Source organism: Oryctolagus cuniculus, chromosome 21, assembly GCF_051225735.1.
Source record: "Oryctolagus cuniculus isolate XC-2025 breed Fujian yellow rabbit chromosome 21, ASM5122573v1, whole genome shotgun sequence".
Classification (NCBI taxonomy): Eukaryota; Metazoa; Chordata; class Mammalia; order Lagomorpha; family Leporidae; genus Oryctolagus; species Oryctolagus cuniculus.
The window spans coordinates 46,854,154-46,998,332 of NC_142887.1; the positions used below are offsets into that span (position 1 = coordinate 46,854,154).

General features: G+C 39.9%; 1 long non-coding RNA gene and 2 pseudogenes across 5 annotated transcripts; 1 reads left to right on the plus strand and 2 right to left on the minus strand.

Annotated features, from left to right (window-relative positions):
• Positions 1–1,512: 1,512 nt before the first annotated feature.
• On the minus strand, positions 1,513–1,580 carry LOC149119974 (U6 spliceosomal RNA; annotated as a pseudogene).
• Positions 1,581–7,905: 6,325 nt separating this feature from the next.
• Positions 7,906–94,991, plus strand: LOC149119975 (uncharacterized). Of its 5 annotated transcripts, none has more exons than XR_016227019.1 (3): positions 7,906–8,283; positions 91,530–91,665; positions 94,711–94,991. It is a non-coding gene; the product is annotated as an uncharacterized LOC149119975 (long non-coding RNA). The 5 variants fall into 5 exon arrangements; XR_016227017.1 differs by lacking the exon at positions 7,906–8,283 and adding an exon at positions 21,336–21,908; XR_016227018.1 differs by lacking the exon at positions 7,906–8,283 and adding an exon at positions 83,065–83,230.
• On the minus strand, positions 94,412–94,479 carry LOC149119976 (U6 spliceosomal RNA; annotated as a pseudogene).
• Positions 94,992–144,179: the final 49,188 nt, after the last annotated feature.

The following is a 144,179-nucleotide window of genomic DNA, read 5'->3' on the forward strand; positions in this document are numbered from 1 at the left end:
TCTAAACAATATTTGAATATCACATCTAAACAATATTTGAATAAATTGATAAATATTTTAATTTCTCCTACTAAAATGCTCAAAGTCTTTAATTATTTATCAAATATTAGTGCAAAATTATGGATTTAAATGATCCCAAAAAGTGATGAATTTTTGTGTAATAAAGTCCAATTTTTGTCAAGGCTTTTTGACAGTCTCACAGAAAACTTATGTTTGTGAATGGGAAGAATAATACCAAAATATCCATACTACCAAAAGCAATTTGCAAATTCAATGTAATCCCAATCAACATACCAACGATGTTCTCAGAGCTAGAAAAAATGATGCTAAAATTCACATAGAAACATGAGAGATGCTTAACATCTAAAGCAATATTATAAAGCAAAAAAAAGCTGGAGACATCACACCATATTTTAAGACATTACAGGGGTCAGCACTATGACAAAGCAGGTAAAGTCACCGTCTGCAGTGCTGGCATCTCATATGGGTGCCAGTATGTTTCCCAGCTGCTCCACTTCTTATACCCCTCTCTGGTATAGCCTGAGAAAAAAGTAGAAAATGGCCAAAGTCTTTGGGCCCCTGCACCTGCATAGAGACCTGGAAGAAGCTCCTGACACTTGGATTCAGATCAACAGAGCTCCGGCCATTGTGGCCATTTGGGGAGTAAACCAGTGGATGGAAGACCTCTCTCTCTCTCTGCCTCTACCTCTCTGTAACTCTGCCTTTCAAATAAATATACTGCAAAAAAAAAAAAAAAAAAAAGAAGAAGAAGTGTTAGCACTGATATAATAACAGACACATAGTTCAATGGAAAAGACTTGGTAGCATAGAAATAAACCCAAATTTCTACCAGCAACTCATATTTAACAAAGGAACTAAAATGAACTGGAGAAAGAAGAATCTCTTTCACAAGTGGTGCAGAGGAACTTGATTATCCATATGTAGAAGCCTGAAAAGAGACTCCAACATCTCTTACACTATGTGAAAGTGAACTCACAGTGAATTAAAATGTAATCATAAGACCCAAACCCAAGTAAACATAGGGAAACTCTAAATATTGTCAACACACAATAGCTTTTGGGTAAGATTCCAATAGCAATAGTCACAAAAATAAAAACAGAGACATTTGAGTATATCCAACTAAGATACTTCTTCACAACAAAGTAAACATCAGAGTGTAGATACAATGAACAGATGGCAGGAAAAATTAAAACTCTGAATGTTTACAGATTTCCAGAACATTTACATGAATTGGAAAAACTCCAAAAAATACAGTGAAGAAACAGGCAAGGATCTGAATAGACATTTCTCAGAAGAAATGTACATGGTCAAAACATGTGAATATGCCCGATGTCACTAGCCATTATGTAAATATAAATCAGAACACCATATCAGTCTCCAACACCTGTGGGAGAATACAACACTCAGGTGTTTGTGTGTGCAGCAAGTGGGTTTAGAGGACCCTGTTCACCTCTGGAGAGCAGAGTCTACAGGGAGGTAAAGAAACCTTACTGCGCAGGGGCATGCTAATCTTCTCTGTATCGTTCCAATTTTAGTATATGTGCTGCCGAAGCGAGCACATGTGCTGCCGAAGCGAGAAAGAGATGAAAAGAATTTATCTCAACTAGCCACTAATATTCAAGAAACAAGGTCTTCAGGAAAGCCAACTCAACTGACATTTTCATGTCATTGTTAAATAAAGGAAAAATTATCTAGGTTCAGCAATACGTAGTTTATAAGAGAAAGACTACAGAGTAATTTCCTTGGCATAGAAATAACTTTGTCTTTTTTTTTTTTATCTATGAGGGCTTGCTATCACCACCACACACCCACATCCCATATACAAATGTCTGGCTTGAGTGGTAGCTTCTCTGCTTTGAGGCAAGTTTCTGCTAGTGTGCACCCTGGGAGGAGACGGAGGATGGCAGAAGTGCTTGGGTCCCTGCACCCAAATGGGACATCCAGAATGAATTCCCAGTTCCTGGTTTTGGCTTGGTCAAGCTTTGGCTATTGCAAGTGTCTGGGGAGTGAAGCAGTGGTTCCCTCTTCCTGTCACTCTGCCTTTCAAATCAATAACTGTTGTTGGTAATGACTAATAATGATATTCACTGATTGTCAAATTTTGAATCTATTAATTATAGACAATTTCTCTTTGTATTTTTAAACTTTCATAATGTTCTGTAGCCAATTTCATCACTAGAAATAAAAACTTTTCCTCAAAAAAAAAAAAAAAGAAACCTTACTGCTTTCCTAATGTGCTTATTAAGTTCTTGACCAGCGCCTGTTAGTCTTGCCACAAACTTTCTAGTCTTACTACTTTCCTTCTTCTTCTTCTTCTCTGTGACTTGTAAAATAGTATACATTCTATATACTGTGGATACTTTTGATTTATTTTATTCCTTCGGTCTCCTATGAAGTTCCTCCACAAAAGCACAGCCCTCAAAATATTCATTCATTTATGCAGTCTGCAGATTTCATGAGCTACTAAATTCCAAGTAGTATGTTAAAGGCAAGATCTGGGCCTAAGAGAAAAGTGGTCTAAATTCTGTGCCTAGAAGAGGATTTGGGACATAGTAGAACTTCAGTGAAGTGCTATGTGAATGACATGCACTCATTAAATGAGTAATCTAAAGCATACACTTCATTTAAGCAACACAGCAGCCCTACTCACCTCAGGTAGAGCAATTGAGAGGAATAATGTGAACAAAAATAAGACATCAATAAGTTGAATAATAACAGAGAAAAAACAAAATGAGATAGATGCCAACATTACTGAGCTATTTTTGAGGAATTAAATTGATAGAGGGGCTGGCATTGTGGCCAAGTGGGGAAAGCTGCAATCTGTGAGGCCAGCATAGCATCTGAGTTCCACTTTGAGTTTAGGAATCTCCACTTCCAATTTAGCTCACTGCTAAACACCTGGGAAACCAGCAGAAGATGGACAAAGGACTCAGGTCCTTGCCACTCATGTGGGAGACTTGGATGAAGCTCCTGACTCCAGCATGCCCCAGGCTCAACTGTTGAAACTCTCTGGGGTGTGAGCCAGCAGATGAAAGCTATCTATGTCTTTCCCTCTCTCTCTAAATCCACCTTTCAAATAATAAAGATTTAATAAACAAATTAACTGATTTCAAAATACACAAAAACATGAACAATACTATATCATTTTTATGCCAAACTGATAAAAAATAACAAATGCTAGAGAGCACATGGGAAAAGAAAACCACCATATATGGTAGGTGAAAACACAAGTTAGTACAGATGTTATGCAGAACAGTATGGTCATTCCTTAAAAAGGATAAAAATTGGGGCTGGCGCTGTTGTGCAGTGAGTTAAAGCCCTGGCCTGAAGGGCCAGCATCCCATTTGGGTGCCAGTTCTAGTTCCAGCTGCTCTTCTTCCAATACAGCTCTCTGCTATCTCCTGGGATAGCAGTAGAAGATGGCCCAAGTCCTTGGGCCCATGCACCCATGAGGGAGACCCAGAGGAAGCTCCTGTCTCCAGGTTTCAGAATGGCATAACTCTGGCCTTTGTAGTCATCTGTAGAGCGAACCAGCTAATGGAGGACCTCTCTGTGTCTCTACCTCTATTGTAACTCTTTCAAATAAATAACAAAAATTAAACTAAGATAAAAATTGACCTACCATGTGAGAGTTATCTTGCTCTTGGCTATATAGAATAAGGAAATTTTATTAGAAGGAAAGGAGGAGAGCATATCAAAGATACAGCAATTTTCCCATAACACAGCCACTATAACACAGTTCACTGCAGCCAGGATGTGAAACCAATCTAGCTGTCCATCAGTGAAAAACAATGGACAGGGCAACCTCTTTTAGATACAAAAAAAGAACAAAATATTATTAAATTAATTGAAATAAGCCAGAAGCAGGAACACAAATGTCACCTGGTCCTTGTCACATGTGGAAGTGAAAGAAAATAATGGATCTGAACACAGAACTGTGATTACTAGAGGCTGAGAAGGGAAGCAGCTAGGGATAGAGGGGAATTGGATAATAGGTATCAAAATACAAAGAGGCAGAAAGAACTTCTGGTGTTCCATAATATAATGAGATGACTACATTCAACCATATTAGGTTCTGTGTAAAGAACTGAAGGAGAGGAGCTGGTAGTCTCAAATCATGGAGAAGAATTAGAAACTGTAGTTGCTTGGGGGCCAGCATTGTGGCACAGTGGGCTAACACCCTGGCCTGAAGCACCAGCATCCCCTGTGGGTACCAGTTCTAGTCCTGGCTGCTCCTCTTCTGATCCAACTCTCTGCTATGGCCTGGGAAAGCAGTAGAAGATGGCCCAAGTCCTTGGGTCCCTGCACCCAAGTGGGAGATCTGGAAGAAGCTCCTGGTTCCTGGAATCAGATTGGCAGAGCTCCGGCCATTGTGGCCATCTGGGGAGTGAACCGGCAGAGGAAGACCTCTCTCTCTCTCTGCTGCTACTTCTCTCTGTAACTCTGTCTTTCAAATAAATAACTCTTTAAAAACTTAATAAAACTGTAGTTGCTTAGCTTGATCACTTTTTACTGCATAAATGTGTGCAAATATTGCACTACACCCTGTAATAATGCATGACTAGGACACATTAATCACAAATTATTTCAATGAAATTTTAAAAATTAGAAGCATTTCTTTATATTAACAATGAACTATTTGAAAATGAAATTAGAGAAACATTTCCATGCATAGCAGCATAAGAACCAGGAACCAATGTCTTCAATGTTATCAGTGATGAATCAGATTCACAGCCCCCAGCACTCAGTTTTTGCCATATACTTTACCATGGCAATTGTGGGCATATAGTAGTAAATCAATGGACAGGAATCCTTTGTCTCTAAATCTGCTAAATAAATAAACAAGGAATTCATCAAAGAAAAAGAGATATCAATTTGGATGCCAGGCACAAAAACACATGCACTTGAGCTATCCTCCAGTTTGTGATGCCAACAAATCTTTCAGACATGTTACATTTTCAGAGACTTTTCTGTAATCTTGCTAAGCTTTCTGGAAATCTGCCTTATAGCAAAGGGTTTCCCAATTCCATTACACTCATGATATTTCTTTTGTGTGATATATTAGTTTACCATCTAGAGATAATTTATGGTACAAAACTTTTCTATGCATGCATGTTTTCTCATTTGTGAGTCTATTCATGGGAATTGAAGACTGATTTATAACAGAAATACATTTTCCAAATTCATTGCATAGACTTTTGTTCCTTATGAATTCTCTGAAGTCTGTTGATGTCTAATTTCTGGCTAAAGGTTTTATTGTATTTACAGCATGCAAAGACTATCACCTTTTGTGAATTCTGTGTCTATACAAGCCTGAAATAAAGAAAATGTTTTTGCACAATCAGTATACGCCTAAGAAACCACCTGTGTCAATTCTCTGATGTACCATTGACTTCTGACTCTAATAATATTTATAAGCTTTCTCCTTTACATGAGTCTCTGTTGGATAGGATGTGATTTCCAGCAAAAGGTTTTGTCACAATACTTACATGAATTTTGGAGAAAAGCTCTTCCACATTCATTATATTGTTAAGGTCTCTCCCTTGTTCAAATTCCATGATGGATTATGAGGCATTACCTATGTGAAATGACTTTCTCACATTTATTTCATTCATTAGATATATATGTTGTGCATTCTGATATAAGGAGAGATTTGGGCAGAGCTTTCCAACACTCATTACACCCATAAGGTTTCTCTCCCACGTGAATTCCCTGTTGTCTTATGAGGTATGGCTTCTAATTAAAGGGATTTTACTTTCAAAGGAGTTTTTCCCTATATGAATTTGATGATGTACAATGAGGGCTGAATTATGGTAAAAGGCTCTGAGTCATTGCATTCATAAAATTGCTCCCCATGAGAATTCTTTTATGTTTGATGAGGTCTGATTTGCACCACAAAGGCTATTCACATGTATTATATTCATGCATTTCTCCCCTTGGTGAATTCTCTAATATTTCATGAGATATAACTTGCACAAAAAGGTCAAGTAGAAAATTCCCTGTGTGGATACTCTGATATCTTATGAGTTATGAAGTACAGCAAAGAGGCTTTCCACCATCCTTCCATCCATAAAACCTACCTAAATTGAGCAACAAAGATATAGAAAACCTAAACACACACATAACCAGATGGAAATGATACCAGTAATAAAGACCATCACTACCAAGAAAACCCCAAAACTGGAAGGCTTCACTGCTGAATTCTAACAGACATTTAAAGCACTAACTGCAATTCTTCTCAAGTTATTCAAAGCAATTGAGAGAGAGGCGATTCTCCGAAATTCTTTCTATGAAGCCAACATCACCTTCATTCCTAAACTTGAAAAAAGTGCAACAAAGAAAGTAATTATAGACCAATTTCCCTGATGAACATACATGCAAAGATCTGCAACAGAATTCTGGCCAATTGAATCCAACAATGCATCAGAAAGATCATCCACCCTGACCAAGTGGGATTTATCCTTGGTATGCAAGGATGGGACCAAAGGCTTTTCCACAGTCATTTCATTTATAAGCTTTCTCCATGGTGTGAAGGCTCTGATACTTTCTGAGGTTTGACTTCTCAGCAAAGGTTTTTCCACAGTCATTGCACTCATAAGGTTTCCCCCAGTACAAATTGTCTGATGCTTTGTGAGCTTTGATTTCTCAGCAAAGGCTTTTCCACAATGATTGCATTCATAAGGTTTCTCCCCTCTGTGAATTCTCTGATGATTTATGAGGTTTGCCTTCTGGCCAAAGGATTTTCCATAGTAATTGCATTCATAAGGTTTCTCACCTGTGTGAATTCTCTGATGATTTATGAGGTTTGCCTTCTGGCCAAAGGATTTTCCACAGTCATTACATTCAAAAGGTTTCTCACCTGTGTGAATTCTCTGATGATTTATGAGGTGTTTCTTCTGGCCAAAGAACTTCCCACAGTCATTAGATTTGTAAGATTTCAACCCTGTGTGAATTCTCTGATGTCTAATGAGATCTGACTTCTGGTGAGTGGTTTCCACACAATCATTACACACATGAGGGTTTTCCACAATATGAGTGCTGTGATGGAGGGTATTTAATACTGAATGAATTCCCACAAGGTTTACATGCATAGGATTTCTTCCCTATATTTGGTCTATGATTCAGTCTAACATGTGATTGGTAAATGACAGGTTCCACAGTCCCAATATACTTATAAATGTTCTCTCTTTTCAGGTGAATACAATCAGAATTCCACAGTCAGTCAGCTGGGAGGGGTGGATGAATCCGGAAACAGCTGGTTTCCTTGTACTAAAACAAGCGCCATATCACGAAGGACTCTTGCATTTCTTTTTCTTTTTTGCATTTTTCACATTTTCTTATTTATCATGGTTTGTAATAAATTTTCTGATGTGGGTTGTGGTTTTGAGGCTGGCTTAAGGAGTTCAGGGAACCAGAGGAATGGTCTTTTTCAATTAGGGCACAGCTGTTGTTTCTCTCCAATTCTGGCTTTCTGTAATTGCTTTGGGTGCCTCAGGCAATTTTTCATTTTGAGCGACTTTTTCCTAAATGCTTTGTTGGTCTGAGTTGGTTTTGCCTTTTTCCTTTTCAAATTGTGTATTCTGATGCAATACAAACAAGGGTTTAGAACGAGGATCCATCAGGAAATTGAAAAACAGAACATATTGGGTTTTCATGATTAGAAATCATAGGCAACATGACCAAGATGAGTTTTTGGGTTTTGGAAAATGACATAGAACCCTTCCACTGAGGGGCAGATATTAATTTCCTCCAAATCGAGAGTGAGTGCGATTTTCAGGTGAATTCAATCAGAATTCCACAGCCAGTCAGCTAGGAGGGGTGGATGAATCCGGGAACAGCTGGTTTCCTTGCAACTAAATCAAGCCCAATATCACAAAGGACTCTTGCATTTCTTTGGCTTCTTTCTCTTTTTTCTTTTTATCATGGTTTGTAATGAATTTTCTGATGTGAGCTTTGGTTTTGAGGCTGCAATATAGAGTTCAGTGCACAGGAGGAATGGTCTTTTTCAAACAGGGCATAGCTGTTGGCCTGCTTCAATTCTGGCTTGCTGTCATTGTTTTGGGTGCCTCAGCCGATTTGTGGTTTCTTGTGTGGCAATTTCCTAAATGATTTCGGGGTCTGAGTTGGCTTTGCCTTCTTCATTCCCAAATTCTATATTCTGACGCAACACAAACAAGAGTTTGGACAGAGTAGCCATTATGAAATAAAAAACATTACAAATGGGCATTTGAAGAATATAAATCTACAGGTAACACGACCAAGGTGAGTTTTTGTGTTTTGGAAAATCAAATGGAACACTTTGGCTGAGGTGACAGATATTAATTGCCTCCAAAATGAGTTTCACTGTGATTTTCAGGTTAATTCAGACAAAATTCCACAGGCATCAGCTGGAGGTGTGGATGAATCCGGGAACATTCGGTTTTCTTGAGACTAAATCAAGTCCAATATCATCATGGATTCTTGCATTTTTTTGGCTTTTTTCTCATTTTTCTTATTTATCATGGTTTGTAATGAATTTTCTAATGTGAGCTTTGGTTTTGAGGCTGGCATATTGAGTTCAGGGCACAAGAGGAAGGTTCTTTTTCAACCAGGGCACAGCTGTTGGCTTGCTCCAATTCTGGCTTGCTGTCATTGTTTTGGGTGCCTCAGCCGATTTGTGGTTTCTTGAGTGCCAATTTCCTAAATGTTTTCTGGGTCTGAGTCGGTTTTGCCTTCCTATTCCTAAATTTTGTATTCTGATGCAATACAAGCATGTTTTGGAGAGTAGCCATTATGAAAGAAAAAAAAAAAAAAACACAGCGCATTGCCCTTTCAGGATTAGAAATCTACAGGCAACACAACCAAGATGAGTTTCTGTGTTTTGGAAAATGACATAGAACGCTTCTGCTGAGGGGACAGATTCTAATTCCCTCCCAAATGAGTGTGAGTGCGATATTGAGGTGAATTCAATCAGAATTCCAGAGTCAGTCTGTGGAAGGGGGGGATGAATCTGGAAACAGCCAGTTTCTTTGTGTCTAAATCCAGCCAAATATCACAAAGGACTCTTGCATTTCTTTGGCTTTTTCACATTTCCCTTATTTATCATGGTTTGTAATGAATTTTCTGATGTGAGCTTTGGTTTTGAGGCTGCAATATAGAGTTCAGGGCACCTGAGGAATGGTCTTTTTCAAACAGGACACAGCTGTTGGTGTGCTCCAATTCTGGCTATTGTCTTTGTTTTGGGTGCCTCAGCTGAAATTTGGTTTCTTGAGTTTCACTGGGATTGTCAGGTTAATTCAGTCAGAATTCCACAGGCAGTCAGCTTTAGTGGTGGATGAATCTGGGAACAGCCGGTTTCCTTGCAACTAAATCAAACCCAATATCATTATGGATTCTTGCATTTCTTTGGCTTTTTCACTTTTTTCTTATTTATCATGGTTTGTAATGAATTTTCTGATGTGAGCTTTGGTTGAGGCTGCAATATGGAGTTCAGGGCACAAGAGGATGGTTCTTTTTCAATCAGGGCACAGCTGTTGGCTTGCTCCACTTCTGGCTTGCTGTCATTGTTTTGAGTGCCTCAGCCGATTTGTGGTTTCTTGTGTGGCAATTTCCCAAATGTTTTCAGGGTCTGAGTTGGCTTTGCCTTCTTCCTTCCCAAATTTTGTATTCTGATGCAATTTAAAGAAGACTTTGTACAGAATAGCCATTATGAAAGAAAAAACACAACAAATAGGCGTTTGAAGTTTAGAAATCTACAGGTAACATGACCAAGGTGAGTTTTTGTGTTTATGAAAATAAAATGGAACACTTTGGCTGAGGTGACAGATAGTAATTGCCTCCAAACTGAGTTTCACTGTGATTTTCAGGTAAATTCAGTCAGAATTCCACAGGCAGTCAGCTGGAGGGGTGGATGTATCCGGGAACAGCCGGTTTCCTAGTGACTAAATCAAGCCCTATATCATTATGGATTCTTGCATTTTTTTGGCTTTTTTCTCTTTTTTCTTATTTATCATGGTTTGTAATGAATTTTCTGATGTGAGCTTTGGTTTTGAGGCTGGCATATTGAGTTCAGGGCACAAGAGGAAGGTTCTTTTTCAATCAGGGCACAGCTGTTGGCTTGCTCCACTTCTGGCTTGCTGTCATTGTTTTGGGTGCCTCAGCTGATTTGTGGTTTCTTGTGTGGCAATTTACTAAATGTTTTCGGGGTCTGAGTTGGTTTTGTCTTCTTCCTTCCCAAATTTTGTATTCTGATGCAATACAAGCAAGATTTTGGACAGAGTAGCCATTATGAAAGAAAAAAAAAAACACAGCAAATTGACCTTTCAGGATTAGAAATCCATAGGCAACACAACCAAGATGAGATTCTGTGTTTTGGAAAATGACATGGAACGCTTCTGCTGAGGTGACAGATTCTAATTCCCTCCAAATGGAGTGTGAGAGCGATCTTGAGGTGAATTCAATCAGAATTCCAAAGTCAGTCTGTGGAAGGGGGGGATGAATCTGGAAACAGCCACTTTCTTTGTGTCTAAATCCTGCCAAATATCACAAAGGACTCTTGCATTTCTTTGGCTTTTTCACATTTCCCTTATTTATCATGGTTTGTAATGAATTTTCTGATGTGAGCTTTGGTTTTGAGGCTGGCATATTGAGTTCAGGGCACAAGAGGAAGGTTCTTTTTCAATCAGGGCACAGCTGTTGGCTTGCTCCACTTCTGGCTTGCTGTCATTGTTTTGGGTGCCTCAGCCGATTTGTGGTTTCTTGAGTGCCAATTTCCCAAATGTTTTCTGGGTCTGAGTCGGTTTTGCCTTCTTATTCCCAAATTTTGTATTCTGATGCAATACAAGCAAGATTTTGGAGAGTAGCCATTATGAAAGAAAGAAAAAAAAAAAACACAGCGCATTGCCCTTTCAGGATGAGAAATCTACAGGCAACACGACCAAGATGAGTTTCTGTGTTTTGGAAAATGACATAGAACGCTTCTGCTGAGGGGACAGATTCTAATTCCCTCCCAAATGAGTGTGAGTGCGATTTTGAGGTGAATTCAATCAGAATTCCAAAGTCAGTCTGTGGAAGGGGTGATGAATCTGGAAACAGCCAGTTTCTTTGTGTCTAAATCCAGCCAAATATCACAAAGGACTCTTCCATTTCTTTGGCTTTTTCACATTTCCCTTATTTATCATGGTTTGTAATGAATTTTCTGATGTGAGCTTTGGTTTTGAGGCTGCAATATAGAGTTCAGGGCACCGGAGGAATGGTCTTTTTCAAACAGGACACAGCTGTTGGTGTGCTCCAATTCTGGCTATTGTCTTTGTTTTGGGTGCCTCAGCTGAAATTTGGTTTCTTGAGTTTCACTGAGATTGTCAGGTTAATTCAGTCAGAATTCCACAGGCAGTCAGCTTTAGTGGTGGATGAATCTGGGAATAGCCGGTTTCCTTGCAACTAAATCAAACCCAATATCATTATGAATTCTTGCATTTTTTTGGCTTTTTCACATTTCTCTTATTTATCATGGTTTGTAATGAATTTTCTGATGTGAGCTTTGGTTTTGAGGCTGGCATATTGAGTTCAGAGCAGAAGAGGATGGTTCTTTTTCAATCAGGGCACAGCTGTTGGCTGGCTGCAGTTCTGGCTTGCTGTCCTTATTTTGAGTACTTCAGCAGATTTGTGGTTTCTTGTGTGGCAATTTCCCAAATGTTTTCTGGGTCTGAGTTGGCTTTGCCTTCTTCCTTCCCAAATTTTGTATTCTGATGCAATGCAAAGAAGAGTTTGTACAGAATAGCCATTATGAAATAAAAAACACAACAAATAGGCGTTTGAAGCTTAGAAATCTACAGGTAACATGACCAAGGTGAGTTTTTGTGTTTATGAAAATAAAATGGAACACTTTGGCTGAGGTGACAGATAGTAATTGCCTCCAAACTGAGTTTCACTGTGATTTTCAGGTAAATTCAGTCAGAATTCCACAGGCAGTCAGCTGGAGGGGTGGATGAATCCGGGAACAGCCGGTTTCCTTGTGACTAAATCAAGCCTTATATCATTATGGATTCTTGCATTTTTTTGGCTTTTTTCTCTTTTGTCGTATTTATCATGGTTTGTAATGAATTTTCTGATGTGAGCTTTGGTTAAGAGGCTGGCATATTGAGTTCAGGCACAAGAGGAAGGTTCTTTTTCAATCAGGGCACAGCTGTTGGCTTGCTCCACTTCTGGCTTGCTGTCATTGTTTTGGGTGTCTCAGCTGATTTGTTGTTTCTTGAGTGCCAATTTCCTAAATGTTTTCTGGGTCTGAGTCGGTTTTGCCTACTTATTCCCAAATTTTGTATTCTGATGCAATACAAGCAAGATTTTGGAGAGTAGCCATTATGAAAGAAAGAAAAAAAAAAAACACAGCACATTGCCCTTTCAGGATTAGAAATCTACAGGCAACACGCCCAAGATGAGTTTCTGTGTTTTGGAAAAAGTCATGGAACCCTTCTGCTGAGGGTACAGATTTTAATTCACTCCAAATTGAGTGTGAGTGCGATTTTGAGGTGAATTCAATCAGAATTCCAAAGTCAGTCTGTGGAAGGTTGGGATGAATCTGGAAACAGCCAGTTTCCTTTTATCTGAATCCAGCCAAATATCAAAAAGAACTCTTGCATTTCTTTGGCTTTTTCACATTTCCCTGATTTATCATGGTTTGTAATGAATTTTCTGATGAGAGCTTTCGTTTTGAGGCTGCAATATAGAGTTCAGGGCACCAGAGGAATGGTCTTTTTCAAACAGGGCACAGCTGTTTGCGTGCTCTAATTCTGGCTTCCTGTCAGTGTTTTGGGTGCCTCAGCTGAAATTTGGTTTCTTGAGTTTCACTGGGATTGTCAGGTTAATTCAGTCAGAATTCCACAGGCAGTCAGCTTTAGTGGTGGATGAATCTGGGAACAGCCGGTTTCCTTGCAACTAAATCAAACCCAATATCATTATGGATTCTTGCATTTCTTTGGATTTTTCTCTTTTTTCTTATTTATCATGATTTGTAATGAATTTTCTGATGTGAGCTTTGGTTCAGAGGCTGCAATATGCAGTTCAGGGAACCGGAGGAGGGTCTTTTTCAATCAGGGCACAGCTGTTGGCTTGCTCCAATTCTGGCTTGCTGTCATTGTTTTGGGTGCCTCAGCCGATTTGTGGTTTCTTGAGTGCCAATTTCCTAAATGTTTTCTGGGTCTGAGTCGGTTTTGCCTTCCCAAATTATTTCCAAATTTTGTATTTTGATGCAATACAAGCAAGATTTTGGAGAGTAGCCATTATGAAAGAAAAAAAAAAAAAAACAGCGAATTGCCCTTTCAGGATTATAAATCTACAGGCTACACGACCAAGATGAGTTTCCTTGTTTTGGAAAATGACAAGGAACCCTTCTGCTGAGGGGACAGATTCTAATTCCCTCCAAATTGAGTGTGAGTGCGATTTTGAGGTGAATTCAATCAGAATTCCAAAGTCAGTCTGTGGAAGGGGGGTATGAATCTGGAAAGAGCCAGTTTCCTTGTATCTGAATCCAGCCAAATATCCCAAAGGACTCTTGCATTTCTTTGGCTTTTTCACATTTCCCTGATTTATCATGGTTTGTAATGAATTTTCTGATGTGAGCTTGGTTTTGAGGCTGCAATATGGAGTTCAGGGGACTGGAGGACCTGTCTTTTTCAATCAGGGCACAGCTGTTGGCTTGCTCCAATTCTGGCTTGCTGTCATTGTTTTGGGTTCCTCAGCCAATTTGTGGTTTCCTGTGTGGCAATCTCCTAAATGTTTTCTGGGTCTGAGTTGGCTTTGCCTTCTTCCTTCCCAAATTTTGTATTCTGATGCAATACAAGCGAAATTTTCGACAGAGTAGCCATTATGAAATAAAAAACACAACTAATAGGCGTTTGAAGCTTAGAAATCAACAGGTAACATGACCAAGGTCAGTTTTTGTGTTTTGGAAAATCAAATGGAACACTTTGGCTGAGGTGACAGATATTAATTGCCTCCAAACTGAGTTTCACTGTGATTTTCAGGTTAATTCATTCAGAATTCCACAGGCAGTCAGCTGGAGGGGTGGATGAATCCGTGAACAGCCGGTTTCCTAGTGACTAAATCAAGCCCTATATCATTATGGATTCTTGCATTTTTTTGGCTTTTTTCTCTTTTTTCTTATTTATCATGGCTTGTAATGAATTTTCTGATGTGAGCTTTGGTTTTGAGGCTGGCATATTGAGTTCAGGGTACAAGAGGAAGGTTCTTTTTCAATCAGGGCACAGCTGTTGGCTTGCTCCACTTCTGGCTTGCTGTCATTGTTTTGGGTGCCTCAGCTGATTTATGGTTTCTTGTGTGGCAATTTCCTAAATGTTCTCTGGGTCTCAGTTGGCTTTGCCTTCTTCCTTCCCAAATTTTGTATTCTGATGCAATACAAGCAAGATTTTGGACAGAGTAGCCATTATGAAATAAAAAACACAACAAATAGGTGTTTGAAGCATACAAATCTACAGGTAACATGACCAAGTTGTTTTTGTGTTTTGGAAAATGAAATGGAACATTTTGGCTGAGGTGACAGATATTAATTGCCTCCAAACTCAGTTTCACTGCGATTTTCAGGTTAATTCAGTTAATTCAGTTAGGATTCCACAGGCTTGCATTTCTTCAGCTTTTTCACATTTCCCTTATTTATCATGGTTTGTATGAATTTTCTGATGTGAGCTTTGGTTTTGAGGCTGGCATATTGAGTTCAGGGCACAAGAGGAAGGTTCTTTTTCAATCAGCGCACAGCTGTTGGCTTGCTCCACTTCTGGCTTGCTGTCATTGTTTTGGGTGCCTCAGCTGATTTGTGGTTTCTTGTGTGGCAATTTCCTAAATGTTTTCTGGGTCTGAGTTGGTTTTTCCTTCTTCCTTCCCAAATTTTGTATTCTGATGCAATACAAGCAAGATTCTGGAGAGTAGCCATTATGAAAGAAAAAAAAAAAAAACACAGCAAATTGACCTTTCAGGATTAGAAATCCATAGGCAACACAACCAAGATGAGATTCTGTGTTTTGGAAAATGACATGGAACGCTTCTGCTGAGGTGACAGATTCTAATGCCCTCCAAATGGAGTGTGAGAGCGATCTTGAGGTGAATTCAATCAGAATTCCAAAGTCAGTCTGTGGAAGGGGGGGATGAATCTGGAAACAGCCACTTTCTTTGTGTCTAAATCCTGCCAAATATCACAAAGGACTCTTGCATTTCTTTGGCTTTTTCACATTTCCCTTATTTATCATGGTTTGTAATGAATTTTCTGATGTGAGCTTTGGTTTTGAGGCTGCAATATAGAGTTCAGGGCACCTGAGGAATGGTCTTTTTCAAACAGGACACAGCTGTTGGTGTGCTCCAATTCTGGCTATTGTCTTTGTTTTGGGTGCCTCAGCTGAAATTTGGTTTCTTGAGTTTCACTGGGATTGTCAGGTTAATTCAGTCAGAATTCCACAGGCAGTCAGCTTTAGTGGTGGATGAATCTGGGAACAGCCGGTTTCCTTGCAACTAAATCAAACCCAATATCATTATGGATTCTTGCATTTCTTTGGCTTTTTCACTTTTTTCTTATTTATCATGGTTTGTAATGAATTTTCTGATGTGAGCTTTGGTTGAGGCTGCAATATGGAGTTCAGGGCACAAGAGGATGGTTCTTTTTCAATCAGGGCACAGCTGTTGGCTTGCTCCACTTCTGGCTTGCTGTCATTGTTTTGAGTGCCTCAGCCGATTTGTGGTTTCTTGTGTGGCAATTTCCCAAATGTTTTCAGGGTCTGAGTTGGCTTTGCCTTCTTCCTTCCCAAATTTTGTATTCTGATGCAATTTAAAGAAGACTTTGTACAGAATAGCCATTATGAAAGAAAAAACACAACAAATAGGCGTTTGAAGTTTAGAAATCTACAGGTAACATGACCAAGGTGAGTTTTTGTGTTTATGAAAATAAAATGGAACACTTTGGCTGAGGTGACAGATAGTAATTGCCTCCAAACTGAGTTTCACTGTGATTTTCAGGTAAATTCAGTCAGAATTCCACAGGCAGTCAGCTGGAGGGGTGGATGTATCCGGGAACAGCCGGTTTCCTAGTGACTAAATCAAGCCCTATATCATTATGGATTCTTGCATTTTTTTGGCTTTTTTCTCTTTTTTCTTATTTATCATGGTTTGTAATGAATTTTCTGATGTGAGCTTTGGTTTTGAGGCTGGCATATTGAGTTCAGGGCACAAGAGGAAGGTTCTTTTTCAATCAGGGCACAGCTGTTGGCTTGCTCCACTTCTGGCTTGCTGTCATTGTTTTGGGTGCCTCAGCTGATTTGTGGTTTCTTGTGTGGCAATTTACTAAATGTTTTCGGGGTCTGAGTTGGTTTTGTCTTCTTCCTTCCCAAATTTTGTATTCTGATGCAATACAAGCAAGATTCTGGAGAGTAGCCATTATGAAAGAAAAAAAAAAACACAGCAAATTGACCTTTCAGGATTAGAAATCCATAGGCAACACAACCAAGATGAGATTCTGTGTTTTGGAAAATGACATGGAACGCTTCTGCTGAGGTGAGAGATTCTAATGCCCTCCAAATGGAGTGTGAGAGCGATCTTGAGGTGAATTCAATCAGAATTCCAAAGTCAGTCTGTGGAAGGGGAGGATGAATCTGGAAACAGCCACTTTCTTTGTGTCTAAATCCTGCCAAATATCACAAAGGACTCTTGCATTTCTTTGGCTTTTTCACATTTCCCTTATTTATCATGGTTTGTAATGAATTTTCTGATGTGAGCTTTGGTTTTGAGGCTGGCATATTGAGTTCAGGGCACAAGAGGAAGGTTCTTTTTCAATCAGGGCACAGCTATTGGCTTGCTCCACTTCTGGCTTGCTGTCATTGTTTTGGGTGCCTCAGCCGATTTGTGGTTTCTTGAGTGCCAATTTCCCAAATGTTTTCTGGGTCTGAGTCGGTTTTGCCTTCTTATTCCCAAATTTTGTATTCTGATGCAATACAAGCAAGATTTTGGAGAGTAGCCATTATGAAAGAAAGAAAAAAAAAAAAACACAGCGCATTGCCCTTTCAGGATTAGAAATCTACAGGCAACACGACCAAGATGAGTTTCTGTGTTTTGGAAAATGACATAGAACGCTTCTGCTGAGGGGACAGATTCTAATTCCCTCCCAAATGAGTGTGAGTGCGATTTTGAGGTGAATTCAATCAGAATTCCAAAGTCAGTCTGTGGAAGGGGGGGATGAATCTGGAAACAGCCAGTTTCTTTGTGTCTAAATCCAGCCAAATATCACAAAGGACTCTTCCATTTCTTTGGCTTTTTCACATTTCCCTTATTTATCATGGTTTGTAATGAATTTTCTGATGTGAGCTTTGGTTTTGAGGCTGCAATATAGAGTTCAGGGCACCGGAGGAATGGTCTTTTTCAAACAGGGCACAGCTGTTGGTGTGCTCCAATTCTGGCTATTGTCTTTGTTTTGGGTGCCTCAGCTGAAATTTGGTTTCTTGAGTTTCACTGAGATTGTCAGGTTAATTCAGTCAGAATTCCACAGGCAGTCAGCTTTAGTGGTGGATGAATCTGGGAATAGCCGGTTTCCTTGCAACTAAATCAAACCCAATATCATTATGAATTCTTGCATTTTTTTGGCTTTTTCACATTTCTCTTATTTATCATGGTTTGTAATGAATTTTCTGATGTGAGCTTTGGTTTTGAGGCTGGCATATTGAGTTCAGGGCAGAAGAGGATGGTTCTTTTTCAATCAGGGCACAGCTGTTGGCTGGCTGCAGTTCTGGCTTGCTGTCCTTATTTTGAGTACCTCAGCAGATTTGTGGTTTCTTGTGTGGCAATTTCCCAAATGTTTTCTGGGTCTGAGTTGGCTTTGCCTTCTTCCTTCCCAAATTTTGTATTCTGATGCAATGCAAAGAAGAGTTTGTACAGAATAGCCATTATGAAATAAAAAACACAACAAATAGGCGTTTGAAGCTTAGAAATCTACAGGTAACATGACCAAGGTGAGTTTTTGTGTTTATGAAAATAAAATGGAACACTTTGGCTGAGGTGACAGATATTAATTGCCTCCAAACTGAGTTTCACTGTGATTTTCAGGTTAATTCAGTCAGAATTCCACAGGCAGTCAGCTGGAGGGGTGGATGAATCCGGGAACAGCCGGTTTCCTTGTGACTAAATCAAGCCTTATATCATTATGGATTCTTGCATTTTTTTGGCTTTTTTCTCTTTTGTCGTATTTATCATGGTTTGTAATGAATTTTCTGATGTGAGCTTTGGTTAAGAGGCTGGCATATTGAGTTCAGGCACAAGAGGAAGGTTCTTTTTCAATCAGGGCACAGCTGTTGGCTTGCTCCACTTCTGGCTTGCTGTCATTGTTTTGGGTGTCTCAGCTGATTTGTTGTTTCTTGAGTGCCAATTTCCTAAATGTTTTCTGGGTCTGAGTCGGTTTTGCCTACTTATTCCCAAATTTTGTATTCTGATGCAATACAAGCAAGATTTTGGAGAGTAGCCATTATGAAAGAAAGAAAAAAAAAAAACAGCGCATTGCCCTTTCAGGATTAGAAATCTACAGGCAACACGCCCAAGATGAGTTTCTGTGTTTTGGAAAAAGTCATGGAACCCTTCTGCTGAGGGTACAGATTTTAATTCACTCCAAATTGAGTGTGAGTGCGATTTTGAGGTGAATTCAATCAGAATTCCAAAGTCAGTCTGTGGAAGGTTGGGATGAATCTGGAAACAGCCAGTTTCCTTTTATCTGAATCCAGCCAAATATCAAAAAGAACTCTTGCATTTCTTTGGCTTTTTCACATTTCCCTGATTTATCATGGTTTGTAATGAATTTTCTGATGAGAGCTTTCGTTTTGAGGCTGCAATATAGAGTTCAGGGCACCAGAGGAATGGTCTTTTTCAAACAGGGCACAGCTGTTTGCGTGCTCTAATTCTGGCTTCCTGTCAGTGTTTTGGGTGCCTCAGCTGAAATTTGGTTTCTTGAGTTTCACTGGGATTGTCAGGTTAATTCAGTCAGAATTCCACAGGCAGTCAGCTTTAGTGGTGGATGAATCTGGGAACAGCCGGTTTCCTTGCAACTAAATCAAACCCAATATCATTATGGATTCTTGCATTTCTTTGGATTTTTCTCTTTTTTCTTATTTATCATGATTTGTAATGAATTTTCTGATGTGAGCTTTGGTTCAGAGGCTGCAATATGCAGTTCAGGGAACCGGAGGAGGGTCTTTTTCAATCAGGGCACAGCTGTTGGCTTGCTCCAATTCTGGCTTGCTGTCATTGTTTTGGGTGCCTCAGCCGATTTGTGGTTTCTTGAGTGCCAATTTCCTAAATGTTTTCTGGGTCTGAGTCGGTTTTGCCTTCTTATTCCCAAATTTTGTATTCTGATGCAATATAAGCAAGATTTTGGACAGAGTAGCCATTATGAAAGAAATAAAAAGCATAAAGAATTGCCCTTTCAGGATTAGAAATCTACAGGCAATACCACCAAGATGAGTTTCCTTGTTTTGGAAAATGACATAGAACATTTCTGCTGAGGGGACAGATACTAATTCCCTCCAAATTGAGTGTGAGTGCGATTTTGCGGTGAATTCAATCAGAATTCCAAAGTCAGTCTGTAGAAGGGGGGGATGAATCTGGAAACAGCACCTGGGTCTGAGTTACTTTTGCCTTCTTATTCCCAAATTTTGTATTCTGATGCAATACAAGCAAAATTTTTACAGAGTAGCCATTATGAAAGAAAAAAAAAAAAAACAAAGCAAATCGGCCTTTCAGGATTAGAACTGTACAGGCAACACAATCAAGATGAGTTTCTGTGTTTTGGACAGTGACATGGACCCCTTCTGCTGAGGGGACAGATACTAATTTCCTCCAAATTGAGTGTGAGTGCAATTTTGAGGTGAATTCAATCAGAATTCCAAAGTCAGTCTGTTTAAGGGTGGGATGAATCCTGAAACAGCCAGTTTCCTTGTGTCTAAATCCAGCCAAATACCACAAAGGACTCTTGAATTTCTTTGGCTTTCTCAGATTTCCCTTATTTATCATGGTTTGTAATGAATTTTCTGATGTGAGCTTTGGTTTTGAGGCTGGCATATTGAGTTCAGTGCACAAGAGGAAGGTTCTTTTTCAATCAGGGCACAGCTGTTGGCTTGCTCCAATTCTGTCTTGCTGTCATTGTTCTGCATGCCTCAGCTTACTTTTGGTTTCTTGAGCAGTAATTTCCTAAATATTTTCTGGGTCTGAGTTGGTTTTGCCTTCTTCCTTCCCAAATTTTGTATTCTGATGCAATACAAACAAGAGTTTGGACAGAGTAGCTATTATGAAATAAAAAGTACAACAAATAGGCGTTTGAAGCTCAGAAATCTACAGGTAACACGACCAAGGTGAGTTTTTGTGTTTTGGAAAAGAAAATGGAACACTTTGGCTGAGGTGACAGATATTAATTGCCTCCAAACTGAGTTTCCCTGTGATTTTCAGGTTAATTCCATCAGAATTCCACAGGCATTCAGCTGCAGGGGTGGATGAATCCAGGAACAGCCGGTTTCCTTGTGACTAAATCAAGCCCAATATCATTATGGATTCTTGCATTTCTTTGGCTTTTTCTCATTTCTCTTATGTATCATGGTTTGTAATGAATTTTCTGATGTGAGCTCTGGTTTTAAGGCTGGCATATTGGGTTCAGGGAACAAGAGGATGGTTCTTTTCAATCAGGGCACAGATGTTGGCCTCCTCCAATTCTGGCTTGCTGTCAATGTTTTGAGTGCTTCAGCAAATTTGTGGATTCTAGTGTGTCAATTTACTAGATGTTTTTTGGGTCTGTGTTGGTTTTGCCTTCTTCCTTCCCAAATTTTGTATTCTGATGCAATGCAAACAAGAGTTTGGACAGAGTAGGTATTATGAAATAAAAAAACACAACAAATAGCCGTTTGAAGCTTAGAAATCTACAGGTAACACGACCAAGGTGAGTTTTTGTGTTTTGGAAAAGAAAATGGAACACTTTGGCTGAGGTGACAGATATTAATTGCCTCCAAACTGAGTTTCACTGTGATTTTCAGGTTAATTCAGTCAGAATACCACAGGCAGTCAGCTGCAGGGGTGGATGAATCCTGGAACAGCCTGTTTCCTTCGAGTGAATCAAGCCCAATATCATAATGGATTCTTGCATTTCTTTGGCCTTTTTCTTATTTTTCTTATTTATCATGGTTTGTAATGAATTTTCTGAGGTGAGCTTTGGTTTTGAAGCTGCAATATGGAGTTCAGGATCCGGGGGAATGGTCTTTTTCCTTTTTTTTTTTTTTTCTTGACAGGCAGAGTGGACAGTGAGAGAGAGAGACAGGGAGAAATTTTTTCCTTTGCCGTTGGTTCACCCTCCAATGGCCGCCGCGGCCAGTGTGCTGCGGCGGGCGCACTGCGCTGATCCGATTGCAGGAACCAGGAGCCAGGTGCTTTTCCTGGTCTCCCATGGGGTGCAGTGCCCCAGCACTTGGGCCATCCTCCACTGCACTCCCTGGCCACAGCAGAGGGCTGGCCTGGAAGAGGGGCAACCGGGACAGAATCCGCACCCAGACCGGGACTAGAACCTGGTGTGCTGGGGCCGCTAGGTGGAGGATTAGCTTAATGAGCCGCGGAGCCGGCTGGGAATGGTCTTTTTCAAACAGGGCACAGCTCTTGGCCTGCTCCAATTCTGGCTTGCTGTCATTGTTTTGGGAGCCTCAGACGATTTGTGGTTTCTTGAGCGGCAATATCCTAAATGTTTTCTGCGTCTGAGTTGGTTTTGCCTTCTTCCTTCCCAAATTTTGTATTCTGCCACAATACAAACAAGAGTTTGGGCAGAGTAGCCATTTTGTAATGAAAAACACAGCAAATAGGCGTTTGAAGCTTAGAAATCTACAGGTAACACGACCAAGGTGAGTTTTTGTGTTTTGGAAAATCAAATGGAACACTTTGCCTGAGGAGACAGATATTAATTGCCTCCAAACTGAGTTTCACTGCGATTTTCAGGTTAATTCAGTCAGAATTCCACAGGCAATCAGCAGGAGCGGTGGATGAATCCGGGAATAGCCGGTTTCCTGGCGACTAAATCCAGCCCAATATCATTATGGATTCTTGCATTTCTTTCGCTTTTTTCTCATTTTTCTTATTTATCATGGTTTGTAATGAATTTTTTGATGTGAGCTTTGGTTTTGAGGCTGGCATATTGAGTTCAGGTCACCAGAGGAAGGTTCTTTTTCAATCAGGGCACAGCTGTTGGCATGCTCCAATTCTGGCTTGCTGTCATTGTTTTGGGTGCCTCAGCTGACTTTTGGTTTCTTGAGTGGCAAAATGTTTTCTGGATCTTAGTTGGTTTTGCCTTCTTCCTTCCCAAATATTGTATTCTGACACGATACAACCAATAGTTTGGAAAGAGTTGCCATTATGAATTAAAAAACACTACAAATAGGCCTTTGAAGCTTAGAAATCTACAGGTAACATGACCAAGGTGAGTTTTTATGTTTTGGAAAATCAAATGGAATACTTTGGCTGAGGTCACAGATATATATTGCCTCCAAAGTGAGTTTCACTGCGATTTTCTGGTTAATTCAGTCAGAATTCCACAGGCAGTCAGCAGGAGTGGTAGATGAATCTGGGAACAGCCGGTTTCCTTGCGACTCAATCAAGCCCAATATCATTATGGATTCTTGCATTTCTTTGGCTTTTTTCTCATCTTTCTTATTTATCATGGTTTGTAATGAATTTTCTGATGTGAGCTTTGGTTTTGAGGCTGGCATATGGAGTTCAGGGTACCGGAGGAATACTCTTTTTAAAACAGGGCATAGCTGTTGGCCTGCTCCAAATCTGGCTTGCTGTCATTTCTTTGGGTGCCTCAGCTGAATTTTGGTTTCTTGAGCGGCAATTTCCTAAATGTTTGCTGGGTCTGAGTTGGTTTTGCCTTCTTCCTTCCCAAATTTTCTTTTCTGATGGCATGCAAACAAGAGTTTCGGCAGAGTAGCCATTATGAAATAAAAAACACTACAAATATGCGTTTAAAGCTTAGAAATCTACAGGTAATACGACCAAGGGGAGTTTTTGTGTTTTAGAAAATCAAATGGAACACTTTGGCTGAGGTTACAGATAGTAATTGCCTCCAAACTGAGTTTCACTGCGATTTTCAGGTGAATTCCGTCAGAGTTCCACAGGCAGTCCGCTGGAGGGGTGGATGAATCCGGGAACAGCCGGTTTCCTTGTGACGAAATCAAGCTGAATATCATTATGGATTCTTGCATTTCTTTGGCTTTTTTCACCTTTTTCTTATTTATCATGGTTCGTGATGAATTTTCTGATGTGAGCTTTGGTTTTGAGGCTGGCATATGGAGTTCAGGGCACAAGAGGAATGGTTTTTTTTTTAAACAGGGCACAGCTGTTGGCCTGCTCCAATTCTTGCTTACCGTCATTGTTTTGGGTGCCGCGGCCGACTTCAGGTGAATTCAGTCACAATTCCACAGGCAGTCAGCTGTAGGGGTGGATGAATCTGGGCACAGCCAGTATCCTTGCGAATAAATCCAGCCCAATATCATTATGGGTTTTCTGGGTCTGAGTTGGTTTTGCTGTCTGCCTTCCCAAATTATCTTTTCTGATGCCATACAAACAAGAGTTTGGGCAGAGTAGCCATTATGAAATAAAAACCACAAGAAATAGGATTTTGAAGCTTAGAAATCTACAGGTAGCACGACCATGGTGAGTTTTTGTGTTTTGGAACATAAAATGGAACGCTTTGGCTGAGGTGACAGATATTAATTGCTACGAAACTGAGTTTCACTGCGATTTTCAGGTTAATTCAGTCAGAATTCCACAGGCAGTCCGCTGAAGGGGTGGATGAATCCGGGAACAGCCGGTTTCCTTGCGACTAACTCAAGCCCAATATCATTATGGATTCTTTCATTTTTTGGCTTTGTTCTCCGTTTTCTTATTTATCATGGTTTGTAATGAATTTTCTGATGTGAGCTTTGGTTTTGAGGCTGGCATATTGAGTTCAGGGCACCGGAGGAATGGTCTTTTTCAAAAAGGGCACAGCTGTTGGCCTGCTCCAATTCTGGCTTGCTGTCATTGTTTTAAGTACCTCAGCCGATTTGTGGCTTCTTGAGCGGAAATTTTAAATGTTTTCTGGACAGAGTAGCCATTATGAAATAAAAAATACAACTAATAGGCGTTTGAATCTTAGAAATCTACAGGTAACACGAGCAAGGTGAGTTTTTGTGTTTTGGATAATAAAATGGTGTGAGGTGACAGATATTAATTGCCCCCCAACTGAGTTTCACTGCGATTTTCAGGTTAATTCAATGAGAATTCCACAGGCAGTCAGCTGGAGGGGTGGATGAATCCAGGAACAGCCGGTTTCCTTGCGACTAAATCAAGCCCAATATCATTATGGATTCTTGCATTTCTTTGGCTTTTTTCTCATTTTTCTTATTTATCATGGTTTGTAATGCATTTTCTGATGTCAGCTTTGGTTTTGAGGCTGCAATATGGAGTTCAGGGCACCGGGGCAATGGTCTTTTTCAAACACGGCACAGCTGTTGGCCTGCTCCAATTCTGGCTTGCTGTCATTGTTTTGAGTGCCTCAGCCGATTAGTGGTTTCTTGAGCGGCAATTTCCAAAATGTTTTCTGGGTCTGAGTTGGTTTTGCCTTCTTCCTTCCCAAACTTTGTATTCTGACGCACTACAAACAAGAGTTTGGGCAGAGTAGCTATTATGAAATAAAAAACACAACAAATAGGCTTTTGAAGCTTAGAAATCTACAGGTAACACGACCAAGGGGAGTTTTTGTGTTTTGGAAAATACAATGGAACACTTTGGCTAGGTGACAGATATTAATTGCCTCCAAACTGAGTTTCACTGCGATATTCAGGTTAATTCAGTCAGAATTCCACAGGCAGTCAGCTGGAGGGGTGGATGAATCCGGGAACAGCCGGTTTCCTTTGCGACTGAACCAAGCCCAATATCATTATGGATTCTTGCATTTCTTTGTCTTTTTTCTTATTTTTCTTATTTATCATGGTTTGTAATGAATTTTCTGATGTGAGCTTTATTTTGAGGCTGCAATATGGAGTTCAGGGCAAAAGAGAATGGTTCTTTTTCAATCAGGGCACACCTCTTTGCTTGCTCCAATCTGGTTTAATGTCATTGCTTTGGGTACCTCTGCTGACTTTTGGTTTCTTGAGCGGCAATTTCCTAAATGATTTCTGGGTGTGAGTTTGTTTTGCCTTCTTCCTTCCCAAATTTTGTATTCTGATGCAATACAAACAAGAGTTTGGTTAAAGTAGCCATTATGAAATAAAAAACACAACAAATAGTCGTTTAAAGCTTAGAACTCTACAGGTAACACGACCAAGGTGAGTTTTGTGTTTTGTAAAATCAAATGGAACACTTTGGCTGAGGTGACAGATATTAATTGCCTCCAATCTGAGTTTCACTGCAATTTTCAGCTGAATTCAGTCAGAATTCCACAGGCAGTCAGCTGCAGTGGTCGATGAATCCTGGAACAGCCGGTTTCCTTGAGACTAAATCAAGCCCAATATCATTATGCATTCTTGGAATTCTTTGGCTTTTTTCTCATTTTCCTTATTTTTCATGGTTTGTAATGAATTTCCTGATGTGAGCTTTGGTTTTGAGGCTGCAATATGGAGTTCAGGGCACCGGAGGAATGGTCTTTTTCAAACAGGTCACAGCTTTTGGCCTGCTCCAATTCTGGCTTGCTGTTATTGTTTTGAGTGCCTCAGCTGACTTTTGGTTTCTTGAGCTGCAATTTCCTACATGTTTTCTAAGTCTGAGTTGGTTTTGCCTTTTTCCTTCCCAAATGTTGTATTCTGACGCCATACAAACAAGAGTTTGGGGCGAGTAGCCAGTGTGAAATACAAAACACAACAAATAGTCTTTTGAACCTTAGAAATCTACAGGTAACACGACCAAGGTGAGTTTTTGTGTTTTGGAAAATCAAATGGAACACTTTGGCTGAGGTGACATATAGTAATTGCCTCCAAACTGAGTTTCACTGCGATTTTCAGGTAAATTCAGTCAGAATTCCACAGGCAGTCAGCTGGAGGGGTTGATGAATCCGGGAACAGCCGGTTTCCTTGAGACTAAATCAAGCCCAATATCATTATGGATTCTAGCATTTCTTTGGCTTTTTTCTCATCTTTCTTATTTATCATGGTTTAAATGAATTTTCTGATGTGAGCTTTGGTTTTTAGGCTGCAATATGGAGTTCAGGGCACCGGAGGAATGGTCTTTTTGAAACAGGGCACAGCTGTTGGCCTGCTCCAATTCTGCCTTGCTGTCATTGTTTTGAGTGCCTCAGCCGATTTGTGGTTTTTTGAGTGGCAATTTCTTAAATGTTTTCTGGGTCTGAGTTGGTTTTGCCTTCTTCCTTCCCAAATTTTGTATTCTGACGCAATACAAACAAGAGTTTGTTTAAAGTAGCCATTATGAAATAAAAAACACTACAAATAGGCGTTTTAAGCTTAGAAATCTGCAGGTAACACGACCAAGGGGAGTTTTTGTGTTTTGGAAAATACAATGGAACACTTTGGCTAGGTGACAGATATTAATTGCCTCCAAACTGAGTTTCACTGCGATATTCAGGTTAATTCAGTCAGAATTCCACAGGCAGTCAGCTGGAGGGGTGGATGAATCCGGGAACAGCCGGTTTCCTTGCGACTATCTCAAGCCAAATATCATTATGGATTCTTGCATTTTTTGGCTTTTTTCTCCGTTTTCTTATTTATCATGGTTTGTAATGAATTTTCTGATGTGAGCTTTGGTTTTGAGGCTGGCATATTGAGTTCAGGGCACCGGAGGAATGGTCTTTTTCAAAAAGGGCACAGCTGTTGGCCTGCTCCAATTCTGGCTTGCTGTCATTGTTTTAAGTACCTCAGCCGATTTGTGGTTTCTTGAGCGGAAATTTTAAATGTTTTCTGGACAGAGTAGCCATTATGAAATAAAAAATACAACAAATAGGCGTTTGAAGCTCAGAAATCTACAGGTAACACGAGCAAGGTGGGTGTTTGTGTTTTGGATAATAAAATGGTCTGAGGTGACAGATATTAATTGCCTCCAAACTGAGTTTCACTGCGATTTTCAGGTTAATTCAGTCAGCATTCCACAGGCAGTCCGCTGGAGGGGTGGATGAATCCAGGAACAGCCGGTTTCCTTTAGACTAAATCAAGCCCAATATCATTATGGATTCTTGCATTTCTTTGGTTTTTTTCTCATTTTTCTTATTTATCATGGTTTGTAATGCATTTTCTGATGTCAGCTTTGGTTTTGAGGCTGCAATATAGAGTTCAGGGCACCGGGGCAATGGTCTTTTTCAAACAGGACACAGCTGTTGGCTTGTTGCAATTCTGGCTTGCTGTCATTGTTTTGCATGCCTCAGCTGTTTTTGGTTTCTTGAGCGGCAATTTCCAAAATGTTTTCTGGGTCTGAGTTGGTTTTGCCTTCTTCCTTCCCAAATGTTGTATTCTGACACAATACAAACAAGAGTTTGGGCAGAGTAGCTATTATGAAATAAAAAACACAGCAAATAGGCGTTTGAAGCTCAGAAATCTACAGGTAACAGGACAAGATGAGGTTTTGTGTTTTGGCAAATAAAATGGAACACTTTGGCTGAGGTCACAGATATTAATTGACTCCAAACTGAGTTTCACTGCGATTTTCAGGTTAATTCAGTCAGAATTCCACAGGCAGTCAGCTGGAGGGGTGGATGAATCTGGGAACAGCCAATTTCCTTGCGACTAAATCAAGCCCAATATCATTATGGATTCTAGCATTTCTTTGGCTTTTTTCTCCTTTTTCTTATTTATCATGGTTTGTAATGAATTTTCTGATGTGAGCTTTGGTTTTGAGGCTGCAATATGGAGTTCAGGGCAAAAGAGGAAGGTTCTTTTTCAATCAGGGCACAGCTGTTGACTTGCTCCAATTCTGCCTTGCTGTCATTGTTTTGGGTGCCTTAGCTGATTTTGGTTTCTTGAGCGGCAATTTCCTAAATGTTTTCTGTGTCTGAGAGGTTTTTGCCTTCTTCCTTCCCAAATTTTGTATTGTGACGCAATACAAACATGTGTTCAGACAGAGTACCGATTATGAAATAAAAAACACAACAAATAGGCGTTTGAAGGTTATGATTCTACAGGTATCATGACCAAGGTGAGTTTTTGAGTTTTGAAAAATCAAATGGAACACTTTGGCTGAGGTGACAGATATTAATTGCCTTCAAACTGAGTTTCACTGCATTTTTCAGGTTAATTCAGTCAGAATTCCACAGGCAGTCAGCTGTAGGGGTGGATGAATGCGGGAACATCCGGTTTCCTTGGGACTAAATCAAGTCCAATATCATTATGGATTCTTGCATTTCTTTGGCTTTTTTCTCATTTTTCTTATTTGTAATGGTTTGTAATATATTTTCTGATGTGAGCTTTGGTTTTGAGGCTGGCATATTGAGTTCAGGGCACAAGAGGATGGTTCTGTTTCAATCAGGGCACAGTTGTTGATTTGCTCCAATTCCGGCTTGCTGTCATTGTTTTGGATGCCTCAGAAGATTCGTGGTTTCTTGAGTGGCAATTTCATAAATGTTTTCTGTGTCTGAGTTGGATTTGCCTTCTTATTCCCAAATTTTGTATTCTGATGCAATGCAAAGAAGAGTTTGGACAGAGTAGCCATTATGAAATAAACAACACAACAAATAGGCATTTGAAGCTTGGAAATCTACAGGTAACAAGACCAAGGTGAGTTTTTGTGTTTTGGAAAATAAAATGGAACTCTTTGGCTGAGGTGACAGATATTAATTGCCTCCAAACTGAGTTTCACTGCAATTTTCAGGTTAATTCAGTCAGAATTCCACACGCAGTCAGCTGGAGTGTTGGATGAATCCGGGAACAGCCAGTTTCCTTGCAACTAAATCCAGCTCAATATCATTATGGTTTCTTGCATTTCTTGGCTTTTTTCTCATTTTTCTTATGTATCGTGGTTTGTAATGAATTTCCTGATGTGAGCTTTGGTTTTGAGGCTGGAATATGGAGTTCAGGGTACCAGAAGAATGGCCTTTTTCAATCAGGACTGAGCTGATTGCCTGCTCCAGTTCTGCTTGCTGTCATTGTTTTGGATTCCTTAGCTGATTTGTGGATTCTTTTTCTGCAGTTTCCTAAATGTTTTCTGGGTCTGAGTCGGATTTGCCTTCTTATTCCCAAATTTTGTATTCTGACGCAATACAAGCAAGATTTTGGACAGAGTAGCCATTATGAAAGAAAAAAAAAAAACACAGTAAATTGCCCTTTCAGGATTAGAAGTCTACAGGCAACATGACTAAGATGAGTTTTTGTGTTTTGTAAAATGACATGGAACACTTCTGCTGAGGGGACAAATACTAATTCCCTCCAAATTGAGTGTGAGTGCGATTTTGAGGTGAATTGAGTCAGAATTCCAAAGTCAGTCTGTGGAAGGGGGGGATGAATCCGGAAACAGCCTGTTTCCTTCTGTCTAAATCCAGCCAAATACCACAAAGGACTCTTGAATTACTTTGGCTTTCTCAGATTTCCCTTATTTATCATTGTTTGTAATGATTTTTTTTTTTTTTTGTGAGCTTTGGTTTTGAGGCTGGAATATGGAGTTCAGGGCACTGGATTAATGGTCTAGTTCAATCAGGGCACAGCTGTTGGCTTGCTCCAATTCTGGCTTGCTTTCAAGGTTTTGGGTGCCTCAGCTGATTTGTGGTTTCTTGAGCGGCAATTTCCTACATGTTTTCTGGCTCTGAGTAGGTTTTGCCTTCTTCCTTCCCAAATTTTGTATTCTGGCGTAATACAAACAAGAGTTTGGACAGAGTAGCCATTATGAAATAAAAAACACAACAAATATGCGTTTGAAGCTTATATATGTACTGGTCACAAGACCAAGGTATGATTTTTTGTTTTCGAAATTAAAATTGAACACTCTGGCTGAGGTGACAGATATTAATTGCCTCCAAAACCGAGTTTCACTGCGATTTTCAGATTAATTCAGTTAATTCAGTTAGGATTCCACAGGCTTGCATTTCTTTGGCTTTTTCTCATTTCCCTTATTTATCATGGTTTGTAATGAATTTTCTGATGTGAGCTTTGGTTTTGAGGCTGGAATATGGACTTCAGGGTACTGGAGGAATGGTCTTTTTCAAACAGGGCACAGCTGTTGGCTTGCTCCAATTCTGGCTTGCTTTCATTGTTTTGGGTGCCTCAGCTCAATTTTGGTTTGTTGAGCGGCAATTTCCTAAATGTTTTCTCGGTCTGATTTGGTTTTGCCTTCCTCCTTCCCAAATTTTGTATTCTGACGCCATACAAACATGAGTTTGGGCAGAGTACCGATTATGAAATACAAAACACAACAAATGGGCATTTGAAGCTTAAAAATCTACAGGTTACATGACCAAGGTGAGTTTTTGTGTTTTGGAAAAAAAAATGTTACACTTTGGCTGAGGTCACAGATATTAATTGACTCCAAACTGAGTTTCACTGCGATTTTCAGGGTAATTCAGTCAGAATTCCACAGGCAGACAGCTGGAGGTATGGATGAATCTGGGGACAGCCGGTTTCCTTGCGACTAAATCAAGCCCAATATCATTAAGGATTCTTGCATTTCTTTGGCTTTTTTCTCTTTTTTCTTATTTATCATGGTTTGTAATGAATTTTCTGATGTGAGCTTTGGTTTGGAGGCTGGCATATTGAATTCAGGGCACAAGAGGAAGGTTCTTTTTCAATCAGGGCACAGCTGTTGGCTTGCTCCAATTCTGGCTTGCTGTCATTGTTTTGGGTGCCTCAGCTGATTTGTGGATTCTTGAGCGGCAATTTCCTTAATGTTTTCTGGGTCTGAGTCGGTTTTGCCTTCTTATTCCCATATTTTGTATTCTGATGCAATACAAGCAAGATTTGGACAGAGTAGCCATTATGAAAGAAAAAAAAAACACAGAAATTGCCCTTTCAGGATTAGAAATCTTCTGGCAACATCATCAACATTAGTTTCTGTGTTTTGGAAAATGACATGGAACCCTTCTGCTGAGGGGACAGATTCTAATTCCCTCCAAATTGAGTGTGAGTGCGATTTTGAGGTGAAATCAATCAGAATTCCAAAGTCAGTCATTGGAAGGGGGGATGAATCTTTAAACAGCCAGTTTCCTTGTGTCTAAATCCAGCCAAATATCACTAAGAACTCGTGCATTTCTTTGGCTTTTGTCTCATTTTTCTGATTTATCATGGTTTGTAATGAATTTTCTGATGTGAGCTTTGGTTTTGAGGCTGGCATATTGAGTTCAGGGCACCGGATCAATGGTCTTTTTCAAACAGGACACAGCTGTTGGCTTGTTGCAATTCTGGCTTGCTGTCATTGTTTTGCGTGCCTCAGCTGTTTTTGGTTTCTTTAGCGGCAATTTCCTACATGTTTTCTGGGTCTGAGATGGTTTTGCCTTCTTCCTTTCCAAATTTTCTATTCTGACGTAATACAAACAAGAGTTTGGACAGAGTAGCCATTATGAAATAAAAAACACAACAAATATGCGTTTGAAGCTTATATATGTACAGGTAACACGAGCAAGGTAAGTTTTTGTGGTTTCGAAAGTAAAATTGAACACTCTGGCTGAGGTAACAGATATTAATTGCCTCCAAAACCGAGTTTCACTGCGATTTTTTTGTTAATTCATTCAGAAACCAAAGACACTCAGTTGGGAGGTGTGGATGAATCTGGAAACAGCCGTTTACATGGCCATAATTCAAGCCCAATATCCCTAAGAACTCCTGCATTTCTTTGGCTTTTTCTGATTTTTCTTATTTATCATGGTTTGTAATGAATTTTCTGATGTGAGCTTTGGTTTTGAGGCTGGCATATTGAGTTCAGGGCACAAGAGGAAGGTTCTTTTTCAATCAGGGCACAGCTGTTGTCTTTCTCCAATTCTAGCTTGCTGTCATTGTTGTGGGTTCCTCAGCTGACTTTTGGTTTCTTGAGTGGCAATTTCCTAAAGGTTTTCTGTGTCTGAGAGGTTTTTGCCTTCTTCCTTCCCAAATTTTGTATTCTGACGCAATACAAACAAGAGCTTGGGCAGAGTAGCCATTATGAAATAAAAAACAAAACAAATAGGCATTTGAAGTTTTGAAATCTACAGGTAAGAAGACTAAGGTGAGTTTTTGAGTTTTGGAAGATAAAATGGAACACTTTGGCTGAGGTGACAGATATTAATTGCTTCCAAACCGAGTTTCACTGCGATATTCAGGTTAATTCAGTCAGAAACCACAGATACTCAGCTGGGAGGTGCGGATGAATCTGGAAACAGCCGTTTACATGGCAATAAATGAAGCCCAATATTACTAAGAACTCCTGCATTTCTTTGCCTTTTTTCTCTTTTTTCTTATTTATCATGGTTTGTAATGAATTTTCTGATGTGAGCTTTGGTTTTGAGTCTGGCATATTGAGTTCAGGGCACAAGAGGAAGGTTCTTTTTCAATCAGGGCACAGCTGTTGGCTTGTTCCAATTCTGTCTTGTTTTAAGTTTTTGTGTGCCTCAGCGGTGTTTGGTTTCTTGAGAGGCAATTTTCTAAATGTTTTCTGGGTCTGAGTTGGTTTTGCCTTCTTCCTTCCCAAATTTTGTATTCTGAAGAAATATAAACAAGAGTTTAGACAGAGTAGCCATTATGAAATTAAAAGCACAACAAATAGGCGTTGGAAGCTTAGAAATCTACAGGTAACACGACTAAGGTGAGTTTTTGTGTTTTGGAAAATAAAATGGAACACTTTGGCTGAGGTGACAGATATTAATAGTCTCCAAACTGAGTTTCACTGCGATTTTCAGGTTAATTCATTCAGAAGTCCACAGGCAGTCAGCTGGAAGGGTGGATGGATCTGGGAACAGCCGGTTTCGTTGTGACTGAATCAAGCCCAATATCATTATGGATTCTTGCATTTCCTTGGCTATTTTCTCATTTTTCTTTTTATCATGGTTTGTAAAGAATTTTCTGATGTGAGCTTTGGTTTTGATGCTGGCATATTGGGTTCAGGGCACAAGAGGAAGGTTCTTTTTCAATCAGGGCACAGCTATTGGTTTGCTACAATTCTGTCTTGCTTTAAAGGTTTTGGGTGCCTCAGCGTTGTTGTTTTTTGATCCACATTTTCTGAATGTTTTCTGGGTCTGAGTTGGTTTTGCCTTCTTCCTTCCCAAATTTTCTGACGCAATACAAACAAGAGATTGGACAGAGTAGCCATTATGAAATTAAAAACACAACATTACGCATTTGAAGCTTAGAAATCGATAGGTAACACGACCAAGGTGAGTTTTTGTGTTTTAGAAAGTGTCATGGAACACTTCTGCTGAGGGGACAATTTCTAATTCCCTCCAAAGTGAGTTTCACTGCGATTTCCAGGTTAATTCAGTCAGAATACACATTCACTCAGCTGGGAGGTGTGGAAGAATCTGGAAACAACAGTTTACATGGGAATAAATGAAGCCCAATATCACTAAGAACTCCTGCATTTCTTTGGCTTTTTTCTAATTTTTCTTATTTATCATGGTTTGTAATGAATTTTCTGATGTGAGCTTTGGTTTTGAGGCTGGCATATTGAGTTCAGGGCACAAGAGGAAGGTTCTTTTTCAAACAGGGCACAGCTGTTGGCTTGCTCCAATTCTGGCTTGCTGTCCTTGTTTTGGGTGCCTCAGCTGACTTTTGGTTTCTTGAGCGGCAATTTCCTAAATGTTTTCTTGGTCGGAGTTGGTTTTGCCTTCTTCCTTCCCAAATTTTGTATTCTGACGCAATATAAACTAGAGTTTGGACAGAGTAGCCATTATGAAATAAAAAACACAACACATAGGCGTTTGAAGCTTAGAAATCTACAGGTAACACGACCAAGGTGAGTTTTTGTGTTTGGGAAAATCAAATGGAACACTTTGGCTGAGGTGACAGATATTAATTGCCTCCAAACTGAGTTTCACTGGGATTTTCAGGTTAATTCAGTGAGAATTGCACAGGCAGTCACCTGGAGGGGTGGATGAATCCAGGACTAGCCGGATTTCTTACGACTAAATCAAGCCCAATATCATTATGGATTCTTGCATTTCTTTGGCTTTTTTCTCTTTTTTCTTATTTATCATGGTTGGTAATGAATTTTTGATGTGAGCTTTGGATTTGAGGCTGCAATAAGAACTTCCGGGCACAAGAGAAATGTTCTTTTTCAATCAGGGCACAGCTGTTGGCTTGCTCTAATTGTGGCTTGCTGTCATTGTTTTGGGTGCCTCAGCAAATTTGAGGTTTCTTGAGTGGCAATTTCCTAAATGTTTTCTGGGTCTGACACGGTTTTTTCTTCTTATTCCCAAATTTTTTATTCTGACTCAATACAAACAAGAGTTTGGACAGAGTAGCCATTATGAAATAAAAAACACAACAAATAGGCGTTTGAAGCTTAGAAATCTACAGGTAACACGACCAAGGTGAGTTTTTGTGTTTTGGAAAATAAAATGGAACACTTTGGCTCAGGTGACATATATTAATTGCCTCCAAACTGAGTTTCCCCGTGATTTTCAGGTTAATTCAGTGAGAATTGCACAGGCAGTCACCTCGAGGGGTGGACGAATCCAGGAATAGCCGGATTCCTTAGGACTAAATCAATCCCAATATCATTATGGATTCTTGCATTTCTTTGGCTTTTTTCTCATTTTTGTTATGTATGATGGTTTGTAATGAATTTTCTGATGTGCGCTTTGTTTTTGAGGTTGGCATATTGAGTTCAGGGCACAAGAGGATGGTTCTTTTTCAATCAGGGCACAGCTGTTGGCTTGCTCCAATTCTGGCTTGCTGTCATTGTTTTGGGTGCTTCAGCCGATTTGTGGTTACTTGAGTGGTAATTTACTAAATGCTTTCTGGGTCTGAGTTGGTTTTGCCTTGTTATTCCCAAATTTTGTATTCTGATGCAATACAAGCAAGATTTTGGACAGAGTAGCCATTATGAAAAAAAAGAAAATACGGCAAATTGCCCTTTCAGGATTCAAAAGCTACAGGGAACAAGACCAAGATGAGTTTCTGTGTTTTGGATAATGACTTGGAACACTTCTGCTGAGGGGACAGATTCTAATTACCTTCCAATTGAGTGTGAGTGCGATTTTGAGGTGAATTCCATCAGAATTCCAAAGTCAGTCTGTGGAAGGGGTTGATGAATCTGGAAACAGCCAGTTTCCTTGTGTCTAAATCCAGCCAAATATCACAAAGGACTCTTGCATTTATTTGACTTTTTCACATTTCCCTTATTATCAAGGTTTGTAATGAATATTCTGATGTGAGCTTTGGTTTTGAGACGGCAATATGGAGTTCAGGGCACCGGAAGAATGGTCTTTTTAAAACAGGGCACAGCTGTTAGCTTGCTCCAATTCTGGGTTGCTGTCATTGGTTTTGGGGTTTCAGCTGACTTTTGGTTTCTTGAGCGGCAATTTTCTAAATTTTTTCTGGGTCTGAGTTAGTTTTGCCTTATTCCTTCCCAAATTTTGTATTCTGACACAATGCAACAAATAGACATTTACAGATTATAAATCTGCTGGTAACACGCCAATATGATTTTTTGTGTTTTGGAAAATCAAATGGAACACTTTGGCTGAGGTGACAGATATTAATTGCCTCCAAACTGAGTTTCACTGCGATTTTCTGATAAATTCAGTCGGAATTCCACAGGCAGTCAGCTGGAGCTGTGGATGAATCTGGGAACAGCCGATTTCCTTGTGACTAAATCAAGCCCAATATCATTATGGATTCTTGCATTTCTTTGGCTTTTTTCTCATCTTTCTTATTTATCATGGTTTGTAATGAATTTTCTGGTGTGAGCTTTGGTTTTGAGGCTGGCATATTGAGTTCAGGGCACAAGTGGAAGGTTCTTTTTCAATCAGGTCACAGCTGTTGGCCTGCTCCAATTCTGGCTTGCTGTCATTGTTTTGGGTGCCTCAGCTGATTTGTGGTTTCTTGAGTGCCAATTTCCTAAATGTTTTCTGGGTCTGCGTCGGTTTTGCCTTCTTATTCCCAAATTTTGTATTGTGATGCAATACAAGCAAGATTTTGGACAGAGTAGCCATTATGAAAGAAAAAAAAAAACACACCAAATTACCCTTTCAGGATTAGAAATCTACCGGCAACATGAGCAAGATGAGTTTCTGTGTTTTGGAAAATGACATGGAACACTTCTGCTGAGGGGACAGATAGTAATTCCCTCCAAATTGAGTGTGAGTGCGATTTTGAGGTGAATTGAGTCAGAATTCCAAACTCAGTCTGTGGAAGGGGGGGATGAATCTTTAAACAGCCAGTTTCCTTCTGTCTAAATCCAGCCAAATATCACAAAGGACTCTTGCATTTCTTTGGCTTTTTCACATTTCCCTTATTTATCATGGTTTGTAATGAAATTTCTGATGTGAGCTTTAGTTTTGAGGCTGGCATATTGAGTTCAGGGCACAAGAGGAAGGTTCTTTTTCAATCAGGGCACAGCTGTTGGCTTGCTCCAATTCTGGCTTGCTGTCCTTGTTTTGGGTGCCTCAGCTGACTTTTGGTTACTTGAGCGGCAATTTCCTAAATGTTTTCTGGGTTTGAGTTGGTTTTGCCTTCTTCCTTCCCAAATTTTGTATTCTGAAGAAATATAAACAAGAGTTTAGACAGAGTAGCCATTATGAAATTAAAAGCACAACAAATAGGCGTTGGAAGCTTAGAAATCTACAGGTAACACGACTAAGGTGAGTTTTTGTGTTTTGGAAAATAAAATGGAACACTTTGGCTGAGGTGACAGATATTAATAGTCTCCAAACTGAGTTTCACTGCGATTTTCAGGTTAATTCATTCAGAAGTCCACAGGCAGTCAGCTGGAAGGGTGGATGGATCTGGGAACAGCCGGTTTCGTTGTGACTGAATCAAGCCCAATATCATTATGGATTCTTGCATTTCCTTGGCTATTTTCTCATTTTTCTTTTTATCATGGTTTGTAATGAATTTTCTGATGTGAGCTTTGGTTTTGATGCTGGCATATTGGGTTCAGGGCACAAGAGGAAGGTTCTTTTTCAATCAGGGCACAGCTATTGGTTTGCTACAATTCTGTCTTGCTTTAAAGGTTTTGGGTGCCTCAGCGTTGTTGTTTTTTGATCCACATTTTCTGAATGTTTTCTGGGTCTGAGTTGGTTTTGCCTTCTTCCTTCCCAAATTTTCTGACGCAATACAAACAAGAGTTTGGACAGAGTAGCCATTATGAAATTAAAAACACAACATTACGCATTTGAAGCTTAGAAATCGATAGGTAACACGACCAAGGTGAGTTTTTGTGTTTTAGAAAGTGTCATGGAACACTTCTGCTGAGGGGACAATTTCTAATTCCCTCCAAAGTGAGTTTCACTGCGATTTCCAGGTTAATTCAGTCAGAATACACATTCACTCAGCTGGGAGGTGTGGAAGAATCTGGAAACAACAGTTTACATGGGAATAAATGAAGCCCAATATCACTAAGAACTCCTGCATTTCTTTGGCTTTTTTCTAATTTTTCTTATTTATCATGGTTTGTAATGAATTTTCTGATGTGAGCTTTGGTTTTGAGGCTGGCATATTGAGTTCAGGGCACAAGAGGAAGGTTCTTTTTCAAACAGGGCACAGCTGTTGGCTTGCTCCAATTCTGGCTTGCTGTCCTTGTTTTGGGTGCCTCAGCTGACTTTTGGTTTCTTGAGCGGCAATTTCCTAAATGTTTTCTTGGTCGGAGTTGGTTTTGCCTTCTTCCTTCCCAAATTTTGTATTCTGACGCAATATAAACTAGAGTTTGGACAGAGTAGCCATTATGAAATAAAAAACACAACACATAGGCGTTTGAAGCTTAGAAATCTACAGGTAACACGACCAAGGTGAGTTTTTGTGTTTGGGAAAATCAAATGGAACACTTTGGCTGAGGTGACAGATATTAATTGCCTCCAAACTGAGTTTCACTGGGATTTTCAGGTTAATTCAGTGAGAATTGCACAGGCAGTCACCTGGAGGGGTGGATGAATCCAGGACTAGCCGGATTTCTTACGACTAAATCAAGCCCAATATCATTATGGATTCTTGCATTTCTTTGGCTTTTTTCTCTTTTTTCTTATTTATCATGGTTGGTAATGAATTTTTGATGTGAGCTTTGGATTTGAGGCTGCAATAAGAACTTCCGGGCACAAGAGAAATGTTCTTTTTCAATCAGGGCACAGCTGTTGGCTTGCTCTAATTGTGGCTTGCTGTCATTGTTTTGGGTGCCTCAGCAAATTTGAGGTTTCTTGAGTGGCAATTTCCTAAATGTTTTCTGGGTCTGACACGGTTTTTTCTTCTTATTCCCAAATTTTTTATTCTGACTCAATACAAACAAGAGTTTGGACAGAGTAGCCATTATGAAATAAAAAACACAACAAATAGGCGTTTGAAGCTTAGAAATCTACAGGTAACACGACCAAGGTTAGTTTTTGTGTTTTGGAAAATAAAATGGAACACTTTGGCTCAGGTGACATATATTAATTGCCTCCAAACTGAGTTTCCCCGTGATTTTCAGGTTAATTCAGTGAGAATTGCACAGGCAGTCACCTCGAGGGGTGGACGAATCCAGGAATAGCCGGATTCCTTAGGACTAAATCAATCCCAATATCATTATGGATTCTTGCATTTCTTTGGCTTTTTTCTCATTTTTGTTATGTATGATGGTTTGTAATGAATTTTCTGATGTGCGCTTTGTTTTTGAGGTTGGCATATTGAGTTCAGGGCACAAGAGGATGGTTCTTTTTCAATCAGGGCACAGCTGTTGGCTTGCTCCAATTCTGGCTTGCTGTCATTGTTTTGGGTGCTTCAGCCGATTTGTGGTTACTTGAGTGGTAATTTACTAAATGCTTTCTGGGTCTGAGTTGGTTTTGCCTTGTTATTCCCAAATTTTGTATTCTGATGCAATACAAGCAAGATTTTGGACAGAGTAGCCATTATGAAAAAAAAGAAAATACGGCAAATTGCCCTTTCAGGATTCAAAAGCTACAGGGAACAAGACCAAGATGAGTTTCTGTGTTTTGGATAATGACTTGGAACACTTCTGCTGAGGGGACAGATTCTAATTACCTTCCAATTGAGTGTGAGTGCGATTTTGAGGTGAATTCCATCAGAATTCCAAAGTCAGTCTGTGGAAGGGGTTGATGAATCTGGAAACAGCCAGTTTCCTTGTGTCTAAATCCAGCCAAATATCACAAAGGACTCTTGCATTTATTTGACTTTTTCACATTTCCCTTATTATCAAGGTTTGTAATGAATATTCTGATGTGAGCTTTGGTTTTGAGACGGCAATATGGAGTTCAGGGCACCGGAAGAATGGTCTTTTTAAAACAGGGCACAGCTGTTAGCTTGCTCCAATTCTGGGTTGCTGTCATTGGTTTTGGGGTTTCAGCTGACTTTTGGTTTCTTGAGCGGCAATTTTCTAAATTTTTTCTGGGTCTGAGTTAGTTTTGCCTTATTCCTTCCCAAATTTTGTATTCTGACACAATGCAACAAATAGACATTTACAGATTATAAATCTGCTGGTAACACGCCAATATGATTTTTTGTGTTTTGGAAAATCAAATGGAACACTTTGGCTGAGGTGACAGATATTAATTGCCTCCAAACTGAGTTTCACTGCGATTTTCTGATAAATTCAGTCGGAATTCCACAGGCAGTCAGCTGGAGCTGTGGATGAATCTGGGAACAGCCGATTTCCTTGCGACTAAATCAAGCCCAATATCATTATGGATTCTTGCATTTCTTTGGCTTTTTTCTCATCTTTCTTATTTATCATGGTTTGTAATGAATTTTCTGGTGTGAGCTTTGGTTTTGAGGCTGGCATATTGAGTTCAGGGCACAAGTGGAAGGTTCTTTTTCAATCAGGTCACAGCTGTTGGCCTGCTCCAATTCTGGCTTGCTGTCATTGTTTTGGGTGCCTCAGCTGATTTGTGGTTTCTTGAGTGCCAATTTCCTAAATGTTTTCTGGGTCTGCGTCGGTTTTGCCTTCTTATTCCCAAATTTTGTATTGTGATGCAATACAAGCAAGATTTTGGACAGAGTAGCCATTATGAAAGAAAAAAAAAAACACACCAAATTACCCTTTCAGGATTAGAAATCTACCGGCAACATGAGCAAGATGAGTTTCTGTGTTTTGGAAAATGACATGGAACACTTCTGCTGAGGGGACAGATAGTAATTCCCTCCAAATTGAGTGTGAGTGCGATTTTGAGGTGAATTGAGTCAGAATTCCAAACTCAGTCTGTGGAAGGGGGGGATGAATCTTTAAACAGCCAGTTTCCTTCTGTCTAAATCCAGCCAAATATCACAAAGGACTCTTGCATTTCTTTGGCTTTTTCACATTTCCCTTATTTATCATGGTTTGTAATGAAATTTCTGATGTGAGCTTTAGTTTTGAGGCTGGCATATTGAGTTCAGGGCACAAGAGGAAGGTTCTTTTTCAATCAGGGCACAGCTGTTGGCTTGCTCCAATTCTGGCTTGCTGTCCTTGTTTTGGGTGCCTCAGCTGACTTTTGGTTACTTGAGCGGCAATTTCCTAAATGTTTTCTGGGTTTGAGTTGGTTTTGCCTTCTTCCTTCCCAAATTTTGTATTCTGAAGAAATATAAACAAGAGTTTAGACAGAGTAGCCATTATGAAATTAAAAGCACAACAAATAGGCGTTGGAAGCTTAGAAATCTACAGGTAACACGACTAAGGTGAGTTTTTGTGTTTTGGAAAATAAAATGGAACACTTTGGCTGAGGTGACAGATATTAATAGTCTCCAAACTGAGTTTCACTGCGATTTTCAGGTTAATTCATTCAGAAGTCCACAGGCAGTCAGCTGGAAGGGTGGATGGATCTGGGAACAGCCGGTTTCGTTGTGACTGAATCAAGCCCAATATCATTATGGATTCTTGCATTTCCTTGGCTATTTTCTCATTTTTCTTTTTATCATGGTTTGTAATGAATTTTCTGATGTGAGCTTTGGTTTTGATGCTGGCATATTGGGTTCAGGGCACAAGAGGAAGGTTCTTTTTCAATCAGGGCACAGCTATTGGTTTGCTACAATTCTGTCTTGCTTTAAAGGTTTTGGGTGCCTCAGCGTTGTTGTTTTTTGATCCACATTTTCTGAATGTTTTCTGGGTCTGAGTTGGTTTTGCCTTCTTCCTTCCCAAATTTTCTGACGCAATACAAACAAGAGTTTGGACAGAGTAGCCATTATGAAATTAAAAACACAACATTACGCATTTGAAGCTTAGAAATCGATAGGTAACACGACCAAGGTGAGTTTTTGTGTTTTAGAAAGTGTCATGGAACACTTCTGCTGAGGGGACAATTTCTAATTCCCTCCAAAGTGAGTTTCACTGCGATTTCCAGGTTAATTCAGTCAGAATACACATTCACTCAGCTGGGAGGTGTGGAAGAATCTGGAAACAACAGTTTACATGGGAATAAATGAAGCCCAATATCACTAAGAACTCCTGCATTTCTTTGGCTTTTTTCTAATTTTTCTTATTTATCATGGTTTGTAATGAATTTTCTGATGTGAGCTTTGGTTTTGAGGCTGGCATATTGAGTTCAGGGCACAAGAGGAAGGTTCTTTTTCAAACAGGGCACAGCTGTTGGCTTGCTCCAATTCTGGCTTGCTGTCCTTGTTTTGGGTGCCTCAGCTGACTTTTGGTTTCTTGAGCGGCAATTTCCTAAATGTTTTCTTGGTCGGAGTTGGTTTTGCCTTCTTCCTTCCCAAATTTTGTATTCTGACGCAATATAAACTAGAGTTTGGACAGAGTAGCCATTATGAAATAAAAAACACAACACATAGGCGTTTGAAGCTTAGAAATCTACAGGTAACACGACCAAGGTGAGTTTTTGTGTTTGGGAAAATCAAATGGAACACTTTGGCTGAGGTGACAGATATTAATTGCCTCCAAACTGAGTTTCACTGGGATTTTCAGGTTAATTCAGTGAGAATTGCACAGGCAGTCACCTGGAGGGGTGGATGAATCCAGGACTAGCCGGATTTCTTACGACTAAATCAAGCCCAATATCATTATGGATTCTTGCATTTCTTTGGCTTTTTTCTCTTTTTTCTTATTTATCATGGTTGGTAATGAATTTTTGATGTGAGCTTTGGATTTGAGGCTGCAATAAGAACTTCCGGGCACAAGAGAAATGTTCTTTTTCAATCAGGGCACAGCTGTTGGCTTGCTCTAATTGTGGCTTGCTGTCATTGTTTTGGGTGCCTCAGCAAATTTGAGGTTTCTTGAGTGGCAATTTCCTAAATGTTTTCTGGGTCTGACACGGTTTTTTCTTCTTATTCCCAAATTTTTTATTCTGACTCAATACAAACAAGAGTTTGGACAGAGTAGCCATTATGAAATAAAAAACACAACAAATAGGCGTTTGAAGCTTAGAAATCTACAGGTAACACGACCAAGGTGAGTTTTTGTGTTTTGGAAAATAAAATGGAACACTTTGGCTCAGGTGACATATATTAATTGCCTCCAAACTGAGTTTCCCCGTGATTTTCAGGTTAATTCAGTGAGAATTGCACAGGCAGTCACCTCGAGGGGTGGACGAATCCAGGAATAGCCGGATTCCTTAGGACTAAATCAATCCCAATATCATTATGGATTCTTGCATTTCTTTGGCTTTTTTCTCATTTTTGTTATGTATGATGGTTTGTAATGAATTTTCTGATGTGCGCTTTGTTTTTGAGGTTGGCATATTGAGTTCAGGGCACAAGAGGATGGTTCTTTTTCAATCAGGGCACAGCTGTTGGCTTGCTCCAATTCTGGCTTGCTGTCATTGTTTTGGGTGCTTCAGCCGATTTGTGGTTACTTGAGTGGTAATTTACTAAATGCTTTCTGGGTCTGAGTTGGTTTTGCCTTGTTATTCCCAAATTTTGTATTCTGATGCAATACAAGCAAGATTTTGGACAGAGTAGCCATTATGAAAAAAAAGAAAATACGGCAAATTGCCCTTTCAGGATTCAAAAGCTACAGGGAACAAGACCAAGATGAGTTTCTGTGTTTTGGATAATGACTTGGAACACTTCTGCTGAGGGGACAGATTCTAATTACCTTCCAATTGAGTGTGAGTGCGATTTTGAGGTGAATTCCATCAGAATTCCAAAGTCAGTCTGTGGAAGGGGTTGATGAATCTGGAAACAGCCAGTTTCCTTGTGTCTAAATCCAGCCAAATATCACAAAGGACTCTTGCATTTATTTGACTTTTTCACATTTCCCTTATTATCAAGGTTTGTAATGAATATTCTGATGTGAGCTTTGGTTTTGAGACGGCAATATGGAGTTCAGGGCACCGGAAGAATGGTCTTTTTAAAACAGGGCACAGCTGTTAGCTTGCTCCAATTCTGGGTTGCTGTCATTGGTTTTGGGGTTTCAGCTGACTTTTGGTTTCTTGAGCGGCAATTTTCTAAATTTTTTCTGGGTCTGAGTTAGTTTTGCCTTATTCCTTCCCAAATTTTGTATTCTGACACAATGCAACAAATAGACATTTACAGATTATAAATCTGCTGGTAACACGCCAATATGATTTTTTGTGTTTTGGAAAATCAAATGGAACACTTTGGCTGAGGTGACAGATATTAATTGCCTCCAAACTGAGTTTCACTGCGATTTTCTGATAAATTCAGTCGGAATTCCACAGGCAGTCAGCTGGAGCTGTGGATGAATCTGGGAACAGCCGATTTCCTTGCGACTAAATCAAGCCCAATATCATTATGGATTCTTGCATTTCTTTGGCTTTTTTCTCATCTTTCTTATTTATCATGGTTTGTAATGAATTTTCTGGTGTGAGCTTTGGTTTTGAGGCTGGCATATTGAGTTCAGGGCACAAGTGGAAGGTTCTTTTTCAATCAGGTCACAGCTGTTGGCCTGCTCCAATTCTGGCTTGCTGTCATTGTTTTGGGTGCCTCAGCTGATTTGTGGTTTCTTGAGTGCCAATTTCCTAAATGTTTTCTGGGTCTGCGTCGGTTTTGCCTTCTTATTCCCAAATTTTGTATTGTGATGCAATACAAGCAAGATTTTGGACAGAGTAGCCATTATGAAAGAAAAAAAAAACACACCAAATTACCCTTTCAGGATTAGAAATCTACCGGCAACATGAGCAAGATGAGTTTCTGTGTTTTGGAAAATGACATGGAACACTTCTGCTGAGGGGACAGATAGTAATTCCCTCCAAATTGAGTGTGAGTGCGATTTTGAGGTGAATTGAGTCAGAATTCCAAACTCAGTCTGTGGAAGGGGGGGATGAATCTTTAAACAGCCAGTTTCCTTCTGTCTAAATCCAGCCAAATATCACAAAGGACTCTTGCATTTCTTTGGCTTTTTCACATTTCCCTTATTTATCATGGTTTGTAATGAAATTTCTGATGTGAGCTTTAGTTTTGAGGCTGGCATATTGAGTTCAGGGCACAAGAGGAAGGTTCTTTTTCAATCAGGGCACAGCTGTTGGCTTGCTCCAATTCTGGCTTGCTGTCCTTGTTTTGGGTGCCTCAGCTGACTTTTGGTTACTTGAGCGGCAATTTCCTAAATGTTTTCTGGGTTTGAGTTGGTTTTGCCTTCTTCCTTCCCAAATTTTGTATTCTGAAGAAATATAAACAAGAGTTTAGACAGAGTAGCCATTATGAAATTAAAAGCACAACAAATAGGCGTTGGAAGCTTAGAAATCTACAGGTAACACGACTAAGGTGAGTTTTTGTGTTTTGGAAAATAAAATGGAACACTTTGGCTGAGGTGACAGATATTAATAGTCTCCAAACTGAGTTTCACTGCGATTTTCAGGTTAATTCATTCAGAAGTCCACAGGCAGTCAGCTGGAAGGGTGGATGGATCTGGGAACAGCCGGTTTCGTTGTGACTGAATCAAGCCCAATATCATTATGGATTCTTGCATTTCCTTGGCTATTTTCTCATTTTTCTTTTTATCATGGTTTGTAATGAATTTTCTGATGTGAGCTTTGGTTTTGATGCTGGCATATTGGGTTCAGGGCACAAGAGGAAGGTTCTTTTTCAATCAGGGCACAGCTATTGGTTTGCTACAATTCTGTCTTGCTTTAAAGGTTTTGGGTGCCTCAGCGTTGTTGTTTTTTGATGCACATTTTCTGAATGTTTTCTGGGTCTGAGTTGGTTTTGCCTTCTTCCTTCCCAAATTTTCTGACGCAATACAAACAAGAGTTTGGACAGAGTAGCCATTATGAAATTAAAAACACAACATTACGCATTTGAAGCTTAGAAATCGATAGGTAACACGACCAAGGTGAGTTTTTGTGTTTTAGAAAGTGTCATGGAACACTTCTGCTGAGGGGACAATTTCTAATTCCCTCCAAAGTGAGTTTCACTGCGATTTCCAGGTTAATTCAGTCAGAATACACATTCACTCAGCTGGGAGGTGTGGAAGAATCTGGAAACAACAGTTTACATGGGAATAAATGAAGCCCAATATCACTAAGAACTCCTGCATTTCTTTGGCTTTTTTCTAATTTTTCTTATTTATCATGGTTTGTAATGAATTTTCTGATGTGAGCTTTGGTTTTGAGGCTGGCATATTGAGTTCAGGGCACAAGAGGAAGGTTCTTTTTCAAACAGGGCACAGCTGTTGGCTTGCTCCAATTCTGGCTTGCTGTCCTTGTTTTGGGTGCCTCAGCTGACTTTTGGTTTCTTGAGCGGCAATTTCCTAAATGTTTTCTTGGTCGGAGTTGGTTTTGCCTTCTTCCTTCCCAAATTTTGTATTCTGACGCAATATAAACTAGAGTTTGGACAGAGTAGCCATTATGAAATAAAAAACACAACACATAGGCGTTTGAAGCTTAGAAATCTACAGGTAACACGACCAAGGTGAGTTTTTGTGTTTTGGAAAATCAAATGGAACACTTTGGCTGAGGTGACAGATATTAATTGCCTCCAAACTGAGTTTCACTGGGATTTTCAGGTTAATTCAGTGAGAATTGCACAGGCAGTCACCTGGAGGGGTGGATGAATCCAGGACTAGCCGGATTTCTTACGACTAAATCAAGCCCAATATCATTATGGATTCTTGCATTTCTTTGGCTTTTTTCTCATCTTTCTTATTTATCATGGTTTGTAATGAATTTTCTGGTGTGAGCTTTGGTTTTGAGGCTGGCATATTGAGTTCAGGGCACAAGTGGAAGGTTCTTTTTCAATCAGGTCACAGCTGTTGGCCTGCTCCAATTCTGGCTTGCTGTCATTGTTTTGGGTGCCTCAGCTGATTTGTGGTTTCTTGAGTGCCAATTTCCTAAATGTTTTCTGGGTCTGCGTCGGTTTTGCCTTCTTATTCCCAAATTTTGTATTGTATTGCAATACAAGCAAGATTTTGGACAGAGTAGCCATTATGAAAGAAAAAAAAAACACACCAAATTACCCTTTCAGGATTAGAAATCTACCGGCAACATGAGCAAGATGAGTTTCTGTGTTTTGGAAAATGACATGGAACACTTCTGCTGAGGGGACAGATAGTAATTCCCTCCAAATTGAGTGTGAGTGCGATTTTGAGGTGAATTGAGTCAGAATTCCAAACTCAGTCTGTGGAAGGGGGGGATGAATCTTTAAACAGCCAGTTTCCTTCTGTCTAAATCCAGCCAAATATCACAAAGGACTCTTGCATTTCTTTGGCTTTTTCACATTTCCCTTATTTATCATGGTTTGTAATGAAATTTCTGATGTGAGCTTTAGTTTTGAGGCTGGCATATTGAGTTCAGGGCACAAGAGGAAGGTTCTTTTTCAATCAGGGCACAGCTGTTGGCTTGCTCCAATTCTGGCTTGCTGTCCTTGTTTTGGGTGCCTCAGCTGACTTTTGGTTACTTGAGCGGCAATTTCCTAAATGTTTTCTGGGTTTGAGTTGGTTTTGCCTTCTTCCTTCCCAAATTTTGTATTCTGAAGAAATATAAACAAGAGTTTAGACAGAGTAGCCATTATGAAATTAAAAGCACAACAAATAGGCGTTGGAAGCTTAGAAATCTACAGGTAACACGACTAAGGTGAGTTTTTGTGTTTTGGAAAATAAAATGGAACACTTTGGCTGAGGTGACAGATATTAATAGTCTCCAAACTGAGTTTCACTGCGATTTTCAGGTTAATTCATTCAGAAGTCCACAGGCAGTCAGCTGGAAGGGTGGATGGATCTGGGAACAGCCGGTTTCGTTGTGACTGAATCAAGCCCAATATCATTATGGATTCTTGCATTTCCTTGGCTATTTTCTCATTTTTCTTTTTATCATGGTTTGTAAAGAATTTTCTGATGTGAGCTTTGGTTTTGATGCTGGCATATTGGGTTCAGGGCACAAGAGGAAGGTTCTTTTTCAATCAGGGCACAGCTATTGGTTTGCTACAATTCTGTCTTGCTTTAAAGGTTTTGGGTGCCTCAGCGTTGTTGTTTTTTGATCCACATTTTCTGAATGTTTTCTGGGTCTGAGTTGGTTTTGCCTTCTTCCTTCCCAAATTTTCTGACGCAATACAAACAAGAGATTGGACAGAGTAGCCATTATGAAATTAAAAACACAACATTACGCATTTGAAGCTTAGAAATCGATAGGTAACACGACCAAGGTGAGTTTTTGTGTTTTAGAAAGTGTCATGGAACACTTCTGCTGAGGGGACAATTTCTAATTCCCTCCAAAGTGAGTTTCACTGCGATTTCCAGGTTAATTCAGTCAGAATACACATTCACTCAGCTGGGAGGTGTGGAAGAATCTGGAAACAACAGTTTACATGGGAATAAATGAAGCCCAATATCACTAAGAACTCCTGCATTTCTTTGGCTTTTTTCTAATTTTTCTTATTTATCATGGTTTGTAATGAATTTTCTGATGTGAGCTTTGGTTTTGAGGCTGGCATATTGAGTTCAGGGCACAAGAGGAAGGTTCTTTTTCAAACAGGGCACAGCTGTTGGCTTGCTCCAATTCTGGCTTGCTGTCCTTGTTTTGGGTGCCTCAGCTGACTTTTGGTTTCTTGAGCGGCAATTTCCTAAATGTTTTCTTGGTCGGAGTTGGTTTTGCCTTCTTCCTTCCCAAATTTTGTATTCTGACGCAATATAAACTAGAGTTTGGACAGAGTAGCCATTATGAAATAAAAAACACAACACATAGGCGTTTGAAGCTTAGAAATCTACAGGTAACACGACCAAGGTGAGTTTTTGTGTTTTGGAAAATCAAATGGAACACTTTGGCTGAGGTGACAGATATTAATTGCCTCCAAACTGAGTTTCACTGGGATTTTCAGGTTAATTCAGTGAGAATTGCACAGGCAGTCACCTGGAGGGGTGGATGAATCCAGGACTAGCCGGATTTCTTACGACTAAATCAAGCCCAATATCATTATGGATTCTTGCATTTCTTTGGCTTTTTTCTCTTTTTTCTTATTTATCATGGTTGGTAATGAATTTTTGATGTGAGCTTTGGATTTGAGGCTGCAATAAGAACTTCCGGGCACAAGAGAAATGTTCTTTTTCAATCAGGGCACAGCTGTTGGCTTGCTCTAATTGTGGCTTGCTGTCATTGTTTTGGGTGCCTCAGCAAATTTGAGGTTTCTTGAGTGGCAATTTCCTAAATGTTTTCTGGGTCTGACACGGTTTTTTCTTCTTATTCCCAAATTTTTTATTCTGACTCAATACAAACAAGAGTTTGGACAGAGTAGCCATTATGAAATAAAAAACACAACAAATAGGCGTTTGAAGCTTAGAAATCTACAGGTAACACGACCAAGGTGAGTTTTTGTGTTTTGGAAAATAAAATGGAACACTTTGGCTCAGGTGACATATATTAATTGCCTCCAAACTGAGTTTCCCCGTGATTTTCAGGTTAATTCAGTGAGAATTGCACAGGCAGTCACCTCGAGGGGTGGACGAATCCAGGAATAGCCGGATTCCTTAGGACTAAATCAATCCCAATATCATTATGGATTCTTGCATTTCTTTGGCTTTTTTCTCATTTTTGTTATGTATGATGGTTTGTAATGAATTTTCTGATGTGCGCTTTGTTTTTGAGGTTGGCATATTGAGTTCAGGGCACAAGAGGATGGTTCTTTTTCAATCAGGGCACAGCTGTTGGCTTGCTCCAATTCTGGCTTGCTGTCATTGTTTTGGGTGCTTCAGCCGATTTGTGGTTACTTGAGTGGTAATTTACTAAATGCTTTCTGGGTCTGAGTTGGTTTTGCCTTGTTATTCCCAAATTTTGTATTCTGATGCAATACAAGCAAGATTTTGGACAGAGTAGCCATTATGAAAAAAAAGAAAATACGGCAAATTGCCCTTTCAGGATTCAAAAGCTACAGGGAACAAGACCAAGATGAGTTTCTGTGTTTTGGATAATGACTTGGAACACTTCTGCTGAGGGGACAGATTCTAATTACCTTCCAATTGAGTGTGAGTGCGATTTTGAGGTGAATTCCATCAGAATTCCAAAGTCAGTCTGTGGAAGGGGTTGATGAATCTGGAAACAGCCAGTTTCCTTGTGTCTAAATCCAGCCAAATATCACAAAGGACTCTTGCATTTATTTGACTTTTTCACATTTCCCTTATTATCAAGGTTTGTAATGAATATTCTGATGTGAGCTTTGGTTTTGAGACGGCAATATGGAGTTCAGGGCACCGGAAGAATGGTCTTTTTAAAACAGGGCACAGCTGTTAGCTTGCTCCAATTCTGGGTTGCTGTCATTGGTTTTGGGGTTTCAGCTGACTTTTGGTTTCTTGAGCGGCAATTTTCTAAATTTTTTCTGGGTCTGAGTTAGTTTTGCCTTATTCCTTCCCAAATTTTGTATTCTGACACAATGCAACAAATAGACATTTACAGATTATAAATCTGCTGGTAACACGCCAATATGATTTTTTGTGTTTTGGAAAATCAAATGGAACACTTTGGCTGAGGTGACAGATATTAATTGCCTCCAAACTGAGTTTCACTGCGATTTTCTGATAAATTCAGTCGGAATTCCACAGGCAGTCAGCTGGAGCTGTGGATGAATCTGGGAACAGCCGATTTCCTTGTGACTAAATCAAGCCCAATATCATTATGGATTCTTGCATTTCTTTGGCTTTTTTCTCATCTTTCTTATTTATCATGGTTTGTAATGAATTTTCTGGTGTGAGCTTTGGTTTTGAGGCTGGCATATTGAGTTCAGGGCACAAGTGGAAGGTTCTTTTTCAATCAGGTCACAGCTGTTGGCCTGCTCCAATTCTGGCTTGCTGTCATTGTTTTGGGTGCCTCAGCTGATTTGTGGTTTCTTGAGTGCCAATTTCCTAAATGTTTTCTGGGTCTGCGTCGGTTTTGCCTTCTTATTCCCAAATTTTGTATTGTGATGCAATACAAGCAAGATTTTGGACAGAGTAGCCATTATGAAAGAAAAAAAAAAACACACCAAATTACCCTTTCAGGATTAGAAATCTACCGGCAACATGAGCAAGATGAGTTTCTGTGTTTTGGAAAATGACATGGAACACTTCTGCTGAGGGGACAGATAGTAATTCCCTCCAAATTGAGTGTGAGTGCGATTTTGAGGTGAATTGAGTCAGAATTCCAAACTCAGTCTGTGGAAGGGGGGGATGAATCTTTAAACAGCCAGTTTCCTTCTGTCTAAATCCAGCCAAATATCACAAAGGACTCTTGCATTTCTTTGGCTTTTTCACATTTCCCTTATTTATCATGGTTTGTAATGAAATTTCTGATGTGAGCTTTAGTTTTGAGGCTGGCATATTGAGTTCAGGGCACAAGAGGAAGGTTCTTTTTCAATCAGGGCACAGCTGTTGGCTTGCTCCAATTCTGGCTTGCTGTCCTTGTTTTGGGTGCCTCAGCTGACTTTTGGTTACTTGAGCGGCAATTTCCTAAATGTTTTCTGGGTTTGAGTTGGTTTTGCCTTCTTCCTTCCCAAATTTTGTATTCTGAAGAAATATAAACAAGAGTTTAGACAGAGTAGCCATTATGAAATTAAAAGCACAACAAATAGGCGTTGGAAGCTTAGAAATCTACAGGTAACACGACTAAGGTGAGTTTTTGTGTTTTGGAAAATAAAATGGAACACTTTGGCTGAGGTGACAGATATTAATAGTCTCCAAACTGAGTTTCACTGCGATTTTCAGGTTAATTCATTCAGAAGTCCACAGGCAGTCAGCTGGAAGGGTGGATGGATCTGGGAACAGCCGGTTTCGTTGTGACTGAATCAAGCCCAATATCATTATGGATTCTTGCATTTCCTTGGCTATTTTCTCATTTTTCTTTTTATCATGGTTTGTAATGAATTTTCTGATGTGAGCTTTGGTTTTGATGCTGGCATATTGGGTTCAGGGCACAAGAGGAAGGTTCTTTTTCAATCAGGGCACAGCTATTGGTTTGCTACAATTCTGTCTTGCTTTAAAGGTTTTGGGTGCCTCAGCGTTGTTGTTTTTTGATCCACATTTTCTGAATGTTTTCTGGGTCTGAGTTGGTTTTGCCTTCTTCCTTCCCAAATTTTCTGACGCAATACAAACAAGAGTTTGGACAGAGTAGCCATTATGAAATTAAAAACACAACATTACGCATTTGAAGCTTAGAAATCGATAGGTAACACGACCAAGGTGAGTTTTTGTGTTTTAGAAAGTGTCATGGAACACTTCTGCTGAGGGGACAATTTCTAATTCCCTCCAAAGTGAGTTTCACTGCGATTTCCAGGTTAATTCAGTCAGAATACACATTCACTCAGCTGGGAGGTGTGGAAGAATCTGGAAACAACAGTTTACATGGGAATAAATGAAGCCCAATATCACTAAGAACTCCTGCATTTCTTTGGCTTTTTTCTAATTTTTCTTATTTATCATGGTTTGTAATGAATTTTCTGATGTGAGCTTTGGTTTTGAGGCTGGCATATTGAGTTCAGGGCACAAGAGGAAGGTTCTTTTTCAAACAGGGCACAGCTGTTGGCTTGCTCCAATTCTGGCTTGCTGTCCTTGTTTTGGGTGCCTCAGCTGACTTTTGGTTTCTTGAGCGGCAATTTCCTAAATGTTTTCTTGGTCGGAGTTGGTTTTGCCTTCTTCCTTCCCAAATTTTGTATTCTGACGCAATATAAACTAGAGTTTGGACAGAGTAGCCATTATGAAATAAAAAACACAACACATAGGCGTTTGAAGCTTAGAAATCTACAGGTAACACGACCAAGGTGAGTTTTTGTGTTTGGGAAAATCAAATGGAACACTTTGGCTGAGGTGACAGATATTAATTGCCTCCAAACTGAGTTTCACTGGGATTTTCAGGTTAATTCAGTGAGAATTGCACAGGCAGTCACCTGGAGGGGTGGATGAATCCAGGACTAGCCGGATTTCTTACGACTAAATCAAGCCCAATATCATTATGGATTCTTGCATTTCTTTGGCTTTTTTCTCTTTTTTCTTATTTATCATGGTTGGTAATGAATTTTTGATGTGAGCTTTGGATTTGAGGCTGCAATAAGAACTTCCGGGCACAAGAGAAATGTTCTTTTTCAATCAGGGCACAGCTGTTGGCTTGCTCTAATTGTGGCTTGCTGTCATTGTTTTGGGTGCCTCAGCAAATTTGAGGTTTCTTGAGTGGCAATTTCCTAAATGTTTTCTGGGTCTGACACGGTTTTTTCTTCTTATTCCCAAATTTTTTATTCTGACTCAATACAAACAAGAGTTTGGACAGAGTAGCCATTATGAAATAAAAAACACAACAAATAGGCGTTTGAAGCTTAGAAATCTACAGGTAACACGACCAAGGTTAGTTTTTGTGTTTTGGAAAATAAAATGGAACACTTTGGCTCAGGTGACATATATTAATTGCCTCCAAACTGAGTTTCCCCGTGATTTTCAGGTTAATTCAGTGAGAATTGCACAGGCAGTCACCTCGAGGGGTGGACGAATCCAGGAATAGCCGGATTCCTTAGGACTAAATCAATCCCAATATCATTATGGATTCTTGCATTTCTTTGGCTTTTTTCTCATTTTTGTTATGTATGATGGTTTGTAATGAATTTTCTGATGTGCGCTTTGTTTTTGAGGTTGGCATATTGAGTTCAGGGCACAAGAGGATGGTTCTTTTTCAATCAGGGCACAGCTGTTGGCTTGCTCCAATTCTGGCTTGCTGTCATTGTTTTGGGTGCTTCAGCCGATTTGTGGTTACTTGAGTGGTAATTTACTAAATGCTTTCTGGGTCTGAGTTGGTTTTGCCTTGTTATTCCCAAATTTTGTATTCTGATGCAATACAAGCAAGATTTTGGACAGAGTAGCCATTATGAAAAAAAAGAAAATACGGCAAATTGCCCTTTCAGGATTCAAAAGCTACAGGGAACAAGACCAAGATGAGTTTCTGTGTTTTGGATAATGACTTGGAACACTTCTGCTGAGGGGACAGATTCTAATTACCTTCCAATTGAGTGTGAGTGCGATTTTGAGGTGAATTCCATCAGAATTCCAAAGTCAGTCTGTGGAAGGGGTTGATGAATCTGGAAACAGCCAGTTTCCTTGTGTCTAAATCCAGCCAAATATCACAAAGGACTCTTGCATTTATTTGACTTTTTCACATTTCCCTTATTATCAAGGTTTGTAATGAATATTCTGATGTGAGCTTTGGTTTTGAGACGGCAATATGGAGTTCAGGGCACCGGAAGAATGGTCTTTTTAAAACAGGGCACAGCTGTTAGCTTGCTCCAATTCTGGGTTGCTGTCATTGGTTTTGGGGTTTCAGCTGACTTTTGGTTTCTTGAGCGGCAATTTTCTAAATTTTTTCTGGGTCTGAGTTAGTTTTGCCTTATTCCTTCCCAAATTTTGTATTCTGACACAATGCAACAAATAGACATTTACAGATTATAAATCTGCTGGTAACACGCCAATATGATTTTTTGTGTTTTGGAAAATCAAATGGAACACTTTGGCTGAGGTGACAGATATTAATTGCCTCCAAACTGAGTTTCACTGCGATTTTCTGATAAATTCAGTCGGAATTCCACAGGCAGTCAGCTGGAGCTGTGGATGAATCTGGGAACAGCCGATTTCCTTGCGACTAAATCAAGCCCAATATCATTATGGATTCTTGCATTTCTTTGGCTTTTTTCTCATCTTTCTTATTTATCATGGTTTGTAATGAATTTTCTGGTGTGAGCTTTGGTTTTGAGGCTGGCATATTGAGTTCAGGGCACAAGTGGAAGGTTCTTTTTCAATCAGGTCACAGCTGTTGGCCTGCTCCAATTCTGGCTTGCTGTCATTGTTTTGGGTGCCTCAGCTGATTTGTGGTTTCTTGAGTGCCAATTTCCTAAATGTTTTCTGGGTCTGCGTCGGTTTTGCCTTCTTATTCCCAAATTTTGTATTGTGATGCAATACAAGCAAGATTTTGGACAGAGTAGCCATTATGAAAGAAAAAAAAAAACACACCAAATTACCCTTTCAGGATTAGAAATCTACCGGCAACATGAGCAAGATGAGTTTCTGTGTTTTGGAAAATGACATGGAACACTTCTGCTGAGGGGACAGATAGTAATTCCCTCCAAATTGAGTGTGAGTGCGATTTTGAGGTGAATTGAGTCAGAATTCCAAACTCAGTCTGTGGAAGGGGGGGATGAATCTTTAAACAGCCAGTTTCCTTCTGTCTAAATCCAGCCAAATATCACAAAGGACTCTTGCATTTCTTTGGCTTTTTCACATTTCCCTTATTTATCATGGTTTGTAATGAAATTTCTGATGTGAGCTTTAGTTTTGAGGCTGGCATATTGAGTTCAGGGCACAAGAGGAAGGTTCTTTTTCAATCAGGGCACAGCTGTTGGCTTGCTCCAATTCTGGCTTGCTGTCCTTGTTTTGGGTGCCTCAGCTGACTTTTGGTTACTTGAGCGGCAATTTCCTAAATGTTTTCTGGGTTTGAGTTGGTTTTGCCTTCTTCCTTCCCAAATTTTGTATTCTGAAGAAATATAAACAAGAGTTTAGACAGAGTAGCCATTATGAAATTAAAAGCACAACAAATAGGCGTTGGAAGCTTAGAAATCTACAGGTAACACGACTAAGGTGAGTTTTTGTGTTTTGGAAAATAAAATGGAACACTTTGGCTGAGGTGACAGATATTAATAGTCTCCAAACTGAGTTTCACTGCGATTTTCAGGTTAATTCATTCAGAAGTCCACAGGCAGTCAGCTGGAAGGGTGGATGGATCTGGGAACAGCCGGTTTCGTTGTGACTGAATCAAGCCCAATATCATTATGGATTCTTGCATTTCCTTGGCTATTTTCTCATTTTTCTTTTTATCATGGTTTGTAATGAATTTTCTGATGTGAGCTTTGGTTTTGATGCTGGCATATTGGGTTCAGGGCACAAGAGGAAGGTTCTTTTTCAATCAGGGCACAGCTATTGGTTTGCTACAATTCTGTCTTGCTTTAAAGGTTTTGGGTGCCTCAGCGTTGTTGTTTTTTGATCCACATTTTCTGAATGTTTTCTGGGTCTGAGTTGGTTTTGCCTTCTTCCTTCCCAAATTTTCTGACGCAATACAAACAAGAGTTTGGACAGAGTAGCCATTATGAAATTAAAAACACAACATTACGCATTTGAAGCTTAGAAATCGATAGGTAACACGACCAAGGTGAGTTTTTGTGTTTTAGAAAGTGTCATGGAACACTTCTGCTGAGGGGACAATTTCTAATTCCCTCCAAAGTGAGTTTCACTGCGATTTCCAGGTTAATTCAGTCAGAATACACATTCACTCAGCTGGGAGGTGTGGAAGAATCTGGAAACAACAGTTTACATGGGAATAAATGAAGCCCAATATCACTAAGAACTCCTGCATTTCTTTGGCTTTTTTCTAATTTTTCTTATTTATCATGGTTTGTAATGAATTTTCTGATGTGAGCTTTGGTTTTGAGGCTGGCATATTGAGTTCAGGGCACAAGAGGAAGGTTCTTTTTCAAACAGGGCACAGCTGTTGGCTTGCTCCAATTCTGGCTTGCTGTCCTTGTTTTGGGTGCCTCAGCTGACTTTTGGTTTCTTGAGCGGCAATTTCCTAAATGTTTTCTTGGTCGGAGTTGGTTTTGCCTTCTTCCTTCCCAAATTTTGTATTCTGACGCAATATAAACTAGAGTTTGGACAGAGTAGCCATTATGAAATAAAAAACACAACACATAGGCGTTTGAAGCTTAGAAATCTACAGGTAACACGACCAAGGTGAGTTTTTGTGTTTGGGAAAATCAAATGGAACACTTTGGCTGAGGTGACAGATATTAATTGCCTCCAAACTGAGTTTCACTGGGATTTTCAGGTTAATTCAGTGAGAATTGCACAGGCAGTCACCTGGAGGGGTGGATGAATCCAGGACTAGCCGGATTTCTTACGACTAAATCAAGCCCAATATCATTATGGATTCTTGCATTTCTTTGGCTTTTTTCTCTTTTTTCTTATTTATCATGGTTGGTAATGAATTTTTGATGTGAGCTTTGGATTTGAGGCTGCAATAAGAACTTCCGGGCACAAGAGAAATGTTCTTTTTCAATCAGGGCACAGCTGTTGGCTTGCTCTAATTGTGGCTTGCTGTCATTGTTTTGGGTGCCTCAGCAAATTTGAGGTTTCTTGAGTGGCAATTTCCTAAATGTTTTCTGGGTCTGACACGGTTTTTTCTTCTTATTCCCAAATTTTTTATTCTGACTCAATACAAACAGGAGTTTGGGCAGAGTAGCCATTATGAAACAAAAAACACAACAAATAGGCGTTTGAAGCTTAGAAATCTACAGGTAACACGACCGAGGTGAGTTTTTGTGTTTTAGAAAATAAAGTGGAACACTTTAGCTGAGGTGACAGTTATTAATTTCTTCCAAACTGAGTTTCACTGCGATTTTCAGGTTAATTCAGTCATAATTCCACAGGCAGTCAGCTGGAGGGGTGGATGAATCCGGGAACAGCTGGTTTCCTTGCGACTAAATCAAGCCCAATATCATTATGGATTCTTGCATTTCTTTGGCTTTTTTCTCCTTTTTCTTATTTATCATGGTTTGTAATAAATTTTCTGATGTGAGCTTTGGTTTTGAGGCGGCAATATGGCGTTCAGGGCATCGGAGGAATGGTCTTTTTCAAACAGGGTACAGATGTTGGCTTGCTCCAATTCTGGCTTGCTGTCATTGTTTTGGGTGTCTCAGCCGATTTGTGGTTTCTTGAGCCACAATGTCCTAAATGTTTTCAGGGTCTGAGTTGGTTTTGCCTTCTTCCTTCCCAAATTTTGTATTCTGATGGAATACAAACAAGAGTTTGGACAGAGCAGTCATTATGAAATAAAAAACACAACAAATAGGCATTTGAAGCTTATAAGTCTACTCGAAACACGACCAAGGTGAGTATTTGTGTTTTGGAAAATAAAATGGAACACTTTGTTGAGGTCACAGATATTAATGGCCTCCAAACTGAGTTTGACTGCGATTTTCAGGTGAATTCAGTGAGAATTCCACAGGCAGTCAGCAGGAGGGGTGGATGAATCTGGGAGCAGCCGGTTTCCTTGCGACTAAATCCAGCCCAATATCAGAAAGGTCTCCTGTATTTCTTTGGCATTTTTCTCATTTTTTGATTTATCCTGCTTTGTAATGAATTTTCTGATGTGAGATTTGGTTTTGAGGCTGCAATATGGAGTTTAGGGCACAAGAGGAAGGTTTTTTTTTTTTTAAACAGGGCACAGCTCTTGGCTTGCTCCAATTCTGGCTTGCTGTCCTTGTTTTGCATGCCTCAGCTCAATTTTGGTTTGTTGAGTGGCAATTTCCTAAATGTTTTCTGGGTCTGAGTTGGTTTTGCCTTCTTCCTTCCCAAATTTTGTATTCTGTCGCATTACAAACAAGAGTTTGGACAGAGCAGCCATTATGAAATAAAAAACACAACAAATAGGTGTTAGAAGCTTAGAAATCTACAGGTAACACGACCAAGGTGAGTTTTTGTGTTTTGGAAAATGAAATGGAACACTTTGGCTGAGGTGACAGATATTAATTGCCTCCAAACTGAGTTTCACTGCGATTTTCAGGTTAATTCAGTCAGAATTCTACAGGCAGTCAGCTGGAGGGGTGGATGAATCCGGGAACAGCTGGTTTCCTTGCGACTAAATCAAGCCCAGTGTCATTATGGATTCTTGCGTTTCTTTGGCTTTTTTCTCATTTTTCTTATTTATCATGGTTTGTAATGAATTTTGTGATGTCAGCTTTGGTTTTGAGGTTGCAATATTGAGTTCAGGGCACCTGAGGAATGGTCTTTTTCAAACAGGGTACAGATGTTGGCTTGCTCCAATTCTGGCTTGCTGTCATTGTTTTGGGAGCCTCAGCTGACTTTTGGTATCTTGAGCGGCAATGTCCTAAATGTTTTCTGGATCTGAGTTGGTTTTGCCTTCTTCCTTCCCAAATATTGTATTCTGATGGAATACAAACAAGAGTTTGGACAGAGTAGTCATTATGAAATAAAAAACACAACAAATAGGCGTTTGAAGCTTATAAGTCTACTCATAACGAGACCAAGGTGAGTTTTTGATTTTGGAAAATAAAATGGAACACTTTGGCTGAGGTGACAGATATTAATTGCCTCCAAACTGAGGTTCACTGCGATTTTCAGGTTAATTCAGTCAGAATTCCACAGGCAGTCAGCTCGAGGGTGGATGAATCTGGGAACAGCCAATTTCCTTGCGACTAAATCAAGCCCAATATCATTATGGATTCTAGCATTTCTTTGGCTTTTTTCTCATTTTTGTTATGTATGATGGTTTGTAATGAATTTTCTGATGTGAGCTTTGGTTTTGAGGCTGCAATATGGAGTTCAGGGCACAAGAGGAAGGTTATTTTTCAAAAAGGGCACAGCTGTTGACTTGCTCCAAGTCTGCCTTGCTGTCATTGTTTTGGGTGCCTCAGCTGACTTTTGGTTTCTTGAGTGGCAATTTCCTAAATGTTTTCTGGGTCTGAGAGGTTTTTACCATCTTCCTTCCCAAATTTTGTATTGTGACGCAATACAAACATGAGTTCAGACAGAGTAGCGATTATGAAATAAAAAACACAACAAATAGGCGTTTGAAGCTTAGAAATCTACAGGTTCACGACCAAGGTGAGTTTTTGTGTTTTGAAAAATCAAATGGAACACTTTGGCTGAGGTGACAGATATTAATTGCCTCCAAACTGAGGTTCACTGCGATTTTCCTGTTAATTCAGTCATAATTCCACAGGCATCAGCTGGAGGGGTGGATGGATCTGGGAACAGCCAATTTCCTTGCGACTCAATCAAGCCCAATATCATTATGGATTCTTGCATTTCTTTGGCTTTTTTCTCATTTTTCTTATTTATCATGGTTTGTAATGAATTTTCTGATGTGAGCTTTGGTTTTGAGGCTGCAATATGGAGTTCAGGGCACCGGAGGAAGGTTATTTTTCAAAAAGTGCACAGCTGTTGACTTGCTCATATTCTGGCTTGCTGTCATTGTTTTGGGTGCCTCAGCCGATTTGTGGATTCTGAGTGGCAATTTCCTAAATGCTTTCTGGGTCTGAGTTGGTTTTGCCTTCTTCCTTCCCAAATTTTGTATTCTGACGCCATACAAACAAGAGTTTCGGCAGAGTAGCCATTATGCAATAAAATCACAACAAATAGGTTTTGAAGCTTATAAATCCATAGGTAACACGAGCAATGTGAGTTTTTGTGTTTTGGAAAATAAAATGGAACACTTTGGCTGAGGTGACAGATATTAATTGCCTCCAAACTGAGTTTCACTGCGATTTTCAGGTGAATTCAGGCAGATCCACAGGCAGTCAGCTGGAGGTGTGGATGAATCCGGGAACAGCCGGTTTCCTTGCGACTAAATCAAGCCCAATATCATTCTTGATTCTTGCATTTCTTTGGCTTTTTTCTCCTTTTTCTGATATAGCATGCTTTGTAATGAATTTTCTGATGTGAGCTTTGGTTTTGAGGCTGCAATATGGAGTTCAGGGCACCTGAGGAATGGTCTTTTTCAAACAGGGCACAGCTGTTGGCCTGCTCCAATTCTGGCTTGCTGTCATTGTTTTGAGTGCCTCAGCCGATTTGTGGTTTCTTGAGCGGCAATTTCCTAAATGTTTTCTGGGTCTGAGTTGGTTTTGCCTTCTTCCTTCCCAAATTTTGTATTCTGACGCCATGCAAACAAGAGTTTCGGCAGGGTAGCCATTATGAAATAAAAAACACCACAAATAGGCTTTTGAAGCTTAGAAATCTACAGGTAACACAACAAAGGTGAGTTTTTGTGTTTTGGAAAATAAAATGGAACACTTTGGCTGAGGTGACAGATATTAATTGCCTCCAAACTGAGTTTCCCTGGGATTTTCAGGTTAATTCAGTCAGAATTCCACAGGCAGTCAGCAGGAGGGGTGGATGAATTCGGGAACAGCCCGTTTTCTTGCGACTAAATGAAGCCCAATATCATTATGGATTCTTGATTTCTTTGGCTTTTTTCTCCTTTTTCTTATTTATCATGGTTTGTAATGAATTTTCTGATGTGAGCTTTGGTTTTGAGGCTGTAATATGGAGTTCAGGGCACCGGGGGAACGGTCTTTTTCAAACAGAGCACAGCTGTTGGCCTGCTCCAATTCTGGCTTGCTGTCATTGTTTTGGGTGCCTCCGCCAATTTGAGGTTTTTTGAGCAGCAATTTCTTAAAAGTTTTCTGGGTCTGAGTTGGTTTTGCCTTCTTCCTTCCCAAATATTGTATTCTGATGCAATACAAACAAGAGATTGGGCAGAGTGGCCATTATGAAATAAAAAACACAACAAATAGGTTTTGAAGCTTAGAAATCCAGAGGTAACATGACCAAGGTGAGTTTTTGTGTTTTGGAAAATCAAATGGAACAGTTTGGCTGAGGTGACATATATTAATTGCCTCCAAACTGAGTTTCACTGCGATTTTCCGGTTAATTCAGTCAGAATTCCACAGGCAGTCAGCTGGAGGGGTGGATGAATCTGGGAACAGCCGGTTTCCTTGAAACTAAATCCAGCCCAACATCATTATGGATTCTTGCATTTCTTTGGCTTTTGTCTCATTTTTCTGATTTATCATGGTATGTAATGAATTTTCTGATGTGAGCTTCGGTTTTGAGGCTGGCATATGGAGTTCAGGGCACAAGAGGAAGGTTCTTATTCAATCAGGGCACAGCTGCTGGGTTACTCCAATTCTGGCTTACTGTCATTGTTTTGGTTGCCTCCGCCGATTTGAGGTTCCTTGAGCATCAATTTCCTAAATGTTTTGTTCGTCTGAGTTGGTTTTCCTTCTTCCTTCCAAAATTTTGTATTCTGACCCAATACAAAAAAGATTTTGGACAGACTTGCCATTTTGCCATAAAAAAAAAACACAATAAATAGGCGTTTGAAGCTTAGAAATCCACAGGTAATACGACCAAGGTGAGTTTTTGTGTTTTGGAAAATAAAATGGAACACTTTGGCTGAGGTGACAGATATTAATTGCCTCCAAACTGAGTTTCCCTGCGATTTTCCGGATAATTCCGTCAGAATTCCACAGGCAGTCAGCTGGAGCAGAGGATGAATCCGGGAATAGCCGGTTTCCTTTTGACTAAATCAAGCCCAATATCATTATGGATTCTTGCGTTTCTTTGGCTTTTTTCTCATTTTTCTTATGTATCATGGTTTGTAATGAGTTTTCTGATGTGAGCTTTGGTTTTAAGCTGGCATATTCAGTTCAGGGCACCAGAGGAAGGTTGTTTTTCAATCAGGGCACAGCTGTTGGCCTGCTCCAATTCTGGCTTGCTGTCATTGTTTTGGGTGCCTCAGCTGATTTGTGGATTCTTGAGTGGCAATATCCTAAATGTTTTCTGGGTCTGAGTTAGTTTTGCCTTCTTATTCCCAAATTTTGTATTCTGATGCAATACAAGCAAGATTTTGACAGAGTAGCCATTATGAAAGAAAAAAAAAAAAAAACAAAGCAAATTGGCCTTTCATGTTTAGAACTGTACAGGCAACAAAATCAAGATGAGTTTCTGTGTTTTGGAAAATGACTTGGACTCCTTCTGCCGAGGGGACAGATACTAATTTCCTCCAAATTGAGTGTGAGTGAAATTTTGAGGTGAATTCAATCAGAATTCCAAAGTCAGTCTGTTTAAGGGTGGGATGAATCTTGAATCAGCCAGTTTCCTTGTGTCTAAATCCAGCCAAATATCACAAAGGACTCTTGCATTTCTTTGGCTTTTTCACATTTCCCTTATTTATCATGGTTTGTAATGAATTTTCTGATGTGAGCTTTGGTTTTGAGGCTGCAATATGGAGTTCATGGCACAAGAGAATGGTTCTTTTTCAATTGGGGCACAGTTGTTGGCTTGCTCCAATTCTGGCTTGCTGTCATTGTTGGGTGCCTCAGCTGACTTTTGGTTTCTTGAGGGTCAGTTTGCTGAATATTTTCTGGGTCTGAGTTGGTTTTCCCTTCTTCATACCCAAATTGTGTATTCTCATGCAATACAAGCAAGATTGTCGACAGAGTAGCCATTATGAAAGAAAACAAAAAACACAGCAAATTGGCCTTTCAGGATTAGAAATCTACAGGCAACATGACCAAGATGAGTTTCTGTGGTTTGGAAAATGATATGGAACCCTTCTGCTGAGGGGAGAGATACTAATTCATCCAAATTGAATGTGAGTGGGATTTTGAGGTGAATTCAATCAGAAGTCCAAAGTCAGTCTGTTTAAGGGTGGGATGAATCCTGAAACAGCCAGTTTCCTTGTGTCTAAATCCAGCCAAGTATCACAAAAGACTCTTGCATTTCTTTGGCTTTTTCACATTTCCATTATTCATCATGGTTTGTAATGAATTTTCTGATGTGAGCTTTGGTTTTGAGGCTGCAATATGGAGTTCAGGGTAACGGAGGAATGGTCTTTTTCAAACAGGGCACAGCTGTTGGCCTGCTCCAATTCTGGCTTGCTGTCATTGTTTTGGGTGCCTCAGCTGACTTTTAGTTTCTTGAGCGGCAATTTCCTAAATGTTTTCTGGGTCTGAATTGGGTTTGCCTTCTTCCTTCCCAAATGTTGTACTCTGATGCCATACAAACAAGAGTTTGGGGAGAGTAACCATTATGAAATAAAAACACAACAAATAGGCATTTGAAGCTTTGAAATCTACAGGTAACACGACCAAGGTGAGGTTTTGTGTTTTGGAAAATCAAATGGAACACTTTGGCTGAGGTGACAGATATTAATTGCCTCCAAACTGAGTTTCACTGTGTTTCTCCGGTTAATTCACTCAGAATTCCACAGGCTGTCAGCTGGAGGGGTGGATGTATCTGGGAATAGCCACTTTCCTTGCGACTAAATCAAGCCCAATATCATTATGGATTCTTCCATTTCTTTGGCTTTTTTATCATTTTTCTTATTTTTTATGGTTTGTAATGAATTTTCTGATGTGAGCTTTGGTTTTGAGGCTGCAATATGGAGTTCATGGCACAAGAGGAAGGTTCTATTTCAATCAGGGCACAGCTGTTGTCTTGCTCCAATTCTGGCTTGCTGTCATTGTTTTCGATACCTCAGCTAATTTGTGGTTTCTTGAGCGGCAATTTCCTAAATGTTTTCTGGGTCTGAGTTGGTTTTGTCTTCTTCCTTCCCTAATTTTGTATTCTGAGGCAACACAAACAAGAGTTTGGACAGAGTAGCAATTATGAAATAAAAACCACAACAAATAGGCGTTTGAAGCTTAGAAATCTACAGGTAACATTACCAAGGTGAGTTTTTGTGTTTTGGAAAAAAAAATGGAACACTTTGGCTGAGGTGACAGATATTAATTGCCTCCAAACTGAGTTTCACTGCGATATTCAGGTGAATTCAGTCAGAATTCCACAGGCAGTCAGCTGGAGGGGTGGATGAATCCGGGAACAGCCAGTTTCCTTGCAACTAAATCAAGCCCAATATCATTATTGATTCTTGCATTTCTTTGGCTTTTTTCTCCTTTTTCTTATTTATCATGGTTTGTAATGAATTTTCTGATGTCAGCTTTGGTTTTGAGGCTGCAATATGGAGTTCAGGGCACCGGGGGAATGGACCTTTTAAACAGGGCAAAGCTGTTGGCCTGCTCCAATTCTGGCTTGCTGTCATTGTTTTGAGCCTCAGCCGATTTGTGGTTTCCTGAGCTGCAATTTCCTACATGTTTTCTGCGTCTGAGTTGGTTATGCCTTCTACCTTCCCAAATTTTGTATTCTGATTTCTACAAACAAGAGTTTGGGGAGAGTAGCCATTATGACATAAAAAACACAGCAAATAGGATATTGAAGCTTATAAATCTACAGGTAACATGACCAAGGGGAGTTTTTGTGTTTTGGAAAATCAAATGGAACACTTTGGCTGAGGTGACAGATATTAATTGCCTCCAAACTGAGTTTCACTGCGATTTTCAGGTTAATTCTGTCAGAATTGCACAGGCAGTCAGCTGGAGGGGTGGATGAATCCGGGAACAGCCGGTTTCCTTGCGACTGAATCAAGCCCAATATCATTATGAATTCTTGCATTTCTTTGGCTTTTTTCTCATCTTTCTTATTTATCATGGTTTAAATGAATTTTCTGATGTGAGCTTTGGTTTTGAGGCTGCAGTATGGAGTTCACGGCACTGGAAGTATGGTCATTTTAAACAGGGTACAGCTGTGGCTTGCTCCAATTCTGGCTTGCCTTCATTGTTTTGGGTGCCTCAGCTGATTTTGGTTTCTTGAGCGGCAATTTTTTAAATGTTTTCTGGGTCTGAGTTGGTTTTACCGTCTTCGTATCCAAATTTTCTTTTCTGCTGCCATACAAACAAGAGTTTGGGCAGAATAGCCATTATGAAATAAAAAACACAACAAATAGGCATTTGAAGCTTAGAAATCTACAGGTAACATGACCAAGGTGAGTTTTTGTGTTTAGGAAAATAAAATGGAACACTTTGGCTGAGGTGACAGATAGTAATTGCCTCCAAACGGAGTTTCACTGTGATTTTCAGGTTAATTCAGTTAGAAATCCACAGGCAGTCAGCTGGAGGGCTGGATGAATCCGGGAACAGCCGGTTTCCTTGCGACTGAATCAAGCCCAATATTATGGATTCTTGCATTTCCTTGTCTTTTTTCTCATTTTTCTTATTTTTTATCGTTTGTAATGAATTTTCTGATGTGAGCTTTGGTTTTGAGGCTGCAATATGGAGTTCAGGGCACAAGAGGTAGGTTCTTTTTCAATCAGGGTACAGCTGTTGGCTTGCTCCAATTCTGGCTTGCTATCATTGTTTTGGGTGCCTCAGCTGACTTTTGGTTTCTTGAGTGGCAATTTCCTAAATGTTTTCTGGGTCTGAGTTGGTTTTGCCTTCTTCCTACCCAAATTATGTATTCTGATGCCATAGAAACAAGAGTTTCAGCAGAGTAGCCACTATGAAATAAAAAACACAACAAATAGGCATTTAAACCTTCAAAATCTACCAGTAACATGACCAAAGTGAGTTTTTGTGTTTTGGAAAATCAAATGGAACACTTTGGCTGAGGTGACAGATAGTAATTGCCTCCAAACTGAGTTTCACTGCGATTTTCAGGTTAATTCAGTCAGAATTCCACATGCTGTCAGCTGGAGGTGTGGATGAATCCGGGAACAGCCGGTTTCCTTGTGACTATTCAGGCCAAATGTCATTATGGATTCTTGCATTTCTTTGGCTTTTTTCTCCTTTTTCTTATTTATCATGGTTTGTAATGAATTTTCTGATGTGAGCTTTGGTTTTGAGGCTGCAATATGGAGTTCAGGGCACCAGAGGAATGGTCTTTTTCAAACAGGGCACAGCTGTTGGCCTGCTTCAATTCTGGCTTGCTGTCATTGTTTTGGGTGCCTCAGCTGATTTTTGGTTTCTTGAGCGGCAATTTCCTAAATGTTTTCGGGGTCTGAGTTGGTTTTGCCTTCTTCCTTCCCAAATTATGTATTCTGATGGCACACAAACAAGAGTTTGGGCAGCTTAGCCATTATGAAATAAAAAACACAAGAAATAGGCGTTTAAACCTACAAAATCTACTGGTAACTTGACCAAAGTGAGTTTTTGTGTTTTGGAAAAACAAATGGAACACTTTGGCTGAGGTGACAGATAGTAATTGGCTCCAAACTGAGTTTCACTGGGATTTTCAGGTGAATTCAGTCAGAATTCCACAGGCAGTGAGCTGGAGCAGAGGATGAATCCGGGAACAGCCGGTTTACTTGTGACTAAATCCAGCCGAATATCATTATGTATTCTTGCATTTCTTTGGCTTTTTTCTCTGTTTTCTTATTTATCATGGTTTGTAATGAATTTTCTGATGTGAGCTTTGGTTTGTGGCTGAATATGGAGTTCAGGGCACCAGAGGAATGGTCTTTTTCAAACAGGGCACAGCTGTTGGCCTGCTCCAATTCTGGCTTCCTGTCATTGTTTTGAGTACCTCAGCCGATTTGTGGATTCTGTGCGGCAATTTCCTAAATGTTTTCTGGGTCTGAGTTGGTTTTGCCTTCTTCCTTCCCAAATTTTGTATTCTGACGGCATACAAACAAGAGTTTGGGGAGAGTAGCCATTATGAAATGAAACACAAAACAAACAGGCATTTGAAGCTTAGAAATCTACAGGTAACATGACCAAGGTGAGTTTTTGTGTTTTGGAATATAAAATGGAACACTTTGGCTGTGGTGACAGATATTAATTGCCTCCAAACTGAGTTTCACTGCGATTTTCATGTTAATTCAGTCAGAATTCCACAGGCAGTCAGCTGCAGGGGTGGATGAATCTGGGAACAGCCGGTTTCCTTGTGACTGAATCAAGCCCAATATCATTATGGATTCTAGCATTTCTTTGGCTTTTTTCTCTTTTTCTTATTTATCATGGTTTGTAATGAATTTTCTGATGTGAGCTTTGGTTTTGAGGCTGCAATCTGGAGTTCAGGGTGCAAGAGGAAGGCTCTTTTTCAAACAGGGCACAGAAGTTGGCCTGCTCCAATTCTGGCTTGCTGTCATTGTTTTGGGTGCCTCAGCCGATATGTGGTTTGTGAGTGGCAATTTCCTAAATGTTTTCTGGGTCTGAGTTGGTTTTGCCTTCTTCCTTCCCAAATTTTGTATGCTGACGCCATACAAATAAGAGTTTCGGCAGAGTAGGCATTATGAAATAGAAAAACTCAACAAAAGGGGTTTGAAGCTTAGAAATCTACAGGTAACACGACCAAGGTGAGATTTGTGTTTTGCAAAATCAAATGGAACACTTTGGCTGAGGTGACAGATATTAATTGCCTCCAAACTGAGTTTCCCTGCGATTTTCAGGATAATTCTGTCAGAATTCCACAGGCAGTCAGCTGGAGGGGTGGATGATTCCTGGAACAGCCGGTTTCCTAGCGACTAAATCAAGCCCTATATCATTATGGAGTCTTGCTTTTCTTTTGCTTTTTTCTCCTTTTTCTTATTTATCATGGTTTGTAATGAATGTTCTGATGTGAGCTTTGGTTGTGAGGCTGGAATATTGAGTTCTGGGCAGAAGAGGAAGGTTCTTTTTCAAACAGGGCACAGCTGTTGGCTTGCTCCAATTCTGGCTTGCTGTCATTGCTTTGGGTGCCTCAGCTGACTTGGTTTCTTGAGTGGCAATTTCCTAAATGTTTTCTGGGTCTGAATTGGTTTTGCCTTCTTCCTTCCCAAATTTTGTATTCTGACGCCAAACAAACGAGAGTTTGGGCAGAGTAGCCATTATGACATGAAAAACACAACAAATAGGCATTTGAAGCTTAGAAATCCACAGGTAACACGACCAAGGTGATTTTTTGTGTTTTGGAAAATAAAATGGAACACTTTGGCTGAGGTGACAGATATTAATTGCCTCCAAACTGAGTTTCACTGCGATTTTCAGGTTAATTCAGTCAGAATTCCACAGGCAGTCAACTGGAGGGGTGAATGAATCCGCGAACAGCCGGCTTCCATGTGACTAAATCAAGCCCAATAACATTACGGATTCTTCCATTTCTTTGGCTTTTTTCTCCTTTTTCTTATTTATCATGGATTGTAATGAATTTTCTGATGTGAGCTTTGGTTGAGGCTGCAAAATGGAGTTCAGGGAGCAAGAGGAAGGATCTGTTTCAAACAGGGCACAGCTATTGGCCTGCCCCAATTCTGGCTTGCTTTCATTGTTTTGGGATCCTCAGCTGATTGGTGGTTTCTTGAGTGGCAATTTGCGAAATGTTTTCTGGGTCTGAGTTGGTTTTGCCTTCTTCCTTCCCAAATTTTGTATTCTGACGCCATACAAACAAGAGTTTGGGTAGAATAGCCATTATGAAATAAAAAACACAAGAAATAGGCGTTTGAAGTTTAGAAATCTACAGGTAACACGACCAAGGTCAGTTTTTGTGTTTTGCAAAATAAAATGGAACACTTTAGCTGAGGTGACAGATATTAATTGTCTCCTATATGAGTTTCACTGCTATTTTGAGGTTAATTCAGTCAGAATTCCATAGGCAGTCAGCTGGATGGGTGGATGAATCCGGGAACAGCCGGTTTCCTTGCGACTATATCAAGCCCAATATCATTCTTGATTCTTGCATTTCTTTGGCTTTTTTCTCATTTTTCTTATTTATCATGGTTTGTAATGAATTTTCTGATGTGAGCTTTGGTTCTGAGGCTGGCATATTGAGTTCAGGGTAAAAGAGGAAGGTTCTTTTTCAAACAGGGTACCGCTGTTGGCTTGCTCTAATTATGGCTTGCTGTCATTGTTGTGGGTGCCTCAGCTGACTTGGTTTCTTGAGTGGCAATTTCCTAAATGTTTTCTGGGTCTGAGTTGGTTTTGCCTTCTTCCTTCCCAAATTTTGTATTCTGACGCCATACAAACAAGAGTTTGGGCAGAGTAGCTATTATGAAATAAAAAACACAACAAATAGGCATTTGAAGCTTAGAAATCTACAGGTAACATGACCAAGGTGAGTTTTTGTGTTTTGGAAAATAAAATGGAACACTTTGGCTGAGGTGACAGATATTAATTGCCTCCAAACTGAGTTTCACTGCGATTTTCAGGTTAATTCAGTCAGAATTCCACAGGCAGTGAGCTGGAGCAGAGGATGAATCCAGCTACAGCCGGTTTCCTTGTGACTAATAAGGCCAAATGTCATTATGGATTCTTGCATTTCTTTGGCTTTTTTCTCTGATTTCCTATTTATCATGGTTTGTAATGAATTTTCTGATGTGAGCTTTGGTTTTATGGCTGCAATATGGAGTTCAGAGCACCGGGGGAATGGTCTTTTTCAAACAGGGCACAGCAGTTGGCCTGCTCCAATTCTGGCTTGCTGTCATTGTTTTGGGTGCCTCAGCCGATATGTGGTTTGAGAGCGGCAATTTCCTAAATGTTTTCTGGGTCTGAGTTGGTTTTGCCTTCTTCCTACCCAAATTTTGTATTCTGACGCCATACAAACAAGAGTTTCGGCAGAGTAGCCATTATGAAATAGAAAAACACAACAAATAGGCGTTTGAAGCTTAGAAATCTACAGGTAACACGACCAAGGTGAGATTTGTGTTTTGCAAAATCAAATGGAACACTTTGGCTGAGGTGACAGATATTAATTGCCTCCAAAGTGAGTTTCACTGCGATTTTCAGGTTAATTCAGTCAGAATTACACAGGCAGTCAGCTGGAGGGGTGGATGATTCCGGGAACAGCCGGTTTCCTTGCGACTGAATCAAGCCCAATATTATTATGGATTCTTGCTTTTCTTTTGGTTTTTTCTCCTTTTTCTTATTTATCATGGTTGGTAATGAATTTTCTGATGTGAGCTTTGGTTCTGAGGCTGGCATATTGAGTTCAGGGCAGAAGAGGAAGGTTCTTTTTCAAACAGGGCACAGCTGTTGGCTTGCTCTAATTCTGGCTTGCTGTCATTGCTTTGGGTGCCTGAGCTAACTTTTGGTTTCTTGAGCGGCAATTTCCTGAATATTTTCTGGGTCTGAGTTGGTTTTTCCTTCTTCCTTCCCAAATTTTGTATTCTGACGCCAAACAAACAAGAGTTTGCGCAGAGTAGCCATTATGAAATAAAAAACACAACAAATAGGCGTTTGAAGCTTAGAAATCTACAGGTAACACGACCAAGGTGATTTTTTGTGTTTTGGAAAATAAAATGGAACACTTTGGCTGAAGTGACAGATATTAATTGCCTCCAAACTGAGTTTCACTGCGATTTTCAGGTTAATTCAGTCAGAATTCCACAGGCAGTCAACTGGAGGGGTGAATGAATCCGCGAACAGCCGGCTTCCATGTGACTAAATCAAGCCCAATAACATTACGGATTCTTCCATTTCTTTGGCTTTTTTCTCCTTTTTCTTATTTATCATGGTTTGTAATGAATTTTCTGATGTGAGCTTTGGTTGAGGCTGGCATATTGAGTTCAGGGAGCAAGAGGAAGGTTCTGTTTCAAACAGGGCACAGCTATTGGCCTGCTCCAATTCTGGCTTGCTGTCATTGTTTTGGGTGCCTCAGCTGATTGGTGGTTTCTTGAGTGGCAATTTGCGAAATGTTTTCTGGGTCTGAGTTGGTTTTCCCTTCTTCCTTCCCAAATTTTGTATTCTGACGCCATACAAACAAGAGTTTGGGTAGAATAGCCATTATGAAATAAAAAACACAAAACAAATAGGCGTTTGAAGCTTAGAAATCTACAGGTAACACGACCAAGGTGAGTTTTTGTGTTTTGCAAAATAAAATGGAACACTTTAGCTGAGGTGACAGATATTAATTGTCTCCTATATGAGTTTCACTGCTATTTTGAGGTTAATTCAGTCAGAATTCCATAGGCAGTCAGCTGGATGGGTGGATGAATCCGGGAACAGCCGGTTTCCTTGCGACTATATCAAGCCCGATATCATTACAGATTCTTGCATTTCTTTGGATTTTTCTCATTTTTCTTATTTATCATGGTTTGTAATGAATTTTCTGATGTGAGCTTTGGTTCTGAGGCTGGCATATTGAGTTCAGGGTAAAAGAGGAAGGTTCTTTTTCAAACAGGGTACCGCTGTTGGCTTGCTCCAATTATGGCTTGCTGTCATTGTTGTGGGTGCGTCAGCTGACTTTTGGTTTCTTGAGTGGCAATTTCCTAAATGTTTTCTGGGTCTGAGTTGGTTTTGCCTTCTTCCTTCCCACATTTTGTATTCTGACACCATACAAACAAGAGTTTGGGCAGAGTAGCTATTATGAAATAAAAAACACAACAAATAGGCGTTTGAAGCTTAGAAATCTACAGGTAACACGACCAAGGTGAGTTTTTGTGTTTTGGAAAATAAAATGGAACACTTTGGCTGAGGTGACAGATATTAATTGCCTCCAAATTGAGTTTCACTGCGATTTTCAGGTTAATTCAGTCAGAATTCCACAGGCAGTCAGCTGGAGGGGTGGATGAATCCGGGAACAGCCGGTTGCCTAGCGACTAAATCAAGCCCTATATCATTATGGATTCTTGCATTTCTTTGGCTTTTTTCTCCTTTTTCTTATTTATCATGGTTTGTAATGAATTTTCTGATATGAGCTTTGGTTTTGAGGCTGCAAAATGGAGTTCAGGGAGCAAGAGGAATGTTCTGTTTCAAACAGGGCACAGCTATTGGCCTGCTCCAATTCTGGCTTGCTTTCATTGTTTGGGATCCTCAGCTGATTTGTGGTTTCTTGAGTGGCAATTTGCTAAATGTTTTCTGGGTCTGAGTTGTTTTTCCCTTCTTCCTTCCCAAATTTTGTATTCTGACGCCATACAAACAAGAGTTTGGGTAGAATAGCCATTATGAAATAAAAAACACAACAAATAGGCATTTGAAGCTTAGAAATCTACAGGTAACACGACCAAGGTGAGTTTTTGTGTTTTGGAAAATCAAATGGAACACTTTGGCTGAGGTGACAGATATTAATTGCCTCCAAACTGAGTTTCACTGCGATTTTCAGGTTAATTCAGTCAGAATTCCACAGGCAGTGAGCTGGAGCAGAGGATGAATCCAGCTACAGCCGGTTTCCTTGTGACTAATAAGGCCAAATGTCATTATGGATTCTTGCATTTCTTTGGCTTTTTTCTCTTTTTTCTTATTTATCATGGTTTGTAACGAATTTTCTGATGTGAGCTTTGGTTTTATGGCGGCAATATGGAGTTCAGGGCACCGGGGGAACGGTCTTTTTCAACAGGGCACAGCTGTTGGCCTGCTCCAATTCTGGCTTGCTGTCATTGTTTTGGGTGCCTCAGCCGATATGTGGTTTGTGAGCGGCAATTTCCTAAATGTTTTCTGGGTCTGAGTTGGTTTTGCCTTCTTCCTTCCCAAATTTTGTATTCTGAGGGCATACAAACAAGAGTTTGGGGAGAGTAGCCATTATGAAATGAAACACACAACAAATAGGCATTTGAAGCTTAGAAATCTACAGGTAACACGACCAAGGTGTGTTTTTGTGTTTTGGAAAATCAAATGGAACACTTTGGCTGAGGTGATAGATATTAATTGCCTCAAAACTGAGTTTCACTGCGATTTTCAGGTTAATTCAGTCAGAATTACACAGGCAGTCAGCTGGAGGGGTGGATGATTCCGGGAACAGCCGGTTTCCTTGCGACTGAATCAAGCCCAATATCATTATGGATTCTTGATTTTCTTTTGGTTTTTTCTCCTTTTTCTTATTTATCATGGTTGGTAATGAATTTTCTGATGTGAGCTTTGGTTCTGAGGCTGGCATATTGAGTTCAGGGCAGAAGAGGAAGGTTCTTTTTCAAACAGGGCATAGCTGTTGGCTTGCTCTAATTCTGGCTTGCTGTCATTGCTTTGGGTGGCTCAGCTGACTTTTGGTTTCTTGAGCGGCAATTTCCTAAATGTTTTCTGGGTCCGAGTTGGTTTTGCCTTATTCCTTCCCAAATTTTGTATTCTGACGCCATACAAACAACAGTTTGGGCAGAGTAGCCATTATGAAATAAAAAACACAACTAATAGGCTTTTGAAGCTTAGAAATCTACAGGTAACACGACCAAGGTGAGTTTTTGTGTTTTGGAAAATCAAGTGGAACACTTTGGCTGAGGTGACAGATATTAATTGCCTCCAAACTGAGTTTCACTGCGATTTTCAGGTTAATTCAGTCAGAATTGCACAGGCAGTCAGCTGGAGCAGTGGATGAATCCGGGTACAGCCGGTTTCCTTGCGACTATATCAACTCTGATTTCATTATGGATTCTTCCATTTCTTTGGCTTTTTTCTCCTTTTTCTTATTTATCATGGTTTGTAATGAATTTTCCGATGCGAGCTTTGGTTTTGAGGCTGCAATATGGACTTCAGGGCACCGGAGGAATGGTCTTTTTCAAGCAGGGCACAGCTGTTGGCCTGCTTCAATTCTGGCTTGCTGTCTTTGTTTTGGGTGCCTCAGCCGATTTGTGGTTTCTTGAGCAGCAATTTCCTAAATGTTTTCTGGGTCTCAGTTGCTTTTCCCTTCTACCTTCCCAAATTTTGTATTCTGACGCCATACAAACAAGACTGTGGGCAGAGTAGCCATTATGGAATAAAACACAAAACAAATAGGCGTTTGAAGCTTAGAAATCTACAGGTAACACGACCAAGGTGAGGTTTTTGTTTTGGAAAATCAAATGGAACACTTTGGCTGAGGTGACAGATATTAATTGCCTCCAAACTGAGTTTCCCTGCGATTTTCAGGTTAATTCAGTCAGAAACCCACAGGCAGTCAGCTGGAGGGCTGGATGAATCCGGAAACAGCCGGTTTCCTTGCGACTAAATCAAGCCCAATATCATTATGGTTTCTTGTATTTCTTTGGCTTTTTTCTCTTTTCTCTAATTTATCATGGTTTGTAATGAATTTTCTGATGTGAGCTTTGGTTTTGAGGCTGCAATATGGAGTTCAGGGCACAAGAGGAAGGTTCTTTTTCAAAAAGGGTAAAGCGGTTGGCTTGCTCCAATTCTGGCTTGCTGTCATTGTTTTGGGTGCCTCAGCCGATTTGTATTTCTTGAGCGGCAATTTCCTAAATGTTTTCTGGGTCCGAGTTGGTTTTGCCTTCTTCCTTCCCAAATGTTGTATTCTGACGCAATACAAACAAGAGTTTGGACAGAGTAGCCATTATGAATTAAAAAAGACAACAAATAGGCGTTTGACCTTAGAAATCTACAGGTAACACGACCAAGGTGAGTTTTTGTGTTTTGGAAAATGAAATGGAACAGTTTGGCTGAAGTGACAGATATTAATTGCCTCCAAACTGAGTTTCACTGCGATTTTCAGGTTAATTCAGTCAGAATTCCACAGGCAGTCAGCTGGAGGGGTGGATGAACCCAGGAACAGCTGGTTTCCTTGCAACTTAATCAAGAACAATATCATTATGGATTCTTGCATTTTTTTTGGTTTTTTCTCCTTTTTCTTATTTATCATGGTTTGTAATAAATTTTCTGTTGTAAGCTTTGGTTTTGAGGCTGGTATATTGAGTTCAGGGCACAAGAGGAAGGTTTTTTTTCTATCAGGGCACAGCTGTTGGCTTGCTCAAATTCTGGCTTGCTGTCGTAGTTTTGAGTGCCTCAGCCGATTTTGGTTTCTTGAGCAGGAATTTCCTAAATGTTTTCTGGGTCTGAGTTGGTTTTGCCTTCTTCGTTCCCAAATTTTGTATTCTGACGCCATACAAACAAGAGTTTCAGTGGAGTAGCCATTATGAAATAAAAACACAACAAATAGGCGTTTGAACCTTAGAAATCTACAGGTAACACAACCAAGGTGAGTTTTTGTGTTTTGGAAAATAAAATGAAACAGTTTGGCTGAGGTGACAGATATTAATTGCCTCCAAACTGAGTTTCACTGCGATTTTCAGGTTAATTCAGTCAGAATTCCACAGGCAGTCAGGTGGATGGCTGGATGAATCCGGGAACAGCCGGTTTCCTTGCGACTATATCAACTCCGATTTCATTATGGATTCTTCCATTTCTTTGACTTTTTTCTCCTTTTTCTTATTTATCATGGTTTGTAATGAATTTTCTGATATGAGCTTTGGTTTTGAGGCTGCAATATGGAGTTCAGGGCACGAGAGGAAGGTTCTTTTTCAAAAAGGGTAAAGCTGTTGTCTTGCTCCAATTCTGGCTTGCTGTCATTGTTTTGGGTGCCTCAGCCGATTTGTATTTCTTGAGCGGCAATTTCCTAAATGTTTTCTGGGTCTGAGTTGGTTTTGCCTTCTTCGTTCCCAAATGTTGTATTCTGACGCAATACAAACAAGAGTTTGGACAGAGTAGCCATTATGTAATAAAAACACAACAAATAGGCGTTTGAACCTTAGAAATCTACAGGTAACACAACCAAGGTGAGTTTTTGTGTTTTGGAAAATAAAATGAAACAGTTTGGCTGAGGTGACAGATATTAATTGCCTCCAAACTGAGTTTCACTGGGATTTTCAGGTTAATTCAGTCAGAATTCCACAGGCAGTCAGCTGGAGCAGTGGATGAATCCGGGAACAGCCGGTTTCCTTGCGACTATATCAACTCCGATTTCATTATGGATTCTTCCATTTCTTTGACTTTTTTCTCCTTTTTCTTATTTATCATGGTTTGTAATGAATTTTCTGATTTGAGCTGTGGTTTTGAGGCTGGCATATTGAGTTCAGGGCACGAGAGGAATGGTCTTTTTCAAACAGGGCAAAGCTGTTGGCCTGCTTCAATTCTGGCTTACTATCATTGTTTTGGGTGCCTCAGCCGATTTGTGGTTTCTTGAGCCTCAATTTCCTAAATGTTTTCTCGGTCTGAGTTGCTTTTCCCTTCTTCCTTCCCAAATTTTGTATTCTGACGCCATACAAACAAGACTGTGGGCAGAGTAGCCATTATGAAATAAAACACAAAACAAATAGGCATTTGAAGATTAGAAATCTACAGGAAACATGACCAAGGTGAGGTTTGTGTTTTGGAAAATCAAATGGAACACTTTGGCTGAGGTGACAGATGTTAATTGCCTCCAAACTGAGTTTCACTGCGATTTTCAGGTTAATTCAGTCAGAAATCCACAGGCAGTCAGCTGGAGGGCTGGATGAATCCGGGAACAGCCGGTTTCCTTGCGACTAAATCAAGCCCAATATCATTATGGTTTCTTGTATTTCTTTGGCTTTTTTCTCTTTTCTCTAATTTATCATGGTTTGTAATGAATTTTCTGATGTGAGCTTTGGTTTTGAGGCTGCAATATGGAGTTCAGGGCACAAGAGGAAGGTTCTTTTTCAAAAAGGGTAAAGCTGTTGGCTTGCTCCAATTCTGGCTTGCTGTCATTGTTTTGGGTGCCTCAGCCGATTTGTATTTCTTGAGCGGCAATTTCCTAAATGTTTTCTGGGTCTGAGTTGGTTTTGCCTTCTTCCTTCCCAAATGTTGTATTCTGACGCAATACAAACAAGAGTTTGGACAGAGTAGCCATTATGAATTAAAAAAGACAACAAATAGGCGTTTGAACCTTAGAAATCTACAGGTAACACGACCAAGGTGAGGTTTTGTGTTTTGGAAAATCAAATGGAACACGTTGGCTGAAGTGACAGATATTAATTGCCTCCAAACTGAGTTTCACTGCGATTTTCAGGTTAATTCAGTCAGAAATCCACAGGCAGTCAGCTGGAGGGGTGGATGAACCCGGGAACAGCTGGTTTCCTTGCAACTTAATCTAGAACAATATCATTATGGATTCTTGCTTTTCTTTTGGTTTTTTCTCCTTTTTCTTATTTATCATGGTTTGTAATGAATTTTCTGTTGTAAGCTTTGGTTTTGAGGCTGGTATATTGAGTTCAGGGCACAAGAGGAAGGTTCTTTTTCAATCAGGGCACAGCTGTTGGCTTGCTCAAATTCTGGCTTGCTGTCGTAGTTTTGAGTTCCTCAGCCGATTTGTGGTTTCTTGAGCGGCAATTTCGTAAATGTTTTCTGGGTCTGAGTTTGTTTTGCCTTCTTCCTTCCCAAATGTTGTATTCTGACGCAATACAAACAAGAGTTTGGACAGAGTAGCCATTATGAAATAAAAATAACACTACAAATAGGCGTTTGAAGATTATATTCTACAGGTAACACGACCGAGGTGAGTTTTTGTGTTTTGCAAAATAAAATGAAACAGTTTGGCTGAGGTGAAAGATATTAATTGCCTCCAAACTGAGTTTCCCTGCGATTTTCAGGTTAATTCAGTCAGAATTCCACAGGCAGTCAGCTGGAGCAGTGGATGAATCTGGGAACAGCCGGTTTCCTTGCGACTATATCAACTCCGATATCATTATGGATTCTTGCATTTCTTTGGCTTTTTTCTCCTTTTTCTTATTTATCATGGTTTGTAATGAATTTTCTGATGTGAGCTTTGGTTTTGAGGCTGGCAAATTGAGTTCAGGGCACGAGAGGAATGGTCTTTTTCAATCAGGGCACAGCTGTTGGCTTGCTCCAATTCTGGCTTGCTGTCCTTGTTTTGGGTGCCTCAGCCGATTTGTGGTTTCTTGAGCCTCAATTTCCTAAATGTTTTCTGGGTCTGAGTTGCTTTTCCCTTCTTCCTTCCCAAATTTTGTATTGTGACGCCATACAAACAAGACTGTGGGCAGAGTAGCCATTATGAAATAAAACACAAAACAAATAGGCATTTGAAGCTTAGAAATCTACAGGAAACACGACCAAGGTGAGGTTTTGTGTTTTGGAAAATCAAATGGAACACTTTGGCTGAGGTGACAGATGTTAATTGCCTCCAAACTGAGTTTCCCTGCGATTTTCAGGTTAATTCAGTCAGAAATCCACAGGCAGTCAGCTGGAGGGCTGGATGAATCCGGGAACAGCCGGTTTCCTTGCGACTAAATCAAGCCCAATATCATTATGGTTTCTTGTATTTCTTTGGCTTTTTTCTCTTTTCTCTAATTTATCATGGTTTGTAATGAATTTTCTGATTTGAGCTGTGGTTTTGAGGCTGGCATATTGAGTTCAGGGCACGAGAGGAATGGTCTTTTTCAAACAGGGCAAAGCTGTTGGCCTGCTTCAATTCTGGCTTACTATCATTGTTTTGGGTGCCTCAGCCGATTTGTGGTTTCTTGAGCCTCAATTTCCTAAATGTTTTCTCGGTCTGAGTTGCTTTTCCCTTCTTCCTTCCCAAATTTTGTATTCTGACGCCATACAAACAAGACTGTGGGCAGAGTAGCCATTATGAAATAAAACACAAAACAAATAGGCATTTGAAGATTAGAAATCTACAGGAAACATGACCAAGGTGAGGTTTGTGTTTTGGAAAATCAAATGGAACACTTTGGCTGAGGTGACAGATGTTAATTGCCTCCAAACTGAGTTTCCCTGCGATTTTCAGGTTAATTCAGTCAGAAATCCACAGGCAGTCAGCTGGAGGGCTGGATGAATCCGGGAACAGCCGGTTTCCTTGCGACTAAATCAAGCCCAATATCATTATGGTTTCTTGTATTTCTTTGGCTTTTTTCTCTTTTCTCTAATTTATCATGGTTTGTAATGAATTTTCTGATGTGAGCTTTGGTTTTGAGGCTGCAATATGGAGTTCAGGGCACAAGAGGAAGGTTCTTTTTCAAAAAGGGTAAAGCTGTTGGCTTGCTCCAATTCTGGCTTGCTGTCATTGTTTTGGGTGCCTCAGCCGATTTGTATTTCTTGAGCGGCAATTTCCTAAATGTTTTCTGGGTCTGAGTTGGTTTTGCCTTCTTCCTTCCCAAATGTTGTATTCTGACGCAATACAAACAAGAGTTTGGACAGAGTAGCCATTATGAATTAAAAAAGACAACAAATAGGCGTTTGAACCTTAGAAATCTACAGGTAACACGACCAAGGTGAGGTTTTGTGTTTTGGAAAATCAAATGGAACACGTTGGCTGAAGTGACAGATATTAATTGCCTCCAAACTGAGTTTCACTGCGATTTTCAGGTTAATTCAGTCAGAAATCCACAGGCAGTCAGCTGGAGGGGTGGATGAACCCGGGAACAGCTGGTTTCCTTGCAACTTAATCTAGAACAATATCATTATGGATTCTTGCTTTTCTTTTGGTTTTTTCTCCTTTTTCTTATTTATCATGGTTTGTAATGAATTTTCTGTTGTAAGCTTTGGTTTTGAGGCTGGTATATTGAGTTCAGGGCACAAGAGGAAGGTTCTTTTTCAATCAGGGCACAGCTGTTGGCTTGCTCAAATTCTGGCTTGCTGTCGTAGTTTTGAGTTCCTCAGCCGATTTGTGGTTTCTTGAGCGGCAATTTCGTAAATGTTTTCTGGGTCTGAGTTTGTTTTGCCTTCTTCCTTCCCAAATGTTGTATTCTGACGCAATACAAACAAGAGTTTGGACAGAGTAGCCATTATGAAATAAAAATAACACTACAAATAGGCGTTTGAAGATTATATTCTACAGGTAACATGACCGAGGTGAGTTTTTGTGTTTTGCAAAATAAAATGAAACAGTTTGGCTGAGGTGAAAGATATTAATTGCCTCCAAACTGAGTTTCCCTGCGATTTTCAGGTTAATTCAGTCAGAATTCCACAGGCAGTCAGCTGGAGCAGTGGATGAATCTGGGAACAGCCGGTTTCCTTGCGACTATATCAACTCCGATATCATTATGGATTCTTGCATTTCTTTGGCTTTTTTCTCCTTTTTCTTATTTATCATGGTTTGTAATGAATTTTCTGATGTGAGCTTTGGTTTTGAGGCTGGCAAATTGAGTTCAGGGCACGAGAGGAATGGTCTTTTTCAATCAGGGCACAGCTGTTGGCTTGCTCCAATTCTGGCTTGCTGTCCTTGTTTTGGGTGCCTCAGCCGATTTGTGGTTTCTTGAGCCTCAATTTCCTAAATGTTTTCTGGGTCTGAGTTGCTTTTCCCTTCTTCCTTCCCAAATTTTGTATTGTGACGCCATACAAACAAGACTGTGGGCAGAGTAGCCATTATGAAATAAAACACAAAACAAATAGGCATTTGAAGCTTAGAAATCTACAGGAAACACGACCAAGGTGAGGTTTTGTGTTTTGGAAAATCAAATGGAACACTTTGGCTGAGGTGACAGATGTTAATTGCCTCCAAACTGAGTTTCCCTGCGATTTTCAGGTTAATTCAGTCAGAAATCCACAGGCAGTCAGCTGGAGGGCTGGATGAATCCGGGAACAGCCGGTTTCCTTGCGACTAAATCAAGCCCAATATCATTATGGTTTCTTGTATTTCTTTGGCTTTTTTCTCTTTTCTCTAATTTATCATGGTTTGTAATGAATTTTCTGATTTGAGCTGTGGTTTTGAGGCTGGCATATTGAGTTCAGGGCACGAGAGGAATGGTCTTTTTCAAACAGGGCAAAGCTGTTGGCCTGCTTCAATTCTGGCTTACTATCATTGTTTTGGGTGCCTCAGCCGATTTGTGGTTTCTTGAGCCTCAATTTCCTAAATGTTTTCTCGGTCTGAGTTGCTTTTCCCTTCTTCCTTCCCAAATTTTGTATTCTGACGCCATACAAACAAGACTGTGGGCAGAGTAGCCATTATGAAATAAAACACAAAACAAATAGGCATTTGAAGATTAGAAATCTACAGGAAACATGACCAAGGTGAGGTTTGTGTTTTGGAAAATCAAATGGAACACTTTGGCTGAGGTGACAGATGTTAATTGCCTCCAAACTGAGTTTCCCTGCGATTTTCAGGTTAATTCAGTCAGAAATCCACAGGCAGTCAGCTGGAGGGCTGGATGAATCCGGGAACAGCCGGTTTCCTTGCGACTAAATCAAGCCCAATATCATTATGGTTTCTTGTATTTCTTTGGCTTTTTTCTCTTTTCTCTAATTTATCATGGTTTGTAATGAATTTTCTGATGTGAGCTTTGGTTTTGAGGCTGCAATATGGAGTTCAGGGCACAAGAGGAAGGTTCTTTTTCAAAAAGGGTAAAGCTGTTGGCTTGCTCCAATTCTGGCTTGCTGTCATTGTTTTGGGTGCCTCAGCCGATTTGTATTTCTTGAGCGGCAATTTCCTAAATGTTTTCTGGGTCTGAGTTGGTTTTGCCTTCTTCCTTCCCAAATGTTGTATTCTGACGCAATACAAACAAGAGTTTGGACAGAGTAGCCATTATGAATTAAAAAAGACAACAAATAGGCGTTTGAAGCTTAGAAATCTACAGGTAACACGACCAAGGTGAGGTTTTGTGTTTTGGAAAATCAAATGGAACACGTTGGCTGAAGTGACAGATATTAATTGCCTCCAAACTGAGTTTCACTGCGATTTTCAGGTTAATTCAGTCAGAAATCCACAGGCAGTCAGCTGGAGGGGTGGATGAACCCGGGAACAGCTGGTTTCCTTGCAACTTAATCTAGAACAATATCATTATGGATTCTTGCTTTTCTTTTGGTTTTTTCTCCTTTTTCTTATTTATCATGGTTTGTAATGAATTTTCTGTTGTAAGCTTTGGTTTTGAGGCTGGTATATTGAGTTCAGGGCACAAGAGGAAGGTTCTTTTTCAATCAGGGCACAGCTGTTGGCTTGCTCAAATTCTGGCTTGCTGTCGTAGTTTTGAGTTCCTCAGCCGATTTGTGGTTTCTTGAGCGGCAATTTCGTAAATGTTTTCTGGGTCTGAGTTTGTTTTGCCTTCTTCCTTCCCAAATGTTGTATTCTGACGCAATACAAACAAGAGTTTGGACAGAGTAGCCATTATGAAATAAAAATAACACTACAAATAGGCGTTTGAAGATTATATTCTACAGGTAACACGACCGAGGTGAGTTTTTGTGTTTTGCAAAATAAAATGAAACAGTTTGGCTGAGGTGAAAGATATTAATTGCCTCCAAACTGAGTTTCCCTGCGATTTTCAGGTTAATTCAGTCAGAATTCCACAGGCAGTCAGCTGGAGCAGTGGATGAATCTGGGAACAGCCGGTTTCCTTGCGACTATATCAACTCCGATATCATTATGGATTCTTGCATTTCTTTGGCTTTTTTCTCCTTTTTCTTATTTATCATGGTTTGTAATGAATTTTCTGATGTGAGCTTTGGTATTGAGGCTGGCAAATTGAGTTCAGGGCACGAGAGGAATGGTCTTTTTCAATCAGGGCACAGCTGTTGGCTTGCTCCAATTCTGGCTTGCTGTCCTTGTTTTGGGTGCCTCGGCCATTAGGAAAGAAAAAAAAAAAACACAGAAAATTGCCCTTTCGGGAGTAGAAATCTACAGGCAGCACGACCAATATGAGTTTCTGTGTTTGGGAAATGACATGGAACCCTTTTCCTGAGGGGACAGATTCTAACTCCCTAAAAATTGAGTGTGAGTGCGATTTTGTGGTCAATTCACTCAGAATTCCAAAGTCAGTCTGTGGAAGGGGGCAATGAATCTGGAACCAGCCAGTTTCCTTGTGTCTAAATCCAGCCAAATATCACAAAGGACTCTTGCATTTCTTTGGCTTTTTCACATTTCCCTTATTTATCATGGTTTGTAATGAATTTTCTAATGTGACCTTTGGTTTTGAGGTGGCAATATTGAGTTCAGGGCACAAGAGGAATGGTCTTTTTCAAACAGGGCACAGCTGTTGGCTTGCTCCAATTCTGGCTTCCTGTCATTGTTTTGGGTGCCTCAGCTGATTTGTGGTTTCTTGAGTGGCAATTTCCTACATATTTTCTGGGTCTGAGTCGGTTTTGCCTTCTTATTCCCAAATTTTGTATTCTGATGCAATAGAAGCAAGATTTTGGACAGAGTAGACATTATGAAAGCAAAAAAAAAAAACACAGCGCATTGTTTTTTTTGGATTAGAAATCTACAGGCAACATGACCAAGATGAGTTTCTGTGTTTTGGAAAATGATATGGAACCCTTCTGCTGAGGGGACAGATACTAATACCCTCCAAATTGAGTGTGAGTGCGATTTTGAGATGAATTCAATCAGATTCCAAAGTCAGTCTGTGGAAGGGGGACGAATCTGGAAACAGCCAGTTTCCTTGTGTCTAAATCCAGTCCAATATTACAAAGGACTCTTGCATTTCTTTGGTTTTTCCACATTTCCCTTATTTATCATGGTTTGTAATGAATTTTCTGATATGAGCTTTGGTTTTGAGGCGGCAATATGGAGTTCAGGGTAACAGAGGAATGGTCTTTTTCAAACAGGGCACAGCTGTTAGCTTTCTCCAATTCTGGCTTGCTGTCATTGTTTTGAGTACCTCAGCAGATTTGTGGATTCTGAGCGGCAATTTCATAAATGTTTTCTGGGTCTGAGTTGGTTTTGCCTTCTTCCTTCCCAAATTTTGTATTCTGACGGCATACAAACAAGAGTTTGGGGAGAGTAGCCATTATGAAATGAAACACACAACAAATAGGCATTTGAAGCTTAGAAATCTACAGGTAACACGACCAAGGTGAGTTTTTGTGTTTTGGAAAATCAAATGGAACACTTTGGCTGAGGTGACAGATATTAATTGCCTCCAAACTGAGTTTCACTGTGATTTTCAAGTTAATTCAGTCAGAATTCCACAGGCAGTCAGCTGGACGGGTGGATGAATCCGGGAACAGCCGGTTTCCTTGTGACTGAATCAAGCCCAATATCATTATGGATTCTTGCGTTTCTTTGGCTTTTTTCTCCTTTTTCTTATTTATCATGGTTTGTAATGAATTTTCTGATGTGAGCTTTGGTTTTGAGGCTGCAATCTGGAGTTCAGGGTGCAAGAGGAAGGCTCTTTTTCAAACAGGGCACAGAAGTTGCCCTGCTCCAATTCTGGCTTGCTGTCATTGTTTTGCATGCCTCAGCCGATTTGTGTATTCTGAGTGGCAATTTCATAAATGTTTCTGGGTCTGAGTTGGTTTTGCCTTCTTCCTTCCTAAATTTTGTATTCTGATGCCATACAAACAAGAGTTTCAGCAGAGTAGCTACTATGAAATAAAAAACACAACAAATAGGCGTTTAAACCTTCAAAATCTACAGGTAACACGACCAAGGTGAGTTTTTGTGTTTTGGAAAATCAAATGGAACACTTTGGCTGAGGTGACAGAGAGTAATTGCCTCCAAACTGAGTTTCACTGCGATTTTCAGGTTAATTCAGTCAGAATTCCACAGGCAGTCAGCTGGAGCAGAGGATGAATCCGGGAACAGCCGGTTTCCTTGTGACTAATAAGGCCAAATGTCATTATGTATTCTTGCATTTCTGTGGCTTTTTTCTCTGATTTCCTATTTATCATGGTTTGTAATGAATTTTCTGATGTGAGCTTTGGTTTTGTGGCTGCAATATGGAGTTTAGGGCACCGGGGGAATGGTCTTTTTCAAACAGGGCCCAGCTGTTGACCTGCTCCAATTCTGGCTTGCTGTCATTGTTTTGGGTGCCTCAGCCGATATGTGGTTTGTGAGCGGCAATTTCCTAAATGTTTTCTGGGTCTGAGTTGGTTTTGCCTTCTTCCTACCCAAATTTTGTATTCTGACGCCATACAAACAAGAGTTTCGGCATAGTAGCCATTATGAAATAGAAAAACACAACAAATAGGCATTTGAAGCTTGGAAATCTACAGGTAACACAAGCAAGGTGAGTTTTTGTGTTTTGGAAAATCAAATGGAACACTTTGGCTGAGGTGACAGATATTAATTGCCTCCAAACTGAGTTTCACTGCGATTTTCAGGTTAATTCAGTCAGAATTACACATGCAGTCAGCTGGAGGGGGGGATGATTCCGGGAACAGCCGGTTTCCTAGCGACTGAATCAAGCCCAATATCATTATGGATTCTTGCTTTTCTTTTGGTTTTTTCTCCTTTTTCTTATTTATCATGGTTTGTAATGAATTTTCTGATGTGAGCTTTGGTTTTGAGGCTGGCATATTGAGTTCAGGGCAGAAGAGGAAGGTTCTTTTTCAAACAGGGCACAGCTGTTGGCTTGCTCTAATTCTGGCTTGCTGTCATTGCTTTGGGTGCCTCAGCTAACTTTTGGTTTCTTGAATGGCAATTTCCTGAATATTTTCTGGGTCTGAGTTGGTTTTGCCTTCTTCCTTCTGAAATTTTGCATTCTGACGCCAAACAAACAAGAGTTTGGGAAGAGTAGCCATTATGAAATAAAAAACACAACAAATAGGCGTTTGAAGCTTAGAAATTTACAGGTAACATGACCAAGGTGATTTTTTGTGTTTTGGAAAATCAAATGGAACACTTTGGCTGAGGTGACAGATATTAATTGCCTCCAAACTGAGTTTCACTGGGATTTTCAGGTTTATTCATTCAGAATTCCACAGGCAGTCAACTGGAGGGGTGAATGAATCCGCGAACAGCCGGCTTCCATGTGACTAAATCAAGCCCAATAACATTACGGATTCTTGCATTTCTTTGGCTTTTTTCTCCTTTTTCTTATTTATCATGGTTTGTAATGAATTTTCTGATATGAGCTTTGGTTTTGAGGCTGCAAAATGGAGTTCAGGGAGCAAGAGGAATGTTCTGTTTCAAACAGGGCACAGCTATTGGCCTACCTCAATTCTGGCTTGCTTTCATTGTTTGGGATCCTCACCTGATTTGTGGTTTCTTGAGTGGCAATTTGCTAAATGTTTTCTGGGTCTGAGTTGTTTTTCCCGTCTTCCTTCCCAAATTTTGTATTCTGACGCCATACAAACAAGAGTTTGGGTAGAATAGCCATTATGAAATAAAAAACACAACAAATAGGCATTTGAAGTTTAGAAATCTACAGGTAACACGACCAAGGTGAGTTTTTGTGTTTTGCAAAATAAAATGGAACACTTTAGCTGAGGTGACAAATATTAATTGTCTCCAAAATGAGTTTCACTGCTATTTTGAGGTTAATTCAGTCAGAATTCCATAGGCAGTCAGCTGGATGGGTGGATGAATCCGGGAGCAGCCGGTTTCCTTGCGACTATATCAAGCCCGATATCATTACGGATTCTTGCATTTCTTTGTCTTTTTTCTCCTTTTTCTTATTTATCATGGTTTGTGTTGAATTTTCTGATGTGAGCTTTGGTTCTGAGGCTGGCATATTGAGTTCAGGGTACAAGAGGAAGGTTCTTTTTCAAACAGGGTACAGCTGTTGGCTTGCTCCAATTCTGGCTTGCTGTCATTGTTGTGGGTGCCTCAGCTGACTTGGTTTCTTGAGTGGCAATTTCCTAAATGTTTTCTGGGCCTGAGTTGGTTTTGCCTTCTTCCTTCCCAAATTTTGTATTCTGACGCCATACAAACAAGAGTTTGGGCAGAGTAGCCATTATGAAATAAAAAACACAACAAATAGGCATTTGAAGCTTAGAAATCTACAGGTAACACGACCAAGGTGAGTTTTTCTGTTTTGGAAAATCAAATGGAACACTTTGGCTGAGGTGACAGATATTAATTGCCTCCAAACTGAGTTTCACTGTGATTTTCAGGTTAATTCAGTCAGAATTCCACAGGCAGTGAGCTGGAGCAGAGGATGAATCCAGCGACAGCCGGTTTCCTTGTGACTAATAAGGCCAAATGTCATTATGGATTCTTGCATTTCTTTGGCTTTTTTCTCATTTTTCTTATTTATCCTGGTTTGTAACGAATTTTCTGATGTGAGCTTTGGTTTTATGGTGGCAATATGGAGTTCAGGGCACCGGGGGAATGGTCTTTTTCAAACAGGGCGCAGCTCTTGGCCTGCTCCAATTCTGGCTTGCTGTCATTGTTTTGGGTGCCTCAGCCGATATGTGGTTTGTGAGCAGCAATTTCCTAAATGTTTTCTGGGTCTGAGTTGGTTTTGCCTTCTTCCTTCCCAAATTTTCTATTCTGACGCCATACAAACAAGACTGTGGGCATAGTAGCCATTATGAAATAAAAAACACAACAAATAGGCATTTGAAGCTTAGAAATCTACAGGTAACACGACCAAGGTGAGTTTTTGTGTTTTGGAAAATCAAATGGAACACTTTGGCTGAGGTGATAGATATTAATTGCCTCCAAACTGAGTTTCACTGCGATTTTCAGGTTAATTCAGTCAGAATTACACAGGCAGTCAGCTGGAGGGGTGGATGATTCCGGGAACAGCCGGTTTCCTTGCGACTGAATCAAGCCCAATATCATTATGGATTCTTGCTTTTCTTTTGGTTTTTTCTCCTTTTTCTTATTTATCATGGTTTGTAATGAATTTTCTGATGTGAGCTTTGGTTCTGAGGCTGGCATATTGAGTTCAGGGCAGAAGAGGAAGGTTCTTTTTCAAACAGGGCACAGCTGTTGGCTTGCTCTAATTCTGGCTTGCTGTCATTGCTTTGGGTGGCTCAGCTGAATTTTGGTTTCTTGAGCGGCAATTTCCTAAATGTTTTCTGGGTCTGTGTTGGTTTTGCCTTATTCCTTCCGAAATTTTGTATTCTGACGCCAAACAAACAAGAGTTTGGGCAGAGTAGCCATTATGAAATAAAAAACACAACTAATAGGCGTTTGAAGCTTAGAAATCTACAGGTAACACGACCAAGGTGAGTTTTTGTGTTTTAGAAAATGAAATGGAACACTTTGGCTGAGGTGACAGATATTAATTGCCTCCAAACTGAGTTTCACTGTGATTTTCAGGTCAATTCAGTCAGAATTCCACAAGCAGTCAGCTGGAGGGGTGAATGAATCCGGGAACGGCCGGTTTCCCTGCGACTAAATCAAGCCCAATATCATTATGGATTCTTGCATTTCTTTGGCTTTTTTCTCTTTTTTCTTATGTATCATGGTTTGTAATGAATTTTTTGATGTGAGCTTTTGTTTTGAGGTGGCAATATTGAGTTCAGGGCACAAGAGGAATGGTCTTTTTCAATCAGGGCACAGCTGTTGGCTTGCTCCAATTCTGGCTTGCTGTCCTTGTTTTGGGTGCCTCAGCTGACTTTTGGTTTCTTGAGTGGCAATTTCCTACATGTTTTCTGGGTCTGAGTCAGTTTTGCCTTCTTCCTTCCCAAATTTTGTATTCTGATGCAATACAAGCAAGATTTTGGATAGAGTTAGCTCTGTGTCCATTCTTCTGTCTCTTTACTAGATGAATAAAAAGACAGTGTAAAATGATTTGTAAAGAACTATAAGGGGTCAGCGCTGTGCTGCTGCTGCCAATTGAGGAGTGAAGCAGGAGATGGAAAACACCTCTCTCTCTCTCTCTCTCTCTCTCTGTGCCTCTCCTTCTCTGTTACTCTGACTTCTAAATAAAAAATGAATCTTAAAAGAAGTATAAACATCAATAAAACACAAATGAAAATTGTATTCTCAAAACTGGATATTAAACCATGCCTTCTACACCTCTGTTAAAAGTTGCATTCTATCATAGTCATTTATGATTTCTAGGGCCAAAGTAGTAAATAAGATTTTTCTGGAAGAGACAGAGGTTATGAGGGAGCCAGGATTTGGGGTCAGTTAGCAGAAGTGAGTGTCACTCTTTCAGATTTGATGCAGGAAAGGAACAGCAACTGATCCCTGAGATTTTGGTGTGGGAAGGAAAGGAAGGAGGGACTTAACAAAAGCAAATGCCCTCTGGTTGTGGGCACCCACCCCTGACTGCAGCTTTTTGGAGGAACAGCTGGTGTCTCTAGGGATGCTGCAGCCTGGACTCCATTTCCCAGAGTTCCCAGTAGCTCCGAGGTATTCTGCTTTCCAAATACCTGTGGGCATGCACCTGCCACTGCCAGTCCCTGGGGCTCAGAGTTGGACCAGGGGAGTTCATTCCTTGATCAGTGTCAACCCTGGGGGCTATGCTGCTCCTTCTCTGGCATTTACTGCAACTCCTGCTCTGCACGTGCGATCCCAGGCAGTTTCCGAGTGCTCACCCTGAGCCTGCCTCCTGCTGCTTCTTCCCTCTTCATCCACCAACTGTGGGTCCCACATGCCAGGGACTCTCTTCTCCACACTCCCAATTTCACTCCCCGTATATCTGGAAGAAAGGGTACCTGCTCCAGGGACTTTCTGCTGCAGGTTTGACATGCAGGAAGGGGCAGAGACACATGTGGGAGAAGTGTGCCAGCGATCCTGGCAGCTTCTCCCGAGGTCAGGGCTGGGACCCGGGCTGCTCTGTCTCCCACCTCTATTTCCCAGGCTCAAAGTGCCCGGACTCTCTCCTGCAGTACCTCACCTAAACTGTCCCTAATGTGCTTTATTTAGTGGTTACAGGAGAGAGGGGGCAGTGTTCTGGGAACCTGCACTCACAGGGAAGGAAGGCAGAAAGACTCCTGATCTCCACAGTTAAATAAGCCGGGTTCCCACTGTGGGTGGTCTCAGAATGCAGTCTGGCCTGGTCTCTTGATGTTTCCTGGGCTGGTTCCTGCAGGGTGGGGCTGGATGGCCCTCAGGAGGGAGCCTGGGGCAGCAGAGGGGTGGGCAGGAGGATCTGTCTAGGATCTGCCCCACTGCTCTCATCCTGCACCTCATCTTCCTGGTGGGGAGCAGTGTGAAGCGTGAATAGCTGCTTTGTGTGTTGATCCCTCTCAAGTATTAATTATCAAATTTTTCCAATGTGGAATTTGAAGCTGTTCCAGAAACATGGGGTGGGAAATCTCCCTTCTTTCAAACAGGCACAGAGACAGTGGAGGATCCAAGGAGTTTCTATTAATGGCCCTAGGCTCAGCTGGAATGATTTCCTGAGAATTGAGCATCAAATTCAAGTTTCTTAGCTGTTACAGCATTGGTGGGTTTAAATGGCAGCCTACATGATTAGAACCACATTTCCAATGGTCAGTGGGTCCAGTATGTTTGTAAAAGAGATGCCAGGGACAGATTTATTAGGACAGATTTATGACTGGAGTTTACAAAAGCAGAACTTAGGACATCTTCCCTCCCTAGACAAGATTTCAGTGGGCAGCTGTTTCACTCATTAATTGAGAGCATCCACTTTTAAAGGTTTGTGTTGGATGGGGTCCACTTCTCTTTCTTTGATGATGTATTTGGCTGCTTTTCATTTTCTGTCTTCAGCTATCTCTTCTCCTGTTAGCAAGGCTGTCAACTGTTTTGACCTGCCACTGATCCCTTTGCAAAGTGAGAAGGGAACCAAAATTAATGCAAGTCTACTGTGTTGTCAATAACTGGAGCTACTTTTTTAAAGATTTATTTATTCATTTGAAAGAGTTACACAGAGAGGAGAGAGAGAGAGAGAGAAAGAGAGAGAGGTCTTCCATCCGATGGTTCATTCCCCAATTGGCAGCAATAGCTGGAGGTATGCCAATTTGGAGCCAGTAGCCAGGAGCTCCTTCTGAGATGAAGCTGTTTTTTTAAATAATTATTTATTTATTTGAAAGGCGGAACTTGCCTAAAAAGATGGATAGTAATTTGAGTAGCCAGGACTTGAACTGGCACCCAATTGGAATGTCAGCACTGCAAGCCACAGCTCTACTTGCTACTCCACAGCATCGGCCCCCTAAATTCTTATGAGTATTGCTACACGATTGGAATTTATAATTGATAATGCTGAACAATTGAAACTGTCTTATTTACAATTGTAGGACTGGATATGGCAGTTCTACTTGAAGTAAAGTATGTAGCCTGCTTATTGTATGATTTTCGGAAAAGCATGTATTTATATATAACAGCAGATCTGTTAATCATTTAAAAGTGAATTGTCATGATTACCCAGATGTAAAGAATGCAATATGTGCTAATGAGTTAGCAGTCACAGACATTTAGAATTAGAGGGATTTTAGAACTTTTTCAATACTGCAGTTTTTATGAAAAACTAATAATTTTTTTTATTTGACAGGTAGAGTTATATACAGTGAGAAATCAGAAAGGCCTTCCTTCCATTGGTTCAGTCCCCAGATGGCTGCCACAGTTGGAGCTGTGCCCATCCAAAGCCAGGAGTCAGGTGCTTTCTCCTGGTCTCCCATCCGGGTGCAGGGCCCAAGCACTTGGGCCATCCTCTACTGCCTTCCCGGGCCATAGCAGAAAGCTGGACTGAAAGAGGAGCAACCAGGACTAGAACACTTTGCCCATAAGGGATACCAGCACCACAGGTGGAGAATTAACCAAGTGAGCCACGGCGCTGGCCCCCGATAAATTTACTCTTAACAAAATATCAAAATATCTTATTTAGTATAAAGTTAGTCGTGAAAAGAGACTACCTTGTTGAACACAGAAATTTGAGATTATATTTCTTGGTATTAATTTGCATCTTAAGGCTTATTGCCTAGTTTATTTCAATATTTCAATCTAATATTACTAATAATATCTTGTACTTAGTGGTTCACTGTGTGCCAGACAATATTCTTTTGATTTTTTAAAAGATTTATTTATTTATTTATTTGGAAGTCAGAGTTACACAGATAGTGAACAAGAGGAAGAGAGAGAGAGAGAGAGGTCCTCCATCTGCTGGTTCACTCCCCAGATGGCCTAAAAGGTCAGAGATATGCCAATCTGAAACCAGGAGCCAGGACCTCTTCAGGGTCTCCCATGCAGATTCAGGGGCCCAAGGACTTGGGCCAACTTCCTACTGCTCTCCCAGGCTATAGCAGACAGCTGAATGGAAAGTGGAGCAGCCTGGACTTGAACCGGCCTCCATATGGGATGCCCCCACTGCATGCAGTGGCTTTACTAGCTACACCACAGCACTGGCCTCAAGACAATGCTCTAAAATGATGCATTAATTATTCCCAAATATTGAAAAGTGGCATGGTACACATTTGAATGTGTTGTTTTGTACTAGTTGTAGAAACAGTTTAAAATATATTTATATTTAAAAATGTAAGCTTTGATCTAAAGGTTTACTTTCCCTTAAGGTGCCTGTTTGGAAACTGAGAGATCATTGAAGTCTCAAGATAGAGTACAACTGATCTTATCCAAGCCTCCTTTATCACATGAGGATGCTAAATGCCAAGCCCAGAGAAGTAAAGTGAATTGTTCAAGGTCACATAGGTAAGTTGTGGCAGGGATAATTCTGTATTAGCATTAGGTATCCTGATACATAGGCCACTGTTCTGTCAATTTTGTACTCCTTCTGGAGTTAAAGATTCTAAGTTGTGGAAAATTGAATTTGGAAATTTAGTGGTTGCTATGTTGTTATGGTGAGAAATTTCTGTGTATAGCTATGAGTTGCTTAAATTTTATTCAATATATTTTTCTAGTATGTTTGCTATTTATTTGAAATGTATAACAAGTAGCTTCATCTATTTGCCAAAAGAATTTTTAAAGATTTATTTATATTATTTGAAAGTCAGAATTACACAGAGAGAGAAGGACAGGCAGAGAGAGTGGTCTTCCATTCACTGGTTCACTCCACAGTTGGCCTCCATGGCTGGAGCTGTGCTGACTGGAAGGCAGGAGCCAGGAGCCTCTTCCTGGTCTCCTATGCAGGTGCAGGGGCCCAAGGACTTGCACCATTTTATAGTGTTTCCCAGGCCATAGCAGAGAGCTGGATAGGAAGTGGAGCAGCCAGGTCTTGAACTGATGCCCCTATGGAATACCAGCACTGCAGGTGGCAGCCTCACCCACTATGCCACAGTGCCAGCCCTTGCCAAAAGAATTTATAGAAGCTATTCCATATATACACTTAACAATTATTTAGTTACTTGACATGAACTATCCCTGCATATTTGAAAATTTTGAATGGTATCACTTGGGTTTTAAGAATGTTATATTTTAGGTCTCTTAATATTTTTAGTGATGATGTTTTAAAGGCCCTTTCTGTTTTATGAAAAATGATAAGGATTTTGTTTTACAATGGCCATAGTATTACTACTTAAAGCAATAGATTAAATAAAACTTTTAAACAAAGTCATTTAATACTGAATTCTAACACACTGGTATATTTTAAAGTGAGAAGCCGGACTTCTTTCAGATATTCTAAAGAAGAATGATAATCAAAATTGAAGACATCTACAGTTTTTAATCACTTGTTTTAAATATTGGTCATAATGGTCCAATTTTGAGTTTAATTTTAATTAGCTTTTAAATGATTCAATATGTTTTATAGAAAAAATTCGGAGAACATAATTATATACTCAACCTCCCTCCCTTCTTTTTCCTTCTTTGTCATTTTTTTTAGCTTATGAAATGACATTTTCAGTTTACATTACATTAAAAAGGGTTCTTGAATCAAGGGACAAGTTTAACAGGCAAAAAGCAAAAAGATCGTAATTTAGAGGGAATATAGACAATGGCTCTAAACAATATTTGAATATCACATCTAAACAATATTTGAATAAATTGATAAATATTTTAATTTCTCCTACTAAAATGCTCAAAGTCTTTAATTATTTATCAAATATTAGTGCAAAATTATGGATTTAAATGATCCCAAAAAGTGATGAATTTTTGTGTAATAAAGTCCAATTTTTGTCAAGGCTTTTTGACAGTCTCACAGAAAACTTATGTTTGTGAATGGGAAGAATAATACCAAAATATCCATACTACCAAAAGCAATTTGCAAATTCAATGTAATCCCAATCAACATACCAACGATGTTCTCAGAGCTAGAAAAAATGATGCTAAAATTCACATAGAAACATGAGAGATGCTTAACATCTAAAGCAATATTATAAAGCAAAAAAAAGCTGGAGACATCACACCATATTTTAAGACATATTACAGGGGTCAGCACTATGACAAAGCAGGTAAAGTCACCGTCTGCAGTGCCGGCATCTCATATGGGTGCCAGTATGTTTCCCAGCTGCTCCACTTCTTATACCCCTCTCTGGTATAGCCTGAGAAAAAAGTAGAAAATGGCCAAAGTCTTTGGGCCCCTGCACCTGCATAGAGACCTGGAAGAAACTCCTGACACTTGGATTCAGATCAACAGAGCTCCGGCCATTGTGACCATTTGGGGAGTAAACCAGTGGATGGAAGACCTCTCTCTCTCTCTGCCTCTACCTCTCTGTAACTCTGCCTTTCAAATAAATATACTGCAAAAAAAAAAGAAGAAGTGTTAGCACTGATATAATAACAGACACATAGTTCAATGGAAAAGACTTGGTAGCATAGAAATAAACCCAAATTTCTACCAGCAACTCATATTTAACAAAGGAACTAAAATGAACTGGAGAAAGAAGAATCTCTTTCACAAGTGGTGCAGAGGAACTTGATTATCCATATGTAGAAGCCTGAAAAGAGACTCCAACATCTCTTACATTATGTGAAAGTGAACTCACAGTGAATTAAAATGTAATCATAAGACCCAAACCCAAGTAAACATAGGGAAACTCTAAATATTGTCAACACACAATAGCTTTTGGGTAAGATTCCAATAGCAATAGTCACAAAAATAAAAACAGAGACATTTGAGTATATCCAACTAAGATACTTCTTCACAACAAAGTAAACATCAGAGTGTAGATACAATGAACAGATGGCAGGAAAAATTAAAACTCTGAATGTTTACAGATTTCCAGAACATTTACATGAATTGGAAAAACTCCAAAAAATACAGTGAAGAAACAGGCAAGGATCTGAATAGACATTTCTCAGAAGAAATGTACATGGTCAAAACATGTGAATATGCCCGATGTCACTAGCCATTATGTAAATATAAATCAGAACACCATATCAGTCTCCAACACCTGTGGGAGAATACAACACTCAGGTGTTTGTGTGTGCAGCAAGTGGGTTTAGAGGACCCTGTTCACCTCTGGAGAGCAGAGCCTACAGGGAGGTAAAGAAACCTTACTGCGCAGGGGCATGCTAATCTTCTCTGTATCATTCCAATTTTAGTATATGTGCTGCCGAAGCGAGCACATGTGCTGCCGAAGCGAGAAAGAGATGAAAAGAATTTATCTCAGCTAGCCACTAATATTCAAGAAACAAGGTCTTCAGGAAAGCCAACTCAACTGACATTTTCATGTCATTGTTAAATAAAGGAAAAATTATCTAGGTTCAGCAATACGTAGTTTATAAGAGAAAGACTACAGAGTAATTTCCTTGGCATAGAAATAACTTTTTTTTTTTTTTTTTTTTTTTATCCATGAGGGCTTGCTATCACCACCACACACCCACATCCCATATACAAATGCCTGGCTTGAGTGGTAGCTTCTCTGCTTTGAGGCAAGTTTCTGCTAGTGTGCACCCTGGGAGGAGACGGAGGATGGCAGAAGTGCTTGGGTCCCTGCACCCAAATGGGACATCCAGAATGAATTCCCAGTTCCTGGTTTTGGCTTGGTCAAGCTTTGGCTATTGCAAGTGTCTGGGGAGTGAAGCAGTGGTTCCCTCTTCCTGTCACTCTGCCTTTCAAATCAATAACTGTTGTTGGTAATGACTAATGATGATATTCACTGATTGTCAAATTTTGAATCTATTAATTATAGACAATTTCTCTTTGTATTTTTAAACTTTCATAATGTTCTGTAGCCAATTTCATCACTAGAAATAAAAACTTTTCCTCAAAAAAAAAAAAAGAAACCTTACTGCTTTCCTAATGTGCTTATTAAGTTCTTGACCAGCGCCTGTTAGTCTTGCCACAAACTTTCTAGTCTTACTACTTTCCTTCTTCTTCTTCTTCTCTGTGACTTGTAAAATAGTATACATTCTATATACTGTGGATACTTTTGATTTATTTTATTCCTTCGGTCTCCTATGAAGTTCCTCCACAAAAGCACAGCCCTCAAAATATTCATTCATTTATGCAGTCTGCAGATTTCATGAGCTACTAAATTCCAAGTAGTATGTTAAAGGCAAGATCTGGGCCTAAGAGAAAAGTGGTCTAAATTCTGTGCCTAGAAGAGGATTTGGGACATAGTAGAACTTCAGTGAAGTGCTATGTGAATGACATGCACTCATTAAATGAGTAATCTAAAGCATACACTTCATTTAAGCAACACAGCAGCCCTACTCACCTCAGGTAGAGCAATTGAGAGGAATAATGTGAACAAAAATAAGACATCAATAAGTTGAATAATAACAGAGAAAAAACAAAATGAGATAGATGCCAACATTACTGAGCTATTTTTGAGGAATTAAATTGATAGAGGGGCTGGCATTGTGGCCAAGTGGGGAAAGCTGCAATCTGTGAGGCCAGCATAACATCTGAGTTCCACTTTGAGTTTAGGAATCTCCACTTCCAATTTAGCTCACTGCTAAACACCTGGGAAACCAGCAGAAGATGGACGAAGGACTCAGGTCCTTGCCACTCATGTGGGAGACTTGGATGAAGCTCCTGACTCCAGCATGCCCCAGGCTCAACTGTTGAAACTCTCTGGGGTGTGAGCCAGCAGATGAAAGCTATCTATGTCTTTCCCTCTCTCTCTAAATCCACCTTTCAAATAATAAAGATTTAATAAACAAATTAACTGATTTCAAAATACACAAAAACATGAACAATACTATATCATTTTTATGCCAAACTGATAAAAAATAACAAATGCTAGAGAGCACATGGGAAAAGAAAACCACCATATATGGTAGGTGAAAACACAAGTTAGTACAGATGTTATGCAGAACAGTATGGTCATTCCTTAAAAAGGATAAAAATTGGGGCTGGTGCTGTTGTGCAGTGAGTTAAAGCCCTGGCCTGAAGGGCCAGCATCCCATTTGGGTGCCAGTTCTAGTTCCAGCTGCTCTTCTTCCAATACAGCTCTCTGCTATCTCCTGGGATAGCAGTAGAAGATGGCCCAAGTCCTTGGGCCCATGCACCCATGAGGGAGACCCAGAGGAAGCTCCTGTCTCCAGGTTTCAGAATGGCATAACTCTGGCCTTTGTAGTCATCTGTAGAGCGAACCAGCTAATGGAGGACCTCTCTGTGTCTCTACCTCTATTGTAACTCTTTCAAATAAATAACAAAAATTAAACTAAGATAAAAATTGACCTACCATGTGAGAGTTATCTTGCTCTTGGCTATATAGAATAAGGAAATTTTATTAGAAGGAAAGGAGGAGAGCATATCAAAGATACAGCAATTTTCCCATAACACAGCCACTATAACACAGTTCACTGCAGCCAGGATGTGAAACCAATCTAGCTGTCCATCAGTGAAAAACAATGGACAGGGCAACCTCTTTTAGATACAAAAAAAGAACAAAATATTATTAAATTAATTGAAATAAGCCAGAAGCAGGAACACAAATGTCACCTGGTCCTTGTCGCATGTGGAAGTGAAAGAAAATAATGGATCTGAACACAGAACTGTGATTACTAGAGGCTGAGAAGGGAAGCAGCTAGGGATAGAGGGGGATTGGATAATAGGTATCAAAAATCAAAGAGGCAGAAAGAACTTCTGGTGTTCCATAATATAATGAGATGACTACATTCAACCATATTAGGTTCTGTGTAAAGAACTGAAGGAGAGGACCTGGTAGTCTCAAATCATGGAGAAGAATTAGAAACTGTAGTTGCTTGGGGGCCAGCATTGTGGCACAGTGGGCTAACACCCTGGCCTGAAGCACCAGCATCCCATGTGGGTACCAGTTCTAGTCCTGGCTGCTCCTCTTCTGATCCAACTCTCTGCTATGGCCTGGGAAAGCAGTAGAAGATGGCCCAAGTCCTTGGGTCCCTGCACCCAAGTGGGAGATCTGGAAGAAGCTCCTGGTTCCTGGAATCAGATTGGCAGAGCTCCGGCCATTGTGGCCATCTGGGGAGTGAACCGGCAGAGGAAGACCTCTCTCTCTCTCTGCTGCTACTTCTCTCTTAACTCTGTCTTTCAAATAAATAACTCTTTAAAAACTTAATAAAACTGTAGTTGCTTAGCTTGATCACTTTTTACTGCATAAATGTGTGCAAATATTGCACTACACCCTGTAATAATGCATGACTAGGACACATTAATCACAAATTATTTCAATGAAATTTTAAAAATTAGAAGCATTTCTTTATATTAACAATGAACTATTTGAAAATGAAATTAGAGAAACATTTCCATGCATAGCAGCATAAGAACCAGGAACCAATGTCTTCAATGTTATCAGTGATGAATCAGATTCACAGCCCCCAGCACTCAGTTTTTGCCATATACTTTACCATGGCAATTGTGGGCATATAGTAGTAAATCAATGGACAGGAATCCTTTGTCTCTAAATCTGCTAAATAAATAAACAAGGAATTCATCAAAGAAAAAGAGATATCAATTTGGATGCCAGGCACAAAAACACATGCACTTGAGCTATCCTCCAGTTTGTGATGCCAACAAATCTTTCAGACATGTTACATTTTCAGAGACTTTTCTGTAATCTTGCTAAGCTTTCTGGAAATCTGCCTTATAGCAAAGGGTTTCCCAATTCCATTACACTCATGATATTTCTTTTGTGTGATATATTAGTTTACCATCTAGAGATAATTTATGGTACAAAACTTTTCTATGCATGCATGTTTTCTCATTTGTGAGTCTATTCATGGGAATTGAAGACTGATTTATAACAGAAATACATTTTCCAAATTCATTGCATAGACTTTTGTTCCTTATGAATTCTCTGAAGTCTGTTGATGTCTAATTTCTGGCTAAAGGTTTTATTGTATTTACAGCATGCAAAGACTATCACCTTTTGTGAATTCTGTGTCTATACAAGCCTGAAATAAAGAAAATGTTTTTGCACAATCAGTATACGCCTAAGAAACCACCTGTGTCAATTCTCTGATGTACCATTGACTTCTGACTCTAATAATATTTATAAGCTTTCTCCTTTACATGAGTCTCTGTTGGATAGGATGTGATTTCCAGCAAAAGGTTTTGTCACAATACTTACATGAATTTTGGAGAAAAGCTCTTCCACATTCATTATATTGTTAAGGTCTCTCCCTTGTTCAAATTCCATGATGGATTATGAGGCATTACCTATGTGAAATGACTTTCTCACATTTATTTCATTCATTAGATATATATGTTGTGCATTCTGATATAAGGAGAGATTTGGGCAGAGCTTTCCAACACTCATTACACCCATAAGGTTTCTCTCCCACGTGAATTCCCTGTTGTCTTATGAGGTATGGCTTCTAATTAAAGGGATTTTACTTTCAAAGGAGTTTTTCCCTATATGAATTTGATGATGTACAATGAGGGCTGAATTATGGTAAAAGGCTCTGAGTCATTACATTCATAAAATTGCTCCCCATGAGAATTCTTTTATGTTTAATGAGGTCTGATTTGCACCACAAAGGCTATTCACATGTATTATATTCATGCATTTCTCCCCTTGGTGAATTCTCTAATATTTCATGAGATATAACTTGCACAAAAAGGTCAAGTAGAAAATTCCCTGTGTGGATACTCTGATATCTTATGAGTTATGAAGTACAGCAAAGAGGCTTTCCACCATCCTTCCATCCATAAAACCTACCTAAATTGAGCAACAAAGATATAGAAAACCTAAACACACACATAACCAGATGGAAATGATACCAGTAATAAAGACCATCACTACCAAGAAAACCCCAAAACTGGAAGGCTTCACTGCTGAATTCTAACAGACATTTAAAGCACTAACTGCAATTCTTCTCAAGTTATTCAAAACAATTGAGAGAGAGGCGATTCTCCCAAATTCTTTCTATGAAGCCAACATCACCTTCATTCCTAAACTTGAAAAAAGTGCAACAAAGAAAGTAATTATAGACCAATTTCCCTGATGAACATACATGCAAAGATCTGCAACAGAATTCTGGCCAATTGAATCCAACAATGCATCAGAAAGATCATCCACCCAGACCAAGTGGGATTTATCCTTGGTATGCAAGGATGGGACCAAAGGCTTTTCCACAGTCATTTCATTTATAAGCTTTCTCCATGGTGTGAAGGCTCTGATACTTTCTGAGGTTTGACTTCTCAGCAAAGGTTTTTCCACAGTCATTGCAATCATAAGGTTTCCCCCAGTACAAATTGTCTGATGCTTTGTGAGCTTTGATTTCTCAGCAAAGGCTTTTCCACAATGATTGCATTCATAAGGTTTCTCCCCTCTGTGAATTCTCTGATGATTTATGAGGTTTGCCTTCTGGCCAAAGGATTTTCCATAGTAATTGCATTCATAAGGTTTCTCACCTGTGTGAATTCTCTGATGATTTATGAGGTTTGCCTTCTGGCCAAAGGATTTTCCACAGTCATTACATTCAAAAGGTTTCTCACCTGTGTGAATTCTCTGATGATTTATGAGGTGTTTCTTCTGGCCAAAGAACTTCCCACAGTCATTAGATTTGTAAGATTTCAACCCTGTGTGAATTCTCTGATGTCTAATGAGATCTGACTTCTGGTGAGTGGTTTCCACACAATCATTACACACATGAGGGTTTTCCACAATATGAGTGCTGTGATGGAGGGTATTTAATACTGAATGAATTCCCACAAGGTTTACATGCATAGGATTTCTTCCCTATATTTGGTCTATGATTCAGTCTAACATGTGATTGGTAAATGACAGGTTCCACAGTCCCAATATACTTATAAATGTTCTCTCTTTTCAGGTGAATACAATCAGAATTCCACAGTCAGTCAGCTGGGAGGGGTGGATGAATCCGGAAACAGCTGGTTTCCTTGTACTAAAACAAGCGCCATATCACGAAGGACTCTTGCATTTCTTTTTCTTTTTTGCATTTTTCACATTTTCTTATTTATCATGGTTTGTAATAAATTTTCTGATGTGGGTTGTGGTTTTGAGGCTGGCTTAAGGAGTTCAGGGAACCAGAGGAATGGTCTTTTTCAATTAGGGCACAGCTGTTGTTTCTCTCCAATTCTGGCTTTCTGTAATTGCTTTGGGTGCCTCAGGCAATTTTTCACTTTGAGCGACTTTTTCCTAAATGCTTTGTTGCTCTGAGTTGGTTTTGCCTTTTTCCTTTTCAAATTGTGTATTCTGATGCAATACAAACAAGGGTTTAGAACGAGGATCCATCAGGAAATTGAAAAACAGAACATATTGGGTTTTCATGATTAGAAATCATAGGCAACATGACCAAGATGAGTTTTTGGGTTTTGGAAAATGACATAGAACCCTTCCACTGAGGGGCAGATATTAATTTCCTCCAAATCGAGAGTAAGTGCGATTTTCAGGTGAATTCAATCAGAATTCCACAGCGAGTCAGCTAGGAGGGGTGGATGAATCCGGGAACAGCTGGTTTCCTTGCAACTAAATCAAGCCCAATATCACAAAGGACTCTTGCATTTCTTTGGCTTCTTTCTCTTTTTTCTTTTTATCATGGTTTGTAATGAATTTTCTGATGTGAGCTTTGGTTTTGAGGCTGCAATATAGAGTTCAGTGCACAGGAGGAATGGTCTTTTTCAAACAGGGCATAGCTGTTGGCCTGCTTCAATTCTGGCTTGCTGTCATTGTTTTGAGTGCCTCAGCCGATTGTGGTTTCTTGTGTGGCAATTTCCTAAATGTTTTCTGGGTCTGAGTTGGCTTTGCCTTCTTCATTCCCAAATTCCATATTCTGACGCAACACAAACAAGAGTTTGGACAGAGTAGCCATTATGAAATAAAAAACATTACAAATGGGCATTTGAAGAATATAAATCTACAGGTAACATGACCAAGATGAGTTTTTGTGTTTTGGAAAATCAAATGGAACACTTTGGCTGAGGTGACAGATATTAATTGCCTCCAAACTGAGTTTCACTGTGATTTTCAGGTTAATTCAGTCAGAATTCCACAGGCATCAGCTGGAGGTGTGGATGAATCCGGGAACATTCGGTTTTCTTGAGACTAAATCAAGTCCAATATCATCATGGATTCTTGCATTTTTTGGGCTTTTTTCTCATTTTTCTTATTTATCATGGTTTGTAATGAATTTTCTGATGTGAGCTTTGGTTTTGAGGCTGGCATATTGAGTTCAGGGCACAAGAGGAAGGTTCTTTTTCAACCAGGGCACAGCTGTTGGCTTGCTCCAATTCTGGCTTGCTGTCATTGTTTTGGGTGCCTCAGCCGATTTGTGGTTTCTTGAGTGCCAATTTCCTAAATGTTTTCTGGGTCTGAGTCGGTTTTGCCTTCCTATTCCCAAATTTTGTATTCTGATGCAATACAAGCATGTTTTGGAGAGTAGCCATTATGAAAGAAAAAAAAAAACACAGCGCATTGCCATTTCAGGATTAGAAATCTACAGGCAACACAACCAAGATGAGTTTCTGTGTTTTGGAAAATGACATAGAACGCTTCTGCTGAGGGGACAGATTCTAATTCCCTCCCAAATGAGTGTGAGTGCGATATTGAGGTGAATTCAATCAGAATTCCAGAGTCAGTCTGTGGAAGGGGGGGATGAATCTGGAAACAGCCAGTTTCTTTGTGTCTAAATCCAGCCAAATATCACAAAGGACTCTTGCATTTCTTTGGCTTTTTCACATTTCCCTTATTTATCATGGTTTGTAATGAATTTTCTGATGTGAGCTTTGGTTTTGAGGCTGCAATATAGAGTTCAGGGCACCGGAGGAATGGTCTTTTTCAAACAGGACACAGCTGTTGGTTTGCTCCAATTCTGGCTATTGTCTTTGTTTTGGGTGCCTCAGCTGAAATTTGGTTTCTTGAGTTTCACTGGGATTGTCAGGTTAATTCAGTCAGAATTCCACAGGCAGTCAGCTTTAGTGGTGGATGAATCTGGGAACAGCAAGTTTCCTTGCAACTAAATCAAACCCAATATCATTATGGATTCTTGCATTTCTTTGGCTTTTTCACTTTTTTCTTATTTATCATGGTTTGTAATGAATTTTCTGATGTGAGCTTTGGTTTTGAGGCTGCAATATGGAGTTCAGGGCACAAGAGGATGGTTCTTTTTCAATCAGGGCACAGCTGTTGGCTTGCTCCAATTCTGGCTTGCTGTCATTGTTTTGAGTGCCTCAGCCGATTTGTGGTTTCTTGTGTGGCAATTTCCCAAATGTTTTCAGGGTCTGAGTTGGCTTTGCCTTCTTCCTTCCCAAATTTTGTATTCTGATGCAATGCAAAGAAGAGTTTGTATAGAGTAGCCATTATGAAATAAAAAACCCAACAAATAGGCATTTGAAGCTTAGAAATCTACAGGTAACATGACCAAGGTGAGTTTTTGTGTTTTGGAAAAAAAAATGGAACACTTTGGCTGAGGTGACAGATATTAACTGCCTCCAAACTGAGTTTCACTGTGATTTTCAGGTTAATTCATTCAGAATTCCACAGGCAGTCAGCTGGAGGGGTGGATGAATCCGGGAACAGCCGGTTTCCTAGCGACTAAATCAAGCCCTATATCATTATGGATTCTTGCATTTCTTTGGCTTTTTTCTCTTTTTTCTTATTTATCATGGTTTGTAATGAATTTTCTGATGTGAGCTTTGGTTTTGAGGCTGGCGTATTGAGTTCAGGGCACAAGAGGAAGGTTCTTTTTCAATCAGGGCACAGCTGTTGGCTTGCTCCACTTCTGGCTTGCTGTCATTGTTTTGGGTGCCTCAGCTGATTTGTGGTTTCTTGTGTGGCAATTTACTAAATGTTTTCGGGGTCTGAGTTGGCTTTGCCTTCTTCCTTCCCAAATTTTGTATTCTGATGCAATACAAGCAAGATTTTGGACAGAGTAGCCATTATGAAAGAAAAAAAAAAAAAACACAGCAAATTGACCTTTCAGGATTAGAAATCCATAGGCAACACAACCAAGATGAGATTCTGTGTTTTGGAAAATGACATGGAACGCTTCTGCTGAGGTGACAGATTCTAATTCCCTCCAAATGGACTGTGAGAGCGATTTTGAGGTGAATTCAATCAGAATTCCAAAGTCAGTCTGTGGAAGGGGGGGATGAATCTGGAAACAGCCAGTTTCTTTGTGTCTAAATCCTGCCAAATATCACAAAGGACTCTTGCATTTCTTTGGCTTTTTCACATTTCCCTTATTTATCATGGTTTGTAATGAATTTTCTGATGTGATCTTTGGTTTTGAGGCTGGCATATTGAGTTCAGGGCACAAGAGGAAGGTTCTTTTTCAATCAGGGCACAGCTCTTGGCTTGCTCCAATTCTGGCTTGCTGTCATTGTTTTGGGTGCCTCAGCCGATTTGTGGTTTCTTGAGTGCCAATTTCCTAAATGTTTTCTGGGTCTGAGTCGGTTTTGCCTTCTTATTCCCAAATTTTGTATTCTGATGCAATACAAGCAAGATTTTGGAGAGTAGCCATTATGAAAGAAAGAAAAAAAAAAAACACAGCGCATTGCCCTTTCAGGATTAGAAATCTACAGGCAACACAACCAAGATGAGTTTCTGTGTTTTGGAAAATGACATAGAAAGCTTCTGCTGAGGGGACAGATTCTAATTCCCTCCCAAATGAGTGTGAGTGTGATTTTGAGGTGAATTCAATCAGAATTCCAGAGTCAGTCTGTGGAAGGGGGGGATGAATCTGGAAACAGCCAGTTTCTTTGTGTCTAAATCCAGCCAAATATCAGAAAGGACTCTTGCATTTCTTTGGCTTTTTCACATTTCCCTTATTTATCATGGTTTGTAATGAATTTTCTGATGTGACCTTTGGTTTTGAGGCTGCAATATAGAGTTCAGGGCACCAGAGGAATGGTCTTTTTCAAACAGGGCACAGCTGTTGGTGTGCTCCAATTCTGGCTATTGTCTTTGTTTTGGGTGCCTCAGCTGAAATTTGGTTTCTTGAGTTTCACTGCGATTGTCAGGTTAATTCAGTCAGAATTCCACAGGCAGTCAGCTTTAGTGGTGGATGAATCTGGGAACAGCTGGTTTCCTTGCAACTAAATCAAACCCAATATCATTATGGATTCTTAGATTTCTTTGGCTTTTTTCTCTTTTTTCTTATTTATCATGGTTTGTAATGAATTTTCTGATGTGAGCTTTGGTTGAGGCTGCAATATGGAGTTCAGGGCACAAGAGGATGGTTCTTTTTTAATCAGGGCACAGCTGTTGGCTTGCTCCACTTCTGGCTTGCTGTCATTGTTTTGAGTGCCTCAGCCGATTTGTGGTTTCTTGTGTGGCAATTTCCCAAATGTTTTCAGGGTCTGAGTTGGCTTTGCCTTCTTCCTTCCCAAATTTTGTATTCTGATGCAATGCAAAGAAGAGTTTGTACAGAATAGCCATTATGAAAGAAAAAACCCAACAAATAGGCATTTGAAGCTTAGAAATCTACAGGTAACATGACCAAGGTGAGTTTTTGTGTTTATGAAAATAAAATGGAACACTTTGGCTGAGGTGACAGATATTAATTGCCTCCAAACTGAGTTTCACTGTGATTTTCAGGTTAGTTCAGTCAGAATTCCACAGGCTGTCAGCTGGAGGGGTGGATGTATCTGGGAACAGCCGGTTTCCTAGCGACTAAATCAAGCCCTATAGCATTATGAATTCTTGCATTTTTTTGGCTTTTTTCTCTTTTTTCTTATTTATCATGGTTTGTAATGAATTTTCTGATGTGAGCTTTGATTTTCAGACTGCAATATAGAGTTCAGGGCATCGGAGGAATGGTCTTTTTCAAACAGGGCACAGCTGTCCGTGTGCTCCAATTCTGGCTATTGTCTTTGTTTTGGGTGCCTCAGCTGAAATTTGGTTTCTTGAGTTTCACTGCGATTGTCAGGTTAATTCAGTCAGAATTCCACAGGCAGTCAGCTTTAGTGGTGGATGAATCTGGGAACAGCCAGTTTCCTTGCAACTAAATCAAACCCAATATCAATATGGATTCTTGCATTTCTTTCGCTTTTTTCTCTTTTTTCTTATTTATCATGGTTTGTAATGAATTTTCTGATGTGAGCTTTGGTTTTGAGGCTGGCATATTGAGTTCAGGGCACAAGAGGATGGTTCTTTTTCAATCAGGGCACAGCTGTTTGCTTGCTCCAATTCTGGCTTGCTGTCATTGTTTTGAGTGCCTCAGCCGATTTCTGGTTTCTTGTGTGGCAATTTCCCAAATGTTTTCAGGTCTGTGTTGGCTTTGCCTTCTTCCTTCCCAAATTTTGTATTCTGATGCAATGCAAAGAAGAGTTTGTACAGAATAGCCATTATGAAATAAAAAAAACACAACAAATAGGCGTTTGAAACTTAGAAATCTACAGGGAACATGACCAAGGTGAGTTTTTGTGTTTATGAAAATAAAATGGAACGCTTTGGCTGAGGTGACAGATATTAATTGCCTCCAAACTGAGTTTCACTTTGATTTTCAGGTTAATTCAGTCAGAATTCCACAGGTAGTCAGCTGGAGGGGTGGATGAATCTGGGAACAGCCGGTTTCCTAGCGACTAAATCAAGCCCTATATCATTATGGATTCTTGCATTTTTTGGCTTTTTTCCATTTTTCTTATTTATCATGGTTTGTAATGAATTTTCTGATGTGAGCTTTGGTTTTGAGGCTGGCATATTGAGTTCAGGGCACAAGAGGAAGGTTCTTTTTCAATCAGGGCACAGCTGTTGGCTTGCTCCAATTCTGGCTTGCTGTCATTGTTTTGGGTGCCTCAGCTGATTTGTGGTTTCTTGTGTGGCAATTTCCTAAATGTTTTCGGGGTCTGAGTTGGTTTTGCCTTCTTCCTTCCCAAATTTTGTATTCTGATGCAATACAAGCAAGATTTTGGACAGAGTAGCCATTATGAAAGAAAAAAAAAAACAGCAAATTGACCTTTCAGGATTAGAAATCCATAGGCAACACAACTAAGGTAAGATTCTGTGTTTTGGAAAATGCCATGGAACGCTTCTGCTGAGGGGACAGATTCTAATTCCCTCCAAATGGAGTGTGAGAGCGATTTTGAGGTGAATTCAATCAGAATTCCAGAGTCAGTCTGTGGAAGGGGGGGATGAATCTGGAAACAGCCAGTTTCTTTGTGTCTAAATCCAGCCAAATATCACAAAGGACTCTTGCATTTCTTTGGCTTTTTCACATTTCCCTTATTTATCATGGTTTGTAATGAATTTTCTGATGTGAGCTTTGGTTTTGAGTCTGGCATATTGAGTTCAGGGCACAAGAGGAAGGTTCTTTTTCAATGAGGGCACAGCAGTTGGCTTGCTCCAATTCTGGCTTGCTATCATTGTTTTGGTTGCCTCAGCCGATTTCTGGTTTCTTGAGTGGCAATTTCCTAAATGTTTTCTGGGTCTGAGTCGGTTTTGCCTTCTTATTCCCAAATTTTGTATTGTGATGCAATGCAAAGAAGAGTTTGTAAAGAATAGCCATTATGAAATAAAAAACACAAAAAATAGGTGTTTGAAGCTTAGAAATCTACAGGTAACATGACCAAGGTGAGTTTTTGTGTTTATGAAAATAAAATGGAATACTTTGGCTGAGGTGACAGATATTAATTGCCTCCAAACTGAGTTTCACTGTGATTTTCAGGTTAATTCAGTCAGAATTCCACAGGCAGTCAGCTGGAGGGGTGGATGAATCTGGGAACAGCCGGTTTCCTTGCAACTAAATCAAACCCAATATCATTATGAATTCTTGCATTTTTTTGGCTTTTTTCTCTTTTTTCTTATTTATCATGGTTTGTAATGAATTTTCTGATGTGAGCTTTGGTTTTGAGGCTGGCATATTGAGTTCAGGGCACAAGAGGAAGGTTGTTTTTCAATCAGGGCACAGCTGTTGGCTTCCTCCACTTCTGGCTTGCTGTCATTGTTTTGAGTGCCTCAGCCGATTTGTGGTTTATAGTGTGGCAATTTCCCAAATGTTTTCAGGGTCTGAGTTGGCTTTGCCTTCTTCCTTCCCAAATTTTGTATTCTGATGCAATGCAAAGAAGAGTTTGTACAGAATAGCCATTATGAAAGAAAAAACACAACAAATAGGCGTTTTAAGCTTAGAAATCTACAGGTAACATGACCAAGGTGAGTTTTTGTGTTTATGAAAATAAAATGGGAGGCGGAGCCAAGATGGCGGAATAGTGAGGACGCGCACCGATAGTCTGGGAAAATTTAGTTTAATAAAAGGGGAGTTACGGTAGCCGCAGAAAATAGAACCAAACAAAAATTGCAGGGGAAACCCTTCTGAATGGAGCAGGCGTGAATCGGACGACCTACTGGGAGAACAAGGTCGCCCACCGCACAGAAGCAAAGTCGCGGGACCCAGCCGCAGAAGCCCCAGGGTCTGGGCGACAGTGCTCCAAGGAGAGTGCACGCCACACAGAAAACAGCGGGGAGACTTGAGACGCTCAGGGCTCCGAGTCCACACATCAGTGCTGGAAGGGGAGCTTCGGGGTTTCTCTTCCCCCTAACCTTGCAAAGGTTACAAGCCTGCAAGACTTGAAGAATTCCCAAGAGACAAAGAGCAGGCCTCCTCTTTGGATTTACATATTAGTGGGGGAGAGTTAAGGAACTGAGTCACTACAATTCAGTAGCCTAGGCAACCCAGTGGGAGTCCAGAGGAGCCAAAGACTGGAAGCTAAATACCATCAATTCTGCACAGCCCTGCCCTGCAGTGTTACTTACCCCCTGAATAAATAAAATAAATAAATAAATAAAAAGAGAGAGATTTACCACGCATAACCTGAGGGTGTCACCTTTGCACACTCTTAACCTGGAAGAACCAGGCAGAGCTCTCAGGCCCCACCCATCTCAAGCCTCCAAGGCTCCTCCAACAGCAGGCAGTCCACTTAACACGGACACAGTATAAAAAAAAAAAAAAAGAAAAAAAAAAAAGCGCACAGTGACGCAAGAAGAATTAACTATGCCAAGTAACAAACACAGAAATAGAGGGAGCAAGATCAACGATGACACTATGATGCCTCCAAATAAGCAAAACACCCCAAGCCAAGAGTATGAAGATGATGAGATAGAAGAAATGCAAGATACGGATTTCAAAAAATTTATGATAAGAACATTTAGAAGTTTTCAAAAGCAAATCCTTGAACTACAGAAATCCTTAATGGACAAGATTGAAAATCTTTCTCGTGAAAATGAAATTTTAAGGAAGAGTCAAAATGAAACTCAGAAACTAGTAGAACAGGAAAGTGTAATAGTCAAGAGAAATCAAAATGAAATGAAGAGCTCAATAGATCAAATGACAAACACATTAGAAAGCCTTAAAAACAGAATGGGTGAAGCGGAAGAGAGAATATCGGACTTAGAAGATAGAGCACAGGAAAACATACAGTCAAACCAAAGAAAAGAAGAGGAAATTAGAAACCTGAAAAATATTGTTGGGAATCTACAGGATACTATTAAAAAAACCAACATTCGAGTTCTAGGAGTTCCTGAAGGCATGGAGAGAGAGAAAGGATTGGAAGGCCTTTTTAGTGAGATACTAGCAGAGAACTTTCCAGGTTTGGAGAAGGACAGAGATATCCTAGTACAGGAAGCTCATAGAACCCCCAATAAACATGACCAAAAGAGATCCTCACCACGACACGTGGTAATTAAACTTACCACAGTGAAACATAAAGAAAAGATCCTAAAATGTGCAAGAGAGAAACGTCAGATTACTCTCAGAGGATCTCCAATCAGACTCACAGCTGACTTCTCATCAGAAACCCTACAAGCTAGGAGGGAATGGCGAGACATAGCACAGGTGCTAAGAGAGAAAAATTGCCAGCCCAGAATATTATATCCTGCCAAGCTCTCATTTGTGAATGAAGGTGAAATAAAGACCTTTCATAGCAAACAGAAATTGAAAGACTTTGTGGCCACTCGTCCGGCCCTACAAAAGATACTTAAAGATGTGCTACACTCAGAAACACAGAAACACGGCCATCAATATGAAAGAAGGGAAAGGAAGAACACCTACCAGTAAAAGAGCATGGGAAGCTCAAAGCATATACTAGAAAATATTTCCGGGAAAATGGCAGGGCAAAGTCACTACGTATCAATTATCACATTGAACATTAATGGTCTGAATTCTTCAGTTAAAAGACACCGTTTAGCTGACTGGCTCACAGAACACAACCCAACTATTTGTTGCCTACAAGAAACACATCTCTCTAACAAAGAGGCATGCAGACTGAAAGTGAAAGGTTGGAAAAAGATATTCCATGCCAACAGAAACCAAAAAAAAGCAGGTGTAGCCATATTAATATCAGACAAAATAAACTTTAATACAAAAACTGTTAAGAGAGACAAAGAGGGACACTATATAATGATTAAGGGTTCAATTCAACAGGAAGATGTAACTATTATAAATGTATATGCACCTAATTACAGGGCACCGGTCTATTTAAAAGATATGTTAAGGGACTTAAAGGGAGATTTAGATTCCAATACAATAGTACTGGGGGACTTCAATACTCCACTCTCAGAAATAGACAGATCATCCGGACAGAAGATCAACAAGGAAACAGCAGATTTAAATGACACTATAGCCCAAATGGATCTAACAGATATATACAGAACTTTCAACCCTACATCTACAGACTTCACATTCTTCTCAGCAGCGCATGGAACCTTCTCTAGGATTGACCACATACTAGGCCATAAAGCAAGTCTCAGCAAATTTAAAAGAATTAGAATCATACCATGCAGCTTCTCAGACCACAGCGGGATGAAGCTGGAAATTAGCAGCTCAGGAAACCCCAGAAAGTATGCAAACACATGGAGACTGAACAACATGCTCCTGAATGAACACTGGGTCATTCAAGAAATCAAAAGAGAAATCAAAAACTTTCTGGAAGTAAATGAAGACAACAACACAACATATCAAAACTTATGGGATACAGCAAAAGCAGTATTGAGAGGCAAATTTATAGCAATAGGTGCCTATATCAAGAAATTGGAAAGGTACCAAATAAATGAGCTTTCAGCGCACCTCAAGGACCTAGAAAAACTGCAGCAAACCAAACCCAAATCTAGTAGGAGAAGAGAAATAATTAAATCCAGAGAAGAAATTAACAGGATTGAATCCAAAAAAACATTACAAAAAATCAGCCAAGCGAGAAGCTGGTTTTTTGAAAAAATAAACAAAATTGACACCCTATTGGCCCAACTAACTAAAAAAAGAAGAGAAAAGACCCAAATCAATAAAATCAGAGATGAAAAAGGAAACGTAACAACAGACACCACAGAAATAAAAAGAATCATCAGAAATTACTACAAGGACCTGTATGCCAGCAAACAGGAAAACCTATCAGAAATGGATAGATTCCTGGACACATGCAATCTACCAAAATTGAACCATGAAGACATCGAAAACCTAAATAGACCCATAACTGAAACAGAAATTGAAACAGTAATAAAGGCCCTCCCAACAAAGAAAAGCCCAGGACCAGATGGATTCACTGCTGAATTCTACCAGACATTTAAAGAAGAACTAATCCCATTTCTTCTCAAACTATTCAGAACAATCGAAGAAGAGGGAATCCTCCCAAATTCTTTCTATGAAGCCAGCATCACCTTAATCCCTAAGCCAGAGAAAGATGCAGCACTGAAAGAAAATTACAGACCAATATCCCTGATGAACATAGATGCAAAAATCCTCAATAAAATTCTGGCCAACAGAATACAACAACACATCAGGAAAATCATCCACCCAGACCAAGTGGGATTCATCCCTGGTATGCAGGGATGGTTCAACATTCGCAAATCAATCAATGTGATTCACCACATTAACAGACTGCAGAAGAAAAACCATATGATTATCTCAATTGATGCAGAGAAAGCATTTGATAAAATTCAACACCCTTTCATGATGAAAACTCTAAGCAAATTGGGTATAGAAGGAACATTCCTCAATATAATCAAAGCAATTTATAAAAAACCCACAGCCAGCATCCTATTGAATGGGGAAAAGTTGGAAGCATTTCCACTGAAATCTGGCACCAGGCAGGGATGCCCACTCTCACCACTGCTATTTAACATAGTTCTGGAAGTTTTAGCCAGAGCCATCAGACAAGAAAAAGAAATCAAAGGAATACAAATCAAGAAGGAAGAAGTCAAACTATCCCTCTTTGCAGACGATATGATTCTGTACTTAGAGGATCCAAAGAACTCTACTAAGAGACTATTGGAACTCATAGAGGAGTTTGGCAAAGTGGCAGGATATAAAATCAATGCACAAAAATCAACAGCCTTTGTATACACAAGTAATGCCATGACTGAGAAAGAACTGCTAAGATCAATCCCATTCACAATAGCTACAAAAACAATCAAATACCTTGGAATAAACTTAACCAAGGACGTTAAAGATCTCTACGATGAAAATTACAAAACCTTAAAGAAAGAAATAGAAGAGGATACCAAAAAATGGAAAAATCTTCCATGCTCATGGATTGGAAGAATCAACATCATCAAAATGTCCATTCTCCCAAAAGCAATTTATAGATTCAATGCAATCCCAATCAAGATACCAAAGACATTCTTCGCAGATCTAGAAAAAATGATGCTGAAATTCATATGGAGGCACAAGAGACCTCGAATAGCTAAAGCAATCTTGTACAACAAAAACAAAGCCGGAGGCATCACAATACCAGATTTCAGGACATACTACAGGGCAGTTGTAATCAAAACAGCATGGTACTGGTACAGAAACAGATGGATAGACCAATGGAACAGAATTGAAACACCAGAAATCAATCCAAACATCTACAGCCAACTTATATTTGATCAAGGATCTAAAACTAATTCCTGGAGCAAGGACAGTCTATTCAATAAATGGTGCTGGGAAAACTGGATTTCCACGTGCAGAAGCATGAAGCAAGACCCCTACCTTACACCTTACACAAAAATCCACTCAACGTGGATTAAAGACCTAAATCTACGTCCTGACACCATTAAGTTATTAGAGAACATTGGAGAAACCCTTCAAGATATTGGCACAGGCAAAGAATTTCTGGAAAAGACCCGGGAGGCACAGACAGTCAAAGCCAAAATCAACTATTGGGATTGCATCAAATTGAGAAGTTTCTGTACTGCAAAAGAAACAGTCAGGAGAGTGAAGAGACAACCAACAGAATGGGAAAAAATATTTGCAAACTATGCAACAGATAAAGGGTTAATAACCAGAATCTACAAAGAGATCAAGAAACTCCACAAAAACAAAACCAACAACCCACTTAAGAGATGGGCCAAGGACTTCAATAGACATTTTTCAAAAGAGGAAATCCAAATGGCCAACAGGCACATGAAAAAATGTTCAAGGTCACTAGCAATCAGGGAAATGCAAATCAAAAGCACAATGAGGTTTCACCTCACCCCGGTTAGAATGGCTCACATACAGAAATCTACCAACAACAGATGCTGGCGAGGATGTGGGGAAAAAGGGACACTAACCCACTGTTGGTGGGAATGCAAACTGGTCAAGCCACTATGGAAATCAGTCTGGAGATTCCTCAGAAACCTGAATATAACCCTACCGTTCGACCCAGCCATCCCACCCCTTGGAATTTACCCAAAGGAGTTTAAATTGATAAAGAAAAAAGCGGTCTGCACCCTAATGTTTATTGCAGCACAATTCACAATAGCCAAGACCTGGAACCAACCTAAATGCCCATCAATGGTAGACTGGATAAAGAAATTATGGGATATGTATTCTTTAGAATACTATACCGCAGTAAGAAACAACGAAATCCAGTCATTTGCAACAAAATGGAGGAATCTGGAACACATCATGCTGAGTGAAGTAAGCCAGTCCCAAAGGGACAAATACCATATGTTCTCCCTGATCGGTGACAACTGACTGAACACCAAAAAGGAAACCTCCTGAAGTGAAATGGACACTATGAGAAATGGTGACTTGATCAGCATAGCCCTGACTGCTAATGGACAACTTAATACATTATCCCTCATAGTATTTTTTTTTTTGTCTGTTCTACTTAATATGACTGGTTTAATTCTGTAATTATCACACAGTTATTCTTAAGTGTTGAAAATTAACTGAAATGTGATCCCTGTTAAACATAAAAGTGGGAATAAGAGAGGGAAGAGATGTATAATTTGGGGCATGCTCAGGCTGACTTGCCCCAATTGGTAGAGTTGGAAACATACTAGGGGATTCCAATTCAATCCCATCAAGGTGGCATGTGCCAATGCCATCTCACTATTCCAAGTGATCAATTTCAGTTCACAATTGATCATAATGAAAGGACTAAGAGTCAAAGGGAGCACATAAACAAGTCTAGTATCTGCTAACACTAACCGATAGAATAAATAAAGGGGAGAGTGATCCAACATGGGAAGTGAGATACTCAGCAGACTCATAGAATGGCGGATGTCCTAAATAGCACTCTGGCCTCAGAATCAGCCCTAAAGGCACTCGGATCTGGCTGAAAAGCCCATGAGAGTATTTCAGGCATGGAAAGCCAAGACACTCTGGCAAAAAGATCTCTGTGAGTGAGATCCCAGTGGAAAGAACAGGTCTTCAAAGAGGGAGGTGCCTTTCTCTGAAGGGAGGAGAGAACCTCCACTTTGACTATGACCTTGTCTAAACAAGATAAGAGTCGGAGAACTCAAGGGGCTTCCATAGCCTTGGAAACTCATGACTGGTGCATAGGGAGATTACTGATGCCATAAACAGGAGTGTCAATTTGTAAAGTCAACAACAGGAGTCACTGTGCACTTACTCCTCATGTAGGATCTCTGTCCTTAATGTGCTGTACACTGAGGCTTAATGCTATAACGAGTACTCAAACAGTATATTTCACTTTGTGTTTCTATGGGGGTGCAAACTGTTGAAATCTTTACTTAATGTACACTAAACTGATCTTCTGTTAAAAAAAAAAAAAAAAGAAACTATCAATTCCCAACTTGACTCTCACTGGGATTAAACATGACAATAGGTCTGATCTGATTTCATCATCATTTAAAAAAAATCATCAATTATTTTTCACTTTATGTTTCTGTGTGGGAACAAACTGTTGAAATCCTTACTTAAGGTATACTAAGCTGATCTTCTGTATACTAAGATAATCGAAAATGAATCTTGATGTGAATGGAAGGGGAGAGGGAGTGGGAAAGGGGAGGGTGGTGGGTGGGAGGGACGGTATGGGGGGGAAAGCCATTGTAACCCATGAGACGTACTTTGGAAATTTATATTCATTAAATAAAAGATAAAAAAAAATAAAAAAAAAATAAAAAAAATAAAAAAAATAAAAAAATAGAATTTAAAAAAAAAAAAAAAAGAAAATAAAATGGAACACTTTGGCTGAGGTGACAGATATTAATTGCCTCCAAACTGAGTTTCACTGTGATTTTCAGGTTAATTCAGTCAGAATTCCACAGGCTGTCAGCTGGAGGGGTGGATGTATCTGGGAACAGCCGGTTTCCTAGCGACTAAATCAAGCCCTATATCATTATGGATTCTTGCATTTTTTTGGCTTTTTTCTCTTTTTTCTTATTTATCATGGTTTGTAATGAATTTTCTGATGTGAGCTTTGGTTTTGAGGCTGGCATATTGAGTTCAGGGCACAAGAGGAAGGTTGTTTTTAAATCAGGGCACAGCTGTTGGCTTGCTCCACTTCTGGCTTACTGTCATTGTTTTGAGTGCCTCAGCCGATTTGTGGTTTCTTGTGTGGCAATTTCCCAAATGTTTTCAGGGTCTGAGTTGGCTTTGCCTTCTTCCTTCCCAAATTTTGTATTCTGATGCAATGCAAAGAAGAGTTTGTACAGAATAGCCATTATGAAAGAAAAAACACAACAAATAGGCGTTTGAAGCTTAGAAATCTACAGGTAACACTACCAAGGTGAGTTTTTGTGTTTTGGAAAATCAAATGGAACACTTTGGCTGAGGTGACAGATATTAATTGCCTCCAAACTGAGTTTCACTGTGATTTTCAGGTTAATTCAGTCAGAATTCCACAGGCTGTCAGCTGGAGGGGTGGATGAATCCGGGAACAGCCGGTTTCCTAGCGACTAAATCAAGCCCTATATCATTATGGATTCTTGCATTTTTTTTGGCTTTTTTCTCTTTTTTCTTATTTATCATGGTTTGTAATGAATTTTCTGATGTGAGCTTTGGTTTTGAGGCTGGCATATTGAGTTCAGGGCACAAGAGGAAGGTTCTTTTTCAATCAGGGCACAGCTGTTGGCTTGCTCCACTTCTGGCTTGCTGTCATTGTTTTGGGTGCCTCAGCTGATTTGTGGTTTCTTGTGTGGCAATTTCCTAAATGTTTTCGGGGTCTGAGTTGGTTTTGCCTTCTTCCTTCCCAAATTTTGTATTCTGATGCAATACAAGCAAGATTTTGGGCAGGGTAGCCATTATGAAAGAAAAAAAAAAAAACACAGCAAATTGACCTTTCAGGATTAGAAATCCATAGGCAACACAACCAAGATGAGATTCGGTGTTTTGGAAAATGACATGGAACGCTTCTGCTGAGGTGACAGATTCTAATTCCCTCCAAATGGAGTGTGAGAGCGATTTTGAGGTGAATTCAATCAGAATTCAAAGTCGGTCTGTGGAAGGGGGGGATGAATATGGAAACAGCCAGTTTCTTTGTGTCTAAATCCTGCCAAATATCACAAAGGACTCTTGCATTTCTTTGGCTTTTTTCTTTTTTTCTTATTTATCATGGTTTGTAATGAATTTTCTGATGTGAGCTTTGGTTTTGAGGCTGGCATATTGAGTTCAGGGCACAAGAGGAAGGTTCTTTTTCAATGAGGGCACAGCTGTTGGCTTACTCCACTTCTGGCTTGCTGTCATTGTTTTGGGTGCCTCAGCCGATTTGTGGTTTCTTGAGTGCCAATTTCCTAAATGTTTTCTGGGTCTGAGTCGGTTTTGCCTTCTTATTCCCAAATTTTGTATTCTGATGCAATACAAGCAAGATTTTGGACAGAGTAGCCATTATGAAAGAAAAAAAAAAAAACACAGCGCATTGCCCTTTCAGGATTAGAAATCTACAGGCAACACGACCAAGATGAGTTTCTGTGTTTTGGAAAATGACATAGAACGCTTCTGCTGAGGGGACAGATTCTAATTCCCTCCCAAATGAGTGTGAGTGCGATTTTGAGGTGAATTCAATCAGAATTCCAAAGTCAGTCTGTGGAAGGGGGGGATGAATCTGGAAACAGCCAGTTTCTTTGTGTCTAAATCCAGCCAAATATCACAAAGGACTCTTGCATTTCTTTGGCTTTTTCACATTTCCCTAATTTATCATGGTTTGTAATGAATTTTCTGATGTGAGCTTTGGTTTTCAGACTGCAATATAGAGTTCAGGGCACCTGAGGAATGGTCTTTTTCAAACAGGGCACAGCTGTTGGTGTGCTCCAATTCTGGCTATTGTCTTTGTTTTGGGTGCCTCAGCTGAAATTTGGTTTCTTGAGTTTCACTGCGATTGTCAGGTTAATTCAGTCAGAATTCCACAGGCAGTCAGCTTTAGTGGTGTATGAATCTGGGAACAGCCGGTTTCCTTGCAACTAAATCAAACCCAATATCATTATGGATTCTTGCATTTTTTTGGCTTTTTTCTCTTTTTTCTTATTTATCATGGTTTGTAATGAATTTTCTGATGTGAGCTTTGGTTTTGAGGCTGGCATATTGAGTTCAGGGCACAAGAGGAAGGTTGTTTTTAAATCAGGGCACAGCTGTTGGCTTGCTCCACTTCTGGCTTACTGTCATTGTTTTGAGTGCCTCAGCCGATTTGTGGTTTCTTGTGTGGCAATTTCCCAAATGTTTTCAGGGTCTGAGTTGGCTTTGCCTTCTTCCTTCCCAAATTTTGTATTCTGATGCAATGCAAAGAAGAGTTTGTACAGAATAGCCATTATGAAAGAAAAAACACAACAAATAGGCGTTTGAAGCTTAGAAATCTACAGGTAACACTACCAAGGTGAGTTTTTGTGTTTTGGAAAATCAAATGGAACACTTTGGCTGAGGTGACAGATATTAATTGCCTCCAAACTGAGTTTCACTGTGATTTTCAGGTTAATTCAGTCAGAATTCCACAGGCTGTCAGCTGGAGGGGTGGATGAATCCGGGAACAGCCGGTTTCCTAGCGACTAAATCAAGCCCTATATCATTATGGATTCTTGCATTTTTTTTGGCTTTTTTCTCTTTTTTCTTATTTATCATGGTTTGTAATGAATTTTCTGATGTGAGCTTTGGTTTTGAGGCTGGCATATTGAGTTCAGGGCACAAGAGGAAGGTTCTTTTTCAATCAGGGCACAGCTGTTGGCTTGCTCCACTTCTGGCTTGCTGTCATTGTTTTGGGTGCCTCAGCTGATTTGTGGTTTCTTGTGTGGCAATTTCCTAAATGTTTTCGGGGTCTGAGTTGGTTTTGCCTTCTTCCTTCCCAAATTTTGTATTCTGATGCAATACAAGCAAGATTTTGGGCAGGGTAGCCATTATGAAAGAAAAAAAAAAAAAAACACAGCAAATTGACCTTTCAGGATTAGAAATCCATAGGCAACACAACCAAGATGAGATTCGGTGTTTTGGAAAATGACATGGAACGCTTCTGCTGAGGTGACAGATTCTAATTCCCTCCAAATGGAGTGTGAGAGCGATTTTGAGGTGAATTCAATCAGAATTCAAAGTCGGTCTGTGGAAGGGGGGGATGAATATGGAAACAGCCAGTTTCTTTGTGTCTAAATCCTGCCAAATATCACAAAGGACTCTTGCATTTCTTTGGCTTTTTTCTTTTTTTCTTATTTATCATGGTTTGTAATGAATTTTCTGATGTGAGCTTTGGTTTTGAGGCTGGCATATTGAGTTCAGGGCACAAGAGGAAGGTTCTTTTTCAATGAGGGCACAGCTGTTGGCTTACTCCACTTCTGGCTTGCTGTCATTGTTTTGGGTGCCTCAGCCGATTTGTGGTTTCTTGAGTGCCAATTTCCTAAATGTTTTCTGGGTCTGAGTCGGTTTTGCCTTCTTATTCCCAAATTTTGTATTCTGATGCAATACAAGCAAGATTTTGGACAGAGTAGCCATTATGAAAGAAAAAAAAAAAAACACAGCGCATTGCCCTTTCAGGATTAGAAATCTACAGGCAACACGACCAAGATGAGTTTCTGTGTTTTGGAAAATGACATAGAACGCTTCTGCTGAGGGGACAGATTCTAATTCCCTCCCAAATGAGTGTGAGTGCGATTTTGAGGTGAATTCAATCAGAATTCCAAAGTCAGTCTGTGGAAGGGGGGGATGAATCTGGAAACAGCCAGTTTCTTTGTGTCTAAATCCAGCCAAATATCACAAAGGACTCTTGCATTTCTTTGGCTTTTTCACATTTCCCTAATTTATCATGGTTTGTAATGAATTTTCTGATGTGAGCTTTGGTTTTCAGACTGCAATATAGAGTTCAGGGCACCTGAGGAATGGTCTTTTTCAAACAGGGCACAGCTGTTGGTGTGCTCCAATTCTGGCTATTGTCTTTGTTTTGGGTGCCTCAGCTGAAATTTGGTTTCTTGAGTTTCACTGCGATTGTCAGGTTAATTCAGTCAGAATTCCACAGGCAGTCAGCTTTAGTGGTGTATGAATCTGGGAACAGCCGGTTTCCTTGCAACTAAATCAAACCCAATATCATTATGGATTCTTGCATTTTTTTGGCTTTTTTCTCTTTTTTCTTATTTATCATGGTTTGTAATGAATTTTCTGATGTGAGCTTTGGTTTTGAGGCTGGCATATTGAGTTCAGGGCACAAGAGGAAGGTTGTTTTTAAATCAGGGCACAGCTGTTGGCTTGCTCCACTTCTGGCTTACTGTCATTGTTTTGAGTGCCTCAGCCGATTTGTGGTTTCTTGTGTGGCAATTTCCCAAATGTTTTCAGGGTCTGAGTTGGCTTTGCCTTCTTCCTTCCCAAATTTTGTATTCTGATGCAATGCAAAGAAGAGTTTGTACAGAATAGCCATTATGAAAGAAAAAACACAACAAATAGGCGTTTGAAGCTTAGAAATCTACAGGTAACACTACCAAGGTGAGTTTTTGTGTTTTGGAAAATCAAATGGAACACTTTGGCTGAGGTGACAGATATTAATTGCCTCCAAACTGAGTTTCACTGTGATTTTCAGGTTAATTCAGTCAGAATTCCACAGGCTGTCAGCTGGAGGGGTGGATGAATCCGGGAACAGCCGGTTTCCTAGCGACTAAATCAAGCCCTATATCATTATGGATTCTTGCATTTTTTTTGGCTTTTTTCTCTTTTTTCTTATTTATCATGGTTTGTAATGAATTTTCTGATGTGAGCTTTGGTTTTGAGGCTGGCATATTGAGTTCAGGGCACAAGAGGAAGGTTCTTTTTCAATCAGGGCACAGCTGTTGGCTTGCTCCACTTCTGGCTTGCTGTCATTGTTTTGGGTGCCTCAGCTGATTTGTGGTTTCTTGTGTGGCAATTTCCTAAATGTTTTCGGGGTCTGAGTCGGTTTTGCCTTCTTATTCCCAAATTTTGTATTCTGATGCAATACAAGCAAGATTTTGGAGAGTAGCCATTATGAAAGAAAAAAAAAAAAACACAGCGCATTGCCCTTTCAGGATTAGAAATCTACAGGCAACACGACCAAGATGAGTTTCTGTGTTTTGGAAAATGACATAGAACGCTTCTGCTGAGGGGACAGATTCTAATTCCCTCCCAAATGAGTGTGAGTGCGATTTTGAGGTGAATTCAATCAGAATTCCAAAGTCAGTCTGTGGAAGGGGGGGATGAATCTGGAAACAGCCAGTTTCTTTGTGTCTAAATCCAGCCAAATATCACAAAGGACTCTTGCATTTCTTTGGCTTTTTCACATTTCCCTAATTTATCATGGTTTGTAATGAATTTTCTGATGTGAGCTTTGGTTTTCAGACTGCAATATAGAGTTCAGGGCACCTGAGGAATGGTCTTTTTCAAACAGGGCACAGCTGTTGGTGTGCTCCAATTCTGGCTATTGTCTTTGTTTTGGGTGCCTCAGCTGAAATTTGGTTTCTTGAGTTTCACTGCGATTGTCAGGTTAATTCAGTCAGAATTCCACAGGCAGTCAGCTTTAGTGGTGTATGAATCTGGGAACAGCCGGTTTCCTTGCAACTAAATCAAACCCAATATCATTATGGATTCTTGCATTTTTTTGGCTTTTTTCTCTTTTTTCTTATTTATCATGGTTTGTAATGAATTTTCTGATGTGAGCTTTGGTTTTGAGGCTGGCATATTGAGTTCAGGGCACAAGAGGAAGGTTGTTTTTAAATCAGGGCACAGCTGTTGGCTTGCTCCACTTCTGGCTTACTGTCATTGTTTTGAGTGCCTCAGCCGATTTGTGGTTTCTTGTGTGGCAATTTCCCAAATGTTTTCAGGGTCTGAGTTGGCTTTGCCTTCTTCCTTCCCAAATTTTGTATTCTGATGCAATGCAAAGAAGAGTTTGTACAGAATAGCCATTATGAAAGAAAAAACACAACAAATAGGCGTTTGAAGCTTAGAAATCTACAGGTAACACTACCAAGGTGAGTTTTTGTGTTTTGGAAAATCAAATGGAACACTTTGGCTGAGGTGACAGATATTAATTGCCTCCAAACTGAGTTTCACTGTGATTTTCAGGTTAATTCAGTCAGAATTCCACAGGCTGTCAGCTGGAGGGGTGGATGAATCCGGGAACAGCCGGTTTCCTAGCGACTAAATCAAGCCCTATATCATTATGGATTCTTGCATTTTTTTTGGCTTTTTTCTCTTTTTTCTTATTTATCATGGTTTGTAATGAATTTTCTGATGTGAGCTTTGGTTTTGAGGCTGGCATATTGAGTTCAGGGCACAAGAGGAAGGTTCTTTTTCAATCAGGGCACAGCTGTTGGCTTGCTCCACTTCTGGCTTGCTGTCATTGTTTTGGGTGCCTCAGCTGATTTGTGGTTTCTTGTGTGGCAATTTCCTAAATGTTTTCGGGGTCTGAGTCGGTTTTGCCTTCTTATTCCCAAATTTTGTATTCTGATGCAATACAAGCAAGATTTTGGAGAGTAGCCATTATGAAAGAAAAAAAAAAAAAACACAGCGCATTGCCCTTTCAGGATTAGAAATCTACAGGCAACACGACCAAGATGAGTTTCTGTGTTTTGGAAAATGACATAGAACGCTTCTGCTGAGGGGACAGATTCTAATTCCCTCCCAAATGAGTGTGAGTGCGATTTTGAGGTGAATTCAATCAGAATTCCAAAGTCAGTCTGTGGAAGGGGGGGATGAATCTGGAAACAGCCAGTTTCTTTGTGTCTAAATCCAGCCAAATATCACAAAGGACTCTTGCATTTCTTTGGCTTTTTCACATTTCCCTAATTTATCATGGTTTGTAATGAATTTTCTGATGTGAGCTTTGGTTTTCAGACTGCAATATAGAGTTCAGGGCACCTGAGGAATGGTCTTTTTCAAACAGGGCACAGCTGTTGGTGTGCTCCAATTCTGGCTATTGTCTTTGTTTTGGGTGCCTCAGCTGAAATTTGGTTTCTTGAGTTTCACTGCGATTGTCAGGTTAATTCAGTCAGAATTCCACAGGCAGTCAGCTTTAGTGGTGTATGAATCTGGGAACAGCCGGTTTCCTTGCAACTAAATCAAACCCAATATCATTATGGATTCTTGCATTTTTTTGGCTTTTTTCTCTTTTTTCTTATTTATCATGGTTTGTAATGAATTTTCTGATGTGAGCTTTGGTTTTGAGGCTGCCATATTGAGTTCAGGGCACAAGAGGAAGGTTGTTTTTAAATCAGGGCACAGCTGTTGGCTTGCTCCACTTCTGGCTTACTGTCATTGTTTTGAGTGCCTCAGCCGATTTGTGGTTTCTTGTGTGGCAATTTCCCAAATGTTTTCAGGGTCTGAGTTGGCTTTGCCTTCTTCCTTCCCAAATTTTGTATTCTGATGCAATGCAAAGAAGAGTTTGTACAGAATAGCCATTATGAAAGAAAAAACACAACAAATAGGCGTTTGAAGCTTAGAAATCTACAGGTAACACTACCAAGGTGAGTTTTTGTGTTTTGGAAAATCAAATGGAACACTTTGGCTGAGGTGACAGATATTAATTGCCTCCAAACTGAGTTTCACTGTGATTTTCAGGTTAATTCAGTCAGAATTCCACAGGCTGTCAGCTGGAGGGGTGGATGAATCCGGGAACAGCCGGTTTCCTAGCGACTAAATCAAGCCCTATATCATTATGGATTCTTGCATTTTTTTTGGCTTTTTTCTCTTTTTTCTTATTTATCATGGTTTGTAATGAATTTTCTGATGTGAGCTTTGGTTTTGAGGCTGGCATATTGAGTTCAGGGCACAAGAGGAAGGTTCTTTTTCAATCAGGGCACAGCTGTTGGCTTGCTCCACTTCTGGCTTGCTGTCATTGTTTTGGGTGCCTCAGCTGATTTGTGGTTTCTTGTGTGGCAATTTCCTAAATGTTTTCGGGGTCTGAGTTGGTTTTGCATTCTTCCTTCCCAATTTTTGTATTCTGATGCAATACAAGCAAGATTTTGGACAGAGTAGCCATTATGAAAGAAAAAAAAAAAAACACAGCAAATTGACCTTTCAGGATTAGAAATCCATAGGCAACACAACCAAGGTGAGATTCTGTGTTTTGGAAAATGACATGGAACGCTTCTGCTGAGGGGACAGATTCTAATGCCCTCCAAATGGAGTGTGAGAGCGATTTTGAGGTGAATTCAATCAGAATTCCAAAGTCGGTCTGTGGAAGGGGGGGATGAATCTGGAAACAGCCAGTTTCTTTGTGTCTAAATCCTGCAAAATATCACAAAGGACTCTTGCATTTCTTTGGCTTTTTCACATTTCCCTTATTTATCATGGTTTGTAATGAATTTTCTGATGTGAGCTTTGGTTTTGAGTCTGGCATATTGAGTTCAGGGCACAAGAGGAAGGTTCTTTTTCAATCAGGGCACAGCTGTTGGCTTGCTCCAATTCTGGCTTGCTGTCATTGTTTTGAGTGCCTCAGCCGATTTGTGGTTTCTTGAGTGCCAATTTCCTAAATGTTTTCTGGGTCTGAGTCGGTTTTGCCTTCTTATTCCCAAATTTTGTATTCTGATGCAATACAAGCAAGATTTTGGAGAGTAGCCATTATGAAAGAAAAAAAAAAAAACACAGCGCATTGCCCTTTCAGGATTAGAAATCTACAGGAAACACGACCAAGATGAGTTTCTGTGTTTTGGAAAATGACATAGAACGCTTCTGCTGAGGGGACAGATTCTAATTCCCTCCAAATGGAGTGTGAGAGCGATTTTGAGGTGAATTCAATCAGAATTCCAAAGTCAGTCTGTGGAAGGGGGGGATGAATCTGGAAACAACCAGTTTCTTTGTGTCTAAATCCAGCCAAATATCACAAAGGACTCTTGCATTTCTTTGGCTTTTTCACATTTCCCTTATTTATCATGGTTTGTAATGAATTTTCTGATGTGAGCTTTGGTTTTGAGGCTGGCATATTGAGTTCAGGGCACAAGAGGAAGGTTCTTTTTCAATCAGGGCACAGCTGTTGGTTTGCTCCACTTCTGGCTTGCTGTCATTGTTTTGAGTGCCTCAGCCGATTTGTGGTTTCTTGTGTGGCAATTTCCCAAATGTTTTCAGGGTCTGAGTCGGCTTTGCCTTCTTCCTTCCCAAATTTTGTATTCTGATGCAATGCAAAGAAGAGTTTGTACAGAATAGCCATTATGAAAGAAAAAACACAACAATAGGCGTTTGAAGCTTGGAAATCTATAGGTAACATGACCAAGGTGAGTTTTTGTGTTTTGGAAAATCAAATGGAACACATTGGCTGAGGTGACAGATATTAATTGCCTCCAAACTGAGTTTCACTGTGATTTTCAGGTTAATTCAGTCAGAATTCCACAGGCTGTCAGCTGGAGGGGTGGATGAATCCGGGAACAGCCGGTTTCCTAGCGACTAAATCAAGCCCTATATCATTATGGATTCTTGCATTTTTTTGGCTTTTTTCTCTTTTTTCTTATTTATCATGGTTTGTAATGAATTTTCTGATGTGAGCTTTGGTTTTGAGGCTGGCATATTGAGTTCAGGGCACAAGAGGAAGGTTCTTTTTCAATCAGGGCACAGCTGTTGGCTTGCTCCACTTCTGGCTTGCTGTCATTGTTTTGGGTGCCTCAGCTGATTTGTGGCTTCTTGTGTGACAATTTCCTAAATGTTTTCGGGGTCTGAGTTGGTTTTGCATTCTTCCTTCCCAATTTTTGTATTCTGATGCAATACAAGCAAGATTTTGGACAGAGTAGCCATTATGAAAGAAAAAAAAAAAAAAACACAGCAAATTGACCTTTCAGGATTAGAAATCCATAGGCAACACAACCAAGGTGAGATTCTGTGTTTTGGAAAATGACATGGAACGCTTCTGCTGAGGGGAGAGATTCTAATGCCCTCCAAATGGAGTGTGGGAGCGATTTTGAGGTGAATTCAATCAGAATTCCAAAGTCGGTCTGTGGAAGGGGGGGATGAATATGGAAACAGCCAGTTTCTTTGTGTCTAAATCCTGCCAAATATCACAAAGGACTCTTGCATTTCTTTGGCTTTTTCACATTTCCCTTATTTATCATGGATTGTAATGAATTTTCTGATGTGAGCTTTGGTTTTGAGTCTGGGATATTGAGTTCAGGGCACAAGAGGAAGGTTCTTTTTCAATCAGGGCACAGCTGTTGGCTTGCTCCACTTCTGGCTTGCTGTCATTGTTTTGAGTGCCTCAGCCGATTTGTGGTTTCTTGAGTGCCAATTTCCTAAATGTTTTCTGGGTCTGAGTCGGTTTTGCCTTCTTATTCCCAAATTTTGTATTCTGATGCAATACAAGCAAGATTTTGGAGAGTAGCCATTATGAAAGAAAAAAAGAAAGCACATTGCCCTTTCAGGATTAGAAATCTACAGGAAACACGACCAAGATGAGTTTCTGTGTTTTGGAAAATGACATAGAACGCTTCTGCTGAGGGGACAGATTCTAATTCCCTCCCAAATGAGTGTGAGTGCGATTTTGAGGTGAATTCAATCAGAATTCCAAAGTCAGTCTGTGGAAGGGGGGGATGAATCTGGAAACAGCCAGTTTCTTTGTGTCTAAATCCAGCCAAATATCACAAAGTGCTCTTGCATTTCTTTGGCTTTTTTTCCCTTTTTTCTTATTTATCATGGTTTGTAATGAATTTTCTCATGTGAGCTTTGGTTTTGAGGCTGGCATATTGAGTTCAGGGCAGAAGAGAATGGTTCTTTTTCAATCAGGGCACAGCTGTTGGCTGGCTGCAGTTCTGGCTTGCTGTCCTTATTTTGAGTACTTCAGCAGATTTGTGGTTTCTTGTGTGGCAATTTCCCAAATGTTTTCTGGGTCTGAGTTGGCTTTGCCTTCTTCCTTCCCAAATTTTGTATTCTGATGCAATGCAAAGAAGAGTTTGTACAGAATAGCCATTATGAAATAAAAAACACAACAAATAGGCGTTTGAAGCTTAGAAATCTACAGGTAACATAACCAAGGTGAGTTTTTGTGTTTATGAAAATCAAATGGAACACTTTGGCTGAGGTGACAGATATTAATTGCCTCCAAACTGAGTTTCACTGTGATTTTCAGGTTAATTCAGTCAGAATTCCACAGGCAGTCAGTCGGAGGGGTGGATGAATCCGGGAACAGCCGGTTTTCTTGTGACTAAATCAAGCCTTATATCATTATGGATTCTTGCATTTTTTTGGCTTTTTTCTCTTTTGTCGTATTTATCATGGTTTGTAATGAATTTTCTGATGTGAGCTTTGGTTTTGAGGCTGGCATATTGAGTTCAGGCACAAGAGGAAGGTTCTTTTTCAATCAGGGCACAGCTGTTGGCTTGCTCCACTTCTGGCTTGCTGTCATTGTTTTGGGTGTCTCAGCTGATTTGTGGTTTCTTGAGTGCCAATTTACTAAAAGTTTTCTGTGTCTGAGTCGGTTTTGCCTACTTATTCCCAAATTTTGTATTCTGATGCAATACAAGCAAGATTTTGGAGAGTAGCCATTATGAAAGAAAAAAAAAAAAACACAGCAAATTGCCCTTTCAGGATTAGAAATCTACAGGCAACACGCCCAAGATGAGTTTCTGTGTTTTGGAAAAAGTCATGGAACCCTTCTGCTGAGGGGACAGATATTAATTCACTCCAAATTGAGTGTGAGTGCGATTTTGAGGTGAATTCAATCAGAATTCCAAAGTCAGTCTGTGGAAGGTTGGGATGAATCTGGAAACAGCCAGTTTCCTTTTATCTGAATCCAGCCAAATATCAAAAAGAACTCTTGCATTTCTTTGGCTTTTCACATTTCCCTTATTTATCATGGTTTGTAATGAATTTTCTGATGTGAGCTTTGGTTTTGAGGCTGCAATATAGAGTTCAGGGCACCGGAGGAATGGTCTTTTTCAAACAGGGCACAGCTGTTTGCGTGCTCTAATTCTGGCTTCCTGTCAGTGTTTTGGGTGCCTCAGCTGAAATTTGGTTTCTTGAGTTTCACTGCGATTGTCAGGTTAATTCAGTCAGAATTCCACAGGCAGTCAGCTTTAGTGGTGGATGAATCTGGGAACAGCCGGTTTCCTTGCAACTAAATCAAACCCAATATCATTATGGATTCTTGCATTTTTTTTGGCTTTTTTCTCTTTTTTCTTATTTATCATGGTTTGTAATGAATTTTCTGATGTGAGCTTTGGTTTAGAGGCTGCAATATGCAGTTCAGGGAACCGGAGGAGGGTCTTTTTCAATCAGGCCACAGCTGTTGGCTTGCTCCAATTCTGGCTTGCTGTCATTGTTTTGGGTGCCTCAGCCGATTTGTGGTTTCTTGAGTGCCAATTTCCTAAATGTTTTCTGGGTCTGAGTCGGTTTTGCCTTCCCAAATTATTTCCAAATTTTGTATTTTGATGGAATACAAGCAAGATTTTGGAGAGTAGCCATTATGAAAGAAAAAAAAAAAAACACAGCGAATTGCCCTTTCAGGATTATAAATCTACAGGCTACACGACCAAGATGAGTTTCTGTGTTTTGGAAAATGACATAGAACCCTTCTGCTGAGGGAACAGATTCTAATTCCCTCCAAATTGAGTGTGAGTGCGATTTTGAGGTGAATTCAATCAGAATTCCAAAGTCAGTCTGTGGAAGGGGGGTATGAATCTGGAAACAGCCAGTTTCCTTGTATCTGAATCCAGCCAAATATCAAAAAGGACTCTTGCATTTCTTTGGCTTTTTCACATTTCCCTGATTTATCATGGTTTGTAATGAATTTTCTGATGTGAGCTTGGTTTTGAGGCTGCAATATGGAGTTCAGGGTACTGGAGGACCTGTCTTTTTCAAAGAGGGTACAGTTGTTGGCTTGCTGCAATTCTGGCTTGCTGTCATTGTTTTGGGTTCCTCAGCCAATTTGTGGTTTCCTGTGTGGCAATTTCCTAAATGTTCTCTGGGTCTGAGTTGGCTTTGCCTTCTTCCTTCCCAAATTTTGTATTCCGATGCAATGCAAGCGAGATTTCCGACAGAGTAGCCATTATGAAATAAAAAACACAACTAATAGGCGTTTGAAGCTTAGAAATAAACAGGTAACATGACCAAGGTGAGTTTTTGTGTTTATGAAAATAAAATGGAACACTTTGGCTGAGGTGACAGATATTAATTGCCTCCAAACTGAGTTTCACTGCGATTTTCAGGTTAATTCATTCAGAATTCCACAGGCAGCAGCTGGAGGGGTGGATGAATCCGTGAACAGCTGGTTTCCTAGCGACTAAATCAAGCCCTATATCATCATGGATTCTTGCATTTTTTTGGCTTTTTTCTCTTTTTTCTTATTTATCATGGTTTGTAATGAATTTTCTGATGTGAGCTTTGGTTTTGAGGCTGGCATATTGAGTTCAGGGTACAAGAGGAAGGTTCTTTTTCAATCAGGGCACAGCTGTTGGCTTGCTCCAATTCTGGCTTGCTGTCATTGTTTTGGGTGCCTCAGCTGATTTGTGGTTTCTTGTGTGGCAATTTCCTAAATGTTCTCTGGGTCTGATTTGGTGTTGCCTTCTTCCTTCCCAAATTTTGTATTCTGATGCAATACAAGCAAGATTTTGGACAGAGTAGCCATTATGAAATAAAAAACACAACAAATAGGAGTTTGAAGCATACAAATCTAAAGGTAACATGACCAAGTTGTTTTTGTGTTTTGGAAAATGAAATGGAACATTTTGGCTGAGGTGACAGATATTAATTGCCTCCAAACTCAGTTTCACTGTGATTTTCAGGTTAATTCAGTTAATTCAGTTAGGATTCCACAGGCTTGCATTTCTTCAGCTTTTTCACATTTCCCTTATTTATCATGGTTTGTATGAATTTTCTGGTGTGAGCTTAGATTTGAGGCTGGCATATTGAGTTCAGGGCACAAGAGGAAGGTTCTTTTTCAATCAGGGCACAGCTGTTGGCTTGCTCCACTTCTGGCTTGCTGTCATTGTTTTGGGTGCCTCAGCTGATTTGTGGTTTCTTGTGTGGCAATTTCCTAAATGTTTTCGGGGTCTGAGTTGGTTTTGCATTCTTCCTTCCCAATTTTTGTATTCTGATGCAATACAAGCAAGATTTTGGACAGAGTAGCCATTATGAAAGAAAAAAAAAACACAGCAAATTGACCTTTCAGGATTAGAAATCCATAGGCAACACAACCAAGGTGAGATTCTGTGTTTTGGAAAATGACATGGAACGCTTCTGCTGAGGTGACAGATTCTAATGCCCTCCAAATGGAGTGTGAGAGCGATCTTGAGGTGAATTCAATCAGAATTCCAAAGTCAGTCTGTGGAAGGGGGGGATGAATCTGGAAACAGCCAGTTTCTTTGTGTCTAAATCCTGCCAAATATCACAAAGGACTCTTGCATTTCTTTGGCTTTTTCACATTTCCCTTATTTACCATGGTTTGTAATGAATTTTCTGATGTGAGCTTTGGTTTTGAGGCTGGCATTTTGAGTTCAGGGCACCGGAGGAATGGTCTTTTTCAAACAGGGCACAGCTGTTGGCCTGCTCCAATTCTGGCTATTGTCTTTGTTTTGAGTGCCTCAGCTGATATTTGGTTTCTTGAGTTTCACTGAGATTGTCAGGTTAATTCAGTCAGAATTCCACAGGCAGTCAGCTTTAGTGGTGGATGAATCTGGGAACAGCCGGTTTCCTTGCAACTAAATCAAACCCAATATCATTATGGACTCTTGCATTTCTTTGGCTTTTTTCTCTTTTTTCTTATTTATCATGGTTTGTAATGAATTTTCTGATGTGAGCTTTGGTTTAGAGGCTGCAATATGCAGTTCAGGGAACTGGAGGAGGGTCTTTTTCAATCAGGGCACAGCTGTTGGCTTGCTCCACTTCTGGCTTGCTGTCATTGTTTTGGGTGCCTCAGCCGATTTGTGGTTTCTTGAGTGCCAATTTCCTAAATGTTTTCTGGGTCTGAGTCGGTTTTGCCTTCCCAAATTATTTCCAAATTTTGTATTTTGATGGAATACAAGCAAGATTTTGGAGAGTAGCCATTATGAAAGAAAAAAAAAAAAAACACAGCGAATTGCCCTTTCAGGATTATAAATCTACAGGCTACACGACCAAGATGAGTTTCTGTGTTTTGGAAAATGACATAGAACCCTTCTGCTGAGGGGACAGATTCTAATTCCCTCCAAATTGAGTGTGAGTGCGATTTTGAGGTGAATTCAATCAGAATTCCAAAGTCAGTCTGTGGAAGGGGGGTATGAATCTGCAAACAGCCAGTTTCCTTGTATCTGAATCCAGCCAAATATCAAAAAGGACTCTTGCATTTCTTTGGCTTTTTCACATTTCCCTGATTTATCATGGTTTGTAATGAATTTTCTGATGTGAGCTTGGTTTTGAGGCTGCAATATGGAGTTCAGGGTACTGGAGGACCTGTCTTTTTCAAAGAGGGTACAGTTGTTGGCTTGCTCCACTTCTGGCTTGCTGTCATTGTTTTGGGTTCCTCAGCCAATTTGTGGTTTCCTGTGTGGCAATTTCCTAAATGTTCTCTGGGTCTGAGTTGGCTTTGCCTTCTTCCTTCCCAAATTTTGTATTCCGATGCAATGCAAGCGAGATTTCCGACAGAGTAGCCATTATGAAATAAAAAACACAACTAATAGGCGTTTGAAGCTTAGAAATAAACAGGTAACATGACCAAGGTGAGTTTTTGTGTTTATGAAAATAAAATGGAACACTTTGGCTGAGGTGACAGATATTAATTGCCTCCAAACTGAGTTTCACTGCGATTTTCAGGTTAATTCATTCAGAATTCCACAGGCAGCAGCTGGAGGGGTGGATGAATCCGTGAACAGCTGGTTTCCTAGCGACTAAATCAAGCCCTATATCATCATGGATTCTTGCATTTTTTTGGCTTTTTTCTCTTTTTTCTTATTTATCATGGTTTGTAATGAATTTTCTGATGTGAGCTTTGGTTTTGAGGCTGGCATATTGAGTTCAGGGCACAAGAGGAAGGTTCTTTTTCAATCAGGGCACAGCTGTTGGCTTGCTCCACTTCTGGCTTGCTGTCATTGTTTTGGGTGCCTCAGCTGATTTGTGGTTTCTTGTGTGGCAATTTCCTAAATGTTTTCTGGGTCTGAGTTGGTTTTGCCTTCTTCCTTCCCAATTTTTGTATTCTGATGCAATACAAGCAAGATTTTGGACAGAGTAGCCATTATGAAATAAAAAACACAACAAATAGGAGTTTGAAGCATACAAATCTAAAGGTAACATGACCAAGTTGTTTTTGTGTTTTGGAAAATGAAATGGAACATTTTGGCTGAGGTGACAGATATTAATTGCCTCCAAACTCAGTTTCACTGTGATTTTCAGGTTAATTCAGTTAATTCAGTTAGGATTCCACAGGCTTGCATTTCTTCAGCTTTTTCACATTTCCCTTATTTATCATGGTTTGTATGAATTTTCTGGTGTGAGCTTAGATTTGAGGCTGGCATATTGAGTTCAGGGCACAAGAGGAAGGTTCTTTTTCAATCAGGGCACAGCTGTTGGCTTGCTCCACTTCTGGCTTGCTGTCATTGTTTTGGGTGCCTCAGCTGATTTGTGGTTTCTTGTGTGGCAATTTCCTAAATGTTTTCGGGGTCTGAGTTGGTTTTGCATTCTTCCTTCCCAATTTTTGTATTCTGATGCAATACAAGCAAGATTTTGGACAGAGTAGCCATTATGAAAGAAAAAAAAAACACAGCAAATTGACCTTTCAGGATTAGAAATCCATAGGCAACACAACCAAGGTGAGATTCTGTGTTTTGGAAAATGACATGGAACGCTTCTGCTGAGGTGACAGATTCTAATGCCCTCCAAATGGAGTGTGAGAGCGATCTTGAGGTGAATTCAATCAGAATTCCAAAGTCAGTCTGTGGAAGGGGGGGATGAATCTGGAAACAGCCAGTTTCTTTGTGTCTAAATCCTGCCAAATATCACAAAGGACTCTTGCATTTCTTTGGCTTTTTCACATTTCCCTTATTTACCATGGTTTGTAATGAATTTTCTGATGTGAGCTTTGGTTTTGAGGCTGGCATTTTGAGTTCAGGGCACCGGAGGAATGGTCTTTTTCAAACAGGGCACAGCTGTTGGCCTGCTCCAATTCTGGCTATTGTCTTTGTTTTGAGTGCCTCAGCTGATATTTGGTTTCTTGAGTTTCACTGAGATTGTCAGGTTAATTCAGTCAGAATTCCACAGGCAGTCAGCTTTAGTGGTGGATGAATCTGGGAACAGCCGGTTTCCTTGCAACTAAATCAAACCCAATATCATTATGGACTCTTGCATTTCTTTGGCTTTTTTCTCTTTTTTCTTATTTATCATGGTTTGTAATGAATTTTCTGATGTGAGCTTTGGTTTAGAGGCTGCAATATGCAGTTCAGGGAACTGGAGGAGGGTCTTTTTCAATCAGGGCACAGCTGTTGGCTTGCTCCACTTCTGGCTTGCTGTCATTGTTTTGAGTGCCTCAGCCGATTTGTGGTTTCTTGAGTGCCAATTTCCTAAATGTTTTCTGGGTCTGAGTCGGTTTTGCCTTCCCAAATTATTTCCAAATTTTGTATTTTGATGGAATACAAGCAAGATTTTGGAGAGTAGCCATTATGAAAGAAAAAAAAAAAAACACAGCGAATTGCCCTTTCAGGATTATAAATCTACAGGCTACACGACCAAGATGAGTTTCTGTGTTTTGGAAAATGACATAGAACCCTTCTGCTGAGGGGACAGATTCTAATTCCCTCCAAATTGAGTGTGAGTGCGATTTTGAGGTGAATTCAATCAGAATTCCAAAGTCAGTCTGTGGAAGGGGGGTATGAATCTGCAAACAGCCAGTTTCCTTGTATCTGAATCCAGCCAAATATCAAAAAGGACTCTTGCATTTCTTTGGCTTTTTCACATTTCCCTGATTTATCATGGTTTGTAATGAATTTTCTGATGTGAGCTTGGTTTTGAGGCTGCAATATGGAGTTCAGGGTACTGGAGGACCTGTCTTTTTCAAAGAGGGTACAGTTGTTGGCTTGCTGCAATTCTGGCTTGCTGTCATTGTTTTGGGTTCCTCAGCCAATTTGTGGTTTCCTGTGTGGCAATTTCCTAAATGTTCTCTGGGTCTGAGTTGGCTTTGCCTTCTTCCTTCCCAAATTTTGTATTCCGATGCAATGCAAGCGAGATTTCCGACAGAGTAGCCATTATGAAATAAAAAACACAACTAATAGGCGTTTGAAGCTTAGAAATAAACAGGTAACATGACCAAGGTGAGTTTTTGTGTTTATGAAAATAAAATGGAACACTTTGGCTGAGGTGACAGATATTAATTGCCTCCAAACTGAGTTTCACTGCGATTTTCAGGTTAATTCATTCAGAATTCCACAGGCAGCAGCTGGAGGGGTGGATGAATCCGTGAACAGCTGGTTTCCTAGCGACTAAATCAAGCCCTATATCATCATGGATTCTTGCATTTTTTTGGCTTTTTTCTCTTTTTTCTTATTTATCATGGTTTGTAATGAATTTTCTGATGTGAGCTTTGGTTTTGAGGCTGGCATATTGAGTTCAGGGTACAAGAGGAAGGTTCTTTTTCAATCAGGGCACAGCTGTTGGCTTGCTCCAATTCTGGCTTGCTGTCATTGTTTTGGGTGCCTCAGCTGATTTGTGGTTTCTTGTGTGGCAATTTCCTAAATGTTCTCTGGGTCTGATTTGGTGTTGCCTTCTTCCTTCCCAAATTTTGTATTCTGATGCAATACAAGCAAGATTTTGGACAGAGTAGCCATTATGAAATAAAAAACACAACAAATAGGAGTTTGAAGCATACAAATCTAAAGGTAACATGACCAAGTTGTTTTTGTGTTTTGGAAAATGAAATGGAACATTTTGGCTGAGGTGACAGATATTAATTGCCTCCAAACTCAGTTTCACTGCGATTTTCAGGTTAATTCAGTTAATTCAGTTAGGATTCCACAGGCTTGCATTTCTTCAGCTTTTTCACATTTCCCTTATTTATCATGGTTTGCATGAATTTTCTGGTGTGAGCTTAGATTTGAGGCTGGCATATTGAGTTCAGGGCACAAGAGGAAGGTTCTTTTTCAATCAGGGCACAGCTGTTGGCTTGCTCCACTTCTGGCTTGCTGTCATTGTTTTGAGTGCCTCAGCTGATTTGTGGTTTCTTGTGTGGCAATTTCCTAAATGTTTTCGGGGTCTGAGTTGGTTTTGCATTCTTCCTTCCCAATTTTTGTATTCTGATGCAATACAAGCAAGATTTTGGACAGAGTAGCCATTATGAAAGAAAAAAAAAAACACAGCAAATTGACCTTTCAGGATTAGAAATCCATAGGCAACACAACCAAGGTGAGATTCTGTGTTTTGGAAAATGACATGGAACGCTTCTGCTGAGGTGACAGATTCTAATGCCCTCCAAATGGAGTGTGAGAGCGATCTTGAGGTGAATTCAATCAGAATTCCAAAGTCAGTCTGTGGAAGGGGGGGATGAATCTGGAAACAGCCAGTTTCTTTGTGTCTAAATCCTGCCAAATATCACAAAGGACTCTTGCATTTCTTTGGCTTTTTCACATTTCCCTTATTTACCATGGTTTGTAATGAATTTTCTGATGTGAGCTTTGGTTTTGAGGCTGGCATTTTGAGTTCAGGGCACCGGAGGAATGGTCTTTTTCAAACAGGGCACAGCTGTTGGCCTGCTCCAATTCTGGCTATTGTCTTTGTTTTGAGTGCCTCAGCTGATATTTGGTTTCTTGAGTTTCACTGAGATTGTCAGGTTAATTCAGTCAGAATTCCACAGGCAGTCAGCTTTAGTGGTGGATGAATCTGGGAACAGCCGGTTTCCTTGCAACTAAATCAAACCCAATATCATTATGGATTCTTGCATTTCTTTGGCTTTTTTCTCTTTTTTCTTATTTATCATGGTTTGTAATGAATTTTCTGATGTGAGCTTTGGTTTTGAGGCTGCAATATGGAGTTCAGGGCACAAGAGGAAGGTTCTTTTTCAATCAGGGCACAGCTGTTGGCTTGCTCCACTTCTGGCTTGCTGTCATTGTTTTGAGTGCCTCAGCCGATTTGTGGTTTCTTGTGTGGCAATTTCCCAAATGTTTTCAGGGTCTGAGTTGGCTTTGCCTTCTTCCTTCCCAAATTTTGTATTCTGATGCAATGCAAAGAAGAGTTTGTACAGAATAGCCATTACGAAAGAAAAAACACAACTAATAGGCGTTTGAAGCTTAGAAATCTACAAGTAACACTACCAAGGTGAGTTTTTGTGTTTTGGAAAATCAAATGGAACACTTTGGCTGAGGTGACAGATATTAATTGCCTCCAAACTGAGTTTCACTGTGATTTTCAGGTTAATTCAGTCAGAATTCCACAGGCAGTCAGCTGGAGGGGTAGATGAATCCAGGAACAGCCGGTTTCCTTGCGACTAAATCAAGCCCTATATCATTATGGATTCTTGCATTTCTTTGGCTTTTTTCTCTTTTTTCTTATTTATCATGGCTTGTAATGAATTTTCTGATGTGAGCTTTGGTTTTGAGGCTGGCATATTGAGTTCAGGGCACAAGAGGAAGGATCTTTTTCAATCAGGGCACAGCTGTTGGCTTGCTCCACTTCTGGCTTGCTGTCATTGTTTTGGGTGCCTCAGTGACTTTTGGCTTCTTGAGCGGCAATTTCCTAAATGTTTTCTGGGTCTGAGTTGGCTTTGCCTTCTTCCTTCCCAAATTTTGTATTCTGACGCAATACAAACAAGAGTTTGGACAGAGTAGCCATTATGAAATAAAACACACAAGAAATAGGATGTTGAAACTTAGACATCTACAGGTAAAACAACCAAGGTGAGTTTTTGTGTTTTGGAAAATCAAATGGAACACTTTGGCTGAGGTGACAGATATTAATTGCCTCCAAACTGAGTTTCACTGTGATTTTCAGGTTAATTCAGTCAGAATTCCACAGGCCGTCAGCTTGAGGGGCGAATGAATCCGGGAACAGCCGGTTTCCTTGCGACTAAATCAAGCCCAATATAATTAGGGATTCTTGCATTTCTTTGGCTTTTTTCTCATTTTTCTTATGTATCATGGTTTGTAATGAATTTTCTGATGTGAGCTTTGGTTTTGAGGCTGGCATATTGAGTTCAGGGCACAAGAGGAAGGTTCTTTTTCAATCAGGGCACAGCTGTTGGCATGCTCCAATTCTGGCTTGCTGTCATTGTTTTGGGTGCCTCAGCTGACTTTTGGTTTCTTGAGTGAAAATTTCCTAAATGTTTTCTGGGTCAGAGTTGCTTTTGCCTTCTCCCTTTTGAAATTTTGCATTCTGACACAATACAAACAAGAGTTTCGGCAGAGTAGCCATTATGAAATAAACAACACAACAAATTGCGTTTGAAGCTTAGAAATCTGCAGGTAGCATGACCAAGGTGAGTTTTTGTGTATTGGAAAGTAAAGTGGAACACTTTGGCTGAGGTGACAGATATTAATTGCCTCCAAACCCAGTTTCACTGCGATTTTCATGTTAATTCAGTCAGAAACCACAGACACTCAGCTGGGAGTTGTTGATGAATCTGCAACCAGCCAGCAATAAGAGAATAAATCAAGCCCAATATCACTAAGAACTCCTGCATTTCTTTGGCTTTTTTCTGATTTTTCTTATTTATCATGGTTTGTAATGAATTTTCTGATGTGAGCTTTGGTTTTGAGGCTGGCATATTGAGTTCAGGGCACAAGAGAAAGGTTCTTTTTCAATCAGGGCACAGCTGTTGGCATGTTCTAATTCTGGCATCCTGACATTTTTTTGGGTGCCTCAGCTGATTTGTGATTTCTTGAGCGGCAATTTCCTAAATGTTTTATGGGTCTGAGTTGGTTTTGCCTTCTTCCTTCCCAAATTTTGTATTCTGACACAATACAAACAAGAGTTTGGCCAGTGCAGCCATTATGAAATAAAAAACACTACACATAGGTGTTTGAAGCTTAGAAATCTACAGATAACACGACCAAGGTGAGTTTTTGTGTTATGGAAAATAAAATGGAACACTTTGGCTGAGGTGACAGATATTAATTGCCTCCAAACTGAGTTTCACTGCGATTTTCAGGTGAATTCAGTCAGAATTCCACAGGCAGTCAGCTGGAGGGGTGGATGAATCCGGGCACAGCCCGTTTCCTTGCGACTAAATCCAGCTCAATATCATTATGGATTCTTGCATTTCTTGGCTTTTTTCTCATTTTTCTTATGTATCGTGGTTTGTAATGAATTTCCTGATGTCAGCTTTGGTTTTGAGGCTGGAATATGGAGTTCAGGGTCCCGGAAGAATGGCCTTTTTCAATCAGGACTCAGCTGATTGCCTCCTCCAATTCTGGCTTGCTGTCATGGTTTTGGGTGCCTCAGCTGACTTTTGGTTTCTTGAGTGGCAATTTCCTAAATGTTTTCTGTGTCTGAGTTGGCTTTGCCTTCTTCCTTCCCAAATTTTGTATGTGATGCAATACAAGGAAGATTTTGGACAGAGTAGCCATTATGAAATAAAAAACACAACAAATAGGCATTTGAAGCTTGGAAATCTATAGGTAACATGACCAAAGTGAGTTTTTTTGTTTTGGAAAATAAAATGGAACACTTTGGCTGAGGTGACAGATATTAATTGTCTCCAAACCGAATTTCACTGCCATTTTGAGGTGAATTCAGTCAGAATCCCTATTCACTCAGCTGGGAGTTGTGGATGAATCTGGAAACAGCTGTTTACTTAGGAATAAATCAAGCCCAATATCACTAAGAAAACTTGCATTTCTTTGGCTTTTTTCTGATTTTTCCTATTTATCATGGTTTGAAAACAATTTTTTGATGTGAGCTTTGGTTTTGTGGCTGGCATATTGAGTGTAGGGCACAAGAGGAAGGTTCTTTTTCAATCAGGGCACAGCTGTTGGCGTGCTCTAATTCTGCTTGCTGTCATTGTTTTGGGTGCCTCAGCTGATATGTGGATTCCTTTTCTGCAGTTTCCTAAATGTTTTCTGGTTCTGATCGGATTTGCCTTCTTATTCCCAAATTTTGTATTCTGACGCAATACAAGCAAGATTTTGGACAGAGTAGCCATTATGAAAGAAAAAAAAAAAACACAGTAAATTGCCCTTTCAGGATTAGAAATCTACAGGCAACACGACCAAGATGAGTTTCTGTGTCTTGGAAATTCACATTGAACACTTCTGCTGAGGGGACAGATACTAATTCCCTCCAAATTGAGTGTGAGTGCGATTTTGAGGTGAATTGAGTCAGAATTCCAAAGTCAGTCTGTGGAAGGGGGGGATGAATCCAGAAACAGCCTGTTTCCTTCTGTCTAAATCCAGCCAAATACCACAAAGGACTCTTGAATTACTTTGGCTTTCTCAGATTTCCCTTATTTATCATGGTTTGTAATGATTATTTTTTGTGAGCTTTGGTTTTGAGGCTGGAAGATGGAGTTCAGGGCACTGGATTAATGGTTTTGTTCAATCAGGGCACAGCTGTTGGCTTGCTCCAATTCTGGCTTGCTGTCATTGTTTTGGGTGCCTCAGCCGATTTGTGGTTTCTTGAGTGGTAATTTGCTAAATATTTTCTGGGTCTGAGTCGGTTTTACCTTCTTCCTTCCCAAATTTTGTATTCTGATGCAATACAAGCAAGATTTTGACAGAGTAGCCATTATGAAAGAAAAAATAACACAGCAAATTGCCCTTTCAGGATTAGAAATCTACAGGCAACTCGACCAAGATGAGTTTCTGTGTTTTGGAAAATGACATGATACCCTTCTGCTGAGGGGACAGATCCTAATTCCCTCCAAATTGAGTGTGAGTGCGATTTTGAGGTGAATTCAATCAGAATTACAAAGTCTGTCTGTGGAAGGGGGTATGAATCTGGGAACAGCCAGTTTCCTTGTGTCTGAATCCAGCCAAATATCACAAAGGACTCTTGCATTTCTTTGGCTTTTTCACATTTCCCTTATTTATCATGGTTTGTAATGAATTTTCTGCTGTGAGCTTTGGTTTTGAGGCTGGAATATGGAGTTCAGGGCACAGGAGGAATGGTCTTTTTCAAACAGGGCACAGTTGTCGCCTTGCTCCCATTTTGCCTTGCTGTCATTGTTTTGGGTGCCTCAGCTGACTTTTGGTTTCTTGAGCGGCAATTTCCTAAATGTTTTATGGGTCTGAGTTGGTTTTGGCTTCTTCCTTCCCAAATTTTGTATTCTGCCACAATACAAACAGGAGTTTGGGCACGGTAGCCATTATGAAATAAAAAACACAACAAATAGGTGTTTGAAGCTTAGAAATCTACAGGTAACACGACCAAGGTGAGTTTTTGTGTTTTGGAAAATCAAATGGAAACTTTGGCTGAGGTGACAGATATTAATTGCCTCCAAACTGAGTTTCACTGTGATTTTCAGGTGAATTCAGTCAGAATTCCACAGGCAGTCAGCTGGAGGGGTGGATGAATCCGGGAACAGCCGGTTTCCTTGCAACTAAATCAAGCCCAATATCACAAAGGACTCTTGCATTTCTTTGGCTTTTTTCTCATTTTCCTTATTTTTCATGGTTTGTAATGAATTTTCTGATGTGAGCTTTGGTTTTGAGGCTTGAATATGGAGTTCAGGCACTGGATTAATGGTCTTTTTCAATCAGGGCACAGCTGTTGGCTTGCTCAAGTTCTGGATTGCTGTCATTTTTTTGGTGCCTCAGCTGACTTTACGTTTCTTGAGCGGCAATTTCCTAAATGTTTTCTGAGTCTCAGTTGGATTTGCCTTCTTCCTTCCCAAATTTTGTATTCTGACACAATATAAACAAGAGTTTGGACAGAGTAGCCATTATGAAATAAACAACACAACAAATATGCATTTGAAGCTTAGAAATCTACAGGTAACACGACCAAGGTGAGTTTTTGTGTTTTTGAAAATCAAATGGAACACTTTGGCTGAGGTGACAGATAGTAATTGCCTCCAAACCGAGTTTCACTGCGATTTTCATGTTAATTCAGTCAGAAACCACAGACACTCAGCTGGGAGGTATGGATGAATCTGGAAACAGCCATTAACAAGGGAATGATTCAAGCCCAATATCACTAAGAACTCCTGAATTTCTTTGGATTTTTTAGGATTTTTCTTATTTTTCATGGTTTGTCATGAATTTTCTGATGTGAGCTTTGGTTTTGAGGTTGCAATATCGAGTTCAGGGCACCGGAGGAATGGTCTTTTTCAAACAGGGCACAGCTGTTGGCTTACTCCAATTCTGTCTTCCTTTCAAGGTTTTGGGTGCCTCAGTGTCCTTCAGTTTCTTGAGTGGCAATTTCCTAAATGTTTTCTGAATCTCAGTTGGTTTTGCCTTCTTCCTTCCCAAATTTTGTATTCTGATGCAATACAAACAAGATTTTGGGGAGAGCAGCCATTATGAAATAAAAAAAAACAAATAGGCTTGTGAAGCTTAGAAATCTACAGGTAACATGACCAAGGTGAGGTTTTGTGTTTTGCAAAATACAATGGAACACTTTGGCTGAGGTGACAAATATTAATTGCCTCCAAACTGAGTTTCACTGCGATTTTCAGGATAATACAGTCAGAATTCCACAGGCAGTCAGCTGAGGGTTGATGAATCCGGGAACAGCCGGATTCCTTGCGACTCAATGAAGCCCAATATCATCATGGATTCTTGCATTTCTTTGGCTTTTTTCTCATTTTCCTTATTTTTCATGGTTTGTAATGAATTTTCTGATGTGAGCTTTGGTTTTGAGGCTGCAATAAGGAGTTCAGGGCACAAGAAGAAGGTTCTTTTTCAATCAGGGCACAGCTGTTGGCTTGCTCCAATTCTGGCTTGCTGTCATTGCTTTGGGTGCCTCAGCTGACTTTTGGTTTCTTAAGCGGCAATTTCGTAAATGTTTTCTGGGTCTGAGTTGGTTTTGTCTTCTTCCTTTCCACATTTTGTATTCTGACACAATGCAAACAAGAGTTTGGGCACAGTAGCCAGTATGAAATAAAAGACACAACAAAAACAAACGGTTTCCTTGCGACTAAATCAAGCCCAATATCATTATGGATTCTTGCATTTCTTGGCTTTTTTTGCATTTTTCTTATTTATCATGGTTTGTAATGAGTTTTCTGATGTGAGCTTTGGTTTTGAGGCTGGCATGTTGAGTTCAGGGCACTGGATTAATGGTCTTTTTCAAACATGGCACAGCTGTTGGCTAGCTCCAATTCTATCTTTCTTTCATGGTTTTGGGTGCCTCAGCAGATGTGTGGTTTATTGAGCGGAAATTTCCTAAATGTTTTCTGGGTCTGAGTTGGTTTTGCCTTCTTCCTTCCCAAATTTTGTATTCTGAGGCAATACAAACAAGAGTTTGGACAGAGTAGCCATCATGAAATAAAAAAGAAAACAAATAGGCATTTGAAGCTAAGAAATCTACAGGTAACACGAGCAAGGTGAGTTTTTGTGTTTGGGAAAATCAAATGGAACACTTTGGCTGAGGTGACAGATTTCAATAGACTCTAAACTGAGTTTCACTGCAAATATCAGGTTAATTCAGTCAGAATTCCACAGGCAGTCACCTGGAGGGTTCGATGAATCCGGGAACAGCCGGTTTCCTTGTTACTAAATCCTACCCAATATCACTAAGAACTGGCGCATTTCTTTGCTCATTTCTCATTTTTCTTATTTATCCTGGTTTGTAATGAATTTTCTGATGTCAGCATCGATTTTGAGGCTGGCAATTTGAGTTCAGGACACAAGAGGAAGGTTCTTTTTCAAACAGGGCACAGCTGTTGGCTTGCTCCAATTCTTTCTTGCTATCATTGTTTTGGGTGCCTCAGCCAATTTGTGGTTTCTTGAGTGGCAATTTCCTACATGTTTTCTGGGTCTGAGTTGCTTTTGCCGTCTTCCTTCCCAAATTTTGTATTCTGACGCAATACGAACAAGAGTTTGGACAGAGTAGCCATTATGAAATAAAAACCACAGCAAATAGGGCTTTGAAGCTTATAAATCTACAGGTAACAAGACCGAGGTGAGTTTTTGTGTTTTGGAAAATCAAATGGAAACTTTGGCTGAGGTGACAGATATTAACTGCCTCCAAACTGAGTTTCACTGCGATTTACAGGTTAATTCAGTCAGAATTCCACAGGCAGTCAGCTGGAGGGATGGAAGAATCCGGGAACAGCCGGTTTCCTTGAGACTAAAAAAGCCCAATATCATTATGGATTCTTGCATTTCTTTGGCTTTTGTCTCATTTTTCTTATTTATCATGGTTTGTAATGTATTTTCTGATGTGAGCTTTGGTTTTGAGGCTGCAATATGGAGTTGAGGTCACAAAAGGAAGGAACTTTTTCAATCAGGGCACAGCTGTTGGCTAGCTCCAATTGGCTTGCTGTCATTGGTTTGGGTGCCTCAGCTGACTTTTGGTTTCTTCAGCAGCAATTTCCTAAATGTTTTCTGGGTCTGAGTTGGTTTTGCCTTCTACCTTCAGAAATTTTGTATTCTGATGCAATACAAGCAGAGTTTGGACAGAGTAGCCATTATGGAAAAAAAAAAAAAAACAATATATTGCCCTTTCAGGATTAGAATTCTACAGGCAACACGACCAATATGAGTTTCTGTGTTTTGGAAAATGACACGGAACCGTTCTGCTGAGGGGACAGATTCTAATTCCCTCCAAATACAGTGTGAGTGAGATTTTGAGGTGAATTCAATCAGAATTCCAAAGTCAGTCTATGGAAGGGGGGATGAATGTTGAAACAGGCAGTTTCCTTTTATCTAAATCCAGCCAAATATCACAAATGACTCTTGCATTTCCTTGTCTCTTTCACATTTCCCTTATTTATCAAGGTTTGAAATGAAATTTCTGATGTGAGCTTTGGTTTTAAGGCTGCAATATGGAGTTCAGGGCACCGGAGGAATGGTCTTTTTCAAACAGTATACAGCTGTTGGCTTGCTCCAATTCTGGCTTGCTGTCATTGTTTTGGGTGCCTCAGCTGACTTCAGGTTTCCTAAGTGGCAATTTCCTAAATGTTTTCTGGGTCTGAATTGGTTTTGCCTTCTTCCTTCCCAAATTTTGCATTCTGACACAATGCAAACAAGAGTTTCGACAGAGCAGCCATTATGAAATAAAAAACACAACAAAAGTTGTTCGAAGCATATAAATCTACAGATAACACGACCAAGGTGAGTTCTTGTGTTTTGGAAAATCAAATGGATCACTTTGGCTGAGGTGACAGATATTAATTGCCTCCAAACTGAGTTTCACTGCGATTTTCGGGTTAATTCACTCAGAATTCCACAGGCAGTCAGCTGGAGGGGTGGAAGCATCTGGGAACAGCCGGTTTCCTTGTGACTGAATCAAGCCCAATATCATTATGGATTCTTGCATTTCTTTGGCTTTTTTCTGATTTTCCTTATTTATCATGGTTTGTAATGAATTTTCTGATGTGAGCTGTGGTTTTGAGGCTGGCATATTGAGTTCAGGGCACAAGAGGATGTTCTTTTTCAATCAGGGCACAGCTGTTGGCTTGCTCCAATTCTGACTTGCTATCATTTGTTTTGGTGCCTCAGCCAATTTGTGGTTTCTTGTGTGGCAATTTCCTAAATGTTTTCTGGGTCTGAGTTGGTTTTGCCTTCTTCCTTCCCAAATTTTGTATTCTGCCACAATACAAACAAGAGTTTAGGCACAGTAGCCATTATGAAATAAAAAACACAACAGATAGGTGTTTGTAGCTTAGAAATCTACAGGTAACACGACCAAGGTGAGTTTTTCTGTTTTGGAAAATACAATGGAAACTTTGGCTGAGGTGACAGATATTAATTGCCTCCAAACTGAGTTTCACTGCGATTTTCAGGATAATTCAGTCAGAACTCCACAGGCAGTCAGCTGGAGGGGTGGATGTATCCGAGAACAGCCGGTTGCCTTGCGACTAAATCCAGCACAATATCACTAAGAACTCATGCATTTCTTTGGCTTTTTTTCTCATTTTTCTTATTAATTATGGTTTGTAATGAATTTTCAGATGTGAGCTTTGGTTTTCAGGCTGGCATATTGAGTTCAGGGTGCAAGAGGACAGTTCTTTTTTAATCAGGGAACAGCTGTTGCCTTGCTCCAATTCTGGCTTGCTGTCATTGTTTTGGGTGCCTCAGCCGATTTCTGGTTTCTTCAGTGGCAATTTCCTAAATGTTTACTGGTTCAGAGTTGGTTTTGCCTTCTTATTCCCAAATTTTTTATTCTGACACAATGCAAACAATAGTTTGGACAGAGTAGCCATCATGAAATAAAAAAGAAAACAAATAGGCATTTGAAGCTACAGGTAACATGACCAAGTTGAGTTTTAGTGTTTTGGAAAATCAAATGGAACACTTTGGTTGAGGTGACAGATATTAATAGTCTCCAAACTGAGTTTCACTGCGATTTTCAGG